Source organism: Saimiri boliviensis, chromosome 2 (genome assembly GCF_048565385.1).
Source record: "Saimiri boliviensis isolate mSaiBol1 chromosome 2, mSaiBol1.pri, whole genome shotgun sequence".
Classification (NCBI taxonomy): domain Eukaryota; kingdom Metazoa; phylum Chordata; class Mammalia; order Primates; family Cebidae; genus Saimiri; species Saimiri boliviensis.
In genome coordinates, this window is record NC_133450.1 from 22098478 (window position 1) to 22220373 (window position 121896).

The 121896-nt window shown below is 39.4% G+C and overlaps 1 protein-coding gene and 1 pseudogene across 4 annotated transcripts; both read left to right on the top strand.

Moving 5' to 3' along the window:
- Positions 1 to 43104: 43104 nt before the first annotated feature.
- Positions 43105 to 43225, top strand: LOC120364221 (5S ribosomal RNA; annotated as a pseudogene).
- An 8674-nt stretch (positions 43226 to 51899) lies between these two features.
- Positions 51900 to 111102, top strand: SEL1L (SEL1L adaptor subunit of SYVN1 ubiquitin ligase). Of its 4 annotated transcripts, XM_003924619.4 has the most exons (21): positions 51900 to 52075; positions 58001 to 58038; positions 58770 to 59004; positions 80516 to 80683; positions 81881 to 81986; positions 83525 to 83687; positions 86399 to 86452; positions 86542 to 86601; positions 87577 to 87658; positions 88026 to 88180; positions 89653 to 89709; positions 93882 to 93950; positions 95692 to 95769; positions 96819 to 96881; positions 98119 to 98206; positions 98520 to 98668; positions 99590 to 99755; positions 100304 to 100378; positions 101979 to 102151; positions 106960 to 107088; positions 110170 to 111102. In XM_003924619.4, exons 1-21 carry the CDS (start codon positions 52006 to 52008, stop codon positions 110377 to 110379), a joined length of 2388 nt encoding a protein of 795 aa, XP_003924668.1. In that variant the 5' UTR covers positions 51900 to 52005; the 3' UTR covers positions 110380 to 111102. The 4 variants fall into 4 exon arrangements, with proteins under 4 accessions (XP_003924668.1, XP_074248978.1, XP_074248979.1 ...); XM_074392877.1 differs by lacking the exons at positions 106960 to 107088; positions 110170 to 111102 and adding an exon at positions 105928 to 106402; XM_074392878.1 differs by lacking the exons at positions 106960 to 107088; positions 110170 to 111102 and adding an exon at positions 104070 to 105909.
- The last annotated feature ends 10794 nt before the right edge of the window (positions 111103 to 121896 follow it).

Here is a 121896-nt window from a genome sequence, read left to right on the forward strand (position 1 = left end):
GGCTCAGAAGATAATAAAAAAGACAAGAAGAACTTATTTCACATTTGTCTTCCAAAATAAGTGCGATAAATTCACAAATATTATTTTATTTTTCCACATAAAATTCTAAGTAAGGAGGGAAGAGGAGCGTGAGCATGACAGGACACTGTAAGCGTCTTGGGAGAGCTACTCAGTGGCTCCTGCCTCAGTTTCTCCTTCCGTAATAACTTCTACCTAATAGGGCACAAGAAGCACTCGGAGCATGCCTGGTACCGAGGGAGCTCTGGATACCTGCTTTGTTGTTAAAGGTCATATTCTGTGCTGAGGAAAATGAGGCAGAGATAACTTGCTCCTTCAGGCACAGGAAGCGGAGTCGTTTCCGGAGGGCGCCCCACCCGCGGTCTGTTGGTTCCGCCTCTCAAAGTTGGTTCCCTCTCTCAAACCTGCCCCTTCCTTTTGTTTTCCACAGCACACAGATAAAAGCTCCTTTCTGGTCTCTCTCCCTCCTTGTCCTACTCCAATCTTTTTATTAGCATATTTTAAAATCATATTTACCTCTCAAAAGTCGATTTAAACCTTACATTTTCTAAAATGTGCTTTACTTCCGCTTAGCATTTATAAACTCGGTTTGGGTCCCTCTCTCAGGCCCCACCCACTAGCAGGCCCCACCCACCAGCAGGGCCCACCCACCAGCAGGCCCCACCCACCAGCAGGCCCCACCCACCAGCAGGGCCCACCCACCAGCAGGCCCCACCCACCAGCAGGGCCCACCTACCAGCAGGCTCCACCCACTAGCAGGGACCACCCACCAGCAGGCCCCACCCACTAGCAGAGCCCACCCACCAGCCGGCTCCACCCACCAGCATGCTGCACCCAATGACAGGCCCCACCCACCTGCAGGTTCTATCCCTGAGCAGCTTCCTTCCACTCACTGAAGCTGCTACTCTTCTTTTACCATTCTGTACAAAAGTGATTTCAAATTTTACCTTAATTTTCCATAAAATATTGGAGACCAGGCTGTAATATTTGTATTTGTCCATTTACATGCTGCTGCTAAAGACATACCTGAGACCAGGCAATTTACAAAGGAAAGAGGTTTAATGGAGAACTCACAGTTCCACGTGGATACGGAAGCCTCATAATCATGGCGGAAGGCAAGGAGGAGCAAGTCACATATTGTGTGAATGGCAGCAGGCAAAGAGAGCTTGTGCAGAAAAACTCCCGTTTTTAAAACTGTCAGATCTCGTGAGACGTATTCACTTTCACAAGAACAGCTCCAGAAAGACTTGCCCCCATGATTCAGTTACCTCCCACCTGGCCCCTCCCACAACACGTGGGAATTCAAGATGAGATTTGGTTGAGGACACAGCCAAACCATATCAATATTAAACAAAACCTTATTGAAGGGCCAGAGATGACAAAATATTGGATGCAGAAAACAACTTGCAACTCCTAGATCCAGCTGTCTCAAGGATTCTAAGCCTGGCCCATTCTCAGAACCCCCCCGTGGGAGGTGCCTCTCTCCTCGGGCAGGCGGTCTTCCCCCTACACTAAGCTTAGCCTGTGCCTGTGCGTTTAGGCTCCATGACTAGACCTGCTAAACAAAGGTGAGGGACCCTAGTTTAAGGTAGAATCTCTAAGTGTTCATTTCCTGCTGTTTCCTACAAAAAAAAAAAAAAAAAAAATGGCAACAGAAATGTGGGAAGTGTCTACTTCCTCCAAAACAAATGGATCCTACCCAGTAGGATGAGACTTGACTCCTACTCACCAACAGGGAGACAGTTCCATGTCTATGTCTGTCTGAGCTGTTCCCACCTCTATAGCACAATGTGCAGCATCAGCTTCCCCCAGCCCTACCCTGCTCCCTTCTTATTGCCTTGCTGTCCTTCCTGCCGTCTGCCAGTCCTCACACCTGCACAAGAACAAGTGACACATAGCCCATTCTAAATTAACACACAGAAAAGATGCAACTCTCCAAATGAAATAGAGTCTTCAGACATGCAAGAAGCTGACAACATAAACATTCACGGTTTGGCTCCTTAGAGTCACAGCCTCTCAAACACGTTTTTTTATTATGGTGTGATTGCATTTACCTAATAAAACTGTGTATTTGGATGGTATTGCCAGAACGAAGAAACAGCCTGCTTCAAAATTATTGCTTTTGAAGGAAAACTGCTTTGAGCTTTGAAATGCAGGTTTATCTGCTTCTGTCACTCCTCTCCAGGGTTTGAGAATCTGAAGGCCAGGTTTTAGCTAACAGTAAGGCTTACAGCATCCAGTGCTTCTCATCTTGCGAGATGTCTCTGCAAAAAAAAAAAAAAAGAAAGAAAGAAAGAAAAGAAAAAAGCTCAGAGCTAAGGAAAGGAAATCCAGACTTGACCCTGACCTTACTGCAACAATTTACCCCATCAAAACTTGCTGAATAGATGGTTGCCTTTTCTCCCTGTAATTAACAACTGAACTTTCCGGAAAACCCATCCTTTTCAACTCGGACTTCCTATTTTCTCCTACTTTGGAGTCCAAGAAGGGTATGATGATATTTAGGAAATGCAGTCTCCCTGGCCCCAAACGCAAAATGCCTCATAGAAATGGCCAATCTCTCTCTAAGTGAAGTTCTTATTTTGATATGAATTATGTAGAAGGAGGAGGGGAAGGCCATGAAAAACAAATGAGCGACTTTTTAAAAAGCTTTCAAAATCAAATGTAAAATTCATTAACAAAAGTAATGGAAATTTTATGGCTGGTGCACAGATAAATTCGTTGCTGCCTCTAAATTCATCAAGCACACATGGGAGTGTATACCAAATTAACTGGAACTAACAGCCTCTTAGAAACTCTAACCAGCTGAAGACTCAGGGTAAACTAGTTGGAACAAAACAAAGAACCCCATTGCCTCCTCCTTCTTCCAAGCCCTGATTGAATTAAAGGCTAAGCTTTCTCAACTGAAAATGTTGAAAAATTTTGTTCTTCCATGACTGTAAATTTATCACCTGCTGTTCAGGCCCAAGCAGGGTCAGAACTAGCTAGAAATGAGGTTTCCCTGGATATTAGAAATCCCAATTGCAGTTCACCGTAGCTATAAAGACCCAGCCAAAAAATTCTTTAAAATAAAGACATTCTAACACTGATGATGTGTATTGCGCTGATCCAAGTACATGAGTCAAGGAAAGGAAAGCTGAATTTGAATGATTCACTTGAATGATACATTCAAGGACAACTCAGAGAGAAACCTCCGAACTTCTTTCTTCAGATTAATGCTCCAGTTCTTGGATATGGTTTCCAAAAAGATCATCCAGTAAATCAAACAAGAAAACCAAATAAACTCTTTATAAGTCATTATAATAATTTGCATGAGAGTCATATGCTCCTGAAGACAAGTCAGCACTATCTACATTAATCTGGCATAAATTTTTATCAAACAGTTGTAAGTAGTGCTTTATTAATAATTCTTAATGTTTCACAATTAACAATTTTATAATATTAATTTTATTAATAACAACTAACATCGATTAAGGACTGACTCTATGCAAAGCACTGTGCTAAGCATTATACATATATTATCTCACTTAACCACCACAACAACCTAAGGAGACCAGTATTATTGCAATTCCCATTTTAAAGTTGAGGAAACTGATCCTCAAGAAGTTTAGAAACTTATCCAAGATCAGGCAGTTAGCATATTTGTTCCCACCCAGAGTTAAGTTGAAAAAGCTCAACCATCATGCCAGAGGTGAAGATTGGCCAGGTGCAGTGGCTCATGGCTATAATGTCAGCACTTTGGGAGGCCAAGGTTGGGAGGATCATTTGAGCCCAGGAGTTAAATACCAGCCTGGACAACACAGTGAGACCTTGTCTCTACAAAAAAATACGAAAATTAGCTGGATGTGGTGACATATGCATGTAGTCCCAGCTACTCTGGAAGCTGAGGCTGGAAGACAGCTTGAGCCCAGGAGATCAAGGTTGTAGTGAGCTGTGACTGTGTACCTGCACTCCAGCCTGGGCAACAGAGTGAGACCCTATCTCAAGGAAAAAAAAAAAAAAAGATGTTAAAGATAAAAGCCAAAATTCTATAAATTCTTGTCCTCAGAGAAATCAGAATATCAGTGAGCCAAGGGTAAGCTTTGTTTTAACAACCACTTCTAGAAGCTGGGTTTGGTCAGAAAATGTTAAGACTGGGTTTTGATCCTCCTGTATAGGTTATCAATTCTCAACTCTGAGACTTTCATCCTTACAGAGTAGTTGCCTTGAGTTTCATCCACGTGGAAAATGGAAAAATTTCTACATGGTTTTAAAAAGTAACAATTTGGAGTTTTTTATGTCCAAGAAAGTAAAGATAATTTGGAAACTTAAGAGAACCCAGAAAATCTGGGACTGGTATCAGTTAACTTAAAAAGTTTGTTTTGCCAAGGTTGAGGATGCACCCATGACCACAGCCTCAGGAGTTCCTGATGACAGGTACTCAAGGAGGTCAGGGCGCAGGTTTTATACATTTTAGGGAGACATGAAACATCAATCAATATATGTAAGATGTACATTGGTTCCTTCTGGAAAGGCAGGACAACTGGAAGCAAAGGCAGGAAGACTCTGAAGTGAGGAGGGAGCTTCCAAGACACACACAGGTGATGCACAAATGAATATGTTCTTTTGAGTTTCTGATTAGCCCTTCCAAAGGAGGCAAATCAGATATGCCTCTATCCCATTGAATGGAGCAGTGACTTTGAATGGAATAAGAGGCAGATGTGCCCTAAGCAATTTCCAGTTTGAGTTTTCCTTTGTGATTTTGGGAGCTCAAGGTATCTTCCTTTCACATTTTAACTCCTTATTTACAGTTCCTAGAGGTGCTAGGCAGTTACCATGGGAGGGGAAATTCTGAGATAAACCAGTCATTCCATCTGTCTCTCCCTGTCTAGGACACTCTTAGACAACTTCCAGGAAACATCTTTGGGGTTGTGACAGCCTGCATTAATACTTTTCATAACATGGGGTAGCCCATTAAAAGTCTAAAAAAGATTTCTTAAGAAGGATGCAAATGAACAAATCCCGCACAGTATTTAACAATAAACATCTGCTGATTGCCTTCCATGTGCCAAACTCAAGGTAAGATCTGAGGACCCAAAGATGAGTGCTCTTAAGTGATATTTTTGTCCCCTGTAAATGAAAAGAGTGACAATTTGAAGAAATTGCAATCATTTTGAATAAAGGACTTTGGGGCTGCAACATGAAGGTAGATGATGTGATTAAGTCTACACCTTTTCTAAAATATAATGTATCTAATTAGCTCCTTGGATAATTATCAACTTCAAATTTGCAGCATTTTGTGTATTTGCTTTTGTTTCTGGATGACTGCTTAATTAGTTATTTGTAGGGAAGAGCAAGAAAGTCAATGCACTGAGTGTTTTTCAGTGGTGGTTTTGGCAGTGCCTCTATATCAGATGCGAATGCATTCTTCTTTTTTCTTCTTTTTTTTTAATTCATTTTTCTAAGAAAATCTAAGTAATAGAGGCTTAAATATATAAGATATTATTTGTCACACATAACAAGTTGGAAAGTACTTCCAGGGCTGGTAAAGAAGCCCAATACTGCTATTTAGATACAAAATTTTCAACTTTTTCTCTACTATCCTCAGCATGTTGGCTTTCATTTTCATGCTGCTTGCCTCCTGGTTACCAGATGATTGCCATAATGCCAACCATCACATCTGAGTTCCAGGAAAGAATAAAGAAGATAAAGAAGAAGCACCAGAGGATTTTTGCTTATCTCCCATTGGCCAACACTATCACATGCTAACTTCAAGGAGAACTAGAAAATCAGTGAATCCATGTTTTCGTTTTTGTTGAAATAATAGGCTCTCTAATACAGACAGAAAAGAAGAGAAAGAGGTTGGAAATGAAAGGTTATTTGCTACTTTTCTCAACTATAAAGAGAGGGATAGGCCTTTTTTTGAGGATTCTTAGTTTTTTTAAAAGAGAATTTTGCAGCCAGGCGCGGTGGCTCAAGCCTGTAATCCCAGCACTTTGGGAGGCCGAGGTGGGTGGATCACTAGGTCAAGAGATCGAGACCATCCTGGTCAACTTAATGAAACCCCGTCTCTACTAAAAATACAAAAAATTAGCTGGGCATGGTGGCGCGTGCCTGTAATCCCAGCTACTCAGGAGGCTGAGGCAGGAGAATTGCCTGAACCCAGGAGGCAGAGGTTGCGGTGAGCCGAGATCGCGCCATTGCCCTCCAGCCTGGGTAACAAGAGTGAAACTCCGTCTCAAAAAAAAAAAAAAGAGAATTTTGCAAAAATGGAAAATTGTAGTATACTTTAAATGTGTATATTATGCATCTATAACAAATGAACTTTTTTTTAATGCAGTAACTATAGGTAGAATCTCATTAGGCAGTACCAGCCTTTAAGAGTCCAGGCCAAATGGTGCTCCTGCCTTCCCACTGCTCCCCCAGGCCTCCATGGTTACGGCCACATTAACTAAACTGACAATGGCAAGATACCCTTCTGGTCTTCTCCCATCAATGTTCTGAAGAAAAATTAATTATGATAGTCCTTGCCACATAAACCAGAAGAAGAGAATCTGAAATCAAAAAGGTAGAGAAAGTTTCTGAAAAAGTCCATAAATTATAAAGGATATCATCTAATGATAGTCTCAGAATAAGAAAGGATAATCCTAAAATATTTAGGAAGATTATGATTTGAGTGATATTTTGAAGAAAATCACAGAAAAATAGATCACAAAATTTTGTTCCATACCTTTCCTACGTGAATATCTTTCTTATATTTATCTAGAATGGTGTGGTCCAACAAAGAAGCCATGAGCCTCATGAAGCCCTTAAAATGTAACTGGCCTGAATTCAAATGTGCTGTAAGTGTAAATGCATGCCAGATCTCAAAGACAGTCAAGAAAAAAGAATGTAAGAGATCTTATCAATATTTTTTATATTAAAACATGTTGAAATGATAATGTATTGGCATATTGAATGAAATAAATGCATTATTAAAATAATTTTTACCTTTTTTATCTTTTTAATGTATCTACTAGAAAATTTAAAATTACTTATGTGGCTCATATTTGTGGTTTGCATTATTTCTGTTGTATGTGCTTGTCTAGAAAGATGACATCTTACAAAAGTCTATCTGTAACAGATGCTGTTGGTACTTGGCCCCATGATCCCTTGCCCCATTTCTGAGTTTACCCAGCAGACTTCAAGAACAGTTACAGGCATTCCAAGAGCTTCCCAATTCCCACCTTCAGGGAGAACTTCGCTGCTTCTCTGCCTGAAAGCTCTCTAGCACCATGGGAGCTTGCTCAGGACAGTTTGGAAGTGCCCAGAATTTAATGCTCCCAAGAGTAACCCTCCTGGTAAATAAATGCTCCATCTTCAGAAGTCCCTTCACAGGACAGTTTTAAGGTATGTTCTGCATCTCTTGGAAGGTTCCAGCAGGATTGAACACCAGTTGCCCACAGTAATAGCTTGCTCGTGGACAGACTTCATTCTGTCTTACGTCCTGAACTCCTTTCCTTGTGCTTCCCAGGACCACCTCTCAAATAAACTCCCTATTGTAAGAGTTAAACGAAGAGGAAAGAAACACAAAATGCAGCTGAATAGTCAAAGACAAGTTTATTTTAGAGAAAAAAACCTGAGAGGGACTTCTGACTGATTTCTGTCAGGCGTGCTTTTTCTTACACACTAAGAGTATATATTGATTTTAGGATGAGGGGGCTTATCACAAGCTTGGAATGTATCTGTGTTGGGGAGAAGTTGATGATGGGGTTGGAATGTCTCTGACAGAGGGGAAGTTATCTTGGGGCTGACATCTTTGATCAGGAAGGAGTTTGGAATATTTCTGGTCAGTGATGTTATTTGTGGTTTATGGTCATGCTACCCTTAGCCATTAGGCTGATGCTCTTTGGATTTAGGCAGTTTTTTATTAAGGTGAATTTTAAAATAACAGTGCTTGTTCAAGATGGTTATAATTCTGCTCTGTCACCTGTGCAGTGTTTGTTTCAGCTCTGCTTTAAGGGGACCAAATTGAGAGTGCAGCCCAAACATTTTCATAATCTCTCTTTACATCATCCATGCCAAGTATCCTTTGGCTTCATGATTCATGCTAAATTTTTCTTCCCAGGCTCTTAGCAGAAAAGATGTCTTTAATTACTACTTTTTTCCTATCAATTCATTTAGAATTCTATTGCCAATGGCTTTTAAAAAAAAAGATTCTGCTCTAATTAAACAAATAGTGTATCATTTGAAAGAGTTTGAGCAATTTTTTTCATTTCCAAGTAATTTGCTTACGTTTAAACTGCTCTTGTGTAGTGTTGTTTTAATTACCAAGTCATTAAAGACATTGTTTGGCCCTTTGAAACATGTTATTCTGCTTTGGGGCAGTGGCAGGTTCTTTTACCCAACAAAATCACACTAAGACGATTAAATATATTTTTTACTGGGCTTGCCAGAAAAGGCACATCCAGCAGCAGTGTTGGTGGAGAATGGCCACCATTCCCTGGGCTCTATAAACAAGGGTCAGACCATAGGTAGGCACAAGAGCAGTTCAGAGGTAAGCAAATTACTTGGAAACGTAAAAACAATATGCAAACGCTTTCATATGGCATGCTATTTGTTTAATTAGAGCAGAATCTTTTTTTTTTTAAGTCCATTGACAATAGCCTCACCTAAGGTGTTCTGGATCCCCTGACCTACCACAAAGCCATTTTTTTTCCTTTTTTTGAAACGGAATCTCACTCTGTCACCCAGGCTGGGGTGCAGTGGTGTGATCATGGCTCACTGCAACCTCCACCTCCCGAGTTCGAGCCATCCTCCCACCTTAGCCTCCCAAGTAGCTGGGACTACATATGTGCACCACCATGCATGACTAATTTTTATCTTTTTGTAGAGCTGGGGTTTCTCTATGTTGCCTAGGCAGGTATCAAATTCCTGGTCTCAAGCAATCCTCTCTCCTTGTCTTCTCAGAGTGTTGAAATTACATGCATGAGCCATTGCTCCCAACCTGTCCCGTTCCTATCAGATCCTATGCTTGCCTGGACAATGTAGTGTAGTTTAAAAAAGGGAAGAGGGGGTGATATGGTTTGGCTCTGTGTCTCTACCCAAATCTCACCTTGAATTGTAATAATCTCCATGTATCAAGGGAGGGACCAGGTGGAGATAACTGAATCATGGAGGTGGTTTCCCACATGCTATTCTCATGAAACTGAGTGAGTTCTCACAGGATCTCGCGGTTTTATAAGGGGCTTTCCCCTTCACTTGGCACTCATTTCCATCCTGCCACCATGTGAAGAAGGACATATTTGCTTCCTCTTCTGTCATGATTGTAAGGTTCCTGAGGCCTCCTCCAGTCCTACAGAAGTATGAGTCAATAAAACCTCTTTCCTTTATAAAGTACCCAATCTCAGATATTTCTTCATAGCAGCATGACAGCATAATAATACAGGGGGTTTAGAATCCAATAACTTCAGGTTTAAATCCTATCCACCCCATACTAGTTCAACTTTCTTCAAATCATTTATTCTTTCTAAGTCTCAGTTTCCCAATCTGTACTAGGAGGATAGATACTGTCACCAAGTGAACATGAGGGACATTTAAGAAGTGCCTCACATGTTAAGAAGCCTCATGTTTAGATTGTTTACGCTGTCTTTAAATAAAATGTGTGTGTGTGTTTGTGTGTAGCCAAAAAATTAGATTTTTTTTTTCATTTAAATCCACATTTTCAATATGCTTTTCTGGTATTTCTTCAGTCTTTCTATGCTAGCAATCTGAGAAGTATCCTGCAATCTTAGAAGTATCCTGGATTTATCTTGACTCAGACTCTGATGAGAATAATAATTCCTGTATGCCCGACAGTTCTTTTCACTGGTTCACAGGGAGCATTAGAAAACATGGCATTTGTTTCAAACCACCTGTTCTTTCTTTATTCTGTTTATTTCTTTCTGGCAAGATCCATATCCAACTCTCCCTTGGGGCTTCCTATTGTAGCCTCTTTGTAGCCCTGGTGTTCCCAATACTCCATCTTTTATCTCTGTCTGGCTCTCAAATTGAGCATTCATGTTAATTTGGACTGTCACTCCAGGAGTCAATATTTTGTGTGGTCCCAGAATGGTCTTACCCATGAACTTTCTCCATGGGAGACCCTAACAGTTCCTTTCAAAATTGCTAGAACTAGGCCCCGGGCCCTAGCTGGCAGAACTGTTGGATAATGCAGTTAGCGAAGTCACTGGCATATAGTACTCAAAAATTGCCAAGTTTTCCTCTCATCTATTCAATACTTGTCTTCTTGTCTGAGGTCTCAGGAAGCTCAAACTTTGTTCAGTGTTTCATTTAATTAGAACTAATCATTGAATGCCTACAAAGTGCACAGTACTTGGCTAGATTCTAAAATAAAGAGCAAAAGAGGAGAGCTACAAAGAAGTTTAAAGATGTAGTCCCTTGCCTTTCTGGGAATGTACAATCTAGTTGAATCTAGTGCAGAAGAATGGATTGGGCCTTCAATAATGTTTATGAGATGAATAAAAGGCCCACACACAATTAAGAGCTCAAGTGTCAGGGAGCTGATAAATCTTAAGATTCTACTAGCTAAAGACACCTAAGCTGGCCTCCCTTCCACACTGTAAGGTCTCTCATAAAAAGGACAATGATAAATAGAAACTGAAGAACTGCTATTTTTAATTACCTGTAATTATGCTCTAAAGTCCTGGGTAGAGCTGGCTGATAACCTGATCATTGGGCATGTGTTCTGCTTGAACGCCAAATGGGCCTTTTCCATCTTCCTAAACCCACACCCAAAGCATAGGATTGTCCCATCCTCTGACCGGAGGGGCAGCAGGAGAGACATCACACTGAGCAGCCACAGGAGAAAAGGAAAGAAATTACTCAAGGTGACCATGCCTGTCACCGGCTGCCTGTCCCAACACAGATTAAGTTACTGAGGCCCCTGGAAGGAGGCAGTACCTGTGTGTGAGACGTTTTTAACACACAACTGCCCTCATCAGGAGTAAACAAAGCCTAACCAACAGATGGGACTCTGACCTCTCCCTGTGATGACTGAAGCAGGGTATCGCCGATTTGTAAGAAAAATGGTAGACTGATAATGCTATGAAACTCGGAAGAGTGAACTTACTTGAGGACAGAATAATAAAAGAGATAATGGCATAGGGCTTTTGTTTGGGGGGAAGGGTTTGTTTGTTTTTTTCTAAGACAGGGTCTCACTCTGGCACCCAAGCTGTAGTGCAGTGATGTGATCTCAGCTCACTGCAACCTCTGCCTCTGGGGCTTTAGTAATCCTCCCACCTCAGCCTCCCCTAGTAGCTGGGACTACAGGCACATGCCACCATGCCCAGCTAATTTTTTTTTTTTTTTTTTTTTAAGAATCAGGGTCTTGCCATATTGCACAAGCTGTCTTGAACTCCTGGACTCAAGTAATCCTCCCATCTCAGCTTCCCTAAGTGCTGGGATTACAGGCATGAACCACCATGCTTGACCCAGAGTTGCTCTTAAATATAAAAGAGTTCCTCAATATTCAATAAGGCTAGAGATAAATTTCCTTCTCCCTTTCCTTCCCCCAGAACTTCCTAGAAATTCTTACAAGTGAACATGCTATGCATTACCCTTTACAATCTCCATCAATGCTTGGTTAATGGACAATCTAATTCTGCAGTCAATTACCTGCAAGCTCACAAGCTGATCCCTCTTTAAAATATACATGAGAAGAGAGCTACTTGGTTGTTTAATGATATTCCTTTCACAACTTCTTTCTGGGTCTTTTCTATAATTGAATTGTCTACAAACAAAACAAGGATTGCTACTTCTAATAGCCTTGTGGCATCTCGTGGACACCTTTGAATGAAATGTCACAAAGCACTTCAAACAAATGTTAATTAATTGCACAGTTCTGTTTGAGGGCAGGACACTTTACATTTCTCAAATGAAAGAGTCTGAGCAATCTAAACACGTCTAAAAATTAAAGAGTGACTCTTATTCACTAAGTATGATGGAAAATGACATCTTTTGGCCAAAATTAATAAAATCCTCTCTCTTTATTTCACTTTTTAACTTATGATATTTTGGGAAACGTTTTATATCAGCTGTAGAATATGACTTAAAAATTTTAGAGCTTCGACTCCCATTACCTATTCTATCCCATTCTATTATCTGCATATCTTTGTGCTCCTTAACCCCATCTACAGCCCAAAGATGTTTTGCTCCCTCATCTCTGTGGGTCTAGAAATTGTGATACATACAATGCAAGTACTGAAACCTATTCTTCCACAATCAATCAGCCTTTTCCTGTGTACCTGGGTCATACAATCAAGGATCTTTGGTCTTGAAAATCTGGCCAAAATGGCAAAAACTAATTCATCAAATCAAAGATAAAATCATCTGCATTTAGCATGTATTCATACCTGTCAATATTTTTGCTATATCATTACTTTTGTCCCTTGGTTTCAAAAGAAAAATACCACATAAAGAAATGAGAAGATGCATTGAAAAACGGGAGTGCGCCAGATGGCTTTAGCTTTCAATTCCTACCTATGGAATTTGGAAAAATACTCCAGGCATATTGACTACTCCATGTATTTTTTATATTCAAAAAAACTTGAAGAATTTTCAATTTGGATATCTAAAGCGTCACACATTTATGTCAGCCAAGGCTGTTAGAAATAGTATGCAAGCTTTTGCCAGGGATATGTTAAATAGGACTATGTACAGGGAAGCCTCTTAGGCTAATAATTGACAAATATGGGGCTGAGGACTTCCATGTGCTTGCTCTAATATTTGACTAATCGTCTAGTACCCCATAGTAGATTCTTCTTAAGTATGCAGCGTAAGAAACTATCCACGTGATTTCAGAAAAATAACACTGATTATAAGGGTCAAGGGAGACAAAATGTTTAACCTAAATAATCCAGGCCATCTAAGAGAGCAAATCCAGTAGAGATTACTCAACTCACTAATATGGCTGTGGCCATGATATGTCAAACAGGCAGACAAAAGTAACACCAGGCTTCATGCTACATGCTAAAACTGAAAAATAAACGAGCTACAGCACCTGTTCTCCACAAGCCCAAAATCTAATAGGAGCATTCATACAAGGAAGGAAGGAAAGAAGAGAGGGAAAAGAAAAAGGGAAAAGGGAAGGAAAGATTAGATAGCTGCAACCTGAGGGGTTAAGGAAAAGGGAGCTCACACTTAAACAGGCTCTACAAAGACGTGTCAGCCAACACCTCATGTTCTCACTCCTAAGTGGGTGTTGAACAATGAGAACATGTGGACACAGGGAGGGGAACATCATACACCAGGGCCTGTCGGGAGGAGGGGGTCTAGGGGAAGGATAGCAGGGGAGTCGGGAACTAGGGGAGAGATAGCATTAGGAGAATTACCTAATGTAGATGACGGGGTGATGGATGCAGCAAACCACCATGGCACGTGTATACCTATGTAACAAACCTGCATGTTCTGCACATGTACCCCAGAACTTAAAGTATAATAATTTTTTTAAAAGGTGTGTTAGCATTCACTCAAAAGACAAGGCAATAAGGGCATCCCAGGCCATGGGAACACCTGGGAAAGATAATTGCATTCTCTCTTCTGTAAAATAGAGGTTGAGATCTGAATCTACATTTTGAGTAATAAGAAGTCTGATAAGTTCTTACAACATTGCTTGAAAATGGAAAATACATTTTAGCAATTGCCTTTTATTAACATGGAGCAGCGGTTCTCAAAATGTGATCTCCAGCTCAGCAGCATCAGCATCGCCTGAGAACTTGTTAGAAATACACATTCTTGACCACCCCTTCCTCCTACTCCACTGACTCAAAAACTCTGGAGTGGGATACCATTCTGGGTTTTCAGATGCTCTCTAAGTAATGCTGATGCTAACTGGGGCAGCAGTGAGAAGAGCTGCCCCAGAGCAAGCGATTTCAAATCATCCTGTTATATGCTTTCTGCATCTCTCTAGTGGAAATAATTTAAACTTTCTTAAATCTAATTTCTAGAAATACATTACATTAGTGGGTCCTAAACTTCTGTTCATGTACATCATCAATGCCTATCTCGAGAAAATTTTACACTGATCCCCAGAGGAATGAGATAAATGAGACAACCGAGAGTTTTTCATGAAGGTAATTTTTTAATTCATTGAATAAATTTAAAAGTTTTTATTTTTAAATAAAAATACAATAAATAGTATGTGAGATTATATCTCTCATACTGTTTTACTTTTAAGTCTTCATTCTTTTGAAGAAGAATGATAGCAAAAGAACCGTGACTTTTTTTTTTCAAAAAAACTTAATTAGCAAAACAGAATGAAACCCAGTATTGGTCCCTAAAATGTTTTAAACATATTGGTCCAAGGAATCCAGACATATGCAGACCACTGAAATTGACAGGATATATATAGCTTTGCCAGGAAAACAAAAGGCATGTGAATGTATTTTTCCACCTGAGAGTCAGCAACGTTAGTAATATTTTTATCTATTTGTATTTCAAAAATGTTCAAGTTGAGTTTGAGATTAATAAAACCAAGTTTCAGTAGTATATAAATTTAATAAATGTCCACCATCTCTAATGATTTTTATTCTAGAATTACTATTTTCTTTATGAACCGTCATTTGGAAGACTTATTCCTTCCAAATATACATATGTGGTGAAATAAACATATATAACTCTATCTCCTGTGTATATACGTGTGTATGGGTGTATTTGTTTGGTAGATTTTTGAGATCCCGAAGCACTTTGTTGGGTGAAAAAAAAAGGGTGAGCAGAGATGATATCATAAATAAACTATTATTATTTATAATGTACATTTTTCATTCTCATGCACTAATGCACAATGTTATTTATTAGTGTAATCACTGTTGTGAGAATTGTTATTATTTCATGAAATAAAATTGAAAGTGGAAATTGGAAAAGAGAAAAATACATGCTATCTTGAGGACATGTAAGGGTTACTACACCTACTCTCTATGTAGACAAGCTATATTTATTTCTCTTACAATATTATATTTATCAAAGTATTAAATTGCCTCTTCTTACCCCAGTTAAGCACTGGAGCATTAGTGACCACTGGAACACAAATCTCATTTCTTCTTATCATCTCCCACACTACTCCCTTTGTTTCTCAAGTCTTACTATAACCATCCTAGTCCCAGACTTGTAACACTTCAAGCCTCACATGACTGCAGACCAAAGCAGCCACTTCTGCAGCCCAGAGGGTCCAAGGAATTCTGGGAATTAAAAAAAAATTCTGAATGTATTAACTCAGCTATCCCCATCTCAAGTCTCAGAGTCCTCTCTACTCCCATTGGCGGTTTTGACCTGGTGGGGTGCACCTGCTAGGTTGTGAATTCAACCTTCTCTGGAGATCAGCAGTCTGTGTAATTAAATACGGAGCCTGCTCTTCAGCTTTTCCTGCCCTCTGACTGCAAGAGATGACAGAATATTTGTATCTATCAAGGAGGACCTCTGCCTGGTATAAGTCAAGGGCCTTAAATAAGCCACTATTCACCCTCAATCTTTTGCAAGTGCATCAGTAGCCCCCAGCAAGTGCATTCAATTAGTAGTAATTCAGTAATTACCACTTCCCCAAGCCTCCAAGGAGGCTGAGCTATTGCACCCATCAGTGCATTCTCTTCCAGTGGCAATCATCCCAGTTCACCACTGGAGAAAGTTGTAACGATTGCACCCTGTACTAATTTTATGACATGAGAACACCCTGAGCCCTCTAGAATTTTACTGGGTTTTTGTTTTTTGTTTTTATGAGATGGAGTCTAGCTCTGTCACCCAGGCTGGAGTGCAGTGGCGCAATCTCAGCTCAATGCACCATATCCCGGATTTAAGGGATTCTCCTGCCTCAGCCTCCCGAGTAGCTGGGATTACAGATACCTACCACCATGCCCAGCTAATTTTGGTATTTTTAGTAGAGACAGGGTTTCGCTGTGTTGGCCAGGCTGGTCTGGAACTCCTGACTTCTGCCCACCTCAGCTTCCCAAAGTGCTGGGATGACAAGCGTGAGCCACTGCACCTGGCAGAATTTTTCTAGTATTTTTAAATGCTTTTTCCTTGACCTTGGCAAAACTATAATCTCTGCCACTTGCTGGGATGCTCCCTGGGACAGTGCGTAAGTAGGTCTCTGAGCCTCCATTTCTCCATTTGTGTTAAACTTAGAACTTACTCATTTTGTTCTTTAATGAATATCTGAGTGCCAACTATGTGTCAGGCCTAATGATGATTTATTTTTTCAAGAACTGGGGGGTGGAGGGTGTCTTGTTTATGAAACACTGAGGTCGGCATATGCATATGAAAGCCAGAGGTGGCCAATGGACATGCCACAGGCTCGTAGAAAGAGAGAATAAGTGGAGAGCAAATTAAGGCAAAAGTAGATTCCGGGAAAAGCAGGCATGGAGGGAAGCCAAATCCAAACCCCAGGTCCGCATCCACCCCTACTAGCACGGACTTCCTTTCTAAGAGTCATTATTAACACCTGATGTCTGTAGCAACCTTTTTTAACCCAAGTCTGTCAAATCCCCAAGAACATTCTTCTCTCTGTCTCCAGATGTAAAGAGAAGATGAATAAACAGCAAAAGTAGAAAATTAGTCAGTGGAGCAGAGAAAGTAACTTGGAGACTGGTTTTCTAAATCTGTGCTAGTGTCTCCAGATTTGAGGGCCTGAGGCAATGGCCATTCTTTATTCCTAATTTAGTTTATCCAGCTCCCTCCCAGGTGTGTTTGTCTGATCGACTCTAAAATTATGCTCTCAGAATGAACTTCCCCAGGGCTGGGGCAAATAAACATCCCTCTTCTATGAGATCATGTCTCCTTTTTATGAAGTATTTTTGTTCCATTCTCCTGGAATTTCTAAACGTGTGCTTTCTCAGTTCTGCAGATGGGAAGACCCTGGGGAAAGGAAAAGAAGGTGAGGATAGAAGGGGAAGGTAGGGGCTGAAGATAGAAATTGTGACAAAGCACACATCTCAGCCCAGTGCTGTCAGAGAGTCTGCCCGTGGCTCGTCTTGAAAGAAGTACATGCTTCCAGACACAGACTTCCAGTCCCCATGGGAGAGAATCACAGTCAACCAAAGCCACAGACTCCAGGTGAGAGACCTGATGTCTAAGAAGTTATAAGAGGCAGTAACTGTGACTCCTACCTGATCCCAAGCGTCTGTAGAGCTACATGTTTATTCTTGGCATGACTTCATTGCCAATTTTCTCCTTCCCAGGGTCTTGATAGAAACTACTCTAGGTCTGACCCCCAAAACTCAACCTTCTCTGGAGATCAGCAGACCTTGTAATTAAATACGAAGGCTGCTCTTCCGCTTCTCCTGCCCTCTGGCCACAAGAGATGAAAGAATATTTGTATCTTAGTTCCTGACTGTGCTGCTACCAACTCCCCAGTTGCCAATCAGCATCTTTCCCTCAGCCCCTCCTTCTGTGTCCAGGAGGACTTCTGGTGCCAGCTCTGGCTTTGCTCCTTGTCATGGTTTTCTCTGGGACCCAGGAATGCTCACATTCAGGTCTCTTTCATGCAAGCCCCATGCACACATCACAGACGATATTGACTGCCCAGTGATGCTTCTGGGAATGGGCAATGTGCTCATCAGCAGGTGAACCCAGAAGAGGAGAAAAGATGGCATGGCTTTCTGGCAATAAGAAAGTGAGAATCTCGCCACATATACACAGGCAGCTCAAGGACATGTGCACTGCTAGAATCATGAGCTATGGCAGGGGTTTCCAGGGCCAATGCTTTATCCCCAGTCTAGCTTGTGAGCTTTTGTGCTTCTCCATAAGCCAGTTCTCCCATTAAAACTTCCCTGGCAACTCAAAATAGAAGTGCTTATTCCAAGTCAGGATGCTGAGTTATTTTGTTGCAGCATTGCTACTTACTAGTAATACAAACCTAAGCAAGTCGTCACCTCTCTGGGTCTTGGTGTCGTTTTCTATAAAGTGAGGATGTTGGACCAACCCATCTCTGTGATCCCTTCAGCTGTCAGTACCCAGCGGACATGCAGGCCTCACACACATGTTCTTCCCTTACAGATTTCAGGACCATCAACTCAGAATACAGCTTCACGCACATCTTCTTTCTTTTTTTTTTTTCTTTTTTTTTTTCTTTTTTTTTTTTCTTTTTTCGTTTTTTTTTTTTTTTTTTTTTGAGACAGAGTTTCACTCTTGTTACCCAGGCTGGAGTGCAATGGCACGATCTCGGCTCACCGCAACCTCCGCCTCCTGGGTTCAGGCAATTCTCCTGCCTCAGCCTCCTGAGTAGCTGGGATTACAGGCACGTGCCACCATGTCCAGCTAATTTTTTGTATTTTTAGTAGAGACGGGGTTTCACCATGTTGACCAGGATGGTCTCGATCTCTTGACCTCGTGATCCACCCGCCTCAGCCTCCCAAAGTGCTGGGATTACAGGCTTGAGCCACCGCGCCTGGCTCACGCACATCTTCTTTCTACAGAGATTTAGGGCCATCAGCTCAGAACATCCCCCTTCTCCCTCCGAAGAAAGTTTAATTCATGTTTAATTTTGCAGATTCCCCAGGGAGCTGCCTGTGTGGGTTAGTTATTGATCAAGTCGGACATAAAGAGAGCAGTTAGGACTGGGCGCTGTGACTCATGCCTGTAATCCCAGCACTTTGGGAAGCCGAGGCAGGCAGATCATTTGAGGTCAGGAATTTAAGACCAGCCTAGCCAACATGATAAAACCTTGTCTCTACTAAAATTACAAAAATTAACCAGGTGTGGTGTGTGTCTGTAATCTCAGCTACTCAGGAGGCTGAGGCAGGAGAATCACTTAAACCCAGAGGAGGAAGTTGCGGTGAGCAGAGATTGAGCCACTGCACCCCAGCTTAAGTGACAGAGCAAGACTCCATCTCAAAAAAAAAAAAAGAGAGAGAGAGAGCAGTTAGGAAGAAAAATCATACACATTTTAGGTAACAGCTAGACTGTGGTTATTCTGGAGAAGAGGAGAGGTTTGCCCTCTTTCATCCTCAAGTAGTAATTACCTCCATTGAACTCTTGACAGTTTTTTTATGCGTATGTTATCCCAATCAAATCAGCAAAGTTGGCACTATGGTCTTCATCTTATGGAAAAGGAAACCATGATTGGAGGGGCAAGAATCTGACTTGAAACTCCACACTCTTTCAACTTTGCCATGCTTGCCTGTCTCAGCGCAGGAAGACAAGGATCAGGCCGGCATGGTTAGGGCATTACTATTGTACAACCACTTTTCAGCTATGCTACTTTTATATTTTACTTATTGTTTTTTTGATAATCATATCTGTTTCCTATTAATTTAGCAAAATCTGCTGCAGTTTTTTGGTTTAAAAAATTGTTTCATTAGTTTTCACTAACATTTCCATCTCTCTCGGTGCCTCATAAGTAGAATAAGATTCCATTAAAAGGTCGATGAAAAAGCTAACACCTATGAGTGTTCACAGACTTTACTGGGTGTTATGCTTCAAGGGAAAAAATGAGTCATGGCATATTTGAGTACATGCAATGATGAATAGATCTGACTGTTCTTTTGCGATTGCTGTGATTCTCCCAATACTCAGACGCTGTCACTTTTCTTCTCGACCACCCAAGAGTGGCCATGTGCCACCCTAGCCTGTCATTCTGCAGCTCATTATTATAGATCCTACAAACCATTCTGGCCAGCCAGTCATTCTATCAACCTGTCCTTGAATTTCTTAGGCAGCCCATAAATGAGACCAGCATGATTTTGATTCAGTTGGTATAAAGCAGATATTTTCAACTTATCCTTTTGATTTTTTTCCCTATAATTTTTTTGAAAATTTTAAAAATACAGAAAAGTACAAAGAAAAAAATTTAATAATCATCCAATTATCCCCTGCCCAAAACTGACAACTATACAGATCTTGTCATATTGATTTCTAGTCTTTTCTTTGGTTTTTACACTTAAAAATCACCTGTTTTAGTAAAAATGATGCATGCCTATTCTAAAAATACAAAGACTGCAGAAAAGCACAAAGCCAAATATAATTTTTTTAAATCCAAATTCTACATCCAGGGATAACTATTGTTCATATTTGGTTAAAATCATTACATATATCTTCCTATGCAAAAATAAAGAAAAAAGAACTGATAAGTAGAGAGAGGGAGGAGGGAACATCCATTTATAAAACTGGGCTTATTTGCAAATATATACTTTTCATTAAAAAGAATTAATTTTAAATTTACTTTCATTTTACAGAAGTAAAAGAAACTATACTGAAATCAAGGTAATTTATGAACTTCAAATAAATGTTTTTCTCATTTTTTAAAGCTATATTTTTAAAAAGCTATCTCTGAGGTTAAGAAATGAGTTTACTAAAAACATGAGAAGATAGGAGTTTTTTTTTTAAGCTACCTATTTTACAGGGGATGATCTTTCTTCACGACTTGCAATTTGCTGTGAGAGATGACCACTTTCAGATTCTCCAATTTTTTTCCTATTCTTTCCTGTTTTCCTCATGTTTCTATTTAAATTGTTGTGTTTTCTTTATCCATTCACCTCTTGATGAACATTTAGGTTATTTCCTTGATTTGGTCGTTGTGAATAGTGCTTCAATGAACATGGGGATGCTACTATCTCTTCAAGATCCTCATTTCAGTTCTTTTGAATAAATACCTGGAAGTGGGATTGCTGATTCACATGGTAATTCCATTTTTAATTTTTTGAGGAACCTCTATACTATTTTTCCTTGTAGTTGCACCATTTTGCATTTCCACCAACGGTGTACAAGGGATAGATTTGCGACTCAGTTTTGTTTTCAGTTCAGAGAAATATTTCTGTTATTTTTTTTAACACTTCGTTAGAGACATCCAATGTTTTATGTAGAATTTTTTTTTGTTTACATCCATTACCTTCAATTTAATTACTTTATCTTTTGTCTTTTTCATTGCATTTATTTAGAATGTCTTAAGCCTTTCTTTCTTTCTTTTTTTTTTTTTTTTTTTTTTGAGATGGAGTTTCACTGTGTCACCCAGGCTGGAGTGCAGTGGCACGGTCTCAACTCACTGCAAACCCCATCTCCTGGGTCCAAGCAGTTCTCCTGCCTCAGCTTCCAGAGTAGCTGGGATTACAAGCATGAGCCAGCATGCCTGGCTAATTTTTGTATTTTTAGTAGAGACAGGATTTCACCATGTTGGCCAGGCTGGTCTCGAACTCCTGACCTCATGTGATCTGCCCACCTCAGCCTCCCAAAGTGCTGGGATTATAGGCATGAGCCACTGCACCCAGCCTCAAGTTTTTCTTCTATGTTAATAATTCAAATTTCGGCAACGTTTAAATTGTGCTCTTCATTGTTACCAATTACTAGTTTGAGAGTGTTATTGTTTAGTTCTCCTAATTCCATAATGCTTCCATAATGCTTTGATTTTGTTCTATTATTTTATCTTTGAATTATTGGTTTATTATATTTGTTTTCTTATAAAGCCAAATTACTCTAAAACATAAAGTGATTGCAAAGTACTTCTTCTGTTCCTTATGTTTCCTTCTAGACAGAATCTGTACAATATACATCTTAGCTGCTTGCTTTTACTCGGGGTTTTACGTGTTGTTTTTTTTAACTGTAGTGGGTTTGCATTATTGCCATGCTGTTTATTTGCATTTTGCTCATGCTCGCTAGCCCTGTGCAGACTTTTGTGGTTTGACATACTGGGATGACTTCTTGGCTCCCTTCTCACCGTGTCTGAGACCAGTTTAAGTTTTCTGCCAAAGACCCAGCTGGGCCCCTACCCTTGAGATGGTAGGCAGGGCAGATTTGGTTGGAAAACTTAATCCTGCTCTCTCTTCCATGATTTTGCTGTCTGTGCTGTACAAAGCGTCACCCGACCTCATGGTGATGAAGACGGAAGCGTCTCCCTCCCATTGCTCAGTGACCCTAGGCTTCAGTAGATTTCTCCAGTCCTATGTGTAGCCATGGAGCTGTCCTCACTCACTGCTTTCTCCCAGTATCATTTCCACAGTTCCTCAGTCAGAAGGAGAAAATAAGGTCACTTTGTTCCATCTGCTTCTCTTCAAATTTGGGGCCAGTAGTGAGAATTCTTAGAATGTCATTGTCTCTCCAGTATGGAGAATTCAGTCATGACTAGGTTTCACTCTGTTCCAGCATCTTCTTGAGTCTTTTCATAATGGCCAGGTTTTTGTTTTTGTTTTTGAACATTTATTGTACTATTTTATATTTCTTCACTTGATTACTGCTTACGGTGTTTCTTGTTTTTCTTTTCCTGTTTCCTTATTTCATTATGTTTTGGGGAAGGCATGCAGTTTTAGTCTACCATGTTAGCCCAAAGTCTTATACTTGTCTATATGCTATTGAATGGTACAACACACTTCCATGTACACCCAGGTTTGAGCAATTTCTGATACAACAATTGTACCTCCTTCCTTTCTTTCCCACTCAAGAATGCATATGTGAAAAGCAAGTGTTACCGTCTGACTCAGGGCATACCACAGAGTGCTTACTCGACCAGTATTTACTGAAAGAGTGTGACACTAACATATAGCAATGAACAAAACAGGGCAGCCTAAGCCTTTATAGAACTTCAAGCCCACAGGAGCAGACAGATATTAATCAAAAAAACCACACAAAGAACATTAAGTTAATTTCAGTTTTGTAAGATGAAGAGATTTCTGGGGATAGATGACGGTGATGCCAGCGCAACAATGTGAATGTACTTAATGCCACTGAACTGCGTGCTTAAAAATGGTTAAGACAGTAAATTTTGTTATGTGTATTTCACTACAACTTTTACAAAACAAGATTAAGTACTGTAAGAGGGAGATAAATAGTGCTGTGAAATCATAGATGAGGGGAGGTCAGGAGACCCTTCCTTCCCTGAGGAAGAAATGATTGAGCTGAAATTCAGAGCAACAATAGGATGGAGGTTATTATAGGGATAACCTTGAAACCACTTCAACTTATAAAAAAAGATAAATTATCCACAAATGCTGGTACTTCATTATTGGTATGGCAGGATAATATATTTGAAATATTAACCAATATTTTTCCCTATATTTGCTTTCACCTTTCTACCCTTCTCCCCTTGCCCAGCCCCAAGCAGCTGGATTTGCCTGTACTTGCTTTGTAGGGAGAAAGCAGGCAGTGAGGAGAAAATCACACAGCCTTGGAGACTCATTCTGGATTTTTTTTTTTCACAAAAACAGGAAATTTAAGTACCACAAAGAGAATTTGGGGTACAGGTTTTAGAGAGAAATCATGAATAAAAGAGCCAGGGTCCCTCCCATTCCTAGATTTTAAAATATTTCTCAAGCTTGAGATAGGCAGCCTAAAGGGAAGCAATGGGGTGGTAGAAGTTGGGTACTGGGAAGAAGGAGCGCCTTGGGCAAACCCCAGGGAGACATTGACATCGCCAGGTGGGTGTGAGGCATCTGAGAGCAGGAAAATGTCCCCATTCTTGGGGAAGATCCCTGGGAGGCAGCAAGATGCAGAGAGGACATTGCTGCCTCCTGTTTCTGGGACCGCTGGACAGAGCCATGGTGGCTGCACAGAATTTGCTGAACTCCAGTGTGACAGAGCAATTCCTGCACCCCCTAAGCATCCAGGAGATAGAGTGAGCCAATGAATCTGAAACTTATCAGGGAGAGGAAGGATATCTCCTAGGCAACCTGAGTAAACTGATAACCAAGAACTAGATGGCTAATGAACATCTCAACAGATGCCCACACGGCCAGGTGACATCAAGGGCTTAACAGCGCCACACACTCACCAGTGCTTTTACATCACCATCTGCCCTGTCCCAGAACAAGAGAAGTGAATTGACTATGATGATGTATCCGGCATCCTAACAGATTGAGGGGACAAAATAAAATTAGAAGTACTCATTGGAGGATAAAGCAAGCTACGGATTTTGCTACCTAGTTTTTAGGCTGAGATTCACAGTAAAAGAGAATTGCAGCCGGGCATGGTGGCTCACGCTTGTAAACCCAGCACTCTGGGAGGCCAAGACGGGCAAATCACTTGAGGTCACAAGTTCAAGACCAGCCTGGCTGACATGGCAAAACCCCATCCCTACTAAAAATACAAAAATTCGCTGGGCATGGTGGCATGTGCCACCCCAGCTACTCAGGAGGCTAAGGCAGCAGAATCACTTGAACCCGGAGGCAGAGGTTGCAGTGAGCCAAGATTGTGCCACTGCACTCCAGCCTGGGCAACAGAAGGAGACTGTCTCAAAAAAAAAAAAAAACAGAGAGAGAGAGAAAAAGAAAAGAAAATTGCCTCTGACATCCTCGTTATGGTTCTTAGTAATATACCTGTATGTCATGGCATGAAGGTTTAGAAGCACTGATACAAATGTTCCCCACTGGGACATCTATAGGCAGAGTCCAGCCCATCAGTCATGGGTGAGGGAGGGAGTTGTGCCTCTCCAACAGAGAAGCCTACAAACAGCTGCAAGCCAGCCCCTGGTGCCAGGCCGAGCAGACCCTGCTCTGTTGTTTCAGCTCATCATGGGGCTCTCTTCTTGCTTGTTACTTTCCATTTAGGAGCTTGATACATCTCACAGATTTCTTAATGATGGTGACCATGTTTTTAACGTTGGTCTCTTCCTCTTTTTAACCCCTTGCTGAGACGATGGTACATCGTGGCTTCTCTGTAAATATCTGTTGAATGAAAGACTCCAGCTTTGTATCCTCTAGCTACTATAATGACTTGTACAGAGTAAATTGAATTTAAACTAACTTTAAATGGCTGCTGGGAGGCCTAAGTTTAACAGCTTGGCCAGCTCTGCATGAAATTCTGGATTTACCCAAAGACAACCTAATGCTTTTAGATAATTTGGCCTAATTTTTAACACTCAAAATTTTAGTTCCTGCTGAGTCCTAATTTGAAAAATATTTTCAACATCTGGAATGTAGAATACTTAATTAATTGTTCCATCGATACCCAGTTGAATAGAAGCCTAGAGGTTAAAACCTGACACTTTTAAAATATTAGACTAAGCTGTTTAGACCTCTAAATGTTGTATTAAATTCAGAAAATGAGGCTAATGCTGTGTTCAATGCTGAGAGCCAGCTTCATGACAGACGGGTTTCAAATAGTGTGGTCATGCTGCCCTCTCGTGGTGTAATGCATCTGAAACATTTCCGCAGAAAAACTAGTAGACCACTACTAATGATAAATTAGACCACATTCTAAGACTCTGTAAATCTCTCAGGTGTTACTGATTTCATTTAATCCCCATAGCAATCCTACTTGCAAAGATGCTGCTATTGTCCCCATGTTACAAATGAGAAAACTGAAGCTCAGAGAAGTTAGCACACCAAGTTCACCCTAGAGCTAGTTACATAAAAGAATTAGTATGTCTGATTCCAAAGTCCATATGCTTTTCATTATATTACATAAATAATTTGTTCATAGCTATGTCTTCAATGCCTTACACATGGTGGATACTCACTAAATATTTACCGAATGGATGAATGACAATAGCCTCAGTTACGGTTTTACAGCAGCAGTTAAAAATACATCAAGTCTATGTCAGAACCTATCACGTGTTGGGTACCTGCCGTGTACATGTATAATTTCATTATGTTCAACCAGGGAAAAGTCAAGACTTATTCTTGTACCCAGCAATCCCATTACTGGGTATATAACCAAAGGAATATAAATCATTCTATTATGAAGACACATGCAAGCATATGTTCATTGCAGCACTATACACAATAGCAAAGACATAGAATCACCCTAAATTCCCACTAATGATAGACTGGATAAAGAAAATATGGTATATATAGGCCATGAAAAATAACAATATCATGTCCTTTGCAGGAACATGGATGGAGCTGGAGGCTCTTATCCTTAGCAAACTAACACAGGAACAGAAAACCAAATACTACATGTTCTCACTTATAAGTGGGAGCTAATGGTGAGAATATGTAGACATATAAAGGTGAACGACACACACAGGAGTCTTGGGAAGGGTGGAGGGTGGGAGGAGGGAGGGGATCAGGAAAAACAACTAATGGACACTAGGCTTAATACCTAGGTGATGAAACAATCTATACAATGAAACCCCATGACACAAGTTTTCCTATGTAACAAATTTGCGCTCTTACTCCTGAACTTAAAAATTTTTTTAAAAACTTGTTCTGCTATATTCTTCAACTCATTCTTTATTTTTAATTTATATATAAACATACATATATATATCTGTTTTTATATATACACATACTGTATATGTGTGTATATATATTATATGTGTATATTATATATGTATGCATATATGCATGTATATGTATATTATATATTATATATGTGTTTCTATATTATATGCACACATATATGTGTATGTATATTATATACACACATATATGTATACATATAAACAGATATATATATATACACATATGTTTATATATAAATTAAAATTATGATAAAGAATGAGCTAAAGAATATAGCAGAATATCAAGAACAGCCTGGCTGAACATGGCAAAATCCCATCTCTACTAAATTAAAAATAAATAGATAATGAGCTAAAGAGTATAGCAGAATTCCAGGTGCGGGGGCTCACACCTGTATTTCCAACACTTTGGGAGGCCTAGGCAGATGGATCACCTGAGGTCGGGCATTCGAAACTAGCCTGACCAACATGGAGAAACCTGTCTCTACTAAAAATCCAAAATTAGCCAGGTGTGGTGGCACGTGCCTGTAATCCCAGCTACTCGGGAGGCTGAGGCAGGAGAATCACTTGAACCTGGGAGGAAGAGGTTACTGTGAGCTGAGGTCAGGTCATTGCACTTCAGCCTGGACAACAAGAGTGAAACTCTGTCTCAAAAAATTTCTCTAAGAGCTGGAATTGGACCACAATTCTGTAAGGATTTACTTTGTGGTGTTTTGGAGCATGCGTTTTAATTATTAACATCCTAAATTATCTAAATTACTTAATAGTTAGTGGCATAAAATAGCTTTTTTAAAATGTCTGTGTTGTTTTTTAATTGTACTCATCAAAGCAGCTTTGGGAGGATTGTCTGTTATTTGTAAATCTGCACCCAGGTAGCTTTGTAACTGCCAAGAGGCCCCTCTTCAGAAATCATGGGCCCATAGCAAAATCTAGGATTAAAGCATAAAGACCCCAAAGTCACCATCTGTTTCCCAGCTTAATGAGCCACTCCACCACAGGCAAGTATTTAGGAAGTATGAGCAAGGAATGGGAAATTTGAGGAAAGAGCAGTTTGGGTAACTTTCCAATAGATATTCAAGTCAAAAATAAAAATGCATGAATATATATTATTAAACCAAAGTTCAGGGAGTGAGAAATGCAGGTTATTAAATTCCTATTGAAAAAAACAAGGAAACAGAATAATTCCTAAGACTCCTGTCATCTCCAAACTATTCTAATTGAAATTAGAGGAAAATTGCCTTTCTGTTTTCTTTTCTCTGAGATCAGCAATCAGTGTTAAACAGACCTCACTATATTCTGAAATCTCAGTCTTTGTGACTGCAAATTCGTTCATTCAGTCAACAAAGATGCGTTGAATTATGCCATGTGCCCTATCTTAAGATAGCTTTGAAGGGTTGGATTTTACATGGAAGGAAAGCTGACATCTTTTCTTTATATTCTTCCTCCGTAGTCTGAAGTTGCTGGTTGTTCGCAGACCTTTGATGAGTTCCCCGAATTCTCTTTTATCTGAGGGGGGTCACAGCAGGCAAGAGAGCTTTCCTGAGGCTGAAAAGCCTCCAGAGTAGAGTAGAGAGGAAACAAGGGGGGCTCTGGGGGTGAGTTAAACCATGAAGACGATATTCCTACCTGAAAAGAGGCGTGAAAAGGGGACTGGTAGGAAAATCAATAGCGCGGACCCAGTTGATCAATTGCAGAACATTTCAAATCTGAAGTTCAGATCTCTGAAGGTGAATCCTCACTTTACCCCATTGTCACTGAGCTGTGTGTAAATTATTTTCCTAAATCACTAAGGAAAGAAAATAGCACAAAAACCTCTGTATTTTCCAAGACAACAGTCCACATTGGGAAGCCAGGGCCCCAGCATGTGGGCAGGTGTGACTGGAAGCACATTCCCCAGGGCTCATCGCTCCTCCTCGGGGTTCCCCAAACTCATCCCCATGGGTGGCAGGGAAATGCGACAGTCACACAAGGTCTATGCTTGGGGACAAACTGGTTGAAGGACTTGAGGACAGCCTCAGGAGCCCCTACTGCCCAGATGTCACATGTACCGAAAGATACTGATTCTCTTGATCCTCAATATTCCAGCCTAATCAGAGAACACCTTTGAGTTATGGTTATGGGAATACAGGGAATCCTGGTTGACTGCTAGTGGGATGTTAGAATCTTTAACAAAGCATTGGCCCTTTATAGGTCTGTTACGCTTTCTAAAAGGAGAAGGTGAGCTGGGCGCAGTGGCTCACACCTGTAATCCCAACACTTTGGGAGTCTGAGCCAGGGTTTAAGACCAGCCTGGCCAATAAGGTGAAACCCGGTCTCTACTAAAAATACAAAAAATTATCTGGGCATGGTGGCAGGCACCTGTAATCCCAGCTACAAGAGAGGCTGAGGCAGGAGAATTGCTTGAATTGAGGGGGTCGGGCGGGGGGAGGGGGGAGGGAGGCGGCGAGGTTGCCGTGAGCAGAGATCGCGCCATTGCACACCAGCCTGGGCAACAAGATTGAAACCCCATCTCAAAACAGAGAGAGAGAGAGAGAGAGAGAGAGAGAGAGAGAGAGAAAGGTGAGATTTGATGCTCTCAAAGGATGGATCCAAGCCTAAATTTTCACTTTGAAGACTCAAAGTAAACAGCCAGCCTTGTTACCCCTTGCTCTTCAAATATAAAATTCTTCTGAAGCTGCAGATTTGTAAGGACATTTCCACCTTTCAGCCTACTTTGCCACAACAAAATTGCACAGGACATGTAAGATTTGCTTAGCTGGCCGAACATGGTGGCTCACCCCTGTAATCCCAGCACTTTGGGAGGCCAAGGCAGGCGGATCACCTGAGATCAGGAGCTCCAGACCAGCCTGACCAACATGGCAAAACCCCCTCTCTACTAAAAATACAAAAATTAGCTGGATATGGTGGTAGGTGCCTGTAATCCCAGCTACTCAGGAGGCTGAGGCAAGAGAATCACCACTTGAACCTAGGAGGTGAAGGTTGCAGTAAGCTGAGATCATGCCATTACACTCCAACCTAGGCAACAGGAGCGAAACTCCAACTCAAAACAAAAAAAAGAGAGAGATTGATTTGGCTGCAATCTACGCGTTTAAAGATCTCTCTGTTCCTATTGCTGTATTTATTAGATCTCCTATTACAATCGTAGTAAAATAAAATCTGAAGTAAAACTAAATAAATAAATACGGCATGGCTGGGATACCAGTGGGGACAGAATAGCTTACTTGGCTGAGCCCTATAGCACCTACCTTATTTGGTTCATTTAGCTTATGGGTAGAAATGTCCCCTTTTAAAGTAAACGCTACTGAACATTCACTCAAAACTCTATCTAGTGTTAGATCTGAACCAACGTTTCTTAAGGTTCAAACAGGTGAAATGCTCTTATGCAAGGCAGCCTCACCTTCAGGTCTACCTGGTAAGTTTCTGTACCTTCCTCTTAGCTATGGCTTTTTACTCATCTCGCATCTGAGGGCAACAAGCTTTTATTCTGTTAGCAGAATATCCATCAGGCATGCTGCAGGATCTCCAGATTCTAAATCAATTTACATAGAAGACAGCATTTTTTTTTAATTGCCTCTTATCTGTAAGTCCCATCACATCTTCTACACCTCCTATCTCTAGCTTGCCCTGCATGACCATTGCAGGCATGCTTTCTGTTCCTGACCTCCTGGGCCCAGCAGGAACTAATCCTCTCCTATCCACAATCTCATTCTAAGCATTAATCTGGTTTTGTTTACTTACTGTGGGTGAATATATAAGTTTCTACTCTGTCTGAACATTCTTTCTGAGCTACTTGTGTTTATTTATTCACTCCTTTCTTCTCTCTCTCCCAATTTGAGGCCCCAGGCAACCTCACACAACCTAACTGGATTCTCTCAAGCCATCCTTTCAAAAGGAATGAAAATTAAGGTCTCTCTTCTATGCCCCAAGACTCTAGGATGCCTGCAGAGTCAGGAACTCTGGAATCTTAGGTATCCTCCTGACATATCCATCTCCATCACCCCTGACTGAACATGCTGAGAAAGAATGACCTGGCATGCTTGCAGAGAAGAGGCACAATTTGCAGTGTTTGATCACGCACAGGCTCTGTGTACCCGCTCCGTCCATCACCCAGCATGGTCCTGTTTTTGTGCTTCATTCTTTTGCATTTCTACTCCCAGCGAGTCATATGACAATTTTTTTTTAATTAAAAGAAATGACAAATAGTTTTGTTTTTGTTTTTTTTAGGGGGGGGACGGAGTTTCGCTTGTTACCCAGGCTGGAGTGCAATGGCGCAGTCTCGGCTCACCGCAGCCTCCGCCTCCTGGGTTCAGGCAATTCTCCTGCCTCAGCCTCCTGAGTAGCTGGGATTACAGGTACACACCACCATGCCCAGCTAATTTTCTGTATTTTTAGTAGAGACGGGGTTTCACCATGTTGACCAGGATGGTCAATGGTTTTTTTTTTTTTTAAATCTCTGGAAATGTTTAAGATATTTTCTGAAAGAACTGGGAATGGGTGATTGTGAGTATTGTGTATATCCTGCAAGGACATAATTAAATTTGCAATACCTCTATCCCCTTTTGAATGAGTCATAAAAATCAACAGAAAGTGAAGTAGTCAGTAATTAGGCATGTGTCTGATGCCTGTCTTATTTCTTCTTTTTTTCCTTTCTTTTTTTTTTATTTTTGAGACAGAGTATTGCTCTGTCACCCAGACTGGAGTGCAGTGGTGCAATCTCAACTCGCTGCAACCTCTGCCTCCTGGGTTTAAGTGACTCTTATGCCTCAACCTCCCCAGCAGCTGGGATTATAAAAATGCACCACCATACCTGGCTAATTTTGGTATTTTTAGTAGAGATGGGGTTTCACCATGTTACCCAGGCTAGTCTCAAACTCCTGGCCTCAAGCCATCTGCCCACCTCAGCCTCCCAAGCTGTCTTATTTCTTAATGGAGTCTGAACTCAAAGAAGAAAGAAAAAGGTAGGCCTTACTATCTTCCTCAAATTCCAACAAGAAAAACAAACATAAACATAGAATACATAAATTTAAAATTAACTACAAATTGGGATAAGCCCCATGAAGCGTAACAGGGAGACCACACTTGTTGATAATATGCACAAGCTCTTTTTCATTTTTGGATAAGTGTTTTTGGGCTAATGTGGATGTTGAGCTATAAAAAACAACTGATCTGGCAAAAGAATACGCTTATTATCCCTCACTTGACAAAAAGTTACACAATGTTTTGGGAGTTAGGGTTTTCTGCTAGTTCTTTGGTATCTGATTTGGTTTGTTGGGTGTTGGCTATTAACTTATGAGTTTCAACCCATGTTTCTATCTAACAAGTCTTTTTTTAACACAAAAAAGAAAGAATTTTTTAAATCCTCAATCTCTTCTTTGATCCATACTACTGTGATGCAAGGTGTCAATATCAATTGCCCTGACCTGAACAAAAGGGGATCCACCCTAGACTCTATATTTTAGGGGACACACACTTCTGCAAGTGCCACAAATGCACTCTGGCTCAGTGTGACCAGCAACCTAAACCTAACTCAGAACTAACACCATCCAGGGTTGGGAAAGGATTCTACATCTCTTTCTGAAGACCTTGAAGCAAAAGGCAATTGTGTCTAGAAGTCTTGAAAGACCTTGTATTGCTGATATGGTGTGGATCTGTGTCCCTAACTAAATCTCATGTTGAAATGTAATTCCTATTTCAACATGAGGTTTGGGTAGGAACACAGATCCACACCATGTCAGCAATACGGGGCATGGTGGCAAGTAACTGGATTCTGGCAGCTGTTTCTCATAAATGGTTTAGCACCATCCCCCTTGTGCTGTTCTCATGATGGGGTTCTCTTGGGATCCGGCTGCTTAAAAGTGTGTAGGACTTCCCCTCACTCTTTCTTCCTCCTTCTCCAGCCATGTAAGATCTGCCTGCTTCCCCCTGGCCTTCTGCCATGATTGTAAGTTTCCTGAGGCCTCCCCAGAAGCTGAGGGGAAGCTAGCATCATGCTTCCTCTACAGCCTGTACAACTGTGAGCCAATTAAACCTCTTTACTCTCTAAATTACTCAGTCTCAGATATTTAGATTTATAGCAATGTGAGAATGGACTAATAGAATTGCTCTGATGCCAATGTCAGAGTTAGACACTGGTTCAGCAAGAGACAACACAAATGGATTTATTTCTTAGAGAATAGAAATGTAACAGATTTTCTCAAAATGTATTATTTCCCAGTAGGTCCATGCAACCTTTTTTTTATTCACTTTATACTCCAAGTTACAGTTCTAGAGATTCTCACAGCTTTCATGATGTTCACAGCAGTTGCATAATGACAATAAAATATTTTTCAATATTAAACAATTCATATTACTCTTAGTAGAAATATGTCTAGACATAACAAATATGAAGCTTGACACTGACCCTTTACATTGGTGACTAGAGAGACAATGAATTCTGGAATTGTAAATCACTGTAGTTTTACAAAAATATTTAATGTGATTTAATTAAAATTTCAAAAAATTAAATAGAAATGTTTTAACTTCATTTTAATCATTTTATTTTAAATGTTATTTTTATTAATTATAATAGATGCCTTCCTTTAATTTTAGCATATCATTTTTTATATTTCCAAAGAAAATTTCTAAAATATATATATTTATTATAATTTTTTATTTTCAAATTTACCTCCATTTATATCTTAAATAAAAGTGTGTCTAAATTACATACACTTTTGAGTTTTATTGTTTAATGCTTTGGATCATTGAGATGATGATAGAAATAGAATATACAGAAGTGGCACTCAGAAAGAAAATGAGCTAAACAGAAAATAAGTAGAAGTTCTTCAAAGAGGCAGATTGCATAGGTATTTTAAAACTGAAAACAAGGGAAATGAGCAAATTTCTGCCAAGTATGTTCCACAGAAAATTCCTGACCAGGATATTATGTATTCTCTATTTAATGAAGATTTAATTGCTATTTAAAAAAGTAAATTAGCAAATTATTCTTATCAATTCACAGTCTGCACAGGTCAGATGAAATGCCTACAATATTATATTCTTCACCAAATAAAGATGTAATTACATGTTACAAAACATAATTTGCACATAGAGAAAGCACAATGCAATTTCAAAAAAAAATTTGAATAAAGAATAATTGATCACGTTCAATAAAGATAAGGAAAGGCAAACTGAGAATCTCACTGTGATGTTCTTAAAAGGATAACACTACCTATCCAAAGTTTGCTATGCATAATGATGCTTTCTGTGTCAGTAAAAGCACAGTATCTAGGTTAAGTAGAAATTGTTTCAAATTTTGATGATAAAATGAACAAAAATATAATGAAGCAAGTGATCGCTCTCAAGTTCAGAAGATTCAAAATGAAGCTACTAATTTAATGAGTAATAACGTGAGAAAATAAAACATATATAGTTTTTAAAAAGATATTATTGGCTGGACGCAATGGTTCATTCCTGTAATCCCAGCACTTTGGGAGGCTAAGGCAGGTGGATCTCTTGAGCCCAGAGTTTGAGACCAGCCTGGGTAACATGGTGAAACCTTATGTCTACAAAAAAATACAAAACTTAGCCAGGTGTGGTGGCATATGCCTGTGGTACCAGCTACTCAGGAGGTTGAGATGGGAGAATCACCTGAGCCAGGGAGGTTGAGGCTGCAGTGAGCTGTGATCACACCACTGAACTCCAGCCTGGGCGACAAAGTGAGTCCCTGTCTAAATAATAAAATAATAAAATTAAAGATACTATTATTCAGTTCAACTAAGTTGTACCAGGGTCAAAATTCATGTTGATGAAGTAATATTCACCACATGTATTGTTGAAGTATCAGAAAAGGAAGCAAGTCAAAACTCAAAAGTAGTTTACTGGTTTACATCAGTTGTGAAAGTAGATACAGACTACTGAAAAGCTGAGAAATTTTCAATTTTAGGCATTGATTTAAGAGATTGATGAGAGCAAGCTTCATGGCTTACCTAATCTCACTAACACAGTTGGCAAATAATAAAATAATTAAGCCAGAATGTTTATAAAAATCCAGAAGCATTTCTTTGTAGTTGGAATTTATTGCTGGGAGAAAGGAGCTCATCTGCCCCTATGGCAACACTATTTTTTGGAACAATTCAGAGATAAAATGCAGTATCTTTTGGATCAGCCCAAAAATGAACCAACATGATGAAACACATATGAAATTGGACCCTACACCATAATTTGACACACAATGAAAATTTGGAACACATGTTAGAACAATTAGGATCCACTAGGAGAGTGTAGAAAATAACATTCCCAAATGAGTGAATAGTCACCAAAAATGAAATTAATTTGAGTTTGTGCCATCCACATTATTTAGTATAATCCATTGCTTAATTTTAATTTTAAAAAGTAACAAAACAAAACAGATCTAGTTTTATACTTTATGTTAAAATCATTAAACTACATATACATATGTATATTTAATTTTAGAAAATGTTTTCTTAGTTGAAAAAAACTGGCATAAAATGTGCAACAAAGGTGATGCTTAGATCAAGTATAAAGAATTGTTTAAGCCGGCGTGGTGGCTCAAGCCTGTAATTCCAGCACTTTGGGAGGCCAAGGCGGGTGGATCACAAGGTCAAGAGATCGAGACCACCCTGGTCAACATGGTGAAACCCCGTCTCTACTAAAATTACAAAACATTAGCTGGGCATGGTGGCACGTGCCTGTAGTCCCAGCTACTCAGGAGGTTGAGGCAGGAGAATTGCCTGAACCCAGGAGGTGGAGATTGTGGTGAGCCGAGATCACGCCATTGCACTCCAGCCTGGGTAACAAGAGTGAAACTCCGTCTCAAAAAAAAAAAAAAAAAAAAAAATTGTTTAAAAGAAGGCCAAGGCCGGGCACGGTGGCTCAAGCCTGTAATCCCAGCACTTTGGGAGGCCGAGGCGGGTGGATCACAAGGTCAAGAGATCGAGACCATCCTGGTCAACATGGTGAAACCCCGTCTCTACTAAAAATACAAAAAATTAGCTGGGCATGGTGGCACATGCCTGTAATCCAAGCTACTCAGGAGGCTGAGGTAGGAGAATTGCCTGAACCCAGGAGGCAGAGGTTGCGGTGAGCCGAGATCGTGCCATTGCACTCCAGCCTGGGTAACAAGAGTGAAACTCCGTCTCAAAAAAAAAAAAGAAGGCCAAGCATGGTTGCTCATACCTGTAATTCCCATGCTTTGGGGCACCAAGCCAGAAGGATCTCTGGAGGCCAGGAATTCAAGCTAAGACTGGACAATACAATAAAACCCATGTCTCCACAAAAAAAGGGGTGTGGGGAGAGAACTTTTAAAAAGGAAATAATAAAATTCTATGACAATGAAAGAAGATTCATGTATAAATAATTCTGAAACAAATTTCAGAAAGGTAAATCATAAACTTAGATATCTTAATTGTAGAGTGATTTTAACAAATTGAATATCAAACTGCTATTTTCAAGTTATCTTCATAATATCATAGCGCTGAAAAATTTTGAAGAAGAATACTTATTGCAACAGAACTGTTCAAAAAACACAAAAAAGAAAAACAATACTGAATGGATCTAAACACTAAGAGACAATTACAATTGTGATATAAAAATAATAAAAAATGTAGTAAGATTTTCTATGATAAAAATAATTTATCACATAAAACACTATAGCAATGTTTGAACATGTTAGCAATATTTGTGGTTCATTTTTTAATTTAGGTAATGTTTGAAGAACTTTATTGGCAATTTTAATTATTACACCCTTGGCAGAGAGATTTCCCAGACTGGAATTTTAAAACCATATAATAACTTCAGTGACTCAAGAAAGACTATGTAATTTGGCATTACCATCAAGAGAACAGAAATTTTGTGGAAATCTTGATTAAACAGCACAATTGAAGATACTGCTGACATTGGGCTAGGAAAACAAAAATTTTAGAATCAATGTACAATTTGAAAATTACATATGTCTTTAATTTATGACTCACCCAAACATGGCCAACACATCAAGGGAACACCCAGGCACGTGCAATAATAATTAGTCAGATGTCTTTGATATTTGCTGATTTTCAGTAATATAAGACTATATAACTTTGCACATTTTTTGTGAAGGTTTATTGGTTTTGGCAGGTAGATAGGACATAATTTAACAGTTTGTTTGCTTAATTTATAACTTTTAATTTGCAAGAGGCATGGTACATAGGCATCCATTTGTACTCATATCCTGGGCCCTGCCAGGTGTGTGCCAGGTGTGTTCCTTGGTGGGGGACACAATGGTGGCACCAGTGCTCAGCATCACCAAGGAAAGCTTCCTTCCTTGCTCTTTTCTATTTAGCTTGATGCAAGCGTGTGGTCTCTTTGCAAAGCAATAGGCTTCGAGGAATATTTGTACATGTAAATGGGTCCAAACATTATTTTTTCATGTGACTGTTACCACAATTAATAATTCGATTATGGAATGACTGTAAAACACAACAGCAGCTGGAGACAAAGACTCCACACTGAGATTCAAACATGTTAGAACAGGCTTCCATAAAGTGACTTTCTTCTAGATTACAGAAAGGTAGAAGAAAAAGTACCTTGACAGTGAAAAGCCTGCCAAACACTCCCTCAGCCAGGTGCTCAAGGTCAACGTCCACAGTGACAAGCTGTGTTAGCAGTATGTTTCCTTGATACAATGTGGTGAGAATGGCACTTCACCTCTGTAGCATTCTGCACAAAAACCATAGCTCCATTCTAATCATGAGAAAAGCAGCAAGCAAATCCCAGTTGAGGGGCTGGGCGAGGTTGCTCATGCCTGTAATCTCAACACTCTGGGAGGCTGAGGTTGGCGGATCACCTGAGGTCAGGAGTTCAAGACCAGCCTGGCCAACATAGTGAAACCCTGTCTCCAGTAAAAATACAAAAATGAGCCAGGCATGGTGGCAGGCACCTGTAGTCCTAGCTACGCAGGAGGCTGAGGCAAGAGGATCACTTGAACCCGGGAGGTGTAGGTTGCAGTGAGCCGAGATCTCACGACTGCACTCCAGCCTGGGCAAGAGAGAGAAACTCCATCTCAAAAAAAAAAAAAATCCCCATTGAGGGGATATTCTGCAAAATGTCCTGCCAGTACCCCCCAAGACTGTCAATGTCATAAAAAACAAGGACCATCTGAGAAACTGTCACAGCCAAGAGTTGCCTATGGAGACATGATGAAAGGCAGTGTGGTATCCCAGATGGGGTTCTGGAACAGAAAAGGCACATTAGGTAAAACAAGGGGAAGCCAAATAGAGTGAGGACTTTAGTTATTGGTTCATTCATTGTAACAAATGCACCACACTCATATAAGATGCTAGCAATAAGGGGAAACGGAGTGTGGAAGATACAGGAACTCCGCACTGCTTTGCTACTTTTCTGTAAACCTAAAACTATTCTAAGACTTTAAAAGGTATTTTGTTTTATTGTTTTTTTTTTTTTGCGGGGGTGTTCTTTTATTTTTATTTTTAAATTTTTTAAAATTTTTCTTTCTCTGCCACCCAGGCTAGAGTGCAGTGGTGTGATCACTGCCCACTGTAACCTCCATCTCCCCAGTTCAAGCGATTCTCCTGCCTTAGCCTCCCAAGTAGCTGGGATTACAGACATGCGCCACTACACCTGGCTAATTTCTGTATTTTTAGTAGAGACGAGGTTTCACCATGTTGGCCAAGTTGGTCTTGAACACCCAGCTCAGCCCCCCAAAGTACTGGGATTACAGGCATGAACCACCATGCCCAGCCTTGTTTTGTTTTTGCGATGTAATGGAACATGATGGAAGGGCAAAATAGCCTCAGAAGAAGCCGCCTAGCAGGAAAGCAGAGTCCTCTAGGACTCGCCAGAGAGAGCAGAGGCTAATCTTGGGACACAGATCAATCGTGGCAAGCAAGCTCAGCCTGTCCTAAGAGAGGCCTGGTTTGGGCACAGAAGGGTAATGTTAATGATTCTGGACATTCCTGGCTCAGCCATTTTGACACCATGGCATGCTTTGTAGGAAGTGGCCATGTGTTTGTCACCAAGAGCCACAGTCCCCGGAGCCTCAGGCCATTTTCTCCGGGAACTGCCTTTTCCTGAAGCTGACCTTGACAAGAGCAGCTTGTTTCCCACCCTATAGTGGGGAGTGCAGCGAGTAACGACCACGAGGCCCTCAAGCACAGAGGACGGAGCTGGTCCAAGGTCGGCAGGCCCGACGCCCACCTAGGAGAGGATGTCCGAGTTCCCGCGCCCCTGGAAGGCAGCAAGCAAGAGGAGAACCACGCGTCTCATTTTCAGTCATCGTAAGCGAGCTCGAGCATGAGTGAGGATATTCACAGAGGTGAACAAAATGCATTACAATTCATTTTCATTTCTGAAGTGGAGGCCAGCAGCCTCACTAATAATAGCAGATGACTTGTGTGGTCTTAGGAAAAAGTCGTTATCAGACCTTTTCCTAGGTGTGATAAAGCCAATGTTTTTGCCGTTTTGGTTTTGTCACCTTCGCTTTAAACCGAATCAATCCGAGATCTATTCCTACATACACACACCCTCCCCATATGCAAGGCATAGCTTGCATTCAGGGAAGTTTCGATCACATAGCGACATCCAGTAGGGGAAGGGGGTATTCTCAGTCCCTGATCTCCAGTGGAGTCCCCTTCTACAGTAATGTGTTGCGAGTTCTCCCAACACCAGCGTTGCCTCCCCGCGCCCTTCGCCCCACTTCTGACCTGGCTCACAGCTTGGCCCTGCGATGTAGGAGATTGTGTGAGACTTCAGCCATCTGCCTTTATAACAGATGGTTTGGGTGGTCCACCATCTCAGTTCCCAGCAACTAGCCTCCTGGTTCTCATCCTCTACTCTCCACTCTGCCTTCCCAAGTTGTATAAAAACGTTGAGATCCCCTGGACATCCCCAAGCCACACTTGGGACCCTCCTGTGCCTAGTCATGTCATGTCATGTTTTTCACAGCTTCTCTCTGTCTGATGGTATAAGGAGGGTCCATGGAATTGATGCCTCAAAAGGCCCAGGCAGTAACTGAGGCAGGACATTTTATTTTCAGACCCTCCAGTTCATGGAAGGAATTGTTTTTTCCTGTCCAGGACATTCCCGCATGACTGTTCCCAGCACACAGACATGCACACAGGAGCATGCAACAGGTCTGTGTGAAGAGAGAGGGAAGGGGAGCCGTGAAGAATGCTCTTGCTCCTCTTTTCATCGCGTTTCATTGTGTTTCATCCACCCTGCTGCTGCAGTGCAAGCTCCTGTTATCTGTTTATCTGGGCTCATCTGTCTGGGCTGCCACAAAGGAGGTCATCAGGGTGGGCTCCTAGTCTGATAGGACTGGTGACTTTATAAGGAGGAAGAGACAGATCTTTCTCTTGCCAGTTCTATGCACCCAGGAAAAACCATGTGAGCACACAGCAAGAAGGCAGCCACCTGCAAGCCAAGAAGAGAGCCCTCACCAGAACCTGACCATGCTGGTACTCTGATCTCAGACTTTCAGCTACCAGAACTGTGAGAAGATACATTTCTGTTCTTTAAGCCACCCATTCTTACAGCAGCCCAGGCAGATTAAGACCATTATTGTGCCTTTTCTTCTTCTTCTTCTTCTTCTTCTTCTTCTTCTTCTTCTTCTTCTTCTTCTTCTAATGGATTATTGTAGAGCTAAAAATGAATATGTGTAGCCCATTAGTTGGGTTGCCAACATCTTTTCACAATAAACAGATTTTCTGTGTTGTAATACATATATTGCAGTACATGACACTTGCCTCATTGCAACCCAATGATAATTTTGGAATAAATATGTAGCAAAAATGTGTAAGAGCAAATAATATAAACTAAAATGGCACAAAGGATTATTTCAGAAAAGGGAGAAAGTCCAACAAACAAAAAAGGATTAAACTAGATGTATGCTTCTTAGAAAAGGTGAATTTTGAGTTGGGTTTTGAAAAGGAAGATTTTTGGAAAATAAGTGTCATTGTCCAGCTAGCGGGAAGATATAAGAAAGGGGCGGGATAGTACAGGCAGGTGAATTGCCTCAAAGTAGGATATATGCTTTAGAGAAAACGGGAAAATATGACTGGAAATGTAAAGGAGTGGAGGGAGAAAAGATGCTGAGCAGTCAAGCAGGGGACGATAAATTCATTGCACAAAGTTACAGGAAAACCTTACGACTTCTTAAGCAAAAGAGTTGGAGAAAAATGAGTGTGAGGATGAGTCTGTCAGAGAGTTTCTATGACATAAATAAGCACTATGACTAGGATGGTGATGGTGGAAATGGAAAACAGAGAAGTTTTCAAGAGCCATTGGGGGAAGAGAATTACCAGAACTTGGAGATGAATTTAATTGCTATTAAATAGTAAAATCAGATCGTAAGCTTGATACCTGAGGAATTCTGACGAGGTAAATGGTGCAGACCTGGCTAAGACACGTGGAGGAGCTGAGGAAGGAAGACGGCCCTCACCACGGGGAGCACCTGTCCCATGCGCTCCATGACTAAACTTCCAAGGTTGATTGGTGAGCCCATAAATAATTGAAATTGATTTTTGACACCTGATATGGTTCAGATCTGTGCCCCACTCACATCTCATGTTGAGCTGTAATCCCCAGTGTTAGAAGAGGGACCTGCTGGGAGATGACTGGATCATGCGGGTGTAGTGCTCGTGAATGGCTTAGCACCATCCCCCGTTGGTTCTGTACAGTGGGTGAGCTCTCACAGATCCGGTTGTTTAAATGTGTGTGGCACCTCCCCATCCACCTTGCTCCTGCTCTGGCCGTGTAAGATGTACCTGCTTCCCCTTCAACTTCTGCTATGACTGTAAGTTTCCTGAGGCCTCCCCAGAAGCAGAAGTCACTATGCTGCCTGTGCAATCTGCAGAACTGTGAGCTAATTAAACCTCCTTTCTTCTACCTCCCAATATCAGATATTTTTTATAGCAATGTGAGAGCAGTCTAATGCACTTCCCTTCATCAAACTATTCAAGGACAGAATACCCAGAGTAATGTCTTCCTAAATTGCCAACTAATCAACACCTTTTAAAAAGTGCTAAAAATACCCACTGTTTCAAGAGGGTCTCCAGGTTTTATTTTTTCCTCTCCACTCTCCCATCTCTCAAAAATTCCTGTTTTGCCTTTTTTCCTTGACTCAAAACAAAAATCACTCTCTCATATATATCTGTTCATGCATACATACACTACGCGTTCCTCTATATCCCTCACATACATACTTGCACATGTTTGTATGCAAAATATATAAATGTCACTAGGTTATTCTGTAATACAAGGATTGATTGCTCTTCCATGTTTGTGCTTGGTGTCTGAAGAAGTCATGCTGCTAGAGTGAAATATTGATTCCTACACTTTGAGCTGTAAAACTTGGGGAGTTTGCTTGCCATTTGACCATGCCCTGGTTTCTTTGACTGCAAATAGGAATAACTACAGTTCCTCCTTCATATTATTGTTAATATGAAGCCCTAGGTAAAGTGCTTACCACAGTGCCAGGCAGCCCATGAGTTCACAACAGTTACTGTAATGAGGAACTCGAGAAACCTTCACTTCTTTTCAACTTTTTATGAATCTTAAACTATTTCAACGTAAAAAGTTTTTTTTAATGAATTGGAACAGGCTGATAAGAAATCCCCCCTATGACCTCCACCCCTTGCTCTAATTATCCTACACACAAGAAGTATATTTCAAACTGTCCCACCACACATGGTCACATATCCATTTATGCTGGACAGAAATCTGGCGTAATCATAGGCCTTACTTTTTAATCTTCTATTGTCAGAGTTTTCTTATTCTATTGCTTTCAATTTTCATGACATATCTGAGAAGCAAGCCAAGTGTAATGATTTGATTTTACAGATTAAGAAAATAAGGCTCACGCCTGTAATCGCAGCACTTTAGGAGGTCAAGGCAGTTGGATCACCTGAGGTCAGGAGTTCAAGACCAGCCTGGCCAACATGGTGAAACCCATCTCTACTAAAAATACAAAAAAATTAGCTGGATGTGGTGGTGGGTGCCTGTAATCCCAGCTACTTGAGAGGCTGAGGCAGGAAAATTGCTTGAATCTGGGAGGCGGAGGTTGCAGTGAGCCGAGATTGCACCATTGCACTCCAGCCTGGGCAATACGAGCGAAATTTCATCTCAAAAAAGAAAAGAAAAAGGATGTTATTCCATAACTTGCAGAAGTTCTACTGCTAAGCCAGCAGACAGCATGATGCAGAGAAGGACCCAGGTCCATTGTACAACATTATTTTTCTCTTGTTCTTAGCACATGGAACTGCTCATTTAAGTAATGCATTTTAAAATATTTCTTTAATGAGGCATAGATTAGTTTTGTATTGCTGCTATCAGAAAGTACCACAAACTGACTGGGCGTGTTGGCTCACTGCCTATAATCCTAGCAGTGTGGGAGGCCAAGCTGGCTGGATCACTTAAGGCCAGGAGTTCAAGACCAGCCTGCTCAACATGGTGAAACCCCGTCTCTACTAAAAATACAAAAAAATTAGCCAGATATGGTGGTGCACATCTGTAATCCCAGCTACCCAAGAGGCTGAGGCATGAGAATTGCTTGAACCTGGGAAGTGGACTCCAGCCTGGGCAACATAGGGAGACTGTCTCAAAAAAAAAAAATTACCACAAATTTAGTGGCTTAAAAGAACACAATGTACTATCTTACAGTTCTGGATATCAGAAGTCCAAAAATGGTCAGGGGTGGTGGCTCACACCTGTAGTCCCAACTACTTGGAGGCTGAGGTGGGAGGATCACTTGAGCCCAGAAGTTCAAGACCAGCCTGGACAACACAGTGAGATCTCATCTCTTTAAAAAAGTGAAAAAAGTTAGCCAAGTGTGGTAACATGCACCTGAAGTCCAGCTACTCAGGAGATGGAGGCAGGAGGATGGCTTGAGCCTAAGAGTTTGAGGCTGCATTGAGCCACGAGCACACCATTGCACTCCAGCCTGGGCAGCAGAGCAAGACTTCATCTCTTAAAAAATATTAAAAATAGCCTATGGCCATACAACCCTGAACGCACCTAATCTTGTCTGATTTTGGAAGCTAAGCAAGGTGTAGGTCCTGGTTAGTACTTAGATGGGAGACCGCCAGGGAACGCCAGGTGCTGTAGGCTTTTAAATATATGTATATATATTAAAAACAATGTTTTTATCATCCAAAAGTGGATCTTACAAGGATAAAATCAAGAAGTTGTCAGGGCTGTGCTCTTTCTGGAGGCTCTAGAGGATAACCATTTCTTACCTTTTCCAGATTCTAGAAACTGCCTGCCCTCCTTGGTTCACGGCCTTCCAGCAATGGCACCACTCTAACCTCTGCTTACGTCATCACCTCTTCTCTTTTGCACTTTAACCTTCCCGCTTCCCTCTTATAAAAACACTTGTAATTACATTTAGGACCCGTCTGGAGAATACAGGAGAATCTTCCCATCTGAAGAAGCTTAATGCAGCTATCAGCAAAATTCCTTTGGCCATGTAAACAAACATGTTCACCGGTTTGAGATTAGAACATGAACCTCTTTGAGGAGGAGGCATTATTCTGCCTAGCACAAAGCATAATTAACATACAGTAAAATGCCTGGATCTTGAAGATGCAATTCTATGAGTTTTGACAAATATGTATACTCGTGTTACTCACACCTGAATAAGATGATAGAAGATTTCCAACACCCAAAAATTCCCTCCTGCCCCTTTCCAGTCAAATTTTCCCCTGCCCACCCTTACCTCAAGCAACTGCTATTCTAATCTCTATCACTGCAGATTAGCTTCACTTATCTTTCTTTCTTTTTTTTTTTTTTTTTTTTTTTTTTTGAGACGGAGTCTTCCTCCGTTGCCCACATTGGAGTACAATGGTGTGATCTCAGCTCACTGCAACCTCCACCTCCCAGGTTCAAGCATTTCTCCTGCCTCAACCACCTGAGTAGCTGGGATTGCAGACACCCACCACCATGCCTGGCTAATTTTTGTACTTTCAGTAGAGACAAGGTTTCGCCATATTGGCCAGGCTGGTCTCGAACTCCTGACCTCAGGTGATCTGCCTGCCTCTGCCTCCCAAAGTGCTGGGATTATAGGTGTGAGCTACTGTGCTCCGCCAGTTTCACCTATTTTTGATCTCCATGAGTGGAATCATAACGTATGTACTATTTTCTGTCTCATTTCTTTCACTTAGCATAATGTTTCATACTTCATTCAGCACAAGATTCATCCATGATGTTGCACATATCATTAGTTTCATTAGTTCTTTCCTTTTCTTTGCCAAGTAGCATTTCATTGTATAAAATGTACCACAGTTTATCTCTTCACTAGAAGGTAGACATTGAGTTGTTCCAAGATCTTCACTATTATAAAATGATATTGTGAATATAGCTTCTGTCAACATTTTTGCATGACATGTTTTATGAATAAATTTCATCTCTCTTGAACAAATGCTTAATAATAACATAAAACACTGGGCTATAGGATAGGAATACATTAAAATGTATAAGATATACTGCCAAATAATTTTTCACAGTTGTACACTTTTACATCCCTACCAATTTTATCTGAGAGTTCCAATTGCTCCATATCCTCATCAACATTTCACATTGTGAAGTGTTTAAATTTTAGCCATTCTAGCTGGAGTAAATGATATTTCATTATGATCTTAACTGGCTTTTCCTTAATGACTAATGAAATTGAAAAACTTTTCATGTTTCTACTTGCATATTTTCTTTGCAAGGTGCCCATTCAAATCATTCCCATATTTTGTGTGTGTTTCTATTATTGAGTTCTTATATTTATGAGTTATATCATATTTATATTGCTTGTTATTTAATACATATTCAATTTGCATGTATGTTTTATTCTACATGGTATTTATCATATATTCATTACAATTTATTGATTCTTTCATGTATTTTGGAAATATGTTCTCTTTAAAATATATGTACTACAAATATTTTTTCCTATTTTCTCTGTGGCTCTTGTATTCATTTACTCAGAGATTTGAATATAGAGAGATAGATATAGAAATGAGTATAGATGTGTGTGGTTGTGTATATGTGTCTGTATGTATGCATATGTACACACTCACATCTATACACCACACACACACACACACACACACACAAGAGGAGCTCATACATATATATTTCCCAGTTCTATCTGCTAAGAGATTTTAGAAGCAATAGCACCTTAGTGGCAATGAGCACTTGGCAGATACAAATACCATTTTCCACTGAAGGGAGAGCAGGGCTCCTTGAAGAAATGGTTGCTATCAGGGCTGGGTCAGGAAAAGTAGAAAAAATGTAAATAGTACAGAAATGTAAGGATGCACTCCAGTAATGATGGGAATATGTCACAAAGATAATAGTTGTCCCTTTGAAGGGGTACCCACTAGCCAAATCTGAAATAATCTGATGATAGTGAAGAATTATAACCTATTGAATAAATTAAGAATCTAAGAGTCCACACCAATTAGTTAATTAAATGAATACAGAAATAAGACAAAGCTCTGCCTACAGGAAAAAAAAAAACAATGATAAACATAGGAGGAATGATAGAATTAGAAAATCACCATTTGGCAGCCATCATAATAATTATTCATTCAGGCAAGAATCATGAATATATATGGGAAATTAGTGGGTAATTGTTTGAGAAACCATGAGACAGTTACACAGTCTTAAAGTATCCCCTGCAAGATACCTATTATTTCCTAAAGGTAAAATACAGTGAAAACACCTCTATAACTAATTGATTAAAATCATCATTGCCATGACAGGGACTGACCAACAGCATTTGCCTCTGGATACGGTGCACTGAGAATTCAGAATCATTTCTGTGGTGTTCCTACTGAAAGTGCATAACCTGAACCTAATCATGACACAAACTGAAATTAGTGGACATTTTACAAAATGACTGGCTTATGCACTTTAAAAATGCCAGTGTCATGAGACTCAGGAAAACATACACAGACACACACTCTCTCTCACACACATACTCCCCTCAAGAACTGTTCCAAGTGAAAGGAAACAAATGAGAGGTGACAAACTGGACACACTTCATGATCTTGGCTTTTCTATTGTTAGGAAGGACGTCACTGTGGCAAGTTGGTGCAATCTGAATAACATCTGTAGATTCGACAGTAGTATTGGATCCGCGTTTAGTGCCTGACTGACAACAGTACTGCAACTGTGTATGAAACTTGCTTGTTTTCAGGAAATGCACACTGACATAATCCAGAGGAAGGCATCGTGTCTGCAGCCTATTCTCAACTCTAATGCTGTTTGTTTTAATCATATATGTGTGTGCCTGTGAAAATATTTTTCATGAATTTACATACAATATATCTTTATATATCATATATATTTTTGTCAACTGCAACCCTTTGGTTTTAATTTATGTGATGTCAACATGGCATAGCTGAAAGCCTGTTTGAGAACAGGAAATGGTCCAAAAGCCTTGTTTTGTGTCATGAATGTTTTCTAAACTCATTCTCAAGTAATTTGCATTTACAGTAATATTATTCCATTTGTTTGAAGATCTTTTTCTTAACAGTTATATCTCTACTTCTTTTTTTTCTTCAAATAGGAACTTATATTATATATATATAATTGTACTTTAGGTTCTGGGATACATGTGCAAAACATGCAGGATTATTGCATAGGTACCTACATGGCAATGTGGTTTGCTGCCTCCATCCCCCTGTCACCTATATCTGGCATTTGTCCCCATGTTATCCCTCCCCAACCTCCCTACCCCCCGCTGTTTATCCCCTATTCCCCACCAAGACCCCAATGTGTGATGCTCCCCTCCCTGTGTCCATGTGTTCTCATTGTTCAACACCCGCCTATGAGTGAGAATGTGCAGTGTTTGATTTTCTGTTCTTGTGTCAGTTTGCTGAGAATGATGGTTTCCAGGTTCATCCATGTCCCTACAAAGGACACAAACTCATCGTTTTTTTATGGCTGCATAGTATTCCATGGTGTATATGTGCCACATTTTCCTTGTCCAGTCTATCATCAACGGACATTTGAGTTGGTTCCAGGTCTTTGCTATTGTAAACAGTGCTGCAATGACCACACATGTGCATGTGTCTTTATATAGAATGACTTATAATCCTTTGGATATATACCCAGTAATGGGATTGCTGGGTCAAATGAAATTTCTATTTCTAGGTCCCTGAGGAATCGCCACACTATCTTCCACATGGTTGAACTAATTTACACTCCCACCAACAGTGTAAAAGTGTTCCTATTTCTCCACATCCTCTCCACCATCTGTTGTTTCCAGATTTTTAATGATTGCCATTCTAACTGGTGTGAGATGATATCTCAGTGTGGTTTTGACTTACATTTCTCTAATGACCAATGATGATGGGCATTTTTTCACATGTTTGTTGGCCTCATAAATGTCTTCTTTTGAAAAATGTCTGTTCATATCCTTTGCCCACTTTTGAATGGGTTGGTTTGTCTTTTTCTTGTAAATCTGTTTTAGTTCTTTGTAGATTCTGGATTTTAGCCCTTTGTCAGATGGGTAGATTGCAAAAATTTTTTCCCATTCTGTTGGTGGCCAGTTCACTCTAATAACTGTTTCTTTTGTTGTGCAGAAGCTCTGGAGTTGAATTAGATCATTTTTGTCTATTTTGGCTTTTGTTGCCAGTGCTTTTGGTGTTTTAGTCATGAAGTCCTTGCGTATGCCTATGTCCTGAATGGTTTTGCCTAGGTTTTATTCCAGGGTTTTTATGGTATTAGGTCTTATGTTTAAGTCTTTAATCTATCTGGAGTTAATTTTAGTGTAAGGTGTCAAGAAGGGATCCAGTTTCTGCTTTCTGCACATGACTAGCCTGTTTTCCCAACACCATTTATTAAACAGGAAATCCTTTCCCCATTGCTTGTTTTTGTTAGGTTTGTCGAAGATCAGTTGGTTGTAGATGTGTGGCATTGCCTTTGAGGCCTCTATTCTGTTCCATTGGTCTATATCTCTGTTTCAGTACCAGTATCATGCTGTTTTGATTACTGTAGCCTTGTAGTATAGTTTGAAGTCGGGTAGCATGATGCCTCCAGCTTTGTTCTTTTTGCTTAGAATTGTCTTGGCTATGTGGGCTCTCTTTTGGTTCCAAATGAAGTTTAAGGTGTTTTTTTCCAGTTCTGTGAAGAGCTCTTCTTGCTGCATTGATCCTTTTACCATTATATAATGCCCTTCCTTGTCTCTTATACCCAGTTATACAGGGTATAAAGGTATCCTGGCTTTTCTTTTATCTTGTATGAGTCAGCACTGCTTGGAGAATACACTTGTCCAAACCAAATGTCACTTCAGGATGAAACTTGGTAAACAGCCTGAGGTCCCCTTCCCCCTTTCATCTTCTAGCAGCTTCAAAGGTTTGGTAGATAAATATACTCCTCCGCAATCTATGATCTACAATCTAAACTTAATGCTCTTAATTGTAATCATGGAAACTGGAATGACAACCCAAACTTTTACTTATTTTTATGACTTATTAGGTACCTGCCATCTACTATCCTGAAGTTAGGAGGGATATAAGGTATAAATCCTTTGTCCATTTACTCCAGGAACTCAGACTACAAAGGAGAAAATGCCAGGTTCTATCTCACTATATGATGCAAGAGTTTATATTGTCATTTATGCATGAAAACTTTAATTTACCTCATCTATGGGAAAGAAAGTACATTCTTTTCTAAGCCCTGAGGGAAAAATATTCTGCTTCTTGCTTCTCCCTAATCCTGCCCTGGTAGATACGTTGATACAAAGGCTGACAGTCCTGCCTATTGCCAATTCAAACGGAATGCAAAGAACAGCACAGGAAAGGATATATCCCACTAGAGTTGGTGACAATTGCTCCATTCTCAGGAAAAGTCTCCGGAGGTTGTCTTGCCATCCTGAAGTGAAAAGCAAGCTGAGTTTATGTCCTCAACACTTTCAGGTTCTCAGCATTTTCTGATTGCTTGATTCATTTCAGTGGAATGAGGTCACATCCATGTCATCTGCATTAGAAGGTGTTTATTACCTACCTCTAATTTTGAGTCCTATGCTGTGTCGTAATGCAGAGCAAACAGGTTTTCCGCAACTTGGAAATCTTTGACAATGACCTAGAATGCTGATATGGACACATGGAATAAAGACAGCTGAGCAAATATTGAATAAGTCTAAGAATTAATAAATAATATTAACATTTTGTACAAGTACATAACTTTAACTGGGAATGCTGGCAGGGAGCCTTGGGGAGTGTGTGCACAGACTGGATAAAGCCACGGAGAATTCACAGCCTTTTTTCTAATTAATCTCATGCAATGTAGCAGGCTGATAAAATAAATCTGACTTTCCCACAGCATATTCTAAACCTACTTTGGAGACTTGGAACTTCCTCAGAAAGTCAGGTCCTATTAGCATTCTCAGAGCATGTCAGTTACTCGTTGCTGGCTAAAGGCAAAAGCTCTAGCAGCTGTAAACCCTTTTTACATTAAGGGTATAAAATTAATTTTCCTCCTACGCCTCAACCAAGTAATCGATAAGCAACAACTATTTGTACAACATTCTACAGTGTAGGAAGCGCTTTTATCCTGCATCTCTCTTTTGAATCCCACAAGAGACAGGCAAGACATATCTATTAACCAACAAATAATTATCTAGTGCTAGTGGTGGCAAGTCCAGTGCTATATACCTATACCCAGAATCACATGATCATATCCACCCTCCGCAAGTTTACAATCTGTTTGTAAGGCAAGGTTGTGAGTGTTCAATAGATACTTAGAGAAATGAAGATTGATGAGGACAGAGCTGTTTGGAGAAGCGTGATCCAGGATGAAATGCAAATAAAATTTGGAAGGATGCCAGAGTTATGGCTAAGAAAAAGAAACAAAGGCAGTTGGAGAAAAGGTAGAGGAACCCTTAGGAAGACATGATTGTGTTAATGTAAAATCTGGAGAGTAAAAGAGAAGCGGCTAATTGGTCCATGCGGCACCCAGCGCAAAGCCTTAAATACAAGATGTACTCAGTAAAGACAAAACTGAAAAAAGAAGTTGGGCCTTAACTACGCAGTAAACTTTCTCCAATTTTAATCAAATAGATAATCACCAGCTCTTCTGTAGAAGGCAGAAGTTTCTTTCTCAGTACTTCCCTAAGAGAGTACAACTGTCAGCATGGTTCCTATTTTGTAAATAGAATAAGTTCTAATATGTTTCTATTCTATGAAAAAAGTAGCCGTTAAAAATTTTCAGTAGGCATGTGAAAGCAGTGTTTAAGGAAAATTGATTTGGCCGTGATATGTGATTCAGGTTAGAGTAAAGGGAGAATGGTGTCAGCGAATATGGCTAGAAGTGAGGTGCATCATCCAGGTGAGAGAAAATGAAAGCCATTAGGGGAGTTTCAGGGAGGAAGAGAACAGAGATACATAATAAAATTTTAAAGATTAAAAATTACATAGTTCAAGTTGATAGAACTTGATTATCAATAAGATGGAAAAGGAAGGAAAATATACCAGATATTACTATGATTTATAATCAGAGGAATCCTTAGTGACAATATGATGAGAGTCAAGGAGGTTGTCATAGAAAAGACAAGTTTTTTGGAGGAGAGAATTCTTTCTTTCATCTCTTCCAATGTGAATGAGAAACTGTGGATGGTTTTTTACTATCCTCCTGAAGATAAAAGGCTCTCTCTCAAAAAGAATAAAAAGGAAGAGAAACGCCCAGAAGTGCTAAGATAGATGGCCAGCAGAGACTTTTCCAAAGCCCTTCGCTTAGCTGGACTAGGTTCTAGGTCTCAGAGCTGACTGTAGGTGGATGATAAGGAAAGCAGTATGACACGGTTTGATGAAAGAAGGGACAGGAACACCAAGCCACTGCTCTGCTACCCAGTTGGAACATGTCTGGAATTGGTGCTTATTACCTAGAATATATCCATGCCTGCAGTGCAATCACTGCCACCTCTACCTCCACACACATGAACCTGTTCTCCTGACTTTAGTTAGGAAAGAAGAGAACAATGCAAGGCATAAGAAGAGATAGATGAGGACAAGCGTTTAAAATAATTTTTCAAAGGCTGTTGGCACATTTTCCAGATGATTATTGTCTGGTGGACAATACTATATTGAGATAATCTATACTGGGTGGATGTATTTCCTTTTGTTTTGTTGGAGAAAGGAGGACAGGTAGTGAGTTGCTACCTGGTCTGTACCTCAGGGTACTGTTTTATCTAAGTTTTAAGAAACACCTCAAATTCAACTAGCTGTGGCATTTTTCTCAGTACTTATATCACTATGCCCAATTAAATTTTTTTAATAAAACAGGAAGAAATGCTAAACACATTAAAAGTTCTTAAAATTACTCCTTAATATTTACTTTGGGTCAGTTTTAAAAGGTTTATGAGTCCGTAGCCTTTAGTTAATATTTAGCCTAGTTGTTACCTGAATTCTAACTTCAGTCACCTGCACTTGTAAATCTTGCCCCGCGATGGACTACGTTTCCCAGGAACACCCCCGACCCCCTCCCCGATAATCACATGAAGTGCATTCTGGGAATTGTAGTCTTGGCTGAGCCTCTTTTCTCCCAGTCTGACTCACGCCCTGATTCCGGTTGAACCCATGGGCTACCAATTAGCTGGGGCCATGTCGGTGAGACCGTGGTCCAACCGGCAAAGCTGGTGTGGAAGCCTTGTACAATGATTGGCCAATGGATGACCCTGGGGCGGAGCAATGGGGGCCGGCGGGGAGACCACAGTGATTGGACGAGACATGTGCGACGGCGGGCGGGGATTGGCTGCGCGCTGGGTCAGGAAGGCCTGGGAAGGGGAGGAGGGAGACTAGAGCAGGAAGAGCAGCGGCGAGGCGGCGGCACCTGAGTCGGTGGTGGCAGAGGCGAAGGCGACAGCTCTAGGGGTTGGCAGCGACCCTGAGAGCAGGATGCGGGTCCGGATAGGGCTGACGCTGCTGCTCTGTGCGGTGCTGCTGAGCTCGGCCTCGGCGTCCACGGGTCAGTATCCGCCCCCTCGGGCTGAAGGCCCAGAGCCGCCGCCCCCCAGCCTCTGCCGCCGGCGGGGCCGTGGGGACTCCAGGCTCGGGACCCGGTTCTCCCTGGGCACACCTCGCACCGGCTTGTCACTCGCTCTTTGGCTTTGCTTGGCCTGCGCCAAAGGGGTTATTTAGGGAGGTGGAGTTGGGTAGAAAAAGAAGGGGCGGTCACCCTGCCCACACCTCTCTCCCACGTAACAAACTTTACGCGACTCTTTCTCTCGAACGAGGAATTAACTCCAAGGGAATGAACCCTGACACAGGAGCCCGAGGGGAGCTTCCTCGACCCTGGGGTAGATTATGTGTTGCATCGGGTCTGGAACTCTGGGCTTGTGAACTGTAAGTTAAATAATTGACAAACCTGGAGCTGTCACTTTGGGGCAGAGGAGGATCCCTCCAGACCAGGATGTTGACAGTAGTTGGGTGAGTTTGCTCAACACCTGAGATGGTCCCAGATCTGTTTGTCTGTTTCAAAACGGAGATATTTGATCTCATCGTAGCCACTTTCTGCTTTTTTGAAACCTTCCTGTGAAAGCAGTGACCTCTGTGACAGTGTTTCTGAGTTGCCCCATGTTTGTTGACAGTGATTTTATGATTTGAAGGAAAATTTTGGTTCTTATGAGATGCACTTTATATAGATATGGAAATTTGTTTTTGAATTGATTTTCCAATTAGCGAATTTTTGTTCTGATTCTGTTTTTTACCCCCTTTTTAATGTTTTAATCTGCCTACATTTGAAAACTTTCATTTTGAGAGTGTTCATGAAAAACTTGGTGTTTCTAAGTGTTGATAAAGAAAAAATAGTACAGTAAAACTTTGGAATCTTAATCTGTTTCAGTTAACAGGACCGCTGCTCTGTGGCTTTACGTTTTGGGGGAACAACACAGAGTATAAATGTCAACTTTAAAAAAAAAAATGTCAACTTTTTTATAACAGAAAATTCCCAGATGGTTATTTGAATCCCCAAATTACCTGTCCTAGTGGTAAATCAATGCCATAACGTCATTCTGCTTCTAAAATAAGAGTCCTAAACCTAAATTCTATCCATGATGTGGTTTGAAATACCATTTCAAAAGCACCAACCCTGTGCTAATTACTTTACTGCTAACATCATTCCTTGAGGTCGGCCCCCCTCCCTCCAGTAATGGTGATGGTTTGAGTTAATGACAAGATCTTTAGACTGTACATAACTCTTAAAGCACTTTTAGCAGTTATTTAATATTTGATCAAAAAGCATAAATGAAGCTGTTGACCTTAATGAGTAGAGTACCTGCTGGATCATGGACCTCTTGCATCAGAATTTCTCTTAAGGGTTTGTTAAACATGTGGTTTTAGGTCTGGAACAGCTCAGGTATACATAGATTAACAATCTCCATGAGGGATTCTTCACACTGAAGAGAACTACAGTAATGAAAGAGCACGGTGTGTATCCCTCTGAATTTAATTGGCAGAGTTTTTTAAAAAAAACTAAAGCATAGAAATTTTCTTGTCTTTCTTTGACTATGTTTCATATACTTAGAGCTCCATGTCAGTGGAAATGATACTTGAAGAGCAATAGTTGGGGCTTTAAGGATGTTATAATAAAATACTCAACACTGATATATTAAATCTTTGGGTTGTATTGATGTAGGTAGAGGACTGTATTCAAGAAATGTCTGCTCTGATTTCCATCATAGTTAAAGCTGTGCCAAAACATTTCAATAGTAAAGGCAAAAAGCCTTAGCCAGAACTGAAACAATTTAGATGTGCATGCTAAAAGGTAATAGAGACAGTACTGTGCTCACATGAAGTTCATATATCACGAAACGCCTGTGTGGACCAGGCTTATGCCTGTAATCCCAGCACTTTGGGAGGCCGAAATGGAAGGATCACTTGATCCCAGGAGTTCAAAACCAACCTGGGCAACAGGGTGAAACCCCATATCTACATAACTCCAGGTGTGGTGGCACATACCTATAGTTCCAACTACTTGGGAGGCTGAGGTAGGGGGAGGATGGAGTGAACCCCAGGAGGTTGAGGCTGCACCGAGCTGTGATTATGCCACTGCACTCCAGCCTGGGCAATAGAATGAGACCCTATCTCAAAAGAAAAAAAAAAACCATGTAAAATAAAGTTGTATAAATTAAGCAGTGATTTTTCAGTTGTCATTTTCATTCACTGAAGTGTTTATTTACACAGGATTTCAGCCTCAAAGTTTAAAGTTTTACTCCAGTATAAAAATCAAGTTTTTGGTGATAATTTTGTGTTGGAATGTTAGTGGTTACCCAGGGCAGGTCGCATCAATCCAGGTAAAGTATTCTAACCCAAGAGAGAATCTTGATTCTGTTACTTCTGGTACCTGTTATCTAATACCGTGTTTTAGAGGCATGTGGAACTATGATATAATCGTATGCTACATAATAACGTTTTGGTCAACAGTGGACCTGATGTAAGATGGTGGCCCTGTAAGAATATAATGGAACTGAAAAATTCCTGTCAGCTAGTGATACTGTAGCCATTGTAACATCATAGCACAATTACTTTTTTAAAAAATAAATTTAGTGTCGTTTAAGTGTACAGTGTTTATAGTCTACAGTAATGTATAGTAACATCCTAGGATTCACATTCATTCACACTCACCCTCAGCAACTCTTAATCCTGTAACTTCCATTTATGGTAAGTGCCCTAGACAGGTATACCATTTTTAAATCTTTTATACCATATTTTTACTGTACCTTGTCTATGTTTAGCTATGTTTATGTATACAAATATGTACCATTATGTTACAGTTGCCTACAGTATACTGTATAGTCAAATGCTGTACAGATTTGTAGCTTAGGAACAGCAGGCTACACTATATAGCCCAGGTAGTAGGCCATCCCATTTAGGTTTATTTAAGTATACAGAAAGGAAATTGCCCAGTGATAACACTTTTCACAAGTTGTGACTAATAGTAGGAACATTTTCTTTTTCCTATGCGTAAATTTAAAGGAGGAGACAAAAAAGAAATTTCATTTTCTCAGGATAATGGTGAAAAGGCTATCATTTTTCTCACAAATGCGTGTTTTCTTATTTTTGGCAGGAAGAGGGAAATGGCTTCACCTTTTTTTCCTTTGTGCCAAGCAATGTTATTTTAGTTAGGTCCACTACCAGGTATTTCAGGTAATAATTATAAATTCAGGGAGTAGTTATCAGATAGCAGAGGATGTTTGATTTCACTGTTTTAGTTGTTCCTTAAAACATTATTGTGAGTCAACGAGGCAGAGGTATTACCTATCCCCTTTTGACAGATTGAGAAACAGAGGCTGAGCAAGCTTTTGTTATTGAACCATGTGTGTGAGAATTAATATGTGTGATGAAGCCAGATTCCAGACCTACCTCTCCAGGCCTCAGAATTGAAGAAATTTAGAATCAGGAATATCCTAGGATCTGTACCGATTCAGAGTTAAAGCAGAAAATAGGTTATCTGGTCTCTCTTCACCAAACTCTTCAGACTTCCTGTGTTTGAAGGTATCAGTCTGTTTAATTTACATAGTGAGTGGAAAAATGATTTTGTAGTGATTACTTTTCTCCTAAAGCATATCTCTGGTACTTTGCAGTTTTGTTAGCCAATACAATAAAAATAAAAACTGGTCTTTTTCAAAGGAAGGTGTACAATTAATAAAGTAATGTAAGCCATTACATTTTGGATGTGATGCTAATGAGCAAGAAATGCATAACTTGATCCTTTTGCATTTTTTTCTTGTTGCTTGATATCTGTGTTCAGATGAAAGCATTACTGTTTACTTTGTATTTATTCATAACTTCAGTTTCTTTAATCCTTTCCTGAATACTGCATATCAGAAGTTCCTAGGTTATAAACAACTCTTTAAAAAGTGTTGTGTGAGTATGTGTATCAGTTTGAAAAAGAAAATAGCTTATGCTTTGAGACTACCATCTGGGGTAGCCTTTCCCAGTTTAGTAACTGAGAAAGAATTATCTTATTTACTGGTAGTGTTAATATGTAGTCCTAGTTGTGAAGAGAGAGGAAGAGAAAGAGAAACATGATGCAATTCACATGAAATAACCCCGATGTCACAAATCATGTTTCTTGGAGTTCCAAAACACATTTTGCTGCTCTAAGTCCTAACAGCTTGTACTGTGTGAAATGTACATGTCTTTAAATGTATTTACGGGAGTGTCTGTATGATTCACATCTTAGCTACCTATGTAACCTGTTATGATGCAGTACTAAATTTAGCAATTTAGTGATTTAGAGTTCCAACTAATCTAAAGTTTCAGTATTTAATGTCTGTTCTTGATATATTAACTAGTTCAAGTTTGTGATTAAATGCATGTACTTAGAATACAACTTCGATACAGAGATTATTTTTTTTAATTATTCAAAGATTTGCTGAGAATGGAATTTGAACCACATGTTAGAAATTGGGCTTTGGGTAATACTTGCAAATAAGTTAGCATGAAGGACAATTGTTAATTGACATCATTGCCTAATGCTATGGGCACTATGGGACTAATATGTGCCATACCCTTCTCTCCACCTGCCAGAAGTAATACATACTTTAAAGGTAATCTGAAAGTGGATGAATATGAGTAGTAGCTGTAATTTAAATTTCCTTTGACTTGTAAGCATTTTCATATGTGGCAGAACCTCACTAGTGGACTAGTTTTCTCAAATATTCAAAAGAAATACTGTGAGATAGTGTTGTGTATTTTGTGCGTAATTGAGTTGGTTATACTCTTAGCATTAGCTCAGTACTTTGATAATAAACTCCAACACATGTTTTTGTTGTATTTTAGAGAGTTATAAATTACAAATAATATTTAAGATAACAGCAATAGGGAGTGAAGTATAAATGACAACTATAATACCATATTTTCTAGTAAAAATCACATGGTCTTATAGCATTTTTGTCTACTGGTTAATGTCTTATACAGCTTACAGAGCAGGTAATACTGAAACTCACTCCTGAATAAAATCAGGTAATTTGAAGAGCAAGAGGGAAACTTAAGGATGATCTGACAGATTTGCTGTTTTAAACTAGCAAGGAATACAAAAATCAAGCATTTGTCTCTGAACATTGAGTTGTTGCATGTGTGTATGTAAGTGCAGGAAGAAGCGTAACATGCAGCCAGAATAGAATTAATAGTGAGAAAACATGCAAAGAGTAACAGAAGCAAAATTAATGTAACCAGGCAACACCAAAGCAGGCTGTGTGAATTTGTAAGAAAGGTGTAACCAGTGGCTGTTTTCATTGTTTAATATAAGCTATTGATTTCTTTATATATAGCTCTCAATTGAGTAAATACGTGATAGGATCATGGTGCTTTTTACCTGCATCTGCTTATCTGTTAGAAAAGTAGAACACAAATCATAAATATATTTGTTTTGCAACTCTGCTATCAAACAATAATTCTTAGTTTCCATCCTTACTACTAGTAGTAAACAATAAAAATGCTATTTAGCACTAACATGGGCTACTCTATCTCAAGATCGTGAGCAGAGAAACAGAATAGGTGGAAGCCCGGAGTATGAAATAAGAGATTTATTTTTATGAAGTTAGTAACTCATTCTAAGAAATAGACTAAGTAGACTCACAAGAATTGGATGGAATGTGAAGAAATACCTGTTTTTTGTTGGTGAATGGTGTTGGTCCTCCTACCTTTGTTAACAGATGAAGCTAATGTCTTCACAGGAGAAAGAAACTAAACCCCCAGCCCATTTTTTTTTCCTTTCACTTGTTCTTTTCTGAAAAATTGCTGAGTATAGCTAACTTTAAAATAATTCTACGTTTGTATATCCATTGTTTGATTATTACTTGCAATACTTTTCAAATGTTTGCTTTTAATAGTAACTGAAATTTCCCAACAAGAAAGATTACTAAATTGTCGTAAAATTTCTTTGCAGATGAAGAAGGCAACCAGGATGAATCCTTAGATTCCGAGGTATGTGCTAAAATGCATGTTGGCCAGTATTTTCTGCCCAATTTAAAAGCATGAATTATGTATCTTAAAAATGATATGAAATCTACAACTTTTGAGTAATAGAATTAAATTTAAAAGGACAGAAAAAAACAGATGGTATTAATATTAGTTCTAGTTTATTTGGAGGAAGAAAACAATCACTGACCTACAAGAGGGAATAGTAAATATTTCATTTCAACTTGAATGTGGGGGGTGTGTGTGTGTGTGTGTGTGTGTCTAAGTTCAAAGATTTAACCTTTGTCATTTGTTTCCACTTAGCAGTTTTCAAAAATAAATCCCATGAGTTAATGCACTTACTGGTTGATGGAGCTCTCCCATCTGAGTACTAACCAAGCCCGACCCTGCAATTAGTGATGAGCTCTGATCTTTAGACTTGAGGGAATGTAGATAAAAGCAGGAAGTAGAAGTATAAGTATGTTGAGGGCATGTGGAGGAGAAGCTAACCCAGACTTTGGCAATGAAGGCAGGCTTCCAGGGGAAATAACATCCAAGTTGAAATTCAAAAAGACTGCAAGTTAGGCAGGTAACGAAGGCACGTGATGGACACATGCCAAAGCCTATAGAGATGAGTGAGTGTGGCATTTGAGGGAACTAAAGGAGATGTGATACCTGGATTAGTAAAAATAATGGTCAAATAGGACTGGGGAGAGTCTTGGCATTGTTGGTAACTAAAAAATACTTTATATTTTCAGACTACTTTGACATCAGATGAGTCAGTAAAGGACCATACTACTACTGCAGGCAGAGTAGTTGCTGGTCAAATATTTCTTGATTCAGAAGAATCCGAATTAGAATCCTCTATTCAAGAAGAGGAAGATAGCCTCAAGAGCCAGGAGGGGGAAAGTGTCACAGAAGATATGAGCTTTCTAGAGTCTCCAAATCCAGAAAACAGGGACTATGAAGAGCCAGAGAAAGTACGGAAACCAGGTAGTCTGGATATTTTTCTTGCTTTTTTATTTATTTAGGAGACAATGGAAATTTTTAGGCTAATGAATAAAGAAGGTGAAGAAGATTGGCTTCAATGATTATTACCCACAAATAATATATAGCGTGTATTTTTTTGGGAATTTCTAAATTTTAATATACCAAAGTTACTCACTTAACAGATTTGACCCAAGTTACATAAACTGAATTCAATAGATGGGATTGCATTTATCTTTTTATTAATATCCTAATATTTCTTTTTGGACTCCAGTATGTAAATGTATTTCTCACTGATAAATTTTAAAAAATAATCTGTCAGGGCAGTATACAAAACAGAAACTCAGGAAGAATTGTCTAACATGCCACTGTGGTTATTTTCAGGATTGTGGTAGGATTATTGCTACAAGAACCTTGTGGATCATCTTAGGTGATTTAGTTGAGGTGTCTATCCCTCTGCAGTTGAAGCGTTTGTGTACTTCAGTCCTATTCTAACATTCACCATCTTGAAACCTCTACTTTTCAATTTAAAACTTGTTCTTTTTCACAATAGTCTTCTAAATATCAGTCCTTTTAGAAATTAATTATTAATGTATCGATTCTACCATGTCCTGCTACCCTTCAGTCCTTTAGTTTTTTATTCAACGATCACTGCCTTATCTGTTTATTTCTGTTTATTATTCCATTACTAGCCACTCTAAAGAACTGATCCAAATTTGAACTTTTAAAACACAGAATTTTAAAAATTAAAAGTACCTGAATCCCATCAGCTAGAAAAAAACAGCTACTCACATCATGGAAGGTATTCTCTCAGACTTTTTTAGGTGTACGAATAGTTTTAAGAAAAGTAAATTGGGTCAAAATGTGTATGCTATTTTGCAGCCTGCATTTTGCATTTAACAGTTTACCATAAACATTTTCCCATGTCACTTAGCATTGTTTTGCAATTCGATAGTTGATGGCTATAAAAAATTTGATATGTAAATATACGATACCGTAAAACCAAAACGTTTACATTTTGCCAGTAGATCATTTTAGATGTATTTTTGGGTATATCTGTGAAAATTTTCTTAGAATTCTTAAAAGTAAATTTGCTGAATTGGATGTAAAAGTTTAAAAGACAGTTGTACACATTGTTAAATTGTTCTTCAGAAAAGTAAATCTGCTTACTTCCTTTGAAAATACCTCTTTCTCTGTACCTCAGCCAAGTGTGTATTACCATTTTAAAATTTTTACTCAGTAATTTAATTCATTCTTCATTTTTTAATTAGGGATTTTTTTACTTTTTTATTTTTATTTTTCTTAGTTTTTATATTTTTAGAGGCATGTTCTCACCCTGTCACCCAGGCTGGAGTGCAGTGCCATGATCATAGCTCACCTCAGCCGCAAACTCAGGTGATCTCCCACGTTGGCCTCCCAAAGTGCTGGGATTACAGGCATGAGACATCACCAAGCCTGAGGAATTTTTAAACATACACAAAAGTAGAGGGCAAAATGACCCCCCCCCTTACCACCCCTCACTCAGCTTCAATAGACATCAACATTCTGCTGGTCTTGTTTCATCTTTACTACCCTACACACAATTGCCCTTTTTTCTTGCCTAGAATATTTTAAGGCAAATTCCACATGTGCTTTTACCTACCTCTCTCTCTCAAGAATTTTCTTTTCAGCAAAATCACAGAATTAGCCATTACTCCTTTATTACCTAATATCCAGACTGTTTAATTTTTCTAGTTGCTTCAAGTGTCTTTTTACAATTTTTTTGTTTGAATTAGTTTCCAAGCTAAGATCTAGGTTTCTCTTAATCTCTTGCTGTTCTCCCTCCCCTACCTTTTTTTTTTTTTTTTTTTTGAGATGACGTCTCTCACTGTTGCCCAGTCTGGAGTGCGATGGCATGATCTTGGCTCGCGGCAGCCTCCGACTCCCAGGTTCAAAAGATTCTCCTGCCTCAGCCTCCTGAGTAGCTGGGATAACAGGTGTGTGCCACCACGCCTGGCTAAGTTTTTTGTATTTTTAGTAGAGATGGGGTTTCATCATGTTGACCACACTGGTCTCGAACTCCTGAGCTTAAGTGATCTGCCCATCTTGGCCTCCCACGGTGCTGGGATTACAAGTGTGAGCCACTGCGCCCGGCCCCTCCCCAGTTTTTAACTGACATTTTATTTGCTAAAGAAATGCAGAATGTCCTTTGTGCTATACTATTTCCCACATTTTGGATCTAGCTGGTCATGTCCTTGTAATGTCATTGAGCTTGTTCCATTATCTGCTTCATATTCTATAAACTGGGAGTTAGTTCTAGAGACATGGGTAGATTTAGTTTTGTCTTTTTATTGAGAGTATTTCTTAGGTGGTGTTGTGTAATTTCTATGCATTACATTGAAAGACATGTAGTGTCTGATTTTCGTACTTTTACTGATGTTAAGATTAATCAGTGATGTCAAGTGGTATCAGTTTTATCTCACCATTGTAAAGTTCCTCATTGATCTTTTGCCTAGAGGTTTTGACAACCATTTATGTTTGTTGTCTGGATCTTTTACTTATTAGGGGTTGCAAAAATGGTGACTTTATAATTCTGCCATTCCTCCTGCATCCTGGGATTATTTTTTAAAGAATTCTCTCTGATCAAGTCTTTGATTACCCTGAAATGTGGTCTCATCAAGGAAAAGCTAGATAAACTCCTTGTTTCTTTCCTTTGAAATGTTTGGAAATGAGAATTTGGTGCCCAAGCAGTCTTCAAAAGAGACTAATGAGTATGTTGTTGTTTGTTTGTATTTGTTTTGTTGTGCTTTGTATTTGAGCATTGTAAGGATATAGGAAAAACCAAACCAATGTGTGTTTTTTTGTTTTTTTCTCTTTTCTTACCGAGTTAACACTTCCGACACCAGATATGTTGGGGGTATTTTTCCACGTACCAAGTAAGCAATCAGTTCTGCAGAGGGTTTTCCAGCAGAGACCAGCAGGATGTCTGCCAATTTAATTCAATTTTGACACTGTCTACCTGGAGATAGCATTAGATCTCACAAGTTGAGGGCTGAGTCTCACAAAAGCCAGTCCCCACTACTTGAGATGCCAGTCACAAGCCCCAGGTTGTCTGTGCTTCTGACAGACTGGCTATAAATCAGGGTTCTCACAACCCCATTCTTGGGTTCAGTTAATTTGCTAGCACTCAGGACTCTGGGAAATATGATAAATGAATAAATGTAAATGTAAATTTACATTTATTATAAAGGCTATTACTAAGGATAGAGAAGAAAAGCCAGGTAGAAGAGAGGCGTAGGGCAGGTTATGGGAGAAGAGCTGGGGAGCTTCCACGCCCTCTCTGATCTGACCACGCCACCCACCCTCCAGGAATCTCCATGTGCTCAGCTTTCCAGAAACCCTCAGAACTCAGCTCTTTTGGGTTTTTATGGAAGCTTCGTCACACAGGCATGATTGATTTCATTGGCGGTTGATTTATTAGCTCAACTTTTAAATCCTCTGCCCTCCTGAGGTTGGGGGGTAGGACTGTAAATTCCAACCCTCTAATGGTTGGTTTTCATGGCAACCAAGTCCCATCCCAAGGCTATCTAGGAGCCTCCAGCCACCAATTGTCTCATTAGCATACAGAAGACATTCTTATCACTCAAGAGATTCCAGGGGTTTTAAGAGTTATATTTCTGGAAACAGGTTGAAGACCAAATATTTTTTCACAGTATCACAAGCATTATAAATTCATGGATTCTTATATAAAATCAGTCCTCTTTATCCATGGATTCAACCAAATATTTAAAAATATTTGGAAAAGAGGGATGGTTGCATCTGTACTGAACATGTTCACACCTCTTATTCATGTCATTATTCCCTGAATAATGTAGTAAAACAACTATTTACTAGCATTTACATTATATTAGGTAATAGAAGTAGTCTAGGGATGATGTAAAGTATACAGGAGGATTGTATAGGTTATGTGCAAGTACTACATCATTTTATCTAAGCAACTTGAACACTTACGGATTTTGGTACCACCAGGCCAGGTCCTGGACCCAGTCCCCCAGTGATCCTGCAGGACAGTCATGTGTCACTTAACAATGGGGATTCATTTTGAGAAATGCATCACTAGTTATTTTGTTATTGTGCAAACACAGAGTGCGCTTACATAAACCTAGCTAATGTAGCCTATTATGTACCTCGGCTATATAGTATAGCCTACTGCTGCTTGGCCACAAACTTCTACAGCTTGTTACTGTACTGAATAGCGTACTCAGTTGTAACACAGTGATAAGTATGTGTATATCTAAATCACATAGAAAAGGCACATGCAAATATGGTTTAAAAGATTTTAAAGTGGTCCTGTCTGTGGGGCACTTCCCATGCATGGAACTTGCAGGAATGAAGGTTGCTCTGGGTGAGTCCGTGAGTGAGTGGTGAGTGATGAGTGAATGTGAAGGCCTAGGGTGTTGCTGTACACCACTGTAAACTTTTTAAACAGTGTACACTTAGGCTACACTAAATTTATCTTCAAAACTTTTTTCAGTAGTAAATTAACCTTAGTTTATGGTAACTTTTTTAGTTTATAAACTTATATTTTCATTATAAATTTTTTAGCTTTTTGACTATTTTGTAGTAATACTTAGCTTAAAATACAAACATTATACAGCTATACAACAATATTTTCTTTATATATTATTGTATAAGCTTTTTTCTATTTTTAAAATCCTTTTAAAAACTAAGACAAACATACACATTAGGCTACGCCTACACAGGGTCAGGATCATCAATATCACTCTCTTCCACCTTCACATCTGGTCCCACTGGAAGGTCTTCAGGGGCATTAACAGTCATGGAACTGTCATCTTCCATGATAACAATGCCTGTGCTTCCTAAGGACCCACCAAATGCTGTTTTACAGTTAACTTTAAAAAAAAAAAAAAAGTAGGAGTACATGCTAAAATAAGGATCAAAAGTAAAAGTATAGTAAATAGGTACATCAGTAACGTAGTTGTTTATATCACTATCAGTTATGTACTTTACATAATTGTATGTAATATACTTTTATACAACTGGAAGTGCAGCAGGTTTATTCACACTAGTTTAACTACAAAAACACGAGTAATGGATTGTGCTACAATGTTATAATGACTAGGACATCACTAGGTAATAGGAATTTTTCAGCTTCATTATAATCTTATGGGACCACCATGGTATACACAGTCTGTTGTTGACCAAGTCATGATGTGTCACATGATTGTGTTTAACTCTATCGCAATCATTCTTTTTTGTTGGTTGCTCAAATTATTCCCCTTTTGGCCACTGGTAACCATTCCTTTGTCTTTTTTACTAGATCCTGATGATCTTTCAAAACTTTTTTTCCCCCAGGCAGAACAAGGGTATCCTAAACTCATTTGTACATTTCTTGATCCAGAAATGAATGTCAGCTATTTCTCCAAGGAACCCAGATTCCTTTTAGTGGGTTAGATACTATAAGCACCAGGGATATGCATTGCTAAATTGTCATTACTTGTAGGCCTTTTTGGTGTATTGGGTTAGGAAATGCATATTTCATACTGATGACTTAAATATTACAGACAAAACAACAAAGGATCAGATTGACAAATTGAACTTATCAGAATCAGAGATCTTAACCAAGTATAAAGCTTGGGAAATATTTTCAAAGACACAGGCAGGGTGTAGAGAAATCTGTGACTGCTAGAGCTGCTCTCAGGTCCTTTCTTTCCTCAGTTAGACTGTGCTCCAGCCCAGATTTCAATTCTCGAGGCCTCTAAGTGATGCCTGTGGAGTGTCATTTCCATGAAAGGAAGCTGTTTCCGACATGAGATATCACCGGTTTCTTCTCTGATAATTACACAGTGTATGTAATACTTCCTAGAGTCATGCCTATAAACATCCCAGGTTTTTGTATAATGAGCAGTGTAGACAGTTCAAGTTCGTCCTACTGAAGCATTTCATAAGTAAGGACTCTTCCAACAGTAAATACCTTCAGTGTGTTTGCCAGCAGTTCTCTCTTTAGCATATTTTTAAGGTGGTTCTGTCATGGTTAGAGAGTTGTATCTGCTTGCTCTGTTTTGGGCCATTGAGAAGAAAGAACAGATTACAGGTCTGCTCCAAGTCCTTTCCACCTCAGCAGGGTTTTTGCTCCTTTTGTGTTGTCTCATTTCACTGGTACTGGAAATCTTAGTACCTAATGACATTAATGCTATATTGTTTTATCATAATAAACATGTATATATAGTTTCAAAATAACAGTGGCCCTTACCACGAACCATGGGACCACAGAATGCGGCCCAAGAAGACGTTATGGTCCTTCTTATCCTCAGTATAGATTTTGCTAGGGATTTGTAATAATAGTGTTTTAAAATCACAAATAATTCTCTGGTTGTGTCAACAACTTTACAGACATTTAGATTAATTTGTATCAGTTTGTTTTCACTTTTCAATAATGATTTAGACTTGTTTTTAATATATTCTTAATATATAAAAAGGCTTATGTACTTATGCATCTATAATATATAACATAATTTGCATATGTACATTCTGTGTACAGTTCCAGCTACACTAGAACTGGGTTATGTGACAGTTAATTTGAAACTTTCTCCCTTTGTCAGCTTCTCAGTCATGTTGCTGCCATATTAATCTTTCTCAAACTCAAATTTGACCTCATAACTCTCCTGTTTACAGCCCTCCATTACCTCCCTGTTTACTTGAGAGATGAAGTATGCCCTCCTTAGCATGATTCACAGAGCCTTCAGTGTATCCCTCCCCTAAGCAGCCTTTTTACCAATACAAAACCCCTTACTGTTCTTCAAATGCAACATACAGTTTCTGCCTCTGGACCTTTGATGGGTACTCCTGACTGCTTATGATTCCTTCCTCGTTCCCTTGCCCAAATCTACTGTCAAATTTTCATTCATTCTTAAAAATAAATGTGGGTTTCTCCTTTCTAAAGTGGTTCCTGAAACACACAAGGATAATCAGAGTGTTTACTGTATGTAAGAGCTTCCTATCTAGCTTCCCTCCTTTTGCTCTTTCCCCCACTATCAGTTCCCTAACAGCCGCCAGACAGCCTCCTTCCTGCTCAGAAACCTCCTGTGGCTTCCTGTCCTACTCAAAATGAAATCCAAACTTCTTCTGTTCACAAAGCCTGACATCAGGCCCTCCTGTCTCTCCACCTTCCTCTTCTACCACTCCCCTTTACTCATGTGACTCCAGCCATACTTGCCCTGTTGCTATTTCTTGAACATTTCATACTTATTCCCAATGGCGTTGGGGAACCCCAAGACCACACTGTCAGGTTTAGTAATTTGGTAGGAAGTGTTCCTAGTAAATCTATGCTGACTCAAAGAACTGAGCATAGAGTTGTGTTCACAGCTATCATTTGTCATAGTGGAAGACTACAAGGCAAAGTCAGCATAGGAAAAGCATGGAATGAAGTGTAGAGGAAACCAGATGTAAGCTTTCAAGGGTCCTCTCCCAGAGGAGTCATACAGGGACTGCTTAAATCCCACAGCAACAAGTTAGTATAACACACGTGAAATGTAGAAAACATTTTTCTCTGTAGGAAAAATGTTTTCTACATTTCACGTGTTATCTTTATTAGAGATAAGGTAGCTTATTAGAGACAGAGAGTTTTATTGGGGGCTGGTTAAGTTGGCCATCTCTTCCTGGCATGTACGAAACTTGCAGAAGGAAAGCAGGTGTTCAATATAAATCATGTTGTTTGTACAGTGTGGGTGAGCCACTCTTATCTGTTAGGATGGTGGGAACTCTCCAGAAATCTACGTTTCCAGATGCCAACCAAGGGCCAATCTTGTAAGCTGACCTTCTCAAAAAGAGAAGTTTATGCCTATTTTGTTAACTTTTCTCTGCACAGTCTACTCCCTACGTCATTGACCAAGGCATCTTTACAGCGGACTTACCAATAAGACCCAGATAGTGGTAAGACCAGCCTGCAGTATTGATTTTAGGTATGCCCTAATTTAGGAGGCCTAGACGTAGCCAGTTAAAACAATTCCCATTTATCATAATGGTCTATCTTAAAAAAAACAATAAGCTTCCATCTTAAGTTCCTATATTAACATTTTAAACCTTTTTATCTTTTTTAAAAAATATTTTACCTACTTTTTTTTTAACATGGTCTTAAGTTTCTGTATTTTTTTTTTAAATCAATTCAGACACAGCACAACTGTGGCCTAGTAAGTGGAAGCTGACCTAAAACCTTTTCATGGTGGAGGCAGTATCATGAGAGTCAGAGTACAAGAAGTTCAGTCCCAGGCCAGGCGCAGTGGCTCACGCCTGTAATCCCAGCACTTTAGGAGGCTGAGGTGGGCGGATCACTTGAGGCCAGAGCTCGAGACCAGCTTGGTCAATATTGTGAAACTCCATCTCTACTAAGAATATAAAAAATAGCTGGGTATGGTGGCATGAGAATTCATTGAGCCTGGTAGGCAGAGGCTGTAGTGAGCAGAGATTATGCCACTGCACTCCAGCTGGGGCAACACAGTGAGGCTCTGTCCAAAAAAAAAAAAAAAAAAGTTCAGTACCAGAGAGTACACATGGTAACCTGGAAGCAAAGAGTTTACAGTTGTTGGGGCATCTTAAACAGAACGTACATTACTTAGGCATTACAGTGTGGCCTTGCACCATGGAAGGCTTGTTTTTGAGTTTTCAGTCTAGCCCAAATAATTTAGTCCAATCCTTGATTTGCAAGGGACTGCTAGTCAGTTCCAAATGGTGTTGGTGTCTGTGATACCAGTCCATTCACCTCATGAGTGTGGACAGCATCTGGAGGTTTTCTATGTGGAAAGTGCCAGGGCTGGGCCACCTCGTGCTGTTTCATAGCCCTTTCAGGAATGTTTGCCCAGCAGTATGAATTCAAAGCACTCTCAATGGCTTGGAAGGTGCACAGAGAGGTTTCCTTTAGGAAGAGGTGGAAGGTTCTAGAAACATTTTGAAAAACAAAGATGATTTATCCCCTTCCCCTTCCCCATGCCTCCCCAGGTTCAGGGCTTTGGGGTTATTTTCCTTAGTTGTTAGAAAATTGGTGTTTACATTCAGAAGTCATAATCTTACATGTTTTTTATTTTCTCATACTCTCATCCATATCTTTCGTTTGCAGGGGTTGTGTGCAAGAGGGGCAAAACATCTTCACAGAAAAACATTTTTGTACAACTTAACCAGAAAGACATGTTCAGAAATAAGTCAGGACAAAAAAACCTGCAGTTTTAGAAATTTTCAGAATGGGTTTACATGCCCTCCCACTTCTTTCACCCGATCATTTATCCAGTGAATAACCTGGAAGAGATCAATCTCAGCTGGGTGCAGTGGCTCATGACTGTAGTCCTTTAGGAAGACTTTAGGAGGCCATGGCAGGAGGATTGCATGAGCCCAGGAGGTTGAGGCTGCAGTGAGCCATAATCACATATTGCACTTCAACCTCGACAACAGAGTGAGACCCCAACTCAAAAAAGGAAAGGAAAGGAAAGGAAATACCATTTCCTTCTGAGGATGACTGCCTTTAAATGATCAGATCTCACTGAGGTGTGTGTAGCAGAAGAAAAGTGAAGGAAGCAGAGTCGAGTTGCCAGTGCCTTGTTGCAGACTGAACTCATCAGGAAAGCCAGACAGGGTCAGGAGTCCAATCAACCTGTCAGGAGTGAGTAGAGGGTCACATTGCCTATGATGTTCCCTCTCACAGCTTGCAGCTTTTGGCAATAATCACAAGAATGCTGTCAGTCTCTTTATCAGAAAGATAAAGCCAATCAACAGCTGGATTTCAGGTGGTCTCATCAGAGAGCAAGCCTTTTCCTAGGACCATTTGTATGTGACTTAGCTTTCTTGCCAAGCATTCATGGTTTTTTCACAGCTTAGGGGTCCACAGAGAGGTGTTCTAAGTGTGAGGTTGCAGAGTCTTGAGTTCTGCTCATTGAGCCTGTGCCTGCTTTAAGTTCAACCCAGCTCACACTGAGATTGAAAGCCTTTACCAGACAGTATTACATTATAGCTTAGAATCAAGTCCAGGCAATCAAGATCTGTGAATTCAGGATTCAAAAAAAGCCAGAGACGTTTCTTCCTCAACAGAGGTGAGGTACTGCAGGGCCAGCAAGTCCATGTAATAAGCAAGTCTTTTCTAAACCATCTTTTGGCTTGTCTTCAGTCTAAATCAGGCATCCCCAAACTACGGCCCTCGGGCTGCATGCGGCCCCCTGAGGCCATTTATCCGGCCCCCCACCGCACTTCAGGAAGGGGCACCTCTTTCATTGGTGGTCAGTGAGAGGAGCACAGTATGTGGCGGCCCTGCAACGGTCTGAGGGACAGTGAACTGGCCCCTGTGTAAAAAGTCTGGGGACGCCTGGTCTAAATTGACCCATTCCAAAATGTACTCATCAGGCTAGAAAATTATTCACCTCTAAGGGTCGGACCTGTGCTTTCACTGGAACCCATTAGCAAACTCAAATCTACTTTTTAAAACTCCAAAAGTATATCTCTATCTCTAGATCACCTGTTTTTTTCTTATTGTCTCCTTTCTTCAGCAGCTCCAATAAGCAGAGCTCCACATCTTCCATAGTAGAAACCATCAGTTATACAGATGTTCTGTTTCCAAAAATCAAAAGAGTTCAAATTTCACTGGCAGTAAAAAGCAAGGAAGTTGTGTCCCACTAACATCTTTCTTTTTTTGCAGCTTCCCCTGATCAGGATTATTCCTCCGGTATTTATGAAATTACAAGTGTTTAACATTTTGTATTATTTTTTACAATACATCTAGATGCAATAGCCACAAAATACAAAGCCATTTAAAAATGTTCTTCTTCCCATCACCACCCCACCCCACTGCAGTTTACTCAGCCTTCTAGCAGTAAATTTCGTGTTTGCAGTTTTAACATTACAGCTGCCAGGGCGATCCTGGAATGCAGTAGAGGAAGAGAGGCAGGAGAAGATGTTGTAGTCAAAGCTACTGGATTGTTACCTGTCCCTGGTTTGTTGTTGTTGTTTGTTTGTTCGTTTGTTCTGGTTTATCTAAAATTTTGTTCCAAACCAGATTTAACTTCTTCCCCCTACACAGGAAAGACAGCAGTGCAAACTTTTTGAACATTTTTGGTTTGGCCCATCCTTGGGAATTTGGGGGCCCTTTTGCTTCTCATCTAGAGGAGAGAACAAAAACCAGAGGCCTCACCTACACTACACTGTTTTTTCCCCCTCAGTTTAGCCAGCAGGACTAAACGTAGTCAAGGGCATCCAGCAAACCAGCTTTCCTGGAGCTGGATCTATCACTTTAAGATTCTATGGCTCTCACAACAAACAGTAGCTCATCTACTGCTTCATACCTTGGATGACTCCATAACCCCCCAGGTGCCAAAAATTCATCATATTCTACCCTTAATCATTCCTCTTCCCAAACATCGCTTTCACCATGTATCAGTGAGTCAGAGTCATTCTGGCAAATCCCACTTCTGATGCAAATGTGTCAGGAGTCCCCTAGGCCATCCCCAGGTTTAAAGATTTGGTTAGGGGACTTGACATACTGTTGTCATCGCAGCTGTGATTTATTACAGCAAAAGGGGGCAAAGCAGAATCAGCACAGGTGCAAGGTACATGGGGTGAAGTCTGGAGAAAACAAGGTAGAAGCTTCCAAGGGTCCTCTCCCACAGGAGTTATGCAGGATGCACTTAATTCCCCTAGCAGCAAATTGTAACAATATATGTGAAATGTCGTCTACCAGGGAAGCACATTAAAGATCCAATGCCTGGAGTTTTTACTGGAAACTAGTCTTGTAATCACGCTCGAGACTCTCAGAAGGAAAATAGGTGTTGAGTGTAAACCATGTGTTTGTACAGTTTAACCTCCATGAGTCACTATAAGTCAGAATGGGGGGAACCCTTCCAAAATCTAAGTTCCCAGATAGCAGCTGAGAGCCACGTGATAAGCAGTCTTTCAGAGGGTAACTAGTCAGGCTTTCTATGCTATTTTCTGCGTATCGTCTCAATAAACGTGTTGATAATGAATGAATAATTAAATGGCCATCATAAGGGGAATGATTACATTGTGGTATTCCCTCTTATAGAATACTCATAGCCGTTTTAAAAGGAACATGTTTTGTTGCAAATTAAAAAGTCCATCAGATAATGGCAGAACCAGAGTTTTATTTGGCTCATGTAACCAGAACTCTACGGATAGGCAGTTCAGGACTTGTACCATCAGGGACTCCAGCTCTCCCTTTCTTTCCTGTTTAGCTCCTCAGTAGACTGGCTTCGTTCTCATGTTTGTTCCTTGTGGTCAGATCTGATGGTGGCTGCACCTTCAGGACCTGGGTCCTTAGGAAGAAGTGTTGCCTGCGTCAGAAGAGCAGAAGCATTTTCAGAAGACACTGGGAGAATTCTGAAACTATCACCTAGGGAAGTGGTTCAGAATCAGTAATGAGGCAGTCTGCCTGTCTACCACCTAGAAGAATATCAATGATACATTAAGTGAAAAATGTCATATTGAAAAGTAATTCAGCTAGTATGATTCTGTATTAGTCACAATCTCCAGAGAAAAAGAACCAAGGCCATTTGCTAGCAGAATTTCTTCTTTATGGGGGTGAGTTTTCTATCTACTCAGTCCATCAACTGATTGGGCAAGGTACACACCCACATCATGGAGGATAATAGCTTTACTCAAAGTCCACCAATTTAAATATTAATCTCATCCAAAAATCACCTTCACAGAAACATCCAAAACAATGTTATCCTGAATGTCTAGGCACTAAGGCCCAGCCAGGTTGACACACAAAATTAACCATCACAAATCCTTTATGTGAAAAGAAGCCATTTTTAAAAATAAGTTTGCAAATGAAAAAGGCCAGAACATCTTTTTTCACTGTCATTACCTCTAGAAAGAAGACCTTGAAGTGACAGGTAAAGGTAACCGTCATTTATCTTTAGTTTTGTATACTTTCTTACTGTTTGTCTCTGCAACAAACACATCCTTATAGCATTAAAAAAGAAAAATAATCAGCATCTTGATGTATTACAAATGGAACAAAAGGAACTGAGTTTAAACTTAACCACTTGGGGTTCTGAAGTAAACAAATTGTTGAGCAATAGGATGGCATTTCTACTGCACTGTTGCTTAAGTAGGGATGGCAGGGAAGGAACAACCTTTAACCTAGCAATCAGATTTAACAGAAGAGAGAAAACACAGGCAGTTGCCTGCAACAGGTCTTGACTTTAATGAAAAGGCTTTTTGTTGTTACTGTTCTTTCTTTGGTTTGATTTGGTTTTACAAGAAAATTATTTGTGCATGAAAACTCCTTTAGGAGACCATCGTAGATTCCAGCAATACCAGAGCTTTTAAAGCTCACCTATCTTTAAAGCTGTTGTTTAGAGAAACCCACTGTACTTAAATAGCAGCTTTCCTGAGCAAGTTTTACTCTGGATGGTTTTTGACAGTGCCTGTCACCTGATTATTATGAAGTTTGCCGCTTTATTTTGGGCACATGGGCCAGTGCTTGTGCCTCTTTCTCTATTTTAAAATGATTAGTTGCTTCTCACAGAGCTGAGCTCTTTACGAGCTCTGATGTTAACATTTTGTTCATTATGCATATGAATACATCTTCTGAAAAATACATTCTCATCTTAAAGCAGTGGTTCGAATAGTGTGTGTTTATTTACAAAGATAGTTTCTAGACCATATTTAGCAGTTTTTAACTTTTGGTGAAAGCAGTCTGTAGCAAATTACATACCATTGGTATTTTCCCCAAAATGTTACTATAGCATATTCCCAGACAGCAGTAAAATACTTCTTTATTTGGCCTATATTATTTATTTTAAATCAAGTACTTTATGTTTACTTTAAATCATATATACTGGTGCTTTGTTCTTTTTCAAAAAAAAGAAAAAGAAAGGAAAAAAAAGAATGAAAAGAGAAAGAAAGAGGGAGAGAAAGAGGGAGAGAGAACGGGAGTCTTGCTTTATTGCCCAGGCTAGAATGCAGTCTAAAAATGGGTATTAAAAACCTCTTTTATGCCAAGAATTGTGCTTAACAATGGAGACAGAAAGGAATAAGGGAAGAAAATAACAAGCAGCCAACCAATATTTCATTTAAACCTGTGAAATCCTATGCAATTACTGAGGAGTGACTTACTTCCAATTATGTAGTCACTTTTAGAGTAGGTGTGATGTGGTACTGAGAAGAATGTATGTTTTGTGGATTTGGGGTGGAGAGTTCTGTAAATGTTTATTAAGTTTACTTGTTCCAGGTCTGGAGTTCAAATCATAGATGTCCCTGTTAATTTTCTGTCTCGTTGATCCGTCGAATATTAACAATGTGGTGTCAAAGTCTCCTGCTATTATTGTGCGGGAGTCCAAGTCTCTTTATAAGTCATTAAGAACTTGTCTTATGTATCTGGGTGTTCCTATATTGGGTGCATATATATTTATGATCATTGACTCCTGTTGTTGCATTGATCCTTTTACCATTATGTAATGTCCTTCTTTGTTTCTTTTAGTCTTTGTTACTATTAAAGTCTGTTTGGTCAGAGATGAAAGTTGCAACTCCTGTTTTCTTTTTTCTTTCTTTTTTTTTTTTTTATATGCTCTCCATTTGATTGGTAAGTCTTCCACCAACCCTTTGTTTTGAGTCTTTGTGTGTCCTTGCTTATGAGCTTATGAGATGGATCTGGATACAGCGAACTGTTGGGTTTTGACTTTTTATTCAATTTACCTGTCTGTGTCTTTGATTGGGGCATTTAAACCATTTAAATTTAGGATTAATATTGATATTTGTGAGTTTAATATTGTCGTTTAATGCTAGCTGGCTATTTTGCCCATTAGTTGATATAGATTCTTCATTATGGAGATACTCTTTACCTTTTGGTAGGTTTTTGGGATGGCTGATACTGGTTGTTCCTTTCTGTGTATAGCGCTTCTTTCAGAAGCTCTTGTAAAGCAGACCTGGTGGTGATGAAATCTCTGAGTGCTTGCTCATTTGTGAAAAATTTTATTTTTCCTTCACTTATGAAGCTTAATTTGGCTGGATATGAGATTCTGGGTTGAAAATTCTTTTTTTTTTGAGAATATCGAATACTGACCTCCACTCTCTTGTAGTTTGTAGGGTTTCAGCTGAGAGATCTGCTGTGAGTCTGATCGGCTTCTCTTTATAGGTAACCTGACCTTTCTTTCTAGCTGCCCTTAGAATTTTCTCCTTTATTTCAACCCTGGTGAATCTAACAATTATGTGTCTTTGGGTTGCTCTACTTGAGGAATATCTTTGTGGTGTACTCTGTATTACCTGAAGTTGAGTATTTTCCTGCCTTACTAGGTTAGGAAAGTTTTCCTGAATAATACCCTGAAGAATATTTTCCAACTTGGATTCATTCTTTTCATGACATTCAGGTACACCTATCAAACATAAATTAGGGCTTATCATATAGTCCCATATTTCTTGGAGACTTTGCTCATTCCTTTTTACTCTTTCTTCTCTAATCTTGTCTTCTGGTTTTATTTTATTAAGTTGGTCTTCGACCTCTGATATCCTTTCTTCTGCTTGATCAATTCAACTTTTAAAACCTGTGCATACTTTGCGGAGTTCTTGTATTGTATTCTTTAGTTCCGTTAATTCACTTACATTCCTCTCTAGATTGTCTATTCTCGTTAGGATTTCATCAAACCTTTTTTCAAGGTTCTTAGTTCCTTTACATTGGGCTAGAACATGTTCTTTTAACTCACAGAAGTTTCTTATTTTCCACCTTCTGAAGCCTAAATCTGTTAATGGAATGCACTCGTTCTCCATCAGGCCTTGTTCTCTTGTCGTTGAGGAACTGTGGTCCCCTGTAGAGGGAGAAGCATTCTGATTTTGGGTATTCTCAGCCTTTTTATGCTGGTTTCATCCCATCATTGTAAATTTATCCACCTGTCGTCTTTGTAATTACTGACTTTCTAATTAGGTCTCTGAGTGGACATCCAGCATGTTGATTCCCAGCGCTGGAATCTGAGCAACCCACTGCGCCGGCCAAAACAGCCGCGTTAAGATTCATGGTGCTTTTCTGCCCGGAAATCTCCGGTCTGGCTTCCTTCTTGAATCCCTTTTTCAATCAGCTGAATAGGTGACTCTGCCTTCCCAGAGCTCCAAACATCGACCAAAACGGGACCCAGTCCCGTTTACTCTGCACTGAGAACTGCCGTGCTGGGGCACCGGCAAAACCGCTGCGCTGGCCACAAAAGTCGTGCTGGCGACCCGTGGGGCTCCTCCACTGGGAATCTCCTGGTCCATGAGCAACAAAAATTCATCTGAAAGTGTGGCATCCTCTCGTTCTCTGCACTTTCACTAGGAGCTACAATCCTGAGCTACTAGTAATCAGCCATCTTGGATCTCTCTCTGGTGCTTTGTTCTTAGTCCTTGGGAGATTTTTTTTTTTTTTCTGTGACAATCGTTTGCTTGATTGAGCTTTTATCTTGATGTTTTCTAAAACTGATGAACACTATGACAGTTGTCTTGAGGTTGGTGGCTTTTTAGCATTAATTGTTTCTAAGCTATCTTTGACTACAGGAATATTTGATTCATATGCTACTTAGTACTCTGTTTGGAAGTGCCAGATTGCTTCAGACAGACAGCTTGATTAAATAGGTAATTTTCTTGTTTAAGCAACACCCGTGTAAATTGTAAAAGTTCTTAAAATGAGAAATTGGCAAAGCTAAATTATTTGTATTTATCTGTATAGATCAAGAAATTAGCCTTTAGTTTTTGGTTTTGATTTTACAATTAAAAGTGAAGAAAAGATGTGTTTATATTCCCCTAACCTTCAATTCTATATCTCTGTGTGTGTGTGTGTATGTGTGTGTGTGTGTATGTATGTATGTGTACCAGCATTCTAGCCATGTTGACCTTTTTATCTCTCAGATTCTTTACTTCAGTATTCAAGGATACTATAATATCTTATCTATTAAAAACAAAAACTTTATGTCCCTTTATGTCTCCAACTACAATTCCATTTCTCTATTCCCCTTTATAGCATCATTCTTTGAAAGGGTTCTCCATGATCACTGATTGGGCTTTCTCGCTTCCTGTTCTCTAATCCAGCTCCAGCAAGTCTGGAGCCTCCTCCAGACTACTAAATCTACCCTTTTCCACCAGTCACATATTAATTGCCAAATACTTGGTTAATTCCTGGTCCTCATCTTAACCCGTCACTAGTGTTGTTCATTTCCCTAAAGATACTTTCTTCAGTTGGCTGCTGGTTCCTTAGAATTTGTCTGATCATGAAGCATGAGCTTCCCACAGGACTCAGCCTTTGATCCTCTTCCCCGGCTCCACTGCTCTCTGGGGACCTTTAATTCCTTCCTAGTTGACGATGCCCAAGTTTTCGTTTAATGGCTGCCCCCTAGTCGATTTACCCAGTTTCCTATCAGTAGATAGATCTTTGCATTCATTTGGTTTTATGTTTTTAAAATTAGGGTGCTGTACAAGTATTCTCTTGCACATAATCTGTTTGTGTGTTTGTGGGAGCACTTTTTAAGTAAACATCCTAGAAGTAGAAAAGCTAGATCTGAAGATACGGACCTTTACGTTCTAGTAGATATTACTGAATGCCCCTCTTTGCTTTTTACTTTTTCTGACTTTCCTGACTGATCTTAATTGACTTTGCAAGAACAAATTTCTTACCAGTTTAAGTGTAAAAAAGTCTGTTCATTTTTACAATTAATTTTGTACTGTAAATATCTTGCTCTTGAGATCTAAATAGATTGGGATACTGTGTCATTATTGTAGAGCCAAAATATGATTCATTATCTAGAAAACATAGTATGAAAGTGCCCATTTACCCATCCTCTGGCCAACACTGAATATTTTCAGTTTTGTTTTACTTTTTACTTTTTCTTATTTTCCTGACTGATTTTAATTGACTTCGCAAGAACAAATTTCTACCAGTTTAAGTGTAAAGCAGTCTGCTCATTTTTACAATAAATTTTGTACTATAAATATCTTACCCTTGAGATCTAAATAGATTGGGATACAGTGTTATTATTGTAGAGCCAAAATATGATTCATTATCTAGAACAGGCATCCCCAGACTTTTTACATAGGGGGCCAGCTCACTGTCCCTCAGACCGTTGGAGGGCCGCCACATACTGTGCTCCTCTCACCACCAATGAAAGAGGTGTCCCTTCCTGAAGTGTAGCAGGGGTCCGGATAAACGGCCTCAGGGGGCCGCAATTTGGGGACGCCTGATCTAGAAAACGTGAATTTTTACATGAAGCTGAGGAACTGAGAACACATTTTCCCCCTTTCATGGTGTCAGATTTAATTACTGGTTATCACTAATTTAAATTGCATAACCTGTCAGCTTCATTATACCATAGCAGTGATTGGTTTGTTTTTAAAATTGATGCTGTTCTTTGGAGGTTTTTAAAAACATGGCTTTGAAATTATTGCAGAATTTCTCCATAGAAAGAAAATTAACTGAAATTAAAACTATTGTGAGGAATTTCTGTTTGAGATAATTGATTTAAAACTAGGGAGTAATCAATAACTTCTGGAAGATTTTTTAAAAATTTAAAAGGTAGTAACACTTTCCATATTGCGATTTCCCTTGGAGAAAGTAGCGGAGAGAAACAAATTTTCTTTGTAGTAACTCACTAATGAATTATTTTGACAGGTTGCAGTTTTGACTAAATAAATGAAGTGGGTACCTCCTGGGGATTCTTTCTGCATATGTCAGTGCTGAATCAGCAGTAAATTAAAACCTTTTGTTGTCACAATTTTTTTTACTCTCTCCAGTTTCTTTTCTGTTATATGGTTCATCACATGAAAGGGAATTATTTCATATATTTGAAACATTTCGAAAATAAAAGTTTTGTCAAACTAGAATTCCTATGATAAGCTATTTGTTTTTAGACAAAGATTTCTATTATCACAGAAGTATTCTTTTAAACCATCCTTGCTATTTAATTTCCAATTCAGGTTTACAAACTGCAGTTCTACAGACACTATCTCTTTTTTTTTTTTTTTTTTTTTAAGAGATGGAGTCTTGTCATATCACCTGGGCAGGAATGCAGTGGCGCAATCTGAGCTCACTGCAGTGTCCGCCTCCCAGGTTCAAGCGATTCTCTTACCTTACCTTGCCAAGTAGCTGAGACTACAGGTGTCCACCACCACACCCAGCAAATTTTTTGAATTTTTAGTAGAGACAGGGTTTCACCATGTTACCCATGCTGGTCTTGAACTTCTGGGTTCAAGTGATCCACCCACCTCTCAGCCTCCCAAAGTGCTGGGATTACAGGCATGAGCCACCACACCTAACTCAAAGACTGTCTTTCTAAAGCAGCAGCAGATTAGATTTAGATCTAGTATCAGTGTATAGGGATGTCCTTTTCAAATTCTGTAGTCAGAGTGACTCCTCTGAAGTTGTTGCTAAAGGATTCTTTGCCTATACATTGTATTAGAGATCCTTTCTTTAAAACATAGACAAAGCAAAGGTAAAGAAGTTATTTGCCTCTTTTTACCAGGCTGATGAATGACATTTACTTGGTGTAAACCATTTGAAATTCATTTTGTCTTTCATGACTTACTGAAAATATTTTTTGAATTAGTATCATAGGATATGTCTTTTTTTATACTGGAAAAAAAGAAGGGATGGTTTCTAGCCTTCAGAGCACGGGTGCCCATAATAATAATGGCACCTGTCATCTCTTGGACTCCTGTTACCTAAAGTGACAGGCACCATAATGAGTCCTTCATATGTATTCTCGCAGCCAGTCTTTGCAAATAACCCAATGCAATAAGGACTGTTATTCCTACTTGGCTATAAGGAAGTTATCTCTAAGTAATCTTAAGAGATTAAATAATTTGCTCAAAGTGCATAGCTAAGAAGTAGTAGGATTTGCATCAAATATTCTGACTCCAGAACCAATACCCCTCATCACTGAGCTCTGCTACCCAATTAAATTCTCCATGTAAAAGCAACCAGTGGAAATTGGCATAGGCTCATACTTATGGTGTATGATTTTTAGGCTTAGTCCTGGACCTCTGGTTTTCTCATATACCTCTCATGCAGCATTCTTATGCAGACCCTTGAATTCAAGTGTTATCTGTGTACTGGAAATTTTTTTTTTTAACTGAAGTTAAAACATGTCTAAGACATTTTCACTTGGTTTTTTTTTTTTTGTTTGTTTGTTTGTTTTTGCTGTTTTTTGTGGGGTTTTTTCTTTGTTTTTTGTGCGTTTGTTGTTTAATAGCCACCTTGAATGTAGCAGTACCTACCCGGTAATCTACTCCTCCTTTAGAGTTCTGTATCTTAGGGAGGGCAACCATCTGTTCACCCCTAAAATCTAATACCTTGTGTCTTCCTTCACTCAACTTTCCTCTCATCCACACATCGAGAAAGTAGTACCATATCTACCTCCTTAGCATTGCTTGAGTACATCCACATCTTCCATTCCATTCTGCCTCTCTGGGCTACATTGCCTCTCAGACCACTGTCACAACCTTTAAACTGGTCACCTTGCATCCAGCCTTACTTTTTACATACTTTCCTCTCTTTTAATAAAATGTGAGCATGTCACTCCTACATAAAACTTTTCATTGAGTTTCCATTGTTCTCAGGATAAAAGTTCAAACTCCTTATTAAGACTTGTAAGGTATTCTCCAGTCTGGCTTCCTCATCCTCTTTAGCCTCTTCTCTTGCCCACTTTGCCACTCATTTGACTCTTGCCACCTTAGCACCTGTCTGTTTGAGTACTTCTACCCACCCTACCCCAGAGCCTTTGATTCAGTGCTACTGCTGTACACTCTTGAGGTTCAGTTGAAACCTCAGTTCCTGAGAGGGAATGCTTTCCTTTCTATAGCATCCATTACACGTTTGCTTAATGTCTCTCTTCCTGGCTAGGCAGTAAGTTCTGCGCAGCAAAGACCTCTGATCCACCTCATTTCTAGCACCTAGCATAATTTTCAACACCTAACAGATATTCAGAAATAACGTACAGAATAAATTGCAGAGCAGTCTCTACCCTTAACAAGCTCAGTCCAGTGGGAACTAGAATATGGTAAAGAAGTAACTTCCATACATGTGATAAGTACTCTGATAAAATGCCACAGGATTGCAGAGGAGTATGTGAGTGGTTAACTTTGTCTTGGGCAGCATTTTCCCTGTATACCTCTGTATTACTGAAGAAACTGACTCACAGCATTCAGAAAAAAAAGGAGAGCTGTGCTGAACAGTGGAATTGATTCACTTGCATTTTGCTTTATTTTGGGCTTACTTCTTGGGCAGGAGTTTTACAGTAGACTTTTAATATTCTAAGGTTATATATCAGGAACTTCAGAAAGTCTAACCTAGATACGGATGCTAAGTAGTCAGCTAGCCATGCTCACTAAATTAACTAAACCAAGTCCTCCCTAATCAAAATCATTGCTAGCCCTTTTATGTTGCCAGTTATAAATCGGGCATTATTTCTCTTTGCCTTCAAATTCTAACAGCCAAGATTGATGGTATTGAATCCATGAGTACCAGAGGTGTTGTTCATGTTTAGATTTTTATTTCTTGTCATTCCAGCTTTGACCGCCATTGAAGGCACAGCACACGGGGAGCCCTGCCACTTCCCTTTTCTTTTCCTAGATAAGGAATATGATGAATGTACATCAGATGGGAGGGAAGATGGCAGACTGTGGTGTGCTACAACCTATGACTACAAAGCAGATGAAAAGTGGGGCTTTTGTGAAAGTAAGTATTGCTCAGGAGGAAGCAGGTCCTCATTGCTATATGTCTAGGGCAATGTTTTCAAGGCCTTTTTCTAGCCATCTTTTTCCACATTTGTCAAAAATGGCCAGCATTGCTGATGTGGTTATATAGCCTTAAAGAGTGGATTTAAGAGTGGGAAGCATGTGGTATATTTATTTTCAGGCTGTCAAGTCACACTCATGTTTTATTTAGAGATGGTTTTCCATTGGTATATACAGGTTGTTTGGTTAAACCCTTCAGGGCAGGTTGGTAAATTAATTAACTTAAAACTTTTTTTTTTTTTTTTTTGGCAGTAAAGGAAACTGGGCCATTATGGAGAAGGTTAATAGTAATTAGAAGAAAAATAACTTTTCAAAAATACTTAGAGTGAAATGTGGTATACCAAGGTAACATTTGACAAATATAGTCTATTTAACCATCTTTAGTATAAACGTCATTATAAAGATGCTGACTATTACAGACTTTTCAAAAGTTATTTTGCTACTGTAAGGACTCATCAAAAGATACATATTTCATTAGAGCCAGTATTTATAGAAACAGAAGCATCTTCCTGACCAGGAAGCATGATGCTGGCATCTGCTTGGCTTCTGGGGAGGCCTCCAGAAACTTACCATGTGAGATGCAGCTGTCTCATATGGTGGGAGCAGGAGTGAGAGAGACGGTGAGGAGCAAGGTGCCACACTTTTAAATGACAGATCTCATGGGAACTTACTATCACGGTAACAGGACCAAGGGAATAGTGCTAAACCATTCATGAGAAACCACCCCTGTAATCCAGTCACCTCTCACCTGGCCCTGCCTCCAACACTGGGGATTACAATTCAACATGAGATTTGGTGGGACATTGATCCAAACCGTATTGCATATAATCTGAAATTTTAGTTGAATTATATTTAAAAAGTTAACATTACTAACAGAAAACTACCTCGTAAGAGTGACTTGGTATTGGTATTTCTATAAGAAAATGATTTCCATGAATTATATATATATTTTTTGTTTTAAGTTTTATCTTGTGTCATGTAAAGGCCACATTTAAGTGTTTTTGGAATCATATTTGAGAATAGTGGAAGATCATTCATTATGTTTGTATGACTGCCCAAAAGAAAGAATAAATACTGATGGTTGATAATTGGCATAGAATTAAAATCCATTTAAATGCATCTGACGTTTTGTTTTTAGCTGAAGAAGAGGCTGCTAAGAGAAGGCAGATGCAGGAAGCAGAAATGATGTATCAGACTGGAATGAAAATCCTCAATGGAAGCAATAAGAAAAGCCAAAAAAGAGAGTAGGTAGCACTGCTAAGTCCACTTTTTCCCCAAGACAGGCCATTACTGGGACACATAACAACTACGTTTTTTAAAAAATGGATTGCTAGAGGCACAGAAGATTTTTTTCAAGTTCCATTACAAAAAAATATAACATGACTTACGGGCATTAGTAGCATTGCTTTCGCCACACTTTAGTTTATTAAAGTAAAATTGTTACACATACTGATTACAATAACAAACAGTGAGTCAAATGGCAATGATTGACTCAAGTTGTAGTAGTTTCTAAGAATCTAGAATCTATATACTAGTTTAGAATTCAAAATGATATAAAACAAAAAATTGTTGACAAGTATGTTGTTTCTTGTTTTTGCTCTGTAATTTTTGACTAGAATTTAGAGATTTTTGCTTGGAGAAAAACATAGCAAGTAACTATATTGTAACATTTTGTGTCCTTTTAATTTCTTTTTTTTTTTTTTTTGAGACGGAGTTTCACTCTTGTTACCCAGGCTGGAGTGCAATGGCGCAATCTTGGCTCACCGCAGCCTCCGCCTCCTGGGTTCAGGCAATTCTCCTGCCTCAGCCTCCTGAGTAGCTGGGATTACAGGCACACACCATCATGCCCAGCTAATTTTTTGTATTTTTAGTAGAGACGGGTTTTCATCATGTTGACTAGGATGGTCTCGATCTCTTGACCTCGTGATCCACCCGCCTCGGCCTCCCAAAGTGCTGGGATTACAGGCTTGAGCCACTGCGCCCGGCTCTGGTTAACCTTTTTTAATGAAAGTTTTTAGAATTAGTATTAGTATAATTAGACTATTTCAATATATGAGGATAACAGGGAGAACTGGTACCTTATGTGAAAAACAAAATAGCCTGCCAATCTGGGCAATATAGTGCAACCCCATCTCTACAGAAAACTTAAAAAATTAGCCAGGCATGATGGTGCACACGTCTGGTCCCAGCTACTTGGGAGGCTGAGGTGGGAGGATCACTTGAGCTTGGAAGGTAGAGAGGTTACAGTGAGCGGTGATCACACCACTGCACTCCAGCCTGGGCAACAGAGTAAGACCCTGTCTCAAAAAAATAAAAATAAAATCAGGATGTTATCTACATATTTAAGTAACATGACTGAATAGAAATAAGATTATCAGAGGGGTGGCTAGGTGCGATGGCTCACACCTGTGATCCTAGCACTTTGGGAGGCCAAGATGGGTGGATCAGCTGAGACTAGCCTGACCAACATGGTGAAACCCTGTCTCTACTAAAAATGCAAAATTTGGCATGGTGGTGTATGCTTGTAATCCCAGCTACTTGGGAGGCTGAGGCAGGAGAATTGCTTGAACCCAGGAGGTAGAGGTTGCAGTGAACCGAGATTGTGCCGCTGCACTCCAGCTGGGGCAACAAGAGCGAAACTCCGTCTCCAAAAAAAATAAAGATGATCAGAGGAGTTTTGTAACATAAGGAAATTATTTATACTGCATTTTAGTAGATCAGAAAACCTTCCTGGCAGTTTCAGAACATTACTAATTTGATGTTTAATTGTTTACATTTAAAGAGCATATCGATATCTTCAAAAGGCAGCAGGCATGAACCATACCAAAGCCCTGGAGAGAGTGTCATATGCTCTTTTATTTGGTGATTACTTGCCACAGAATATCCAGGCAGCAAGAGAGATGTTTGAGAAGCTGACTGAAGAAGGTTCTCCCAAGGGACAGACTGTAAGTACATTCACAGAGAAGAATCTCTCTGCATGTAGCACTTGTTTTTAAAAGCCGTTTACTCTCTCTGTCCTGACTTCTTTTAAAAAGTCAGACTGGAAGATAAAGTATCTTTAAATACCAGTTTTGTGCCTGACCATTTTACCAGTCTTCTTGGATAGTCTTTTTCCTTAGTCTGGGAACATTTATGATCAATGAACACATTTTTGCAATTGTGTCTTGCCACAATTACGTTTGTACTTTTCCAAATTTAATCTGTATAGAATGAAATATGAAGATAATTATTTTTTATCTGAAATTACTCACCATTGCATTTTTTTAAAGTTCAGATGTTGCAGCTCATGTTAATCTTGGTGTTTTTTTAAAAAACTCTTTTATTACAGAAGCAGTATATGTTCATTATAGGACACTAGAAATGCAAACTAACAAAACTAAGAAGTACACATCACATATGTACCACCCAGATATAAGTAATAATATACTAGTGGGTACATATCCTTCTATAATAGATCTTTCTCTTTGTGTATATATACATGATATTTTTATTAAAATGAGATACCACTCTCTATTATTCTAGAACTTTACCTTTTCATTCCAGCAAATTCTAAGTCATATAATACCCACAACTATGTTCATATGATGTTGAACCCCAAAATTTTCTTTATACCTGTTTTGTCCAAACCAGTAGTCAGTCCAGGACTATATCCTACATTTGGTTATCTGGTATAGCCCAATGCCGTTTTTGTCTATATAATCATACGGCCAGTTTTTCTGCAGAATATCCTACCTCCGTTTGTTTTTTCATGGTGGCTTTCAGTTTGTTTCTTCATCACCCGTATTTCCTGTCAATAGGAAGTCACAGCTAAAGGCTGATGAACTCAAGTAAAATACTTTTGACTAGGCTATATTACAAGGGATGTTCTGTATTCTACATTGTATCACATCAGTTGATAACATATCTGGTTGTTTCCCCATTAATAATCCTAAGATTGACAACTGGATTTAGGGGACCATTATATTTATTTAAAATTCCTTCAATAATTCAAGTTTATTCAAGCTGTGAGACTTGCTTAAAGATAAACAAAATATCTAATCACAAGGAAAGTCTGTTTTCAAACTGTTTAGACAGTAACAGGAGTCATAAGTTACTTTCTTAGAACTAAATACCTAACGATTCTGCAGCCCTTTCCTCAGTATTTTATTATAAACAGATTATATCTTAATTGTTCCCCTTTGTTTTCAAAGCTTTTTCCCTTCTTTGCACGAAACAGTTCATATTAAATTAACATATATGTTCTTTATTTTCAGAGGCCTTCTTCTCTGAAGAGCGTTTTTACTTTTTAAGGCATCAGTTCCATCTGATATTAGAACCTTACAAAGCCACAACACTTTATATGTTGCAAAGCACTCTCTCCATGAAAATTAATTCTAGTTGATGCAACAAAGCCTGAAATCACAGTGGCTTAACACTACAGAGAGAGATTTCTTGCTCATGCTACATTTGATGAAGCTCTCCTGTTTGCGCCACTCTTTTCTGAATAGTGACTCCTGGTTGTGGGCTGCTTCTGTTATGTAGCTACACTGACTGCTACACGGAGCTTCCAAGCCATGATGAAGTGAGAAAAGAGCCTCAGGATTCATTAGGAAGTTTTCAGGCTTACATCCCTGACAGCCATATCCCAGGCATGTGATTCTGCCAAGAGGCTGGGAAATGTACTGGAAGGAGCTCATGATTCCAGTGAGCACTTCAGTCTCTGCCACACCTGCCTTTGTCACAGTAGCTTGTACTTTCCTGCCATCAAGGATGATCCACAGAAAGCAAAGGGTTGAAAAGGTTGAACTTCAATGCGTTGTTTGTTCCATTTGTTTTTTTTTTTTTAATTTTTAGAAAACCATTTGTGCACTAACATTGTAGAGCAGCCTTTCTCCCCGACCCCTTGAACTTGACCCCTTACTGCCTCTTTTTATGTGTGGGATAGTTTATCTTGGTGATTCATCCTTGTCCATTTTCATAGTATATCCCTCTCTGTGTAGAGAAATATGGTGATGTACCAATAACAGGAGTTGTCTTCATAATAGCTGTTCATAAAGATGAAGTAAAAGTCATGTTTACATGTATTCAGCTTTGTCTTTCTAGTTAATATTAATTTGTCTTCAAGCTAAACTTTTTGTCTTGTTTAAAGTTACATTTAATTGCGGCGGGTGCAGTGGCTCATACCTGTAACCCCAGCAGTTTGGGAGGCTGAGGAGGGTGGATCACTTGAGATCAATAGTCCGAGACCAGCCTGGCCACATGGTAAAACCCCTTCTCTACCAAAAAATAACAAAAACTAGCCAGGCATGGTGGTGTGCGCCTCTGCTTAGTCCCAGCTACTTAGGAGGCTGAGGTGAGAGAATCCCTTGAACCCAGGAGGCAGAGGTTGCAGTGAGTTAAGATTGCACCATTGCACTCCAGCCTGGATGACAGTGAGACCCTGTCAAAAAAAAAAAAAAAAAAAAAAAATTTAAATTAATAAAATAAGATCGCATTTAATTATATAATGTGTAAACACCCTGAATGCTTTTCTAAGGCTCATTAATTCCACATTTGTACATACAAATTCAAATCTTTTAGAATTTGAAGACTCTTGCATTTTTTCATAGTATATAAAACTGTGTCTGTCTTAGATAAACCTCGACCAAAGGAAGATTTCTTACTTTTGTTATTTCAGGCTCTTGGCTTTCTCTATGCCTCTGGACTTGGTGTTAATTCAAGTCAGGCAAAGGTAATACTATTAAATTTTACTGCATATTACAATTTGAATTGAATAAATGTTTGCCTGTGTCCAGTTAAACATTTGTTGTTCTTTCACAGGCTCTTGTATATTATACGTTTGGAGCTCTTGGGGGCAATTTAATAGCCCACATGGTTTTGGTAAGTAGACTTTAGTGGAAAGCTAATAACATCAAGTATCAGGGAATTTGTGGTTTACAGTGGCCACAGCTTGTTCAGCTTTACTAATCAAGATTTGCTTGTATTAATTAAGACCAAATACTCAGTTGAACTTCCTTCAAATTCTTGTTAATGGATATAACAGATGGAATCTACATGTAAATGAATATTGGTAGAGTCCACAGTTTTTCTTTAAAATGATTAGTTTGGCTGATTGCCCCTAAAAAGAGAGATCTGATAAGTGGCTGTTTTTAAATTTTCTCTGAGTTGGAATTATTTGTCAGAATCATTTTTTAGATTAGATGATCATAAATTAAAAAAAAAACTTTTTAGTTTTCAAAATTTTGTAAATAGTGGCTACAGAATAAGAACAGGAAATGTTACACATTATTTCACAACAGTGCCCTAAGTATTGTTAAAAGTTCATGAAGTTATTTATGCAGAATGACTCCAGAGAACTCTACTTTGCGTTTTCTGCTCTTCATGATTAGTTGTGTTCCCATTTACTCTGGTCAGTTATTGCTAGTGACAATGTGCCTGCTTCTAGTAGTCTCATTTTCCCTATTTTGCCAATTTGTTACTTTTTCTTTGCTAATTTGGAAGATTAACTCATTTTTGTTACAAAATTGTGTCTAAGATTAAAACTGGTTCTAAGTGAAAGCCCTTATAATTTTTCTTTTATGAGTAAAATGCACACACTTCAAAAATAAAGTTTATGACATCTATTTTGATTGCTCTAGGAACTATATTATTTATTTCCTTGTTCTTAGCTATGGCCTGCTTGTTGAAGTTGCTGAATAAATTACCTCAAAACCTAAAACTTCGCATAGATAAGGTGTTAGTGTACTTGGGTCAAATGACAGCAAAATTCTGAGCAGCCTTAGCTTTATTTGTTCCACGAAGAATGCCACTGAAGTACGTGAAACTGCCATCTCCTCACATGAAGTTGTTTTACAGGGTTACAGATACTGGGCTGGCATCGGAGTCCTCCAGAGTTGTGAATCTGCATTGACTCACTATCGTCTTGTTGCCAATCATGGTATCTATGTTTCCCCCTTTTACCTTTCAGAGAAAAATAAGTGGAATTAACTTTAAACATACCTATTTTTATTGTTCTCTTTGAAGTATTATAAATGGCTCTTTTATGTGGACTCATGTTTAGTTAAGGTTCAGATGTACTTTTTTCTTTAATTTTGCTTTGAGTTCTATTTAAATATGTTGTGAAAAAGTTCAGTTTATTAATAGATTACTGATTTGTGATCTATATAGACTACTCTAAAAGCAGTTTCCTTTAACATTGTTTTGTAAACGTTCGGCAGCTAGAACTGTACTTCTTTGTCTGTGGAACTCTCTGGAACAATCCTTCTGATTTTCCTCCACGTTATTATTTTATCCCTCTATTTCAGTTGCCAGTGATATCTCGCTAACAGGAGGCTCGGTAGTACAGAGAATACGGTTGCCTGATGAAGTGGAAAATCCAGGAATGAACAGTGGAATGCTAGAAGAAGATTTGATTCAATATTACCAGTTCCTAGCTGAAAAAGGTGATGTACAAGCACAGGTATGTGTTTAAACATCTCACCGAATATCTTTACTGTGTTTGTATTTTAATCTGTTGGGGAAGGGAGCAAGCACTTATATCTGTAAGTTATGTATTTTGATACCATGAGATACTATTGTTTTGTACAGTCCATGTTAATTTACATTTATTTACAAATTTACCTTTTCATTACTTTATTATTTTATCTCTTTTTTTTTTTTTTTTGATACAGTCTTGCTCTGTTGCCTAGTGCCACTATCTCAGCTGACTACAGCCTCCGCCTCCTGGGTTCAAGCGATTCTCGTGCCTTAACCTCCCCAAGTCGCTGGGAATGCAGGCATGTGCCACCACGCCCAGCTAATTTTTGTGTTTTTAGTAGAGATGGAGTTTCACCATGTTGGCCGGGCTGGTCTTGAACTCCTGGCCTAAGTGATCCCACCCACCTCAGCCTCCCAAAGTACTGGGATTACAGGCGTAATTACAGTCACCATTCCCAGCCAGTTCTTTATTTATTATTGTATCTCCCAGCATCTAGTAATTTTGCTTCTTTCTGAAGAGCACCCATTTGTATTTCCTTTACAGCAGGTTCACTGGAGACAAATTCAGTTTTAATTTATGTGAAAATGCCTTTATTTCACCTCTGCTTTAGAAGGATACTTTACTTTATGTTTTTATTTTGTTTGTTCATTTGTTTTTTTGAGACAGAGTCTTGCTCTGTCACCTAGGATAGAGTACAGTGGCTTGATCTCGGCTCACCATAACCTCTGCCTTCTGGGTTCAAGCAATTCTCCTGCCTCAGCCTCCTGAGTATCTGGAATTACAGGCACCCACCACCACACCCAGATAATTTTTGTCTTTTTAGTAGCAGGGTTTCACCATGTTGGCCATGCTGGTCACGAACTCCTGACCTCAGATGATCCACCTCAGCCTCCCAAAGTGCTGGGATTACAGGCATGAGCCATTGTGCCCCACTTATTTTTTGGTTTTTTTTTGAGACAGTGTCTCACTGTGTCTCCCAGTTTGGAGTACAGCAGCGCAATCACACCTTACTGCAGCCTCGACCTCTCCAGGCTCAGGTGAACCTCCCACCTCAGCCTCTCAAGTAGTGGGGACTACAGGCATGTGCTACCATGCCTGGCTAATTTTTCTGTTTTTTTATAGAGACAGAATTTTGCGGTGTTGGCCAGATTGGTCTTGAACTCCTGGGCTCAAGTGATTTGCCTGCCTTGACCTCCCAAATTGCTGAGGTTACAGCATGAGCCACTGCACCTGGCTGCAAATAGTACTTTGCAATTAAAAGCATATGTTTTTACTTTACAAAATTTTAAGGGCAATTAATGTAGAATAATCTTTTCAGAAGTTAATACTAAATCTTTGGTTTTTTGAGTCACAATCAGAAACCATTTTATGACCAAATCATTTCTTGTTGGTCTGATTTTAAATATGTGCCAGATGCTGCCACTTACTTTTGCGTTGTTTGTGATCATTTTCAGGTTGGTCTGGGACAACTGCATCTGCACGGAGGGCGTGGAGTAGAACAGAATCATCAGGTAACTACCCTGTTCCTAGGGCTTTGCACTTCAGTTATAGCAGGAAATGATATTCCCAGTGTGTTTCTTGCTGAGTCATTGTCAGTATCAAACTTGTGTCATTTAAACACCCATCACAAATGAGCTTTCAAGATCTAACCAACCCCTAAGAAAGCTGAAGACTGAAAATGTGAATATACCTCAGAATGCTAGGAAAGATTTTACTGATTCTAAAACCTAGTTCTCAATACTACCTGAAAAATACACATAAAGTTTTGGTTTTCTATAAATATGTGATAAAAATATGTCATAAAACATCTGTTACAAAATATTTTATACAACTGAAAATTTTTATGCTGTTTGTGAGAAATCAGGAGTGTACAACTACAGCAGTCTGATCTTTATCCAGTCACCGTTTTGTCACTTTTTGTCATAAAGATCACCCATCTCTACGTGAGTGTTGTGTGGAGACAAAAAAAAGAAAAAAAAGGATCACTCATCTCTTTCCTTCTTTCATTAGTGTACCTGTCAGTATGTGAATCATCTGCCATCACATTTCCTAAGTGACATCTCCTCTCTGTAAACCATACATCTGACTATATATGGTTCTCTTTCATAAAACTGTTAAGTGGTCTATGATTCCAGTAGCTTAAAGACCAGAATTTTTACCATGCCCTTCAGGCCTTGTACCAGTCTCTGATTAGCTCACCAGCCCCCTGCTGTCTGAGTTACAGGCAACTCCTTTTCTTTTCTTTTCTTTTTTTTCGAGATGGAGTTTCGCTCATGTTACCCAGGCTAGAGTGCAATGGTGTGATCTCAGCTCACCGCAACTTGCGCCTCCTGGGTTCAGGCAATTCTCCTGCCTCAGCCTCTTGAGTAGCTGAGATTACAGGCATGTGCCACCATGCCCAGCTAATTTTTTTGTATTTTTAGTAGAGATGGGGTTTCACCATGTTGACCAGGATGGTTTCTATCTCTTGACCTCATGATCCACCCACCTAGGCAGCTTCTTTTCTAAGGGCTTTAACATACCAGAAACCTGTCTCAGGACTTTGGTAATGCAAGTCTCTCCCTCTAGAAAGAATATTTCCCCACCTACTTTCTTCATAGTGCTCGTTTCTGTTCATCCTCCAGAACTCATCTCCAACCTGGAATATGTCTCCCCAGATCCTCAACCCCACTCCAGGAATAGGTCACGGACCACAGTTAGGATTTCTAAAAATCTTTATCCTTTTTGGTCCTTGTCATTTTTAAATTAATTAATTGTACAATTAAATTGTTTCCCTGTTAACAACCTAACCTCCAAAAGAGCATAGACGATGTCTGCCTTGTTTGCCACTTTACTCCTAGCCCCTGGCAATGCTTAGCACATAGTAAGTTCTCGATAAATGTTTGTCAGATTAATAAAACTGTTTTTCTGCCATCCCATTTAAAGTATTCTAATTAAGATTATTTCATATACCATATCCCATCAACTTTGTTAGACTTTAACAAGATACATTTATCACTAAAATTATAACAAATATATAGATAGGGTTTTTTTTTTTTTTAATTCAGATGACTTTTGACAGCCTTTATTGTCTCAAGGTCATTAAAATGTATATCGTTAGGCCAGAGAGGCGTCAGCTAAGCTGGTTAATAAAAATGCCAGGTGAGAAAACAATTCTGAATATGAGTTTGCTGCATACTTTATATATAGCCAGTTTGGGAATATTCTTGGTGTTATATGCTGCCTTCCTGTAAAGGAACTATACAACGATAAGTTATTTCACCAGCTTCACAGAAACAAAAGGAGTTGTCGATACACAACTGCATTAATTCAACAAATATTTTAGTATCTGCCATTCACTGCTAGGCATTCAGGATACAGTATTGGACAAAATAGTTTTGGTCTTTGACCTTTTGGAGCTTTAACTTTAATAGGAGCATTAGATATTTTTTAAATGATCACACCAAATATAAATTGTGGTTATTCTTACATAGGAGATTTAAAAGATACAAAAATTGGTTAATGGGTAGGAGTTACCACTTGCCAGGAAAGACTTCTGTAAAGAGAAGTGGAAAACCTTTAAGTTGACACTGGAGATAAGGTTATTCCAGGCCAAAAAGGACAGTATGTGCCCAGGCCCAGAAACAGGAAGGAACATGGCGGGTCTGCCCATAGTACAGAGATCAAGATGAAATGGAACTAAGATAAGCAGTGCCTGATCACATCAGCATATCCCTGCAGCACTTCAAGAAGCTACATGGATCAGCATGTTGAGATTTGAAAACAATGGCTTTGGCTGCAGTATAGAAAATGAATTAGTAGACACCAAGAATAAAATTAGACAGATCAGGGATGGGAGTATTCCTGAACTTTAGGTGAGAGAGAATGTGGCTTGGACTAGAACTATGGTAATGGAAGATAGTAGTGGATTCAAGATGTATTTGGTGGTAAATGTCACAGGACTTAGTGATGGATAGGCTATGAGTGAAGGGGGACAGATACCTTAAGCAACCAATAAGATGGTATTGCCATTTGCTTAAATTGAGCTGCTGGAGGAGAAGCAAGTTGAGGTCAAAAAGAGAAGATTTCAGGTATATGTTCAGGCATTGGATAGGGTGTTCAGAGGTAATTGAATAGACTGGATTAAAGCTGAAAATGTAAATTTAAAGAGTTGCCGTCATCTCGGTGGCATGTGAAGCTATGGGAATAGATGAGATTGCTTAGAGAATGCAAAGTAAGAATGGAGTCCAAAACTGAGCCCTGAAGAACTTGAACGCTCAGAAGTCAACTGATAGAAAACCAGCAAAGCAGACTTAGGTGGTACAGGTAGATTTAGGATCGAAACCAGGAGAGAGTGACATCTTGTAAGCCAAGCTAAGAGTCTGTCAGGAAGGAAGCCTTGACGGACTGTGCCAAATGCTGCAGAGAAAAGTAGAGTGAGGTTAAAAATTTAGATTGGCAATATGAAGCTCATTGGTGGCCTTGACAAGTTGTCTTTTTGATGTAGTGTATGGAAGCCAATTAAGACTAGATTGTAGTGTGAATTGAAGTGCATGTTGCCAATTTATTCAAGAAGTTTGCCTGTGAAGGAAAGTAGCTAACAGGACAGTCATCATTGGAGAGAAAGTGGGGGGTCTCTAAAGGAGGTATATATCTTGAGTGTTTTAGTTTGAGTTTTATCTTTTATTTTATTTTACTTAGTTACTTTTTGGGTTGAGTTTTATTTCTTATTTTACTTACTTACTTACTTATTTAAAGACAGGTTCTTGCTCAGTCACCCAAGCTGGAATTCAGTGGCGTGATCTTGGCTCACAGTAACCTCCACCTCCTGGGATTCTCCTGCCTCAACCTCCCAAGTAGCTGAGATTACAGGCGCATGCCACCATGTCAGGCTAATTTTTGTATTTTTAGTAGTGACAGGGTTTCACCATGTTGGCCAGGCTGGTCTTGAACTCCTGACTTCAAGTGATCCACCCCTCTTGGCCTCCCAAAGTGCAGGGATTACAGATGAGAGCCACCTCGACCAGCTGGGCTTTATTTTTTAATAATGAGATTGTAGAATATGGTTAAGGGGGAACTGGTTCCAAAACAGGGAGAAGTTACATCAGCAAAGAAAAGAAGAGGAATAACCAGTGGTACGAGGTTCTTAACAAAAATGGGCAGCAATGCAGTTTAGAGCGGTGATAATGAATTTCTGCTGATGCTAGTGTGTTTACTTCAGTGATTTTTAAGTAAGATTAAGAATTTTTCTCAAAACAATACACGAGGAAATTGTATTCCTTTAGAGAGCAATGAAAATATGCCCCATGTCTTGGAAAGATGACTTATTTTTTCCTTCCTCCCAGGTTATCGGTAAAGAGATAGACCAAAGAAGTCAAGCTGCTCTTAAATGTCTTTTAAGCAGGCTGATGTTCACTTTGCCCACAAATAACAGAAGACTTCTTGGACCTTAAGTTTAGGCGACACAAGAAATTTATTTGCATCTATAATTATGCAATGACTTCCTGATAAACAGTACAGTTATTTGGTAAAATTTCTAGATGTACTGATTTCTCTTTCAAAATATTGGTAACAGGGTATTCTTGTTTTTAAAGGACTGTAATATAACAAGATTTTTTAAATGTTCCTGAAATAATTATTTTGGCTGAAAGTCAAAAGCAGATCTGTTAAAAACTAATTATTTTAATAAATTCTTTTCTCATAGAGAGCATTTGACTACTTCAATTTAGCAGCAAATGCTGGCAATTCACATGCTATGGCCTTTTTGGGAAAGGTACTGTACATCCTTTGAATGTTTTATGTAATAGCAAGAGGTGTTTGCATAATTAGCATGTATTGTGTTCAGGATCTACAATTTACCAAAAATAAATTAGAAATAAAATTCCTAATGCAAAACTATTATATCTTAAAGTGCTATTCTGAGACATTTTCTTAGGCAACTTAAATATAACATAGTGTTTGCCCATCAGTATGTTAATTATCCATTGAAATTAGCTCTCACTGTCTGAGCTCCTCCTTTTTGTGTATTGTATGCAGTAATGAGGAATGCATTCTTGATGCTTTGCAGTTTTTGCTAAGACTCTCACAGTTGCCTATTTCATTCCATGCAGAATAGAGGCAATTAGAGTTTGTTGAAATTTGTCTGCAGAACTTTTGTCTTAAATGTGTTAACCATGACCCCCACCTCTTCTCAATGTAGCTATGTTCTCAAGCAAGGGAACATTTAAGTCTAGAGACTTTATAAATAAATTCCATCTGTCATGGAATAATCTCAAAACTTTCTTTTTCATTATTTTGAAACAGTATGAATCAATGGATATTTTCACTTCTAACTAAATCCTAAAGTAAGGAAGTTTAGATAGAATATGTCTCGAGGTTTTTACAAGTGGGAAATTTTATCATGATTTGCCTCATGATCATACTAGTTAATTGGAACATTTAAATATTCTAGCTGTTATATAGCATAGAACTTGGTATTCTTCCGTCTGTTTTTGCTAAGCATTTAAGAACTGTTCATTCCTTCTCTTTTGGTTTTTGCTCTGAACTACTGTCATTGTCTTCAAAAACTATTTTTTAAATTTATTGTTTCTTTAACATGTATGTGGATAAAGACAGTCTTGACCATTCTGTTTTTCTTTCTCTTGGCCCTTTATCATTCTCCATGCTGGATACTCTGATTGTTTAGTGTTTAAACCCTTTTTAAATAAACCTTTTAGTTACTTTGCTTCCTGAAGTTAAGACCCACTTGTGATCTTATCCTGGGGAAAGCAGTGGTAGAGGAGAAAGAAGAAGGAACACTGTGAGCATCTCCCGTTTTCTTTGTTGAATCACTGATCTGATCCTAAGCAACTTATTAACCATTTGACTGCCCTGGAATAGAGTGAGAAAAGTGATTCATCTTGGGCTTAAAGATTTCCCCTGAGACTGATATATGAGCTGATTTTATGTATTCATGTTTACAAAGAAGTCCTAAATTTGAGATGACATCAAAATATATAATTACTAAAATGTTTGCTTTTAAGAGTTTGCTTCTCATTCTTTTTTCTGTTTTCTTTTTTTTTTTTTTTTTTTTTTTTTTTTTTTTTTTTTTTTTGAGATGAGGTCTTCCTTTGTCACCCAGGCTGGAGTGCAGTGGCAAGCTCTCTGCCTCCTAGGCACAAGTGATTCTGCTGCCTCAGCCTCCCAAGTAGCTGGGATTACAGGCATGTGCCACCACACCTGGCTAATTTTTATATTTTTAGTAGAGACAGGGTTTTGCCATATTGACTAGGCTGGTCTCAAACTCCTCACCTCGGGTGATCTGCCCGCCTTAGCCTCCCAAAGTGCTAGAACTGCCAGCATCAGCAACCGCACCCAGCCTTTTCTTTTAATTCTAAAATATCCTGTGGGGAATTCTAAATTTTTTGGAAATGATTTCATGAGATCTAACAAAAGCCAAAAGGAGATAATAAAGGAGAAAAACGTACTTGAAGAGAGGGTTACAGCTCTTACTCAAATTGGGGTCTGTTTTCCAGATGTATTCGGAAGGAAGTGACATTGTCCCTCAGAGTAATGAGACAGCTCTCCACTACTTTAAGAAAGCTGCTGACATGGTAAGACTTTGTCTCAGTGTACTGAAAGGTGTACCATATTACTAATAATTTAATAAATAAATTTGTCATATTAAAGGGTTAATCTTAACCAACTAACACTATACATTATTGAAACCACTTATTAAATATGATTCATATGAATGTATTAATTAGACAAAGCCCTCTGGATAAAAAGAAATTTTTTTAGGAACCAGATTGTTGATTTTTAAGTTTCATTGAGAAGTTTCCTAATCAGGGAAATACTGATTTTTAGTAACGGAACTGGTAGTTATATAATCTACCTATTAGTAACGCAACATGAAATTTAAAAGTTTACATAATAGTATACTTTTCATAATTGTAGTACGTAATTTAGGCTTTCTTTGGCTCAGAAAACTGCATATGAATACCTAAAACCTTGTATGTCTTCAGTATGTACACTTACCTCTCTGTCAACTCTTATACATGTTAATGCACTTCCAGATGTCACTTGAATGCTTCCCTAAGGAATGCTATGACAGTCTTTTTAAAGATGTCTTCTGTCCCTCTAAGTCAAGGTGAATTATGGAGTTTTTCTTTCTAGTCCAAAACAGTGATTCTCTTTGCTCCATGACACTCCAATAATCCTAAGTATATCTTTGGTACCTGATAGCAGCATTGCTGTTATTACATGATTGTGCTATTATTACAAGATGTTCCATGTTATATTTCCTCTTTATTGGGGTGGGACGTTACCAATGAAAAACTGCAAAAATGTGACCTGCTTTTAATTTTGATGAAATACATCAGCCATGCTTTATGTCATAAATTCATGGTCATAAAGTAACTCACCAAAATTTAATTCTAAATGAGTTTACTGTGTACTCTTTTTCAGCAAATTACCCAAAGCCCCCAAATGTCTAAAAGTCAATATTATGTTTAGTCTGATAAGAAGAAAGTTTTGTTTTGAATGGAAAAGTACTAAGACATGTTTTTGAATATGCTTATAAATGATTTTTTTGCAGTTATTTATTCTTGCCTATTTTTTAATGAATTCTTTTCCTTTTTCGTCTGATTTCTCTGGTTTGCAGGGCAACCCAGTGGGACAGAGTGGCCTTGGAATGGCCTACCTCTACGGGAGAGGGGTTCAAGTTGTAAGTGTTCAGTCTGACGTTCTGACTTTAATGAGCAGTTGGCTGGAGAGGTAGGGATGTGTTCCTTAATTAGCTTCCAGTCAGCCAAGGTGGTGCTGTTCCATTGTAAGCAAAGCTGAACTTCCTGTTGTCTGAGTTTGTCTCACTACCACTTCACACCCGACAGACACCATCTCCACTGTCTTAGAACAGCTCTATGTCTGACACTTTCTCCCAAAGGTGTGGAGCTATTTCTTGTTCTTTCATCTCTGCTCTCTGCCCCACCTACTCTAACCATTTCTCGGGACTTAAACATCTCCTTGCCTACTTTTTTACTTAAGCCTGAATAAATGCATAATTGCCTTTCATTTAGGAGGAGGAAAGCTTTCTGTTCTGCCCTTTGCCCCTTCTAGCTACCACCTCTCTCCTCCCAGCCCTTCACTCAGAGCCAAACTAAGCTGCTGCTATTCACTCTTGAGTTCTTAGCAATCAAACTTCTTTATGAAACTAGACTCTGTACAGATCACCAGTAACCTCCTAAATGTTAGTCCAATTGACATTTTTTTTGGTTCTGCCTCACTTGACCTCTCCCTTGTGTTCTGAGTCTGGGTTTCCTTGGCCATTGCATCTTATCCTTCTGTGCAACCTCCTCATGTTGGATGTCCCTGGATTCATGTTGCTGTTTTCTTTCTATCTGATCTTTCCAAGTAATGTGTCCTTTTAATTTGAGGCTGAAACTAAGAGCTATGTTTAAGAGTCTAATCTATAGGTATTCTCTAACACAAAAGACAGTAATGTGTTCTCATTTTGAGGCCTTCTAGTCATTCCAGAACACTAAAATTCAGTAGTAACCTTTATTTTAACTTTTCTCCTTGAAGTATAATAATCATGTAGTGATTGGTAAGGTACACAGAGAAGAAATGAATAAGGAAAGAAGTTTCCTTCTTTAGTACTAGGAAAATTGAAGTTTAAAAAGGATTAATGGGTCAGCAGAGAAGACTGACTTTCTTAATTCCTGGTTCTACTAGTGTTTGTACTTTCTGAGAGCAGCATACAAATTGCTTTTCTTCACCACCTTAAATATTAATCCCCCTATGACTTAAAGTATGTTGTTATCTATTATAAGAATCAGAAGGTGGTCTTTTTAATGACTTATCGGCAATATTTTTGTATGCTTTGTTCATTTCTTTTAGTAGATCTAACTTTTGAGTATGCCAGCCTTTTGAGCTTTCTCATCATGAGATATCTTTTTCTACAGAATTATGATCTAGCCCTGAAGTATTTCCAGAAAGCTGCTGAACAAGGCTGGGTGGATGGACAACTGCAGCTTGGTTCCATGTACTATAGTAAGTAACACTGGAATTAATAATGGATACACCCTAAATTAAGCTGCTTTCCACTGGATGGCATTATGATAGGGAAATGGGTGTTACGAAATTCTGGCTGGTTAAAGGTTCTCCCAGTTCTATGATTTGTACATCTTGTTTTTCATTGTAAATTGTATTAATCTGTATCAGTATGTTAATTTGTGTTAGATTCACATATTTAGTAAGAATTCTTTCATTAGAGTTTTATTCCTCATATATAAAGATTCTCTGATGCTTAGCTAAATCTTACTTAGGTCTGTTATCTCATGTGATTTTTTTTTTTTTCTTACAGATGGCATTGGAGTCAAGAGAGATTACAAACAGGCCTTGAAGTATTTTAATTTAGCTTCTCAGGGAGGCCATATCTTGGCTTTCTATAACCTAGCCCAGATGCATGCCAGTGGCACTGGTGTGATGCGATCATGTCACACTGCAGTGGAGGTAAGGTCTTTTCTATCAGCTTGTGTGTAGGGAGTTGATTTGCCCAACAGGAAGGTCTACGCTTTTAATCCTGGTTTTCTTTGTTTTCTTCTATAATTCTAGACTCAGCCTACCTAGCTTTGATATACTGAGGGAAGACTGAGGGGTCTGTAACTATTTAGTCTCTTCCTATTATTTAGTCTCTCCCTAAAAGAATCAACTGTACAAGGGGAGATATTGGTGTCTGCAGTATCTCTACCACCTAAGACAATATCTGATAATAATCAGGATCAAAAAAATATATGAGCTGGGCACAATGGCACATGCCTGTACTCCCAGCTACTTAGGAGTTTGAGGTGGATGATGGCTTGAGCCCAGGAGTTCGAGACCAACCCGGACAACATAGCAAGAGCCTATCTCTTAAAAAAGAAAAGAAAAGAAAAGAACTGTACACTGAATGAATGTTCCAAAAAGGAATGCTAATAGCTCCTAATTGGAAGTTTTCCTGTTAGCTCTCTCGGACCTGGCACTTGAGAGTGACATTGATAAATGCTTAACAGAGTTTCTAAATCTCTGTGCTTTAGTTTACTCGCTTGTGGCTGTTAACAGGACTTAACCCATAGGGTGGTCCCTCATGAACCCCATGGGAGGTTTAAGAATGGCGGTACACACAAATCATTAGAACCTTGCCTGGGCAGAGTAAATGGTGATTTTTATAGCACAATAATTGTGTACTGTTAACTTTTTAAATAAACCTGTTGACTTCTAAAGAGTAAGTGACAACTTTAAATAAGTATCTCATACTTCTGTCTATTCAAGAAAGCTGCCAGAAATTGAAAGAGCAAGCTTAATAGTCACTTGTAGCCAAAGTACATAAGTGATTTTCTGGTATATATTTCTTATTTTGTTTTACTGATTTTTTTTTTCCCCCATTTCACACAGTTGTTTAAGAATGTATGTGAACGAGGCCGTTGGTCCGAAAGGCTTATGACTGCCTATAACAGCTATAAAGATGGCGATTACAATGCTGCAGTGATCCAGTACCTACTCCTGGCTGAACAGGGCTATGAAGTGGCACAAAGCAATGCAGCCTTCATTCTTGATCAGAGTAAGGTTCATTTTAGTCCTGCCTTAGGTTTAGAATGTACAAGTTCACATCGGGTTAATCTGTTCAAAAAGAAAAGCCACTGGGAAACAATTGTTATTATAACTGAAACTGAACACACATGCTTAAGTTGTTAATGTTTTACTTTAGCCATCATAGTTATATAACTAGATTTGACTGTAGAAATGGATTTGACATTCATTTTAAAATTAAGCACTTTCCATAAATACATTTTTCAAAATACAGTGGATACAAAAATGCCATTTTTCCAGCACTGTGCAGAAAAGTGGCTTAGTGGTCTCATTGATTCTATAAATAAAACATGTTTCACAGAGTAGTGACCTCTTGCATCCAGTCATTGCTTTGAACTCACTATTCTAGTTCAATCATTGTTTAATTTCAGTACTTGTTCAATTCTTCTTATATCCTAATTCTTGTTTAACTTATGCTCCACCTGTACTCCCTACTTGTACTCCCTACTTTGCAAATGAAAAGTGGGTCTAGTGCCTTTTCTTAAATGCCTGATTTTTGTTTTGTTTCTTTTTCTGTAGGAGAAGCAACCATCGTAGGTGAGAATGAAACTTATCCCAGAGCTTTGCTACATTGGAACAGGGCTGCCTCTCAAGGTGAGTGATAATTCAAGGATAAGAGTTTCACTCAGGGACCTCCCTATGTTGTTTATCTTCCATGAACATTAAATCATGTGATTCATCACCTTTAAATTAAGTAGAGGCTGGGTGTAGTGGCTCACGCCTGTAATCCTAGCACTTTGGGAGGCCAAGGCAGGAGGATCATTTGAGGTCAGGAGTTCGAAACAAGCCTGGCCAACATAGTGAAACCCTGTCTCTACTAAAAATACAAAAAAAAAAAAAATTAGCCAGGTGCCTATAATTCCAGCTACTCAGGAGGCTGAGACAGGAGAATCACTTGAACCCAGGAGATGGAGGTTACAGTGAGCCAAGATCATGCCACTGCACTCCAGCCTGGGTGATAGAGTGAGACTCTGTCTCCAAAACATATAATAATTAAGCAGAGAGATACTGTGAATTAATTTGTTTGCATATTACTGGTATTTATTCTTAACATAGAAGTTTCTAGAGCCAGAGTTTCTAAATTGGATTGTAAGGACTTTGTACTACACATTTCCATCAAGCTATGATTCACTCTGGTTTCTAGTTTGAGGCCAGTATGCTGTGTGAAATGGGAATTCAATGGAATTAAATAGAATATATGATAGAACATTAGTCTGAAACCTGAAAGACTGTAACTTTTCCCTCACTCTTTTTTCTTTTGAATATTTATTTTTTATACATGTTTCTCTTAACATTCTCTGCTTGTTCCTTCTCTAAGCCTAAATGGTCAAGCTGGACTCTTTTTTTTTTTTTGAGATGGGCTCTTACTCTGTCACCCACCTGGAGTGCAGTGGTGCGATCGTGGCTCACTGCAACCTCCGCCGCTTGGGTTCAAGTGATTCTCCTGCCTCAGCGTCCGTAGCTGGGACTACAGGCACAAGCCACATGCCTGGCTTATTTTTTATGTTTTAGTAGAGACCGGTTTCACCTTGTTAGCCAGGCTGGTCTCAATCTCCCAACCTCATGATTCACCCGCCTCGGCCCTCAAAGTGCTGGGATTACAGGCGTGAGCCACTGTACCCAGCCAAAGCTGGACTACTTTAAAATGTAAATGACATGATAAAATAGAGCCTGATTATTTACTTAGGAGTGTTAGTGAAAGAAGGGAGTACAACTTGAGTATCCTTTATCTGAAATGCTTAGGACCAGAGTGTTTCATATTTCAGATTTTTTTTTTGGTTTTTTTTGTGTGTGTGTGTTTGGAATATTTGCACATATTGTTTGAGCATCCTTAATAAGAAATCTGAAATGCTCCAGTGACCACTTCCTTTAATGACTTTGAACATCAAGTTTCAGGTTTTAGAGCATTTCAAATTTCAAATTTTTGAATTAGGGATATTGAACCTATCCCCCAGCACACACCAACTTGGTTTTATCTCTCTCTATTCCAAAGCCTTCTGCAGAAGAGCTACACTTCTAGTTTAAATCTGTACTGGATTTTATAACTTGGCTGAAAGGATTTGTTACAAAGTTTGTGTACTACAAATTAAAAGTCTTTGTTTTATGTAAGCATGTTAACAGGAGGAAAGAAAAATTTGGTCTGTTTTAAACATACTTTATTTATTGGCAGTTTTGCATTTAACTTTTGTTTAAGGCTATACTGTGGCTAGAATTAAGCTCGGAGACTACCATTTCTATGGATTTGGCACCGACGTAGATTATGAAACTGCATTTATTCATTACCGTCTGGCTTCTGAGCAGCAGCACAGTGCACAAGCTATGTTTAATTTGGGATATATGCATGAGAAAGGACTGGGCATTAAACAGGTGAGTGTAGCTTCCAGACACGTTTGAATAATATACTTGTGATTGGGGAAAACACTTGCGTTTGTATAGAAAATAGACTTTCCTTGACATTCAGTTGGATTTCAGGTCACTAAATTATGGGACTGATTTGTACTATTTCAGAAGACTGCCCTTCCATCTCTCATCTTCCAGGACACACAGAGACACACAGATACTACTATCTACTCTGTTCTATTTAGGGATTAAGCTGAAGACAGACTCATGAAAATGGAAGTGCCATGCTGCCTCTGCTGATTACTACTTGTTTGAGAAACTATCTGTCAATCTTCAGCCAAATTCTGTTATTTCTAAATTATTTTGGAATGAATTAAATGTATTCTACTGATAAATTTATTTCTGATTCTTAACACCTTCCTAATGAAGTCTGACCTTCTCTGGACTCATGACTTAACGGTTTTGCCTATGTTTCCCCACAAAGCGGGAAAAACTACAGACCCCCTTGTGCATTTTTAAGTTGGCATTTAAGTTTTTTCTTAGGTTTCAAAGGGTCTAAATTCTAGCTATTTGAAGCATTAACATTTTTAAGTAAAATTATTTATTTATGCTTAAAATATCCTGTAGAATCTAAATAACAATTTAATACCCACTCACCATTATTAATTTTTTTTAGAAATATACAAGCAAGTTCTTTAATTGAAAGTTGTTATGGCTTTTCCTGTTTCCCTAAATTTATATTTTCTACCACAACTTCTGTAGAATGTAATACTAATGTATTGTTTTTAATGTTTAGTTTTTTTAATTGATCACTCTGTCGTACTTATCTGAAACAAATATATAAATTCATTTTGAATTTTATTACCAGTGATCTAAGTGTTAAGAAAAATTCATGAGATATTACTAGTCACAGTTGATCACTTAATACATTGTTGATCAAATCTACAAAATATGTTTTGATAAAACTTTGCTTTCATATTATTAATTGAAAATGCAATGGGTCAGGCACAGTGTCTCACACCTGTAATCCCAGCACTTTGGGAGGCTGAGGTGGGTGGATCATGAGGTCAAATAGATTGAGACCATCCTGGCCAACATAGTGAAACCCCGTCTCTGCTAAAAAGACAAAAGTTAGCTGGGCATGGTGGCGCACACCTGTAGTCCCAGCTACTCGGGAGGCTGAGGCAGGAGAATCACTTGCAGAAAGCCGAGATTGCACCACTGCACTCAAGTCTGGTGACAGAGCAAGACTCAGTCTCAAAAAAAAAAAAAAGAAAATGCATTTCTTTTTTTTTTTTTTTGAGACGGAGTTTCGCTCTTGTTGCCCAGGCTGGAATGCAATGGCGCGATCTCAGCTCACCGCAACCTCTGCCTCCTAGGTTCAAACAATTCTCCTGCCTCAGCCTCCTGAGTAGCGGAGATTACAGGCACGTGCCACCATGCCCAGCTAATTTTTTGTATTTTTAGTAGAGACGGGGTTTCACCATGTTGACCCGGATGGTCTCGATCTCTTGACCTCGTGATCCACCCACCTCGGCCTCCCAGAGTGCTGGGATTACAGGCGTGAGCCACCATGCCCGGCCAGAAAATGCGTTTCTTAATGAGCAAAATGGAGTATTTGTTAAAAAATTATTGAGTAGATTTAGCATTCATTCTGTTTTTCATTTTTTAAAATGTATGACTAGAATGTCGTTCACATAAATACGTATATGAAAATGAGAAGAGTTTCATTACAGCATGATCACATAGTTCTTTAAACTGCCTTAACAGTTAGATGGCAATAATCAGAGTAACTTGTCGTTAGAAATTATTCCTAATAATCAATCCCCTAACCACTTAATTAGGGCCCTCTTCAGTTACATTGAAAGCAAAGAATTAGAAACCGAAAACTTGTGAAAGCATGTGTTCCCTGACACTGGAGCCTTTCACTTTTCCCTTTTTCTAGGAAGAGTATTGAAAAGGCTTTACCAAGATTTATGAGATGGACTGTTAATTATACTCCTTCCTGTGCCACTTAAAGGCCCTTTGTTGACCTAACTCTGCTTAAGGATTGAGGGAAAGTTAAGTTCGTTTTTGCTAATTCGCTATTTTCTTGACAAAAGGCTGCTGCTTTGTTCACATTTGGACATTTTATTTTAATTTCAATATGTAAATGTTTATATTTTAAACTTACCTTAGTATTTAAAATATTACTAATATTAGATACTTAAATATAGTTCAGTCAAGGCTCTGGAGCTGCAAACTCAGTACATTCAACTTCTGGAAGATCTCTGCCGCTTAATGGAGGAATTGAAGCCTGTCTTTATTATCAAACCAGTCATCTAGTGTCCCATATTAGACTCAGTTTCTATCAGAAAGGCTGACAGGTTTTTTTTCTTTTTTTTTTTTTTTTAATGGAGATGGGGTACCACTATTTTCCTTAGATTTGTCTCGATCTCCTGGGTACTCAAGCACCTCGGCCTCCAAAAGTGCTGAGATTGCAGGTGTGAGCTACTGCACCTAGCTGACTCTATTTTTAATTCAATTGAAGTTTAACATAACTAATATAAAGATCATACATAAGTAAGTTATGGTTTTCATAGAGTACATCTAGTAATACTATACTGACTGTAGATTAAAATGCTATAACTAATAATCTGTTTTTATAATAGGTTATAAAACAAGAAAATTAATGTGCTCTTCTAATTTAATTTGTAATACAATGTATAGCTAATAATATAAATTCTTGTAAATAAAGATATAATAAAAGGCATAGTATTCCTTTGATAAGAGTAGAGGGAGCAAAGTTGTGTTTAGCTTTTGAGAATAAATAATCATGTATAAAAATCAGTACTCCGTTACTTTTTGTAAGACACCAGGATCACGTTTTCTGGTTTTTTTTTTTTTTTTTTTTTGGAAGTTTAAAATATTCATGCTACTAATACTAAAAACAATCTAGCATTTAACATAGGAAAATATTAAATAATATGAAGATTGACTATTGGAAAAAAATTATATTATTTGTTAAGTTTTAATTACACACTGTTGAATCTATTTAATGACCCTAGTGAATCATCCACAGAGTGTTTATGAGTCGCATGAAGTTTGATCCATGAGCTTGAAAAATACAGCAGTCCAAAAAACCATTTGAATTATATTTTTCTTAAAAAATCAGATACTAACCATGCTGTTACCATTATTTGAAGATCCTCTTCTTGACACACCCTAAAGACAAAAATAAGGAATAGCTAAAAGTAACTGCTTGCATTTAAATACGTTGGTGAGGGGGAGTCATTTTTGGTCTTTAGCCTTTCTTACTCATGTCTCATGAAATTCTTAAGAGTTTGGTATCCTTTGATAATAAGGAGTAGAAATGAGATTTTTAAGTGAAAATTCCCACCATGCCATTCTATTACATATCTGAATTCAGAACACTCTAGCCTGGGCCAAAATTAAGAATGACTTGTTTCACCCTTTACAGACATATATCTAACACAGGGAAACACAAGATGCCCTAATAAGGGTTTATAATTAGTCAATAAAGGAGCCTTCTTTAGAACCAGTATTTCATGGTATCACTTTCAGTGGTAGCCCCTGAGATTTTTACATCCCAAGGCAGTGCACTTGAGGAAAGAGTGGGGTAGATAAGGGTTATGCCCTCCTTTTGCAAAGTGGAGAAACATTGCTGTGCACGCAGGCCTATTCTCAGCAGATCCCTTTTAGGAAAAAGCACATATGGAAGTTGCAGAATTGCAGAATAGAGTTCCTTAACATGTCCATGCAAGTACCTCTTAAAAAATTTGTTTCTTCTGTTTTGGAGACAGGGTCTCTCTCTGTCACCCAGGCTGAAGTACTGTGGCGCCATCTCACCTCATTGCAACCTCTGCCTCCTGGGTTCAAGCAATCCTCCCACATCAGCCTCTCAGGTAGCTGGGACTACAGGCAGCTGCCACCACACACAGCTAATTTGGCTTATTTTTTTGTAGAGAGTTTCACTGTGTTGCTCAGGCTGGTCTTGAACTCCTGGCCTCAAGTGACCCTCCTGCCTCACCCTCCCAAGGCATTGGAATAACAGGAGTGATGCACCATGCCTGGCCTCTGTTGTAAAATCTTGAGTGTCTCTACCCCACTTTGAAGATTACTGTCCCAAACTGAAACCAGACATTGCTTACCCTGATTGAAGTTTTTTTTTTGTTTTGTTTTTTGTTTTTTGTTTTTTTTTTTTGTAAGACGGGGTTTCGCTCTTGTTACCCAGGCTGGAGTGCAATGGCGCGATCTCGGCTCACCGCAACCTCTGCCCGCTGCGTTCAGGCAATTCTCCTGCCTCAGCCTCCTGAGTAGCTGGGATTACAGGCATGCGCCACCATGCCCAGCTAATTTTTTGTATTTTTAGTAGAGGCGGGGTTTCACCATGTTGACCAGGATGGTCTCGATCTCTTGACCTTGTGATCTGCCCGCCTTGGCCTCCCAAAATGCTGGGATTACAGGCTTGAGCCACCGCGCCCGGCCTCTGAAGTTTTAAGTAGCAAAAGATTAGTGTGAGTCTCAGAGGTTGCCCTCGGAAATCTCTAGGTTAATAGTGTCAATGCATGGATATATGGCTGTATCCAGCATATCTACACAGCAAATGAGATGTTACATTGGGGAAAAATGAGTTTTTAATAAGTTTTTCAGTATTAAGCAGTTAGATAAAAACAAATTTTACCCAAGTAAAGCTTGTCATTTTTCTTTAGGTGAGGGAAACTTATTTTTAAAATGAAAACCTCAAAGGTAGAATAAATTTGTCTAATATGTACACTAAATATTTTTACTTATTTTGACAAGAAATGCATTTTTGTTTCCTCCCTGTATTATAGGATATTCACCTTGCAAAACGTTTTTATGACATGGCGGCTGAAGCCAGCCCTGATGCACAAGTTCCAGTCTTCCTAGCCCTCTGCAAATTGGGTGTTGTCTATTTCTTGCAGTACATACGGGAAACAAATGTAAGTGGTCCATGCCTCTTTTAATCAAAGTATAAATGATGAAAGCTCTGTCCTGGAGGTTTGTAGTTCAGAAGTTGAGAAGCACAGGGAAAAGCGTCCTGCAAGTATCAGGTGGGTTCCCTTCTTCCGCTCAGCTCAGGTCCTAGAGGAGCTTATCAGGGGAGGGATAAATGCAGGCACAAAGCAGTTACTGCAGTTGTAGGTAGCATTTGATACTTCCTAACGCTGAAGCATTTTTCATGGATGCAAATGGCTTCTGGTTTAGGAAAAACTGAGACAGATCAACAGCCGTTTGAAACAGTACTTAAATTCAGTAAACATTAAATCAGATGACCACTTGGCAGTGGCTCAAACCAGTTCCTTAAAAAGAAAAAGAAAAAAAGAACTTGAGAGCCTGCCCGGGTTGTTGTATTTCAGATTCTTCTGATAGTGAAACATTAAGTTGAAAACACCACCCGAGTTTTCTTCTCTAAAAATAGCTTGAATTATTTAAATAGGCTAATGGGAGAACCTAAATAGGAAGTGGTTACCTGTTTTCTTCAGAATTGCCAACTTTAGTTGCCAATACCGGTATGTAGGTACTCTTGGATTCTGCCAGCTTTACATTTTGTTTCCAGTACTGTAGTTCCTAGAATGGATTAACTGGTGCAGCATTTGACTCTGAAAACCCTAAGATGTTCAGAGACATTGTTTCTAACATAGGCTTATTCAGGACCAGAAAAGTTTATTCAAGACCAAAAAAGGATGATGTTTCACCCTTTTGTTAATGTCTTTGAGTATTACATTCAAGAACAGGCTTTCCCTCGTGTTTGTCACAGGCATAAATGTAGTCCATGCTGCTCCAACATCAATAAAAAGAAATGGACTTGTCTAGTCCATGCAACTGAAGTCCTCCACAGATAGGACTCTAGAGCACTGGTCTTACGGGGCTCTTTCCTCCCAGTTGCTTATACATGTGTAATGTCAGTTGCTATAATCAAATGGTATCATGATGCAGGTGTGCTGTAACCACTGCCAGTTGAAACAATCTTTATTTCTTTAATTAAAAAGCTGACCATGCTGGGCATGGTGGCTCAAGCCTGTCATCCCAGCACTTTGTGAGGCCGAGGCGGGTGGATCACGAGGTCAAGAGATCGAGACCATCCTGGTCAACATGGTGAAACCCCGTCTGTACTAAAAATACGAAAAATTAGCTGGGCATGGTGGCATGTGCCTGTAATCCCGGCTACTCAGGAGGCTGAGGCAGGAGAATTGCCTGAACCCAGGAGGCGGAGGTTGCAGTGAGCCGAGATCACGCCATTGCACTCCAGCCTGGGTAACAAGAGCAAAACTCCATCTCAAAAAAAATAATAAAAAATAAAAAAATTAAAAAAGCTGACCATGTGGCAGCCTACTGTTTCTCTTAGTACTATTTCAAACCCTTATCTCTCATAATTTTTATTACTAACTGTTAGTTATAGTCTAGGATTTCATCTTCCAGTATGATGTACTGGGTATATTATATCTCTCTTTTTTTAATACAGAAGTATAAAGAAGAGAGTAATATGCCCCATAAGCCTACCACCTAGCTATTCCAACTAAAAAGAAAAGGAGAGTCCAAGACTAATAAGTATCGATCGTAAGAAAGTCAAACAGTGCAGAATAACACAAATCTCCCATCCCGGATTCTTCCCCAGCGAACACAGTTAGTGGTTTCTTGTCATTTTTTTTTTTTTTTTCTCAGAAAAATTTAGCACCTGTACCTACTAATGTGTTACAGAGATCTTTCGAATGTAATTTCATTTTTAAAATTATACCCTACATTTACTTTCTTAATGGGTAAGTATAATAGAAGTCAGAAAGTATCAGAAATAAGTGATACTAGAACAATTCGAATGTCATAGGCTAAGAACATAACTCTTAAGTTTAAATTCATGTGTTAAATATTTTGTGTTTTAGTTAAATACTAATTGAGAAGCATTATTCGTTCAGCTATTAAATATTTGAGTTCCTGCTATTTTCAGTTACATGGGAATAGTGAAATGGCCCCACTGTCATGGAACAGAGCTTTCCAGCTGGTGTGCTTTCACTGCCAATAGGTTCCCTGTGCCAAGATACTAATTTCTACCCTTGGCTTGCCACTGTTTTTTTCTTTCTTTCTTTTTTTTTTTTTTTTGAGAGTCTCACTATCTCACCCAGGCTGGAGTGTAGTGGCACAGTCTCGGCTCACTGCACCCTCCACCATGCCCAGTTAATTTTTGTTATTTTTAGTAGAGACAGGATTTTGCTGTGTTGGCCAGGCTGGTCTTGAACTTCTGGCCTCAAGTGATCCACCCACCTCGGCCTCCCAAAGTGCTGGGATTACAAGGCGTGAGCCCCTGCACCTGGCCCTAGTGACTTTTTTTTTCAAATATTTTGTGTGAAAAATGGTTAAAATTAGTGGATTGGATTACTGATGGAAAGAACACTGTCAGACATTTTATATTGAATATCAACTGTTATGCATTAATAGGTCAGTTCGTCAGACACATTATTTTGAGCTTCAGTTGAAGGCTTTTAAAGCCCCTTTAAACACACACATTTTGAGCTTTAATTAAAGGCTTTTAAAACCCCTTTAAACAACACACACACACACACACACACACAGAGCAAAATGTTTTTAAAACCAATTATTTTATTTATTTTTGAATTTTTTTTGTTTTTTTGAGACAAAGTTTCACTCTGTCACCCAGGCTAGAGTGCAGTGGCACGATCTTGGCTTACTGTATATTCGCCTCTCAGGTTCAAGCGATTGATTCTCCTGCCTCAGACTCCCAAGTAGCTGGGACTACAGGCGCATGCCACCACGCCTGGCTATTTTTGTTTTTTTGGGTTTTTTTTTTGGTAGAGATGGGGTTTCACTGTATTGATCAGGCTGGTCATGAACTCCTGACCTTGTGATCCACCCACTTCAGCCTTCCAAAGTGCTGGGATTACAGGCGTGAGCCACGGCACCAGGCCCAATTATTTTAATTTCTATACTTATCTCTGGTGATATAACTTTCCTAGTTTTTTGCCTGACATTTTAGTGATAATAATGGTTTCCATATTATTTTCATTAAGATTCGAGATATGTTCACCCAACTTGATATGGACCAGGTTTTGGGCCCTGAGTGGGACCTTTACCTCATGACCATCATTGCACTGCTTTTGGGAACAGTCATAGCTTACAGGCAAAGGCAGCACCAAGACATGCCTGCACCCAGGCCTCCAGGACCACGGCCAGCTCCTCCCCAGCAGGAGGCGCCACCGGAGCAGCAGCCACCACAGTAACAGCCACCAGGTCCAGCCTTGATCGGTGACAGTGAAGGAAGTTATCTACTGGGAACACTTGCATTTGATTTAGGACTTTGGATCAGTGATCACCTCCCGAAAGAGGCACGGCACAAGGAAGCATTGAATTCCTAAAGCTGCTTAGAATCTGATGCCTTTATTTTCAGGGATAAGTAACTCTTAACTAAACTAAGCTGAATGTTTGTTTCAGTGCCATATGGAATAACAACTCTCAGTGGCTTTTTCTTTTTTCTTTTCTGGAAACATGTGAGACACTCAAAGTAACATCTGCTGTATCCAGCTATCTTTCTTGGATCCTTTTGGTCATTATTTCAATGTGCATAAGTTCTTAATATCAACCATCTTTAAGGTATTGTGCATCGACACTAAAAACTGATCAGTGCAAAAAGGAAAATCCAGTTAGTTGCAAGTTTAAATGTGTTCGAAAGTCGGAAAATAGAACTTACCTTTTAATTTAAAAAAAAAAAAAGACATCTTCAAAGTGTTTTTGGAACTGCGACTACTGAGAAACTTTTACCAGTCCACATGCAATTATACATATTTAGCATATTCGTTATTTTAAAAGGGAAGGTTAGGAGGCTCTTATTGGTGATTGTCACACTGTATACCATACTCCTCTCCTTCAAAGACTGAAAGGCCTTGTTAAGGAGTTTTTTGTGAGCTTTACTTCTTTGGAATGGAATATACATATGTAAAACCTTGTGACTCCTTGCACCAATGTGAATTTGCCCCACCTACTCTGTAATTTGCTTATTTGTTTTGACTACACAGAGCTTTGATCCAGAAGCCAGAGGATGGACTAAATGGGAGAAATTAAAAAACAAAACGAACTCTGGATGGGGTACCACGATCACAGACAGACACACTTTTCCTAAAGTTGAAGCATTTATTCCCAGAATTTATTTTACTTTGCATTTCTTTTTTCACAAAGAACACATCGCCTTCCTCAATTCTTTAAATAGGAAATATCATTGCCAGGGTATGGCTTACAGTGACTACTGTTACAATACTAAAACTCAGAGAATCAAAGATGGATTAAGCTCAGTGATTGATGATGGCCGGGTGCAGTGTCTCACACCTGTAATCCTAGCACTTTGGGAAGCCGAGGCAGGCGGATCACAAAGTCAAGAGTTTGAGACTAGCCTGGCAAACATGGTGAAACCCTGTCTCTATTAAAAATACAAAAATTAGCCAGGTGTGGTGGCGCACACCTGTAATCCCAGCTACTCAGGAGGCTGAGGCAGGAGAATCACTTGAACCCAGGAGGCAGTGGTTGCCGTGAGCCGAGGTTGCACCATTGCACTCCAGCCTGAGCAACAGAGCGAGACTCCGTCTCAGAAACAAAAAAAAACTCAGTGGTTGATGAAAGCCAAAACCTGTTTTACTGTTCTGTACTGTTCAGGTGTCTTTTTGTTTCTGATAGTTTTATATTACAATTGCCAGCCACTGCAGAGCTATCATATTCACCATTTTCTCACTGATAACATTAGGAAAATCAAGGCTACTATGCTTCAGGATTGTCTGGTTAAATAGTATGGGGGAAAAAAAGGAAAACTGAAGAGTTTCACATAATCACACACAAAAGAATTGAAGCTTAAACTGAATTTGTATTTCATTTTATTGTCAGATGGTGGCGTTCACCAGCCTGTATCTTGTCTGAGACTCCATTTGTATCTCAGCAGGTTTTCTACACCTGCTGATGTCAGTTCATATTAACCTTTATGCTTTTTCCCAGAATCTGCCAGAAAACTTGAAAAGTTTATTGCTTGTAGAGTTACTGCTTTGATTTTTGAAGTTGGGGTAGTATTTAGAACTAGATTTAGTCTATAATGAACGTGAAGGCTTTTAAATGTGAAGTTGTATACCTTTTTTATGTTTAGAATATTATGGGAAACCTGGTAAGCAAAACTTTTCTCCCAGATAATTGCTTTCAAATTCGAAGAGTTGGTCACCAAGAGAACCATATGTATGAAAGCGTATCCGTGAAAGCTAGGAAATTTTACTCCGCTAAGTGTAATGTGCTTTAGGCAGCTCTTGTAAATACAAAGACTTGTTTGGTCTCTTACACGTAGAGATTTGGTACAGTACATTGGTGTCTCCACCGCTGTTCCTTCTCCCCACTTCAAAATAAATGTAATCCATGGTAGCAGCCACACTTCCTTTAGAAGGAACTGTTATAATTTATTTAAAAGTTGAAAAACCACCTAAGATAACTGTCAGTTTTCACTTTTTTCTTCAGCCATCCACCCTAATTTTTCTTTTAGCAACATTTTTATATGTAACTTTCCTTCCCCCCATGGAGTATGTGCTTTGAGAAAACATTTCTTAAAACTGTGTGTGCTACCTAAGGTTCAACGGAAAGTGCAGTCTTGTTCCTCATATATTAACACACTTCTTACTAGTTTACCACTCGCCTTTTATTTTATTGTTGATGTTCTAATTTCCTTTTCTTGGCTTGTTTCCACTTCATTTTACCCTGGGTCATTTGCTTCCAGCAGTTTGCGAATGGTATCTTTCAAATAACTTAGTTCTTAGGGCTTCACTTAAGGACTATCTCAAAAATACTTTGCCCTCTTCTTTTTTGTTCATGGGACATGGTACCTAAGCAAATAGGAGTTGGGTTTGGTTTTTCTCCTAAAATAATGCTCAATACTTACCTAATCAAATGGCATCCATTTGAATAAAATGACAATAACTAAGCTAGTTAATGTCAGTGACATTAAACTAACTCCGGGATTCAGGAGTTTTAATGTTAGAATTTAGATTTAACAGATAGAGTGTGGCTTCATTTGTCTGTGGTAGCCGATCTCTCCTAAGACCTTTTCTAGTCCGTCTTCCTGCCTTCGAATAAGATGACAGTAGTACCCTGTTTACTCTTCTCTTGTGCATTCGGTTTGTTGGTTAGCTGACTGTCTTGACACTATTCATCTTGCTTCTGTTTTATTTTACGGAGGTAGCATTGGTGGGTTTGTTGTGGGTTTTTTTTTTTTGTTTTTTTTTTCCTGTCTCTCCGTGTTTGAAGTTTCAGTTTCTGTTTTCTAGGTGAGGCTTACTTTTCATGAGTCGTCAATGGCACAGAAAAAGTAAATCAAAGATGACTTCAAAATGTATTATTTAGCATTCAACTCAGATTATAAATTATTACTCTTGCTACTCTTAAGGATTTGTTACTTTTCTGCATATTAGATTAATTTTTACCTTACATGTGAAAGTTTTGCCACTAAAGCCATTTTGTCTCTGTACTATTGGGAAGTTTTGGAAACTTCTGCCAGTGATCTGGTGATGATCTGATGATTTATTTAAAGAGCTGTTGATGCCTCAAGGAAACAAGTATTTTATTATTATATATAGGATTTTTTTTTGTTCATTTTTTCTTTGTTTTTCCCTTCCTTCTTTGTTCTTCATGTTCATTCTTCAAACAGTGTTTTGGAAGTATGCATGCGGGCCTATAAATGAAAAACACAATTCTTTATATGTGTAGCATGTATTAATGTCTAACTACATATGCAAAAACTTCCTTTGCAGAGGTTCGGACTAACATTTCACATGCACATTTTAAAACAAAGTGTGTCAGGAAAACAGCCCCTTTAACTGCCAAGATGAGCAGATCTATATTTGTTTCAGTGACAGCTGATATTTGTTTTCAAAGTGAATCGCATATATATATTACACATTATTATGACTAGAAGTATGTAAGAAATTATCAGAACAAAAGAAAACTTTATTTTCATGCAAATATTTTTCATCAGCCATCACTCTCAAATATAAATGAAAATATAACACTCCTGAATGCCAGGCACAATCTGGATTTTAAAAGTGTGGTATTCATTGAAAAGAAGCTAAGTTTCTCCACCGACTTGGTATTTCAAGAAAATTTAAAATGATCCCAAGGATAGATAATTTGTATGTTAAAGTGACCATTTGTACAAGTAAAAATCCGACGTTGTGTGCATGAAAGGATTCCTTGGTTATGTGCAGGGAATCATCTCACATGCTGTTTTTCCTATTTGGTTTGACAAACACGCTGACACTATTCTCTTTGATTAAAAAATAAACTCATAAAACTCATAATGTCGATATCAAGATGTAACCACTATACATATGTAGAAAAGGAAGTTTTAAAAGACCTTAAGCTGGCATTGTGAAGGAACACCATAAAAGACTTTTTTTTTTGTAAATTTATTTTGTATGTAATGAAATTCTACAGTATAAAGGTTGGTGAAGTGTAATATAATTGTGTAAACAAACATCCTGTTAATAGAGAGATGTACAGATTCGTTTTGTACTGTATCTTGAAACTTGTGAAATAAAGATTCCACCTCTGGTTATCCTGTATGCTGTAATATATCACAACCAAGCACCTTTCCAGAGACTTCTTTTAAGCTTGAATGATGCTATTAATATTTTTAGAAATTCTGAAGCTTGTGAAAACATTTTGGGAGCAATTTGAATTAATCTTTCATTGTAAACTCCTGAAATTCAGATTTTCACAAGTCCGATATTGCCCTGGGGAAAACATGAATTTGCTAAGAAATGTTACCATCTTTTAAATCTCTGATACCTTTGTCTTGAAGCAGCCTGCGATAAGTGGTAAGTGTGATTCACTTTAGCCTGGTTATATTTATTTAGATTATAATTTATCTAAAGTTTGTTTATGCATTGCCTTGTTCCAGGAAGTTTTTAAGAGGGCTTGCAGAGACACATACAACACAGTAACATTTATTTAGACTGAATATGCTCTGAGCAAAGCGGAAATGACAAAATATTAAATCAGGAGTGAACCTGTACACAAAATGCGATTGTAAGTGGGCTACAAATTTGGCCCCCAGCTTCCCAGCAGGCAACTCAAAAGAGGTAACTGAGGTAAAACGTTCCAGCTTAGAAGCGTTAGATCTTGGATGAAAAGCCTGCATGATGCCAACTGTGGCAAGTGAGGTGTCAGATCTCCCAATTTTACTTGTGGCAGCTCAGTCAGTTACCCCAGATGGACTTGACTGACCTAAAAGTAGTGGGGGAAGTCGAATGTCAGAGCTTTAACACCAGCAAGTGACCATTCAACCTGGGCAATGCCTATTTACCACGTGGCCTCTTTCTGCCAAGTCTGGTCTTTTTCAGCCTGGTCTTCATTGGCTGCAACTTGATGAGATATGCCTCTTTCCTAACTTCCTTTATGATGCTAATTAGAAGTATGCTTAAATTAAGTTACAGTGGATACACAAATTAGATGCAAATTTTAAAAATAGAATTTTTATAGTAGAAACTGAAAATTTTGACTTTTTGGATATTTTTCCATGAATAATAAAAAGCATTAGAACTTATTAGTTCAAAAAGGGTTACTGCTGTGTAATGGGCTTTGTTCCTTCTCGTGTCACTTATGCCACTATTTAGCCATCAGATTGAATAAGCTTTTCGTTAGATCCTAAAAATTCACCACCCTAGCAGTTGGTTAGTATTAAATTTTGAGTAGAACTCTGATTTTCCTGGGTTAACACTGAGTTGTATATTAAATCCCAATTTTAAAATGCACAATTGGGCCGGGCGCGGTGGCTCACGCCTGTAATCCCAGCACTTTGGGAGGCCGAGGCGGGTGGATCACAAGGTCAAGAGATCGAGACCATCCTGGTCAACATGGTGAAACCCCCGTCTCTACTAAAAATACAAAAATCAGCTGGGCATGGTGGCACGTGCCTGTAATCCCAGCTACTCAGGAGGCTGAGGCAGGAGAATTGCCTGAACCCAGGAGGCGGAGGGTGCAGTGAGCCGAGATCGCGCCATTGCACTCCAGCCTGGGTAACGAGCGAAACTCCGTCTCAAAAAAAAAAAACAAACAAAAAACAAAAAACTGCGCAATTATTTCCCAAGTAAGTTGAGTGGAATGTGGTTAACTGACTTTGGAATGTTCATAATAAATAATTTGTTGCTGCCTTTGCCTCCTCTCTACTTCCCAGTATAACTTCCTTATTTCACCTCTCTGACTTGGAAAGAATGTCTCATAAATCTTGTAATTGGGAGATGAGATTCGGGTGTCCCAAGTAAGGATTTTAACTTCGAAAATGAGTATTTCAGAGAGGTTTACACAATTCAAAATTGAAATGTGGGCAACAGAAACTTCTGTTCTTAGAAACATTATTTCAGAATGTAAAGGCACAGCTGTGGGTTTCAGAGTCTGCACACCTGCGTTTCCCCACCCTCCCTCTGTGGCCATGCCGGCCAGTAGAAGCTTTTCTTAGGAAAATGTGATGAATTGAACTTTTTTTGTTTGAAATGCAATCTCCTGAAATGAGTAGAGACTAACGCAGGCTGTGTGTGCATGTGAGTGCATGGCCGTGAGAAGCGGGGGAAGCCCTCCAGCTGATTGTGTTTCCCTTAAGTACTAATGAAGAATTTATGTGAATTTTCCCAAACTGTACTTGTATTTTCTTCTACCTACTATTTGGATGATGTTCTGTGGCTCATAATGTCTTCCATCTTTTTGTTTGTTTGTTTGTTTGTTTGAGACAGGGTCTCACTCTGTTGTCCAGGTTGAGTGCAGTGGCTCAATTAGACCCTACTGCAGCCTCAAACTTCTGGGCTCAAGAAATCCTCCCACCCCAGCCTCCTGCATAGCTGGGACTACTGGGGACCACCACAGCCAGCTATTTTTTTATTTCTTAGGAAACAAGGTATCCCCGTGTTTCCCAAGCTGGTCTCAAACTCCTGGGCTCAAGCGATCCTCCCACCTCAACCTCCCAAAGTGCTGGGATTACAGGCGTGAGGCACCATAGCCAGCCCATCTTACATCTCTCAGTGCATGGAAATTTACTTCCAGGACTTTGAAAGCTGAGAACAGCAGGCTATTTTCCCTGTAGCCCTATTTGGACCCTAGCTGAAGTACATGCTCTAAGTGAAAACACCCACACCAGGCCTGTGAAGAGCCACCCTTATTATTGCAAAAGGAGGAAAAAGTAATTGAAGCCTTGAGTTTGTGTAATTGGTGTCTGCATTCCATCACTCATTTGAGACTTAAAAGTAATTAAAGCCTCATAACTAAACTTACGTTTCGTGTTCTCAGGTTAGCGAAACCAAAGAATCTGTTGAGTCTCACTGAACACAGTACAGTAAGTTAAGAGAGGACATTTGTGGCCTGGCGTGGTGGCTCATGCCTGTAATCCCAGCACTGTGGGAGGCTGAGGCAATCAGATCACAAGGTCAGGAGTTCAAGACCAGCCTGGCCAATATGGTGAAACCACATCTGTACTAAAAATACAAAAACTGACTGGGCATGGTGGCGCGCTCCTGTAGTCCCAGATACCTGGGAGGCTGAGGCAGGAGAATTGCTTGAACCCGGGAGGCAGAGGTTGCAGTGAGCCGAGATTGCACCACAGCATTCCAGCCTGGTGACAGGGTGAGACTCCGTCTCATTAAAAATAATAATAATAAAACGAGAGAGGACATGTTTGCCTTAGAAATGGAGGAGAGACCCATGAACAGAGATGAAACCCCACCTTAACTATAGAAAAAGGAAACTGCATCCCATCTGACCTATTGCCACCACTTACAGGGGCTTTTTAATTGTGAGTCGCCATTTCGGTGCAGGCCATTATGACAAATCAGACATGCTATGGGAGACGTCCAGACACAGCCAACCACTGGATTCTCACCTGAGTTCTCCTGAGCTGCCCAATCCCTTCACAAAAGAGATTAGTGATGGTCAGTCCCAGCCCCACTGAATGACCCTAAAATGTGAAGGAAAATGGGAAGAACGCATAGGGAGAAAGTTCTGGACTGCAGTCGAGTCCTCACAGTGGGTGGGTGGCCCCAGACAAGCCACTCGCTCTACAGGGTTCTCATAAACATCAGGAGACTGGGTGCCGGGGATGGTCCTTGAGGTCCTGTCCAGCTGTGGGAGGTCTTAAGTGCCAAAAAAAAAACCAGATTGACTTTTTATTCCACTGACACCAGACTCCACGAGGCTTCCTGGTGGAAATGACAACATTCCACTGTCCTAAAATGGTTGGCTCCAAATAATGTATAAGCAAAGTTGATGTTAAAGAGATCAATATTAAAGTTTATACGTAAGGGGCTACACGTGGTGGCTCACGCCTGTAATCGCAACACGTTGGGAGGCTGAGGCAGGCAGATCGCTTGAGGTCAGGAATTTGAGATCAGCCTGGGAAACATGGTAAAACCTCATCTCTACCAAAAAGAAAAATACAAAAAAAAAAAAAAAAAATTTGCTGGGCATGGTGGTGTATGCCTGTGGTCTCAGCTACTTGGGAGGTTGGGAGGCTGGGGTGGGAGGATCACTTGAGCCTGGGAGGTGGAAGTTACAGTGAGCCAAGATCATCCCACTGCATTCCAAACTGGGTGACACAGTGAGACCCCATCTCAAAAATAAAGTTTATAACATAAGGTTTCATTTGGGCATTCATTCAACCGCCTTTATTAATCACCTACTGTGCTCCAGACTGAATTAATTTAAAGATGAGTATGAATGAAAGACTGAATTGAAAGAGGCTGTTTTCCTCTGGGGGTCATCTTCACCATTGACTGAACACAATATGTGACAGATGCTAAGTGTTTGACATGCATTATTGAATTTAAATACTCCAGGATGTCAGTGCTAGTCATATCATTCTCATTTAACAGATGAGGAAACAGGCTTGGACAAGCTGAGCAAATTGCTCGAAGTCACTCAGTTTGTGTTAGTCACAAAACTCAAATTCAGGCCGGGCGCGGTGGCTCAAGCCTGTAATCCTAGCACTTTGGGAGGCCGAGGCGGGTGGATCACGAGGTCAAGAGATCAAGACCATCCCGGTCAACATGGTGAAACCCCGTCTCTACTAAAAATACAAAAAATTAGCTGGGCATGGTGGTGCGTGCCTGTAATCCCAGCTACTCAGGAGGCTGAGGCAGGAGAATTGCCTGAACCCAGGAGGTGGAGGTTGCAGTGAGCCGAGATCGCGCCATTGCACTCCAGCCTGGGTAACGAGCGAAAACTCCATCTCAAAAAAAAAACAAAACTCAAATTCAAATAAACTGGGCGGCTCACACCTGTAATCCCAGCACTTTGGGAGGATGAGGCAGGTGGCTCACCTCAGGTCAGGAGTTCAAGACCAGCCTGGTCAACATGGCGAAAACTCATCTCTATTAAAAATACAAAAATTAGCCAGGCTAATGGTGGCACATGCCTGTAATCCCAGCTACTCAAGAGGCTGAGGCAGGAGAATCGCTTGAACCTGGAAAACAGAGGTTGCAGTGAGCCAAGATCGTGCCACTGCACTCCAACCTGGGTGACAGAGTGAGGCTCCTTCTCAAAAAAAAAAAAAAACTATCTTGGCTACAAACACCCAAGTTCGGCCAGATGCAGTGGCTCACGCCTGTAATACCAGCACTTGGGGAGTCCAAGGCGGGCAGATCACGAGGTCAAGAGATCGAGACCATCTTGTCCAACATGGTGAAACCTCCTCTCTACTAAAAACACAAAAATTAGCTGGGTGTGATGGCACGCGCCTGTAGTCCCAGCTACTTGCAAGGCTAAGGCAGGAGAATTGCTTGAACTCAGAAGGGGAGGTTGCAGTGAGCCAAGATCGCACCACTGCACTCCACTCTGAGTGACAGAGGGAGACTCTGTCTCAGCAACAACAAAACCACCCAAGTTCTAAACTATTATGCTGTCTCCTTAATGCAAAGTTTACAATGTAAACCAATGTAAAGTTTACAATGGAGTTATAAACACAGTGCCAGTGAAGGAACAGGAAAGGGTAACAACAAAATGAGCAACATTTCTCCCAAGTGCAGGTCAACCTTGTCCACGCTCACAAGTGCTGTTCTATGCTTAGTGTGTGCTGCTAAAGCAGTGTTTGCAGACATCTGCTGCTTTACAGTGGTAAAGACATTTTAAAAAAACAGCTAGGGCACATCCGAGTTGGCTTGTCTCTGCTCCACCACGCTAGTGTGAGGTGGGATAGCTTGAATGGTTTGCGGACCCATGTGGCTGAGACCTCAGCTTTTTCTCGTTTGACATACACCTGGAGCAGATCATCCAAGACGGCTCCTTCACGCACATGCCTGGTGCGGGTGTTGGCCTGGCCAGCATCACCTTCTCCACGTGTGGGGATCTCAGGGCAGAAAAAACGGCCTCAGAGTGACCACTCCAAGAGCCCCAAGATAGTGCTGAGGGGCTTCTTAGGACTCAGACTTAGAAATCGCAACCATCATTTCACTGATACTATTGGTCCATAAGTCACTTGGGCCAGCCCAGATTCAAGACTCCGTGGCCAGCGGAGGAGTGACATGGGCATCCAAGGAGGGGAGGAGTGGACGGTGGCCCTCTACAGACGAGGCTGCCGCAATCACAAATTCATTTTCCTCCATAGTATCAGCAACCTTTATAGTGAGTAAATAGTTACAGAACACATCAGCGTTTTAGATAACTTCTCTGTGTATCGCTTGTGCTACTAATTGTGTTGACACAGTGAATCAGATCTCAGCCCTGCCTTCGTGGACTCCCTAAACAGTGGCCTTTGGGCGCTTTTCAAGACCAAAGCTACTTCCCTGATTTGAAATTTTAAGAGCTTCTAATTTAACTGCTACCTACTCAGTTTGCCTACAAATTTAGAACCCTCCCACATCCATTTACCTGAAATAGCTGAGCTAATGAAGATTAATGGAACTAACAGGGGAGTGTGTGCATGAGCAGTATTCATTACACCTGTTTCAATTCTCATAACTGCTGGGGTCTCAAGACTATGTTGCGCCTTTTTTCTCTCCCTCTGCCCTCTGCTCAAGCTCACTCTCCTCCAGGTCTCTGCTCAGACTTGCCTGACCGCCCCCTCCCCATTAAACCACGTCCATCTGTTATACACCCGCCGTGTTTGCCCTTTATAGCACTTATTGATTATGGTATTTGATTAATCTTCATCTCCCTATTGGTAAATCTCAAAAGGACAGCCAACAGTCCGTTTTACCCACCAGTGTGTGCCCAGAGGTTGGCACAATGTACAACACACAAGTTAATTTGTAACTTGAACTAAAAATTAGCCAGGCATGATGATGCACTTGAGAGACTGAGGCATGAGAATACTTTGAACCTGAGAGGCAGAGGTTGCAGCAAGCTAAGATGGCAGCACTGCAGTCCAGCCTGGGAGACAGAGCGAGACTCTGCCTCAAAAATATGTATATACGTACACATATTTTTGTATACATATGTATATGTCCATATATACACGTATATATGTATGTGAATGTGTATGTGTGTATATATACATATATATGCATATATATGTGTGTTTGTGTGTGTGTACATATATATGTGTGTGTATATATATATATATATATATATATATATATTTTTTTTTTTGAAACAGAGTTTCACTCTGTCACCCAGCTGGAGTGCAGTGGAGAGATCTTGGCTCACTGCAACCTCTGTCACCCGAGTTCAAGCGAGTCTCCTGCCTTACCTCCTGAGTGCCTGGCATTACAGGTGCCTGCCACCATGCCTGGCTAATTCTTGTA

What these genes read in the sequence shown, in the direction of transcription:
- SEL1L (XM_003924619.4), top strand. Translation starts at nt 52,006, where the DNA reads ATGCGGGTCCGGATAGGGCTGACGCTGCTGCTCTGTGCGGTGCTGCTG. An exon ending in GAGTAGAACAGAATCATCAG is followed by an intron (nt 89,710 to 93,881) that starts GTAACTACCCTG and finishes CTTTTCTCATAG; the next exon opens with AGAGCATTTGACTACTTCAA. An exon ending in AGCCTTCATTCTTGATCAGA is followed by an intron (nt 99,756 to 100,303) that starts GTAAGGTTCATT and finishes CTTTTTCTGTAG; the next exon opens with GAGAAGCAACCATCGTAGGT.